The following is a 115096-nucleotide window of genomic DNA, read 5'->3' as shown; positions in this document are numbered from 1 at the left end:
CTAAGTGATCAATGCCTCATTTAAAAAATGCTCCAAATCACTGATAATTAGAGAAACACAAAATAAAGGAACTCTGAGGTTCCACATCATGCCCATAAGATTAACAAAGCTGATTAAAAAAAAAAAGGCAAATGCTGGAGGAGCTGTGGGATAACAGGCACATTGATTCACTAGTGATGGAGTAATGAATTGGTCCAGTCTTTCTGGAAAGCAGTTTGGAATAATGCTCAAAAAGTTATTAAACTATACCTATTCCAGGGGTACCAATACTAACTAAAGCACAAAGATATCAGAGAAATAGGAAAAGGTCCCCTATTACAAATATGTTTAAAGCAACTCTGTGGTGGCAAAGAACTAGAAACAAAAGAGTGCCTCTCAGTTGGGGGATGACAACAAAGTATCATATATGACTGTAATGGAAAACTACTGTGCTGTAGAAAATGAAGAGACCTGGGAAGACCTGTATGAATTTCTTCAAAGGAACACAAGCAGACTCAAGGAATATTTATTACTATAACAGCAACATTGTAAAAACAATTCTGAAATGCTGTTGTCTTAAGACTCTAATAGGATTAATGCATCAATCAACTTATCTCAGAGGGCTGTTAATGAAGAATGCTGCCCACTTCCCTCTAGAGAGGTGATGAACTAATGATGCTAAATGAGACACATTTTTGGACATGGCCTGTTACCAAAGTCTTTTCTCTTCTTCCTTCCTTTGTCTGTCTTTTCCTTCCTTCCTTCCTTCTTTCCTTCCTTCCTTCCTTCCTTCCTTCCTTCCTTCCTTCCTTCCTTCCTTCCTTCCTTCCTTCCTTCCTTCCTTCCTATTTCTTTCTTTCCTTCTTTCTTTCTTTCTTTTTTCTTCCTTTCTGTCTTTCTTCCTTCCTCCCTTTCTTTCTCTTTTTATGGAGAGAGAAGGGAAGATCGGAGAGAGGAGGGAGAAAAAAGGTGTGATAATTAGGGGAAAAATTCAATAAGAAAAATAAAGGGGTTGAACTTCATGAACCTAATGTTACTTCTGGCTCTAAATCCTTAGGTGGATTTGTACAAAACATTCAAAAGCAAATTAGACTGTTTTTTTTCTTTTTTCTTTTCTTTTCTTTTAGCGGGGTAATGAGGGTTAAGTGACTTGCCCAGGGTCACACAGCTAGTAAGTGTCAAGTGTCTGAGACTGGATTTGAATTCAGGTCCTCCTGAATCTTGGGCTGGTGCTTTATCCACTGTGCCACCTAGCTGCCCCCAAAGAGCTATGATATTAAATGAAAGATACAAACAGACACAAACAGAAATTCACAGAAAATTCCCAGAAAGGAGCCTGTGATAAAACCCCTGGCCTCAGCTGTCAACGTATAAAATGCACAAAGTTTGGGTGACAAGCAAGATGAAGTGGTAATCTGAATGGAAGGAGGCAAATTTGACCTCTTACATCTCACTGGACCCCCCACTCCATCATCTATTCAGCTATCAAAGTGATCTTCCTCAAGCCCAGATCTAACCATGTCACCCCCTTCTACAATAAACTCCAATAATTCCCTGTCACCTCCAGGATTAAAAATGAAATCTTCTGCTTGGTTTTCTTTTTTTTTTTTTTTTTGGTGAGGCAATTGGGGTTAAGTGACTTGCCCAGGGTCACACAGCTAGTAAGTGTCAAGCGTCTGAGGCCGGATTTGAACTCAGGTACTCCTGATTCCAGGGCCTGAGCTCTAACCACTGCACCACCTAGCTGCCCCTTCTGCTTGGTTTTCAAAGCCTTTCATACCCCATGTCTCTTCACACCACCTTTCCAGACATCTTATACCTTTTTCCCTCCCCTCCCATCAACATACTCCTCAATCCAGGGATCCCAGCCTCTTTGCCCTCAAGGAAATCAAAGTCTATTTGGAGAGGTAAGATGGAAACAATGATGTAGACATAAGATATATACAGGGTAAATTGGAGGCGACCTCAGAGAGATGGTATTAGCATAGTGAAGGATCTGGAAAGGCCTCTTGCACATGGGTGAGATCAGACCTGAGACCTGAAGGAATCTAGGAGGTGAAAGTAAGAGGGAGGGTCTTCCAGGCATGGAGGACAGCCAGAGAAAATGCAAGGGGGCGGCTAGGTGGCGCAGTGGATAGAGCACCAGCCCCGGATTCAGGAGGACCTGAGTTCGAATCCAGTCTCAGACACTTGATGCTTACTAGCTGGGTGACCCTGGGCAAGTCACTTAACCCCCTCCCCCCATTGCCCTGCAAAAAAAAAAAAAGAAAAAAAGAAAATGCATGGAGTCAGGAGACTGTGTGAGGACCAGCAAGGGGGCCAAGGTTTGCTTGATTATAGAGTAACATGGAAGATACATGGAAAAGTAGAAAAGGTAGGCTGCAAAGGATTTAAAAAGCCAACCAGAGAATTGGATCTTTTGAGTTTAGGGGTATTAGGGACACATAGGAATTCACTGAAAAGAAGAGTGGCATGGTCATCCATATACATTTTAGGAAGATCACTTTGGCAACTGAGTGGACTGGAATAGGGAAAGACTCAAAGCAGACCGACTGCTGCAATAGTCCAAGTGTAAGGCGATGGGGTCCTGCACCAGGGTGGTGGCAGTGTCAGAGAAGAGGAGAGATATGTGAGAAATGTTAGGGAGTTAGAAATGATAAGACTGGGCAACTGATTTGTATAGGGGCCATATGACAAATTTATGCATATGAGATAAATACCACGTATGATATAGATGCGTATATGATAGAGAGTGAGGAGTTGAGAAGGATGCCTAGGTTGTAAACTTGGGTGTCTGGGAGGATGGTGGTATTCTCTAGAGTAATAAATAGGGAACTTTGGAAGAAGGGAGGGTTTTGAGGAAAAGATGAGTTTGCTTTTGAACATGATAAGTTTAAGATGGTATTAGACGTCCAAAGGACAGCCAGGTGACACTGGCTAGATAGATAGCGAGATAGAACATTGGCCCTGAAGTCAAGAGGACCTGAATTCAAATCTGACCTCAGGTACTTACTAGCTATGTGACCCTGGGCAAATCACTTAACCTCTATTTCCTCTCTCCCCCACCAATATCCAGTTCAAATTGTCTAATAGGCAATGGTCATGAAAAAGGTTTGGGCTGACTACAGATGCAGAGAACTGATCATTGAATCTATGGAACCTGATGGACTCATCATTTAAAATGGGAGAGATGAAGAAAAAAGAGATCCCAAGACAAGAGCCTTGGGGGACACCCATGCTTAATCGTATGACCTCAGTGAAGATGCGGCAAAAGAGACTGAGAAAGAGCAGCAAGGCAGATGGGAGGAGGATTAGGAGAGAGCGACCTCATAGGAAAACCTGGAAGGAAGAGAGTAGTATCGAGGAGAAGAGAGTCAAGTCAAAGGCTACTGAGAGAGGTCAAGAAGGGTGAAGATTGAGAAAAGGCCATTCAGTTTGGCAATTTCGAGATCACTGGTAATTTTGGAGAGAGCAATTGAATTATGAAGTTGGAAGCCAGACCCATGAATTAAGAAGAGGGTGAGAGGAAAGGAAATAGAGGAACTAATTGTAGATGGCCTTCTCAAGAAGTTTAGCCATGAAAGGGAGGAAAGATACAGGACAAGAGCTATCAGAGATGGATGGATCACATGAGGGCTTTTTTGAGGCTGGGAGAGACAAGGACATCTTTGTAGGCAGTAGGGAAGCAGCCAGCAGACAGAGAGAGATTGAATATTGATTAGAGGGTCAGGATGATTAGGGGAGTATTCTTTTAGAGAAGACAAGATGGAATGGGATCGAAGATGCATGTAAAGGGATTAGCCTTAGTCACCTCTTCATGGGAGACAGGGGTTAAAGGAAGAAATAGTCGAGGGCAGCTAGGTGGTGCAGGGAATAAAGCACTGGCCCTGGATTCAGGAGGACCTGAGTTCAAGTCTGGCCTCAGACACTTGACTCTTACTAGCTGTGTGACCCTGGGCAAATCACTTAGCCCTCGTTGCCCCACCAAAAAAAAAAGAGAGAGAGAGAGAAAGAAATAGTGGTAGAAGGCATGTGGGTGATGTGGAATGAGGAAGAAGGGGAAAGAGGGAGCTCCAGGATAATTACATGTTACTACTCTTTGTGCACAATATGGTCCATCTTTAGATTCTCTGCCTTTGCCCCAGTTGTCCCCAATGCCTCAATATACTCCTTCCTCAATTCCACTTTTTAGAATCCATGTCTTCTTTAAAGGCTCAGCTGCAATGTCACCTTCTACATGAAGAATTTCCTCATTCCCCCAGCTAGTGGTACCTCCCATCTTCCCCCAAAGAAGTTATCTTGTGACTAATTTGTGCATTCCTACATAAATACAGGTTGTCTCTTTGGGCTAGATTGATCGTTCCTTGAGGGCGGAGACTGTTTTTCTTTTTTCTTTTTTCTTTTGGTGAGGCAATTGGGGTTAAGTGACTTGCCCAGGGTCACACAGCTAGTAAGCATTAAGTGTCTGAGGCTAGATTTGAACTCAGGTCCTCCTGACTCCAGGGCCGGTGCTCTATCCACTGCGCCACCTAGCTGCCCCAGCTGTTTTTCTTTTAACTTTGCATCCCTAGTCCCTGGTACATTGTAGAGGCTTAATAAATGTTTGATGCTTGAGTGAGATAGCATTTAGATTGAGAAAGACATCAGAACTCTGATCAATGCAATGACCAGCCTTGACTACAGAAGCCGATGGTCAAACAGACCGAAATCACTGAAGTATGTTGAGTAAGGGTATGCCATGGTCCATCTAGCCTTAGGAAAATGACTTTTTCCAGCTGAGTGGAGTGAAGACAGATTCGAGGCAGGAAGATGGACCAGAAGATTTTTGGAAGAGAGAAGGGCCACAAAGGAGAGATGTTGTGTAAGCAGTCGACAGTACTTGGCAACAGATTGGATGTGGGCATTAACGAAAGTAAAGAGCTGCCGATGACTTGGAGGTGATGAACCTGGTGGTGCCACCAAAAGTAATAACAAAGTTAGGAAGGAGGGTGGGCTCGGGGGAAGGTGGTGGCCTGAATGTTCACGATGAGGCATTTTGTCAGACAGGATCAATATGTCGTCTTCTTTGGCGTAATGATACTCCTTTGTTATCAGTTCTCTTGAAGGCAGGTAAGGAGTTATTGGGAAATCATAACAATGCAAAAAAGCAAGAAAAAAAGGTTTTGTTTTTTAAAGCAGATGTGCTTAACAAGTAGAAACTGGTTGCTTGGGATGGAAATTGTAGGGACCTAGAGGGTGGGGAGGAATAATCTCTCTAGGGTTTGAGATAGAGAGAAAACCTGAGATTAGTCTTCTATACATCCTAGTTTGGGGTAGAGTAGATTTCTTTTTTTTTTTCTTTTTATTCATTTTGAACTTAAATACAAAAAGACCAAAAAAAAATGTCCATGTACACAGCACAATGTAAAAAGAGGATCCAATATAAAATCGATCCAATATCAAATCATGAATTTCCATTTCACACAGTTAGCTTTGGGGGGTGAGGGGGACTATGCAATAAATACTACTACACATCATTTTCAAAGCTGTCTTACTTTTCTGTGCCTCTTTCTAAGTTTTCTTTTGTTCTCTTCTGTACACTAGTAGAGCAGATTTCAAAGGAGAATGAATAGAGAGAAGCCCATGGACTCAAATTTTTTTAATGTAAAAAAATTATCATTTATTTCTTTTAAACATTATTTTCTTTTTAAATTTGGAGTTCCAGATTCTCTCTCTCCCTCCCATCTCTCCCCCACCCACTGAGAAGGCAAATAAGATGTCATTTGTACATGTGAAATCATGCAAAACGTATTTCCACATTAGTCATATTGCAAAAAACAAACGCAAAAAAATCTAAATAAAGTGAGAATATCACAGTTCAATTTGCATTCAGAGTTTCTTGGTTTTCTCTCTGGAGGTGGACAGTATTTTTTTTATTGTGAGTCCTTTGGACTTGTCTTGGATCATTGCATTGATCAGAGTAGCCAAGTCTTTTGCAATTGATCATCATTTCAACATTTTGGTTACTATGCACAATGATCTCCTGGTTCTTCTCACTTCACTTTGCATCAGTTCATGTAGATCTTGGCATGTTGTGTGTGTGTTTTTTAAACCACCCCCTCATCATTTTTTATAGCACAATAGTATTCCATCATAATCATATGCCACAACTTGTTCAGCCATTCCCCAACTGATGAGCATCCCCTCAATTTCCAATTCTTTGCCACCACGAAAAGAACTGCTGTAAACATTTTTGTACATAGGGATCCTTTTCCTTTGATCTCTTTGGGACACAGAGATAGCAATAATATTGCTGGGTCAAAAGGCATGCATATGCAGCTACGTGATGCAGTGGATAGAGCACCGGCCCCGGAGTCAGGAGTACCTGAGTTCAAATCCGGCCTCAGACACTTAACACTTACTAGCTGTGTGACCTTGGGCAAGTCACTTAATCCCAATTGCCTCACTAAAAAAAAAAAAAAAAAGGCATGCATAGTTTTATAGTCCTTTGGACATAGTTCCAGATTGTTCTCCAGAATGATTGGACTTGAATTTTGGGGGTGAGGGTGGGGGTGAGGGGAGGCAATCAACGTTAAGTGACTTGCTCAGGGTCACAGAGCTAATAAATGTCTTAAGTTGGATTTAAACTCAACTCCTCCTGATTCCAGGGCTGGTGCTCTATCCACTGTGCCAACTAACTACCTCTAGACTTCAATTCTAAAAGGGACCTCAGCCCAAGAGAGATGGGAAGAAAAGAGGATAAAATGAATAGAAGGACCAGTGTTTGAATTGGGTGGGAGAGGGAGAAGGCAGAACGGTTCAACTCATTTTTCTGCTTCTTTTTCTCAAGGAGAAAAATCTTTGGATTAGAAAGGTCAGGACAAAAATGTCCAATAGAGAGTTAATTCCCAAGATAAGCAGTGAGATGGGAAGCACTTAGAAACCTTCACATGAGTTCACATGACCTGGCCCGAAGGTCAGACACTGTTAAGTACAGGCAAATGTAATTGCTGAACCACTGTTATTGATCTTTGAAAGTCTGGGGAGAACTGGAGAAAGAATGCATGATTAGAGAAGAGCAGTAGTCAGAATGGTCTTGCCTGTAGGCCCTGGAGTCTGACTTACATTCCTGACAAAATTCTAGAGTGTGCAGTATTATTCAAGAAAGAGTGAACATCTTGAAAAGGAAGCAGTGATCACAAAAGGCCATTCTAGAGCTTCACCAAGAAGCATTTATTCAAATCCTAAAATGTGCCAAGTCTTTGTTAGGTTCTGCGATTCCTGCCCTCAGGGTACTTACAACTTAAGCTCACTTTTTTCTTTTTCTTTCTTTTTTCCTTCTTTCTTTTTCTCATTCTTTCTCCCTTCCTTTCTTCTCTCCTTCTTTCCTTCCTTCTTTCCCTCCTTCCTTCCTATCTTTTCCTTCTTTCTTTCCTTTCCTTCTTCCTTGTTTCTTTCTGCCTCCCTCCCTCTCTTCCTTCCTTCCTTGTTTGTTTCTCCCTCTCCCTCTCTCTCTCCCTCTCCCTCTCCCCCTCTCCTTTTCTTCCTTCCTTCCTTCTTTCTTTCTTTCCTTCTGAACTAATATCCTAGTAGATTTGGAAAACCCATAGATAGAGTTTACCTAGACCTTTGCAAAATATTTTTTATGCTATTCTTGTGGACAAGATGGAACAATGTGGGCTAGACCAAAGTCCATAGTATAAATAAATGGGTTCAGAAGTGCTTGAATGGTGGTTGAATGGTAGGACCCAAGGAATGGATTCATGGTTCAGTGTCAAATTAGAAGAAGTGATGATCCTCAGAGATCTGTGCTTGGCCATGTGCTGTTTAACAATTATTTAGTCAGTTAGAAGAGAAGTCAGAGCATTTTAGGCATGGGAGACAAGTCAGTGAAAATGCCCAGAGTCGAGAGATCTTATCAGAAGGCCCACAAGGATGCCAGTGTCATTGATCAACTAGTACACAGGGGCAGAGGCACAAGGTATAAGAAGACTCAAAAGGGGTGTGTGTTTACTGGACATCTGGTCTGACATGTCTAATAGGTACTTGGTGGGGCATCTTGGTTGCAAAGTAGTCAGGAAGACCTGAATTCAAATCCAGCCTCAGACAATTACTAGCTGTGTGACCCTGGCAACTCACTTAACCCTGTTTCCTCATCTGGAAAATGAGCTGGAGAAAGAAATGGGAAACTACTCTGGTATCTTTGCCAAGAAAACTCCAAATGGGTTCACAAAGAGTTGGACATGACTGAAATGACCAAACAACAAAAATAAGTACTTGGAGATGGGAGACTTCGAGGTCAGCTGAGAGTTGAGGATGAGTAGATTTGAGAATCTATAGGAGAGGGCAGCTAGTTGGCGCAGTGGATAAAGCACTGGCCCTGGATTCAGGAGTACCTGAGTTCAAATCCAGTCTCAGACACTTGACACTTACTAGCTGTGTGGCCCTGGGCAAGTCACTTAACCCCCATTGCCCTGAAAAAAAAAAAAAAAGAAAGAGAGAATCTATAGGAACAGATGAGATCAAGGAATAGATGGCATGCTTATCCAATCTGGTAACACAAGGTTGGAGAGCAATAGCCACCACCCTGAATGACAGAGCCAAAATTAAAATGGTTGTGATGGTCAAGAACAGTGGGCTGAGTTAAACTGCAGAATTTTAAAATGAGAAGGTCCTTTACCAGTTCTCTCTTCCAATTCATATCCAATCTCTACAAGATACCCAACAAATGGTCCTCCAGCCTCTGCTAGAGATCTCCAATGAGGGAATAGCCACTCCTTCCTGAAGCAGCCAATTCCACTGTTGGATTATTCTTATCATTAGGAAGTTTCATCCAGGCTAGATTTGTCTCCTTGCACACACACCCCCAACCCCCCATCCCCCACCCCACTCCTAGTTCTGACTTTTAGGGCCAAAGAGAATGAATCAAATATTCCTTCCATTTGAAAACCCATCAGATATCAGAAGACACCTATCATAGGGTTTTTAGAAGGATCAAAATGAGCAGATATATATAAGCAAAGTGCTTCACAAACAGGCGTTAGGTACTCTATAAATTCCACCAGCAGCAGCACCATATCTCTTCTCTAGACTTCATATGACATGAATTCAAGGCCCTTCACCTGCCAGGTTGCCCTTATTAATATCCTCCTTAAACTGTTCTACCAGAAATGAACACTATTCCAAATGAATTCTGACCAGGTTCAAATAGGGCCCCATGTTCCCATCCTTTTCTGTGAAAGAAAGTGAAAAATAGCATCCGTCAGCCTGTGTTCTGTCAATATCAGTTCTTTCATCCTTAGTCCTTTGGGATTGTCTTGGATCATTGAGTTGCTGAGAATAGTTAAGTCATTCACAGTTCTTCATCAAACAGCATTGCTGTCTCTGCACAATGTTCTCTTGGTTCTGCTCATTTCATTATACATCAGTTCATACAAGTCTTTGCAGGTCTTTTCAGATCATTTTCAAGACCAATTTCTGCCTAACCCTGCCTCCTGTCCCATCTTGTATTAGGGAAGTCAGGTCTCTTTTTTTTTGGACCCCAAGGTAAGACTTTATTTACATTTATCCCTATTAAATTTCTTCCCCCAGCTCCTTCCAGTGCTTCTAGCCTGTCTAAATCTTTTTGGATCCTGTCTTTGTCATCCTTTTGTCAGCTGTCCCTCCAGGCTAGGTGTCATCTGAGGATCTGATAAGCATGATAAAATTCTTTAGCAGCACAAGGACAGCAACCCCCCTAATACCGCCTGGAGATGTCCTTCCAAGCTGACATCAAACTATTAATGTTTTCCCTTTAGTCCAGTCATCCAGCTAAGTTGGGAATCCATCTACCGGTCCAATCATCTAACCCACACTTTTCCCAGAAGAATTGCATCATAGACTTTATTGAACACTTAGCTAAAATAATCTCTAGTCACAGCATTCCTCTGAGTTACTAGTTTAGTGGCTATCAGAATCAATCAATCAGTCAGTCAACAAGCATTTATTACTGTGCTGGGAGTAGGGAAAGTAGGGTAGGTGGTGAAACTAACTTGTGATCTTATCACTGTTGGCAGCTCTGAACGAGGGGCTCCTTCTCCCATGGCAAGTCAACACTTTTCTCTGTAACAGTCTTGGAGAGTTGTAAGCCTTGGAGGCCAAGGGGACTCTTCCCTACTCAGAGGCTGGTTCCTTATCCACTAAACCAAAATGCCACTGTAGGCAATGGAGCTACTCAGACAAACATGCCCTCACGGATCCCTGCCCTCACGGAGTTTATATTCTTTTGTGGTAAGCCACATGGACACAGAGAAACAGATATTTTTAGTTTCTTTAGCCAGTGTTTAAAGAAACACATGCATAGGTAGTTTTCATTTATTTATTTATTTATTTTTTGGTGAGGCAATTGGGGTTAAGTGACTTGCCCAGGGTCACACAGCTAGTAAGTGTTAAATGTCTGAGTTGGATTTGAACTCAGGTCCTCCTGAGTCCAGGGCCGGTGCTCTATCCACTACGCCACCTAGCTGCCCCTATAGGTAGTTTTGATCACGTTTGATTTTATTTCACGTTTATTAAATATTAATGTGTATAATGTATATATATGAATGTATATCTAAATACATATTTTGATATACTTATTTTATATTTATATATTTTACAGGGATAAAAATCAAATTCCCGGTGATATCAAAAGTGCGATATAAGCTGGGTAAACCTGGGCAACTCACTTAACCCTCATTGCCTCACAAAAAAAAAAAGTGCAATATAAAATTGTACATTTGTAAAAACAGATACAAAGTAACTTTGGGGGCGCTGCTAGTTGAAGGTACCAGGAAAATGTTCCTGTAGCAGGAAGTGCTTCACTGAGGAACTGGGAAAGAAGCCGGAAAGGAGGGAAGGAGGGAAGGCATTCAGGCACTGGGGGACAGACAGCCTATGCAAAGATGTGGCCATGATGGGGGATGGGGGGGAAACAAAGACTCAGACAGGTTGAACAACTTGCAGAAGGTCAAACAGCTATTAAGTGGCAGAGCCAGGACTAAATTCAGTGTATCATGGGATAGTAGTTGGTTTTGAGTTTGAGTTTTGGATTTAGCTTACAAAGATCTGGTTTATAATGATGACGGTGATAACAGCTAGTGTTTATACTTTAACATTTTTTTCCATAAAAGTATTTTATTATTTTCTAGTTACATGTAGAGATAGTTTGCAACATCTGTTTTTATAAGATTTCTAGTTTCAATTTTTTTCTTCCTCCCTCCCATCCCTCCCCCCTCACCAAGACAGCAAGATATAGGTTAGAAATTAATAGGTTATATGGTCATATCATCCTTCACTGTATAGAGAAATATGTATATCTATTCTTTTTTTTTTCAGGGCAATGAGGGTTAAGTGACTTGCCCAGAGTCACACAGCTAGTAAGTGTCAAGTGTCTGAGGCTGGATTTGAACTCAGGTCCTCCTGAATTCAGGGTCAGTGTTTTATCCACTGTACCATCAGCTACCTCAAGATATCGGTTATATATGACAATCACATTAAACATATTTTTGCATTAGTCATGCTATGCAAGCAGAATCAGAGCAAAAAGGAAAAACCTCAAAAAAGAAAAACAACAAAAAAAAATAGAGATAGTATGGTTCAATCTCCATCTAGGTTCCACAGTTCTTTTTTTTTTTTTTCTGGATTTGGAGAGCATTTTCCATCATGAGTCCTTTGGAACTATCTTGGACCATTGTATTGCCGAGAAGTGTCAAATCTATCACAGTTAAGCAACACATGATGTTGTTGATACTGTATACAATGTTCTCCTGGTTCTGCTCATCTCATTCAGCATCAGTTCATGCAAGTCCTTCCAGGTTTCTCTGAAATCTGCCTGATCATCATTTCTTTTTCTTTTTTTTTTAATAAAAGTATTTTATTATTTTCCAGTTACATGTAGAGATAGCTTTCAGCATTTGTTTACATGATTTCCAATTTCAAATTTTTCTCCCTCCCTCCCCTCTATCCTCCCCTCCCCTAGACAGCAGGCAATCCCATATAGGTTATATACACACACACACACACACACACACACACACACACACACATATATATATATATATACACACATATACGTATATATTTATATATGTATACATACATATATACATACATAACAATATTAAACATATTTCTGCATCAGTCATGTTATAAGAGTAGAATCAGCTGCTCATCATTTCTTACAGCACAATAGAATTCCATTACATTCATGTACCACAACTTGTTCAGCCATTCCCCAGTTGATGGGCATCCCCTCAATTTCCAATTCCTTGCCACCACAAAAAGAGCAGCTATAAATATTTTTGTACATGTGGGTCCTTTTCCCTTTTTTATCATCTCTTTGGGGAAAAGACCTAATAGTGGTATTGCTGGGTAAAAGGATATGCATAGCTTTATAGCCCTTTGGGCATTATACTTTAACATTTTCAAAACATTTATCTCCTTTGATTGTCACAACAATCCAGGGAGGTAAGTGCTATTATTTCCCCCATTTTACAGATGAAGAAACTGAGGCAGACAAAGGAGAAGCAACCTGTTTGTAGCCAGGGAATGTCTGAACAAAGGTCTCCTAGATTGGGAAAATCCAATTTTTGTTAAGTGACCTGAGCTTGCTCATGTTCTATCCGTGGGCTTTTCAGGAGGTCATTCAGTTCCTTGGTCTTCAAACAGAAACTTGATGCCTATTTATTGGGTATATGGTGTACTTTTTTTTGGGAGGGGTTGTATGTGTTTTGGTTTTTTTTTTGTGGGGCAATGAGGGTTAAGTGACTTGCCCAGGGTCACACAGCTAGTAAGTGTCAAGTGTCTGAGTCTGGATTTGAACTCAGGTCCTCCTGAATCCAGGGCTGGTGCTTTATCCACTGCATCACCTAGCTGCCCCCATATGGTATACTTTGTGACCACCACCACCAACAACCAATACCTGAATCTCTCCTGAACCATGGGTTGGGCTTATCTGGAATGGAAAGACCTAGAAGTAATAATCAGAACCTAGCTCACAGAGTTCAGGGCAGTGGGGTCAGGCTTGGAGTCAGGAAGACCTGAGCTCAAGTCTGGCCTCAGAGACTAGCTGTGTGACCCTGGGCAAGTCATTTCATCCTGTTTGCCTCTGTTTCCTCACCTGTAAAATGATCTAGAGAAGGAAATGGCAAACCACTCCAAATGAGGTCACAGAAGAGTCAGAAATAGCTAAAACCACTGAGCAACAACGGTTCACAGAGTTAGAGCCAGAGGGCTACCTCCTCTCATTTCACAGGTGAGGAAACTGAGCCTCAGAGAGATTAAATAACTTTCTAAAAGTCACACAGATAATACATAGGAGAGTCAGAATTTGAACATATGTTCTTTGTTTTTGTTTTTGTTTTGTTTTGCAGGGCAATTGGGGTTAAGTGACTTGCCCAGGGTCACACAGCTAGTAAGTGTTAAGTGTCTGAGGCCAGATTTGAACTCAGGTCCTCCTGAATCCAGGGCTGGTGCTCTATCCACTGCGCCACCTAGCTGCCCCACATATGTTCTTTGAGTCCAAATCAGACTCCCTGGGAGTGTGTTATCATTATTTTTGGACAACCCTTGAACATGATTGCTTTCTTTCTTTCTTTTTTTTTTCTGGTGAGGCAATTGGGGTTAAGTGACTTGCCCAAGGTCACACAGCCAGTAAGTGTCAAGTGTCTGAGGCTGAATTTGAACTCAGGTCCTCCTGACTCCAGGGCCAGTGCTCCATCCACTGCGCCACATAGCTGCCCCGAACATGACTGCTTTCTAATAAGTACCATTATATTTGATTTGTAATCTATATGCATATGAATCTTCTGTACCTAGTAAGTGTAAACACCCTAAGGTCAAAGAATTCCTGTTAAATTTTTTCTCTTCCTTAGTGATCAGCACAGTGCTTGGCACATGGTAGGCATCTTGTAAATGTTTGTCTGGAGGAGGAATACCTTGCCAGTCTGTTCTGCCTTAGTTTCCATATCATGTCACTCCTATTTTGTCCCTATTTCCCCATCACTGTCCTCCTTTGGGAGGGGTGAGAAGGCAACTTGGATGTTATAGGATGTTAGATTTAATTAGATTTAAAGCTGGAAGGTGATGGCTAAAGAGGGGAAGCTGTTTGCCTGAGGTCACTCAGGGGGTCAGAGGCAGAACCAAGGCAGCCATTACATGGAAAATCATTTGGGCTTTGAAGGGTAGGTGAAGAAAGGGAAGGGGAGCATTGTGGGAACTGGAAACTGTGAGCAAAGGTAGGAAAATTAAATGTGTCAGTGTTGTGGGGGGGAGTGGGGTAGGACAGAGAAGTCCAAGGTCAAGTGTTGAGAGTAGGAGGAGGCCACCATTTGGCTTTGTCTTTGTATTCCCAGTGGCTAGCTCTGTGTCTTGCACACAGTAGGTGTTTAATAAATGTTTGTTGAATTGATAGAATAAAAACAAAGCTTATTGAATCAAGTGTAAGGCCTTTGCAATCTGGTCTCATGCTGCTGGGGGGACTGGGAGGGGGCAGGTCAGGACAAATTCTCAGGACCTTCCCAGGGCAAAGTTTCCACCACCTTGAGTTGCTGCTGCCAATTTGAGGTCTGAGGCTGAAAGGTGGGAGCAAGGTTCTGGAGCTGGGGGGGAAGAGCCAGATTTTGGACATGAGTTTGCTGGGAAAACTGTCTAGGAGGAGCAATATCTCATTGCAGGACCTCTGGCCCAGACTGGTAGGGTAAGGGTCTGGCCTGCTAGCAGGATGGTGTGGACTTCATAAAGCTCCTGACTGTTCACTAAAGTTGGCAGAATAATGGGCAGCTGGCCTGGGGGCAGCCTAGCCCAGGGGAGCTCAACCTGGTTTTCTGACAAAGTCGAAACTCACAGGGCTTAAGGCTGGGCCTGGCCTTTTGGAGTTGGGAGGGGAGCTTTCTGCTTCCTGCCTGCCCTGCCCGCTCTGCCCATCCTCCCTCCCTCAGGGCCTGGGCTGGGGCTTCAGTGAAAGGCTACTCGAAAATATTTTCTTTAGAGCTTTCAGACCTGGGGAGGTGATTTCTTCTGTCAGGCACCTCCTTTCTGTCATTACCATCCCTCCTCCACCCCCACCAAATGGTCTATAGAATTTAGGGCAGGTAGGGACCATCTAGCCCCAGCAACTCATTTTATAGATGAGGAAACTCAGAAAGGCATCCTTTGAAAGGGAAGGTGCCTTATCAAGGCCAGCCAAGATGCAGATACAGACTTATTTACCCCAGGGTTCAAACCCAGATCCAGTACCCTGGGAAAGCACTGCCTATCTATCTATAGGAGCCTAACAATAATCTTGTGAGGTAGGTCCTGTGGGAATTTCTCTCTATTTTACAGATAAGGAAACTGAGGCTTTGAGACTAGCCCATTCAACTCGGCCAGATGGTCTAGCTTGTTGAGATCTTTTGGATCTTGATGCTGTTCTCCAAGATGAAACTTTCTAAGTGTTTCCAGTCGGACTTGAACTCGGGTCTTCCTGAATCCCCCTAGCTGCTCAATGATAGACTTTGTGTCACTTGTAAATCTAAAAAGCATGAAATAAATCAAATCACTGATTTGAAAAAAAATGTTGAAAAAGACACTTCATTAAGCACTTCTTTCCCAGTAGATGAATAATCAGGAATGATTTTTACTTTTAAGTGAATGAAATGAAAAACTTGAATGAATGAAAACCCAATTATTAAGCGCTTACTGTATGCTAGGCATTGGGGATACAAATAGAAAGGGATAGTGGTTTCTGCTCCTGGGAAGCTCACGTTCTAATAGAGAGAGACAACATATATAGGAAGCTTCACTTGCACATCAGATGGAATGGCATGACGATGAATGCATCTGGGTAGAGAAATCCAGTTTCCCACCACAAGTTGCCATTTCTCAGGGCTAGTCTGTCATTGGGCAGCTAAGGGGATTCAGGAAGACCTGAGTCAAGTCCAGCTGGAAACGCTTCCTAGCTGTGTGACCCTGGGCAAGTCACTTAATCCTATTTGCCTCAGTTTCCTCATCTGTCAAATGAGCTGGAGAAGGAAATGGCAAGCTATTCCAGTATCTCTGACAAGAAAGCCCAAGAGGGGACAGCTAGATGGTGCAGTGGATAGAGCACCGGTCCTGGAGTCAGGAGGACCTGACTTCAAATCAGGCCTCAGACACTTAACACTTAGTAGCTGTGTAACCCTGGGCAAGTCACTTAATCCTCATTGCCCCACAAAAAACAAATAAAAACAATAAAAAGAAAAAGAAAACCCCAAGAGTCAGAAAAGTCAGAAACAACTAAACAACCATCACAACAGTCTTTCATCCCTTTGACAAATATTAAACACCCAATCAGTTCTCAAACAATCAAACTATATTCCTTTTAGGAGGTAAGTCCACTCATCTCCAAAATCCCTAGTAAGGCACATGCTTTTCTTAGCTTGCTTTCTGTCTCACCACCATAGAAACCCTCTTGCTCCTCACCCCAACTCTGTCTCTTTTCAGTTGTGTCCAATTCTTTGTGACTCCATTTGGGGTTTAAGTGACTTGCACAGGGCCACACAGTTAATAAGTGTCTGAAACTGGATTTGAACTCAAAGAAGATGTCTTTCTGACTTCCTGGGGCCATCTAGATGCTCACCTCTGGCTCTAAGAACTTCATAATCAAATCAACTTTACCTTGGCCTCTGGAAAGAGTATGTTGATGGATCTGTGCTTCTTCCCACCATTGCTTTGTTTTGTTTTGTATTTTCGAGGCAATGAGGGTTAAGTGACTTGCCCAAGGTCACACAGCTAGTGAGTGTCAAATGTCTGAGTCTAGATTTGAACTCAGGTCCTCCTGAATCCAGGGCCAGTGCTTTATCCACTGCACCACCTAGCTGCCCCCCATTGCTTTTTACTATCTCTGGGGGAGTTTCTTATAATCAAACATCCTTCCCAGGCCAGCACAATCTTCCTAATTCCATATCCCATTTTTGTAGGTGTATGCACAAGTCTCAGCACAGAATCTGACACATAAAAAGTGCTTAATAAGTGATTTTTTCATCTAGTCACCTATTTATACAATGGTCTAGCATTTTCTCTCCCCCATCCATCTAGGTAATTGTCTCCCAGTTCTTTCAACCAAGCAATGAGACTTGAAAAGCCTACTTTGTGTTCAGCACTGTGTTAGACAATTAAGATACAAAGACCAAAAATGGAATAGTTCTTTGCCTCACTGAGACTGTAGGCCAGGCCTTCTTAAACTTTTTTTTTCCCCACTCGTGACCCTTTTTCTTCCGAGGAATTTTTACAGGACCCCCGGTATATAGATATATAAAATAGCTATACATAACCTTTTACCGTTGCCAAGTTTTTCACAACCCCCACATTCAGTTTAATGATCCCATATGGGGGTCTCAACTCACAGCTTAAGAAGCTAGGCTGTAGGGGCAGCTAGGTGGCTCAGTGGATAAAGCACCAGCCCTGGATTCAGGAGCACCTGAGTTCACAATCTGACCTCAGACACTGGACATTTACTTGCTGTGTGACCCTGGCCAAGTCACTTAACCCTCGTTGCCCCATTAAAAAAAAAAAAGAAGCTAGGCTGTAGGCTACCGGCTGTCTGCTGTCAAAAAAGATTAAGTTTTAAAAAAAATTTAAAAGTTGCCTGGGTCACCCAACTAGGAAACATCTGGGGTCAAGACAGCTCCAAATTTTCTGTCATTTCTCAGGGGAGCCATTCCCTTCATTTAAGAAATATTTAAGCTCTTTCCAGTCTGGAAAAAGGGGAGGGGCTTGATACAAATACAAAATCGAAAGTTCCTGCCCTCAAAGAGCTTACGTTCTCCTCTCCTAGAGAAAATACAGATGTTAGCACTGTCATTATTTTTATTAGGCTATCAACCCTGATTGGGGATTGATGGGTCCCCTTCTCCCCATTCTTCAGGGCTGGTTGCACAGGGCTGCCCTTCGTGTCCTCCACCTCCCAGTGGCCCATCCGAGGGGGCTTGCATAGAACATTCCATCTCCCACCTCAGCGCCTTTGCATAGGTTGTCCAGGGAACCAGGAAGGCTCAGAGCCGGCGCCACCTCCTAGAGGAAGCCTGTCCTTAACCGCACCCCGCCCCCAACCCCCACGCGCCCTTTCCCCAAGACTTTTTCTGTACTCCCTATTGAATGTTCTACGGACGGGGCTCCTTTAGGGGCTCCCGAGTCTGTTGATCGCCTAGCACACAGTAGGAACTTAATCCACGCGGAGGAGAGGGGGATGGCCAACTCCCGCGCACCTCGGTCAACTTTCGGTTGGATTAATAATCAGGCGGCAGTCCCCGGTCTTATTAATAATTAATCCGCGGCCCCTGCCTTCGCCCGAAGGCTGGATGACGTAGCGTCGCCACCCCTCCGCCCTCCCCCCCCCTCCCCTCCGCGTTCCTCCCCCCGCTCTCCTCCGTCAGCCCCACGCCCTCGGGAGCCGTTGGGGCGCGAGGTGGGAAGGTGGGCCGCGCGCAGGCGCAAGCAGCCCCAGGTTCGACTCGGGGGCGGGCGGCGCGCGACAGCGGCGGCGTGCGCAGGCGCGCTGGCTCGCGGGGGGGCAGCGCAGTGGCCGCGTTGCGCAGGCGCGAGCTGGAGGGCGGGTTGTCTGTGTGAGGCGGCGGCGGCGGCGGCTGAGGCGGCGGCAGAGGCGGCTGAGGAGGCAGCGGCTGAGGAGCAGCGGCTAAGGAGTAGCGGCGGCGGCGGCAGCTCGGAGCAGGCGGGCCCGGAGCGTGAGGCGGCGGCGGCGGAGCGAAGCGAGCTCGAGAGCCGGCAGCACCATGGTGGACTACCACGCGGCGAACCAGCCCTACCAGTACGGCCCCAGCAGCGGCGCCGGCGGCAACGGCGGCGGCGGCGGCGTCGGTGACTACATGGCCCAGGAAGACGACTGGGACCGCGACCTGCTGCTCGACCCGGCTTGGGAGAAGCAGCAGCGCAAGGTGCGGCCCCCGGCGCCGCGGCGCGAGGGGACGGGGAGCGCGCGAGCAGGGGCGGGAGGGGGCACGAGGGCGCGCGGGGGTGGGGGGCCTCTGCGCCAGCCGCCCCGTGCCCCGGCCCGCCGAGCTGAGACGGCCCCGCGGTAGAAGGAGGGGGTGTCGAGAAGAGAAAGGTGCCCCCGAGGAGGCAGGTGTGTGCGCGCGCGAGTGAGAGTGAGTGTGTGTGTGTGTGCGCGCGCGCGCGCGTGCAAGCAAGCGTGAATAAGGCTTGGGGGGGGGACGGGTCAGTGAAAGGTACGCAGCTTTGTGGGGGGCTGCACCTGAAGGGAGGGGCGGGGTGCTTGGAGAGCCGGGCAGGTGTGGACTGTGCCCCTGGAGGAAGGGCAATCTGAGGGGATCCGGGTTGGATCGCAAAAAGAGGAGTGGGGGCATGTGTTTGGGAGAGTCGGGGAAGTGCAGGGTGGGGGGCATCGGGGGGACAGTCCAGGATTGGGGAGGGTGTCCCGAGTAGTTCCTCTGAATAGCAGCAGGGAGGGAGGGTGAATTACCAGGATATCCCGGGGAAGATGCTGGGGACAGAAACACCGAAGGGAAGGGCGTGGAGAGAACTGAAGAAGCAAGTTCCAAGGACCGGCGTGCTGAAGTCTGTGGTTGTGGAAGGAGTTCCTGATTTGGATATATGGGGATTGACCTATACGTGACCTATGGAAAGAACTTGTAGAAAAGGGGCTTGGGGTGGGGGCAGTACTAGAGTCAGTGAGAGGAGAGGGTCAGATGGGGAATGAAAGCCTATTGAAGGCAGAGACTGTCTCACTCTTGTGTTTGTATCTCCGGGGCCTACTAGCACAGTGCCCTGCATGTAGCTGATGTATAAATAAATGTTTTTTGATTTATTGGAGAGTGGAAAGAATTTGAGCTATTTGGGGAAAGTCAGAATCATCGTTTGGGGAGCAGAGAATTTCTTATTGAGGGTCTCTCTGCCTGCTCTGTGTAGTGGGACCCTTGAACCAGGACCTTGGAAATAAGCTCAAATACCTCCCGTCCAGGAGTTTGCTGTCTGAATATGAAAGGGGCATATGGGAGGGAGGTGGGCTGTAGGGAAAGATATCTGAGGTGTTGGGAGCGTACCTGGGAAAGTTTTATTCCACTGACTGGAAGGAAAGGGGCAGGAAGGCTGCTTAGGGTGGGGTGGGATGGGAGAGCATATGGAGGGATTAGTGCCTGCGGGAGAGGAGGCAGGCTGTGAGAGAGAATTACTGAGAGAATCTGATGGCATAGGGTTAAGGAACTAACCAGAGAGGGCAGCATTTTGGAGAATTGATGGGGAACCCCGTTTTGAGGAGATTATATTTCATAGGCTTAATTGGGCTTGGACCCTGAGTATGAAGGAATTCTAGTGCTGAGGTGTCTAGGAAAGCAGCCTCTTTTACTGCACTGAGTAAAGAATAGGAAGAAAGTGGGTGGAAAAGCTGGGTGTGGTAGGTGGGAATAGATTTTGGATAAAAATCAAATCATTGAAATTCTGTTCCCAAATTCCCTCTTCTGTTAAATGAGGGTGGTGATATGGCATGCCACCCTGCCTCCTATCACAGAGTCATTAGGACAGGGAGGTAGTTGTGAAAATGCTTAGAAAAGATAAAAAGGATTTGCTATTTAGAGATATTAATAATTTTTTATACTTGACTATACCAGGTTGCAAAAAAAAAAATTACAAGTTGTCAAAGCATTTGGAAAGATGGGAAGCAGTGCATGGATGTCATATGGGACCAAATCTGTTTCCTGTATTGCTCAGGTTTTTGCATGGAAGAATTCTTGTTTTCTCTCAGGTGTTAAAGTGGGAAACGATGGGATCCACTTTGCATTCTCCTGGAAGATCTCCTGTTGCCTTCTCTCCCAAGGCAGTCAGGGTATTGGTCTGTCAGTAATAACCTCCATCATCCTCAAGGCTTCTGAACTTGAAGCCTACCTACTTGCAGTTACTCTTCCTGCCCCACACCCCCTTCATAGGTCAGGCAGGTTTGGGATCTGCCTTTATTCTGACATCAGCTAGGTTAAAGGGAAGGATGACATAAGGCTGCTCCTAGCCACACTGACAACATTTGTGCAGGCTAGATAAAGGGTAGACTGTTGTCTCATGTTCAGCTAATATTTTTGTCTTTGCTGTTTTCCTGGCTCTGCTATCACTTCTGTTTTGGGTTTTGGGTTTTTGGCCCCGGGGTGTGGGGGGGGGGCAGTGAAAGATGAAAGGAGAGTAAAGGAGCTGTAGAGAAGTAGCATTTAGGTGTGGAATCAGGTGAGACCTGGATTCAAAATCATGCCTTTGACACTATCAGAGTCATTTAAAAATACTTTCTTTGATCCAATGACTTCAATTTCTTGCTGTTCGTACAGCAGGGCACTATTTCTTGACATTTCACTGGCTGTGCCCACCCCCTGGCTTCCTTTAGGACTCTGCTAAAATCTTTATCACCTTCTCCAGGAAGCCTTTCCCAGCCCCTCTTATATGGGGCCCACCCTCTGCTAATGATCTATCTCTACTATGTTCTGCTTGGTTCTTGTCTGTACGTGGCTGTTTACACATTGTTCTCTGTCACCTCCACCTCCTCATTAGACTGTGAGCCCCTGGAAGGCAGAAGTGGTCTTTGGCTTTTCTTAGTATCCCCTGTGCTTATTCAGCTCAGGGCCTGTACACAGTAGGCACTTAATGCCAACTCCAAGACTTAGATGTGAGACCTTGGGCAAGTCACTGAGCCCCTTCACTTGAGTTTCTTCCTTTGTAAAATGGGGATAGTGAGTAATTACTCAGGCATTTGCTTCCTGGAGTTATTGTGAAGTTTGAATGAGATAGTAGCTATAAAGTGCTTTGTGAACTTTCAAAGGGCTAGATAAATCTACATCACTGAGTCATAGCTTTAGAGTAGGAAGGAACCTTAGAGGCCATGGAGTCCAATCCTCTCATTTTACAGGAAAGAAACTATGGAACAGAGGTTAACTGAACTTGCTCAGGATCACACAAACTAGTATGTGTTTAACGTCAGATTGGAACCCAGGTCTTCCTCACTCCAAGTTCACTGTTTTTATAATAATATATCATTTCATAATAATATAATAATTCTGCCCAGGTCTGGTTTGTCATAGCTAGGTCAATTTCATTGTAGCATTTGGCACATGTATATCTATCTAAGCTTAGCAGCTTCTAGGAGTTAGAGAAGGATGGGCATCTGTCAGAGGAGAGTGTTCGTACCCCCTATTTCTAGTCTCAGAAATTATTCTGAGAAACCCTTTGATTTGCAAGGTTCCTAGCCTTACCCTTTCATCCCCATTACCAGTCTGTTCCAGAGATATTTGGTAGGAATGAACTGATTTCTACAGGCATTTGTACTCCCAAAGGCCTCTTTATATCGCACTGCATTCTTTTTTAATGGGAGGATCTTATCTGTGCTACAAAAAGGGGTAAAAACACACCAGCCTTCGCTTTTGGTGAACTTTTGGACTATTTCTTCTAAGCTTTTTGGTCATTCCATGCTTCTTGCTCTTTGGAAAGGCCTTTGTCAGTAATCCCAGAACCCTCATGTCACATTAAGGAAAGGCCCACCTTGTTTGTGGCACTTACATTTTTATGACAATGCTCCTGCTTTGGATAAGATTTAGGGTCAGTGCCTGCTCTTTGGCTAAAATGGCATTTATGTGCTGGTTAATTATTTGAAGGCTTAGGTGGTATTTTAATTTTTAGATTGGCTGCTATTTTGTTTCATTACCATAATTGTTTGCTAGTTAGGACTTAACCAAGAATATCAAGTCCATGACAGTTTATTAATAATGGAAATGGAATTAAGTGGTGAAGGAAAGACCATTCAGAGGGTCTTTTAATTAATAAAGCTTGTTTATATTTTTCTTTTTTAAAAGGTTAGCATTATCTGGAATAGTACTGTCCAAGGATCCAAGATGTCACGTGTGAGTTAATGAACAGGGGGGCAAAAGTGGTTAGGTAGGAGAAACTTTTACTTAGCAGTTTTCATTGTATTAATAAAATTTCCAGTCACTATTCTTTAGATAAAGGGAGAGACTGGTGTCTAGGAAAATGGGCTATCATAAAATGAGAGGGTCATTGTACAGCCACTCCCAAAGCACCTGATAGAGTTGAATTGCATTTGGTACTGTGGTGTGGCATCCTGACATATCTGTGGTAGGCTGTATGGTTCTCCAGAGTGTGACCTTAGGTTATCCTCTGTCTCCTGACTTGAAAAACAGACATCTTGGCAGCAAGGAGCTGACTCATCCTTTTGAATGGAAGTAGCCATATTGCCCATTGGAAGTGTTGATTAAAACAACAACAACAAACTTCATTTAATCATGTCTAGAATTCTCAGCTCAGAGTTCTGTTTTGTGGGAAGGCTTTAGTGGACTCCTGGGGGAGATTAACAAAACATATTGGTATCCTGTTATGTTAAGGATAGCTGCACAATAAGAGATAAAGGGGCGAAGGTCTATGTGAACAGAATTTACTCTTATTAAATATCCAAGATACAGGATAGTAAAAATGTAAGTTGGTTCACAAAATGTCCTCCAATCAAATGAGAGTGGAATTTGGCCAAATCTGGATTCCTATCTAAACTGTGGGAGAGTGGATTTTAAAAAAAATTAACACTTTGTAAGTTTGCAAACTCTTAGTCCATTCTCACACATTGAATAGAAATATTCTGCTGGAAGGTGTATTGGTCTCATTTAGTCCCATGAATCCCATTGCCGAATTAAGTGAAATGACAAGAAGTTAACCAGCAGTAGTAACAATGATTAAGATGACTGCTGAGAGTGCTCAGCCCACCCCAGAACACATTTAAGAACATTGTTGTGGGTCTGGGGTTGTCTAGATGGAGCCTTTAAATTTGCCACCACGTTGGTTTTTTTTTTGTTTTTTTTTTGTTTTTTTTTTGTTGTTGTTGTTGTTTTTTTTAGTGAGGCAATTAGGGTTAAGTGACTTGCCCAGGGTCACACAGCTAGTAAGTGTTAAGTGTCTGAGGCCAGCTTTGAACTCAGGTCCTCCTGACTCCAGGGCCGGTGCTCTATCCACTGCGCCACCTAGCTGCCCCCACCACGTTGTTTTTGAAGATGGGTCATTGATTTCTCAGGTTTGAAGATTGTCCTTTTGAAGATAGCATTCACTTTCCACTTCTGGGGAGCAGAACAATTGGTGGTGTAGTATCAGTTGTGGACAGTTTACCCAGATCATCTGAGGTCAAGTGTTACTCCATATACCTGTTCGCTGGTGCTTAATATTTTACACACCAACTTCTTTGTCCTAAAATTATCCCCATTCCTTCCGTCTGTGTTTCCATTGGCTACCCGAGATTCCCTTCCATTTCAGGTCTTTTTACAGAATAACAAAAGCTCTTCACCAACCGGAGGCAAGTGATAGCAAGTTAGCAATTCTATTGGTGTGGTAACTGAACCGGTGACCTATTAAAGAAAGCATAGTCGGAAGTTCCTGCTTGTACAAATAGACATCCTGTAATCTGGGGATTTTGAAAGGGAGCCTTTATATAATAGGTGGTTTTGGAACTTTAGGCTTAATGGTGATCTTAAACAATGGAAGTTGATTTTGAGATGAACTAAAATTCATGACAGCTAGATTGATAATTTAGATACTACTATGTTACAAAATGTCAGGTATTGTATTTTGCCAAGAAACTGGGGGCAGTGTATAAAGGTTACATTTTAGTCCACCTCCTAGAGAAAGAAATTCGAGGTTCATTGATTACAAATTCACTACTGTCATTTACCGGTGTAGTTGGAACGTTACCACGTGTAGCTTTTGGGATGGTGGTTTTTACAGATGGAGGGAAGCCTAATGCTTCTTGTCCTTCTTACACCCAAAGCTAAGTAGTTGCAAATTTTAACTGGCAAATGTAGTGTTACATCAATCTTGGGAAGTTTTTTTTCCAGCTAGTAGTGGTCTCCCTGGGATTACAAAATCCCAAATTTAGCATGTAGCCCACTGAGACATTTGTCTTTGTACTGGACCTTTTTTGGTTGTATTTTAGCTTTCAGTATCTCTTCTACTCCTCCCCCACCACTTTCTCCTCTTTGTGTACCCCCCCCCCCCCAAGTTATGAAGAAATTAGCTTGGAATGTTCATTGGAAGACTGTCCCATGTTGGTTAACTTTTTGCATTTCCATTATCCTTTTAGCAGTAGCCATTCCAGACAAGGCCTGCAGTCTTCTTTCCCGATTTGATTTATTTAAGTGTAAACTTACAAAGAGTAGATTGAACTTGCTTGGAATTTGCTATTAGCCACCTGTTACAGCCCTAGATGGTATTGGATCCTGTTGTCCTAGTAGCTTCAGCATATTTCTGGTGTGTACAGCAAAGATTAGGGCATTAATTTAGCATCTCTGAAGGGAGGAGTACATCTTAAGGGTACTTGATTTAAGAAAAATTCTTTGTGCTTGTTAGTTATTTTTCCCCCCTTCCCAAAGTGCTTCCACATTTCTTTTTTAATCCTATTCTCATAGCAAGTATTTGAGGTAAGCCAAACAGCCGTTATCATTCCCATTTTACAGATGAGGAAGTTAAGGTATAGAGAGGTCTAGTGACTTGCCCAAGAATTTTTCAAGTTGGTAGCAGTTTCAGCTAGAATCTCTTCCCAGTTTCCTGAAATTTCTGTTGTACCCAATATAATAGAATATTGTAATAAGGTACGTGATTGATATTTGCCTGTATATATTTAAATATCTCCAGACCATGAATTACTCATCTTTTTTTTAAAGAAGAAATTCAGCCATTTTTGTCAAAAGCATGAATATTTTGGATTTGGGTTTCAGTTGTTGCTAATCGTATATACGATTTTTTTTTTTTTTTTAGTGAACTGATTGACTCAGCTGGATATTTGAGTCCTGGATACAAAAGCAAAAATAGTGACCTCCTTCTGAGTTAAGAAAGGCTTATTTAAATGTTTTTCTTCTAAATAGTAGAGCAGAACAGAGTCTTTGTCTTCCAGTGGAACCAGTGACATGAAGCAGGATTAGTTGAAAGCAGCAGAATCACTCTGTAGCTCAATGAAGTCATCTTGGGAAGTATTGTTGACAATGTTGAAATGATAAAATTGGATCCTGGAATGCTAATAATACAATAACATTGAGCGTTTCCAGCTTCAGGCTAGAATAAAGAAGACTTTGTGGTTTCCTTTATGCTTTTAAAGTTTTCCCCAAAGGTGTTGGGGGTGAGTGATGTTTATCATTAGCTTTCTAGTGGGTTTTTTCCTTTTTAAGTGCTAAACTGCATGTAGTGGGTAGAAGTAGCAGTGGGTTGATGTGGGGTTTGGCTGCCAGTAATACCTCAGAATTTGAGTTGAAAGGGCCCGAAAAATAATCTTGTTCAATCCCTTTTATAGATGGGAAAACAGACCTCGAACAGGGAAGGGATTTGAATGTTAAAGGGTAGGCAAGAATCTCTTTGTTATTATCAGTTTTTCAGCTACTGTTGGAATTTTGTGATTTCTGAAGAGACAGGAGAGAGGGAGACAGTCTACATCTTATATTTGGAGCATTTATCTAAAATTGTGTGGGGATATGGGGACAGAATGGGAAATACTCGTCTCTTTAAGCCAGCTTCCTCATATTGAGATTTGTTTGATATTCAGTGAGAAACAGATTAAAAAATTCAGAGCTATTACCCCAGAACTAGTTTCATAAGTAGGCTGTTTCTTGACATTATAGATTCTCAAATTTGAGCTCTTCCTGGGCTAGTCCTGATAGACCAGGTAGTTTAATACCCTCATTTTATAGATTAGGAAACTAAAGCCTAGAGAGGCAAGATCACACAACTGATTAGTGTCAGAGCTTGGACTAGAATTGGATTTACTAATTCCTTAGTTCAGTATCTTTTCCCACCATTGTAAGGAAAGGGAGCTTAAAAGTGACAGAGCTCAGCCACCCTTGGAGATATTATAAACTTCCTGAGTGTTTTATTTTTATTTTTATTATTCATAAAAAAAAATCTTTGTTACAAGGGAAGTATCATTGGTGGGGGGAGGGGGAGACAGGGGTGGAAGGGAATAGATATATCCAGAAATGACTTGAAGTAAAAACCAAAGGAAGACATTAATTTTTCAAAATTGCCCATCTCTTTAGTAGCATTTTTTGAAACCCAGTAATCTTTTATCACAGGCATTCAATAGGTCCCTTGTGATGACGGTAAATAGAGTAAATCTTGATTCTCTTGACAACTTAATGTGAATTTCTCATTGATGGTTTCAAAGTTGGAAAAGTATGAATTTTAATGGGAAATACTTAACAACAAAAACCACTCCAGAGCTCATTGGTAGAAGGCTGAACAGGTTTAAGTGCTTCAAGCATGAGACCTAAATAAAACTAATCTTGCCTAGTTTAGCAGTAGAATAATAATGTGCTCTACCGCTATGCTGGACTAGAGGAATCTTATATCCAGCAGTAAGCAATGTAAAAATGTTTAATTGATCTATTGGGTGGGGTTAGGGAGGCTGTGTATGAGAGAATGCCAGAACCAGGCAAGACTTTAGTAGTTTTCTTGCTGAGGTATGTCTGTTTGATGGAGTTTTCTGTGTTGGAATCTTAGCTATGTGACTCCTTAATAGTAGGGCCAAATTTGGCTATATCTTTTTTGACTGCTTTGTTTGTTTTTTTACAAATATTAACAAATCAAAAGTTTATGATTTTCTGAAAACCCCCAAACAGAGTTCATTCCACAAGTACATTTGTAAGCCGCATCCTCTCCTCCATCTCAGTCACAGTAAACAGCATTTTTCTTCTATCCCACCTTTGGCAGCCTAATAGTCCTATTATTTAAGTTGTCACGAGCTTTTAAAATAAAAACGTTAAATATTGTTAGCACATTTTCTGACCTGGTATTGCCATGGTTTGTCTTTATTCATTCAATAGGCAGGCAATGTGTCTTAGGTCTGGTTTACCAGATCTGGCCCATGAAAAATCTCCAGTTTGGAAATCCAAAATGTCTAGAAGCAGAGCCTACCAAATCTGCCTACTTAAGGAGCTGATTCCAGAGTAACTTGATGAATCAGCCTCTCTAATAAGCTGTCTTCTGACTGGTGATGGTTCTAATTTTGTGGACTTGGAGTAAAGCCAGACAGCAAACATCCCCAGGATTGTGAGGCAGCGAGTTACATTTTGGGGGGATTATTTCTACAGTACTGCCAAGTCTGTGGTGGAATTTGACTGTAAAACAGATAGGTCTGCACTAAGATAGCTTTCAGAGATGTGAGCTCAAATTGCTGGGCACTCTGGCTACTGGTGGCCCTGAATAAATGCATAGAACAGGAAGGGGACATACTTGAGGACCAAGCCTTATTTTGAGAAAAAGGTTTTTGCACTAGTCTTCCTAAGCTCACTGGCCAAGGAAAAGCTAGTAGGAAGGCCTGCTTTTTTGGATGAGAAGCTTAAACAGTTGTTGGGAAGCCTTGTGGCATCATGTTCAACGTGGTCTCTGTTCATGGATCATAGGAGATTGCCGAACCAGAGTAGCACGGCCTTTTCCCTGGACCCCTGTTTTCCATGCACAGCTCCATAATGGTGTGGTAAAGCTTGTATACTGTTAGTGGTAAAAAAGCATTTCAGTGATTTGAGAGGGACAAACATTTGGCCACGAAAAGAGAAAAATGGCATAACAGTGTATGTACTTCCTCAGGCATTTGCCTTGGGTTTGAGCAGTTCTGGGCCTTTTTAATAAATAACTGAAAAGCAATTCTTGCCAAATAGGGCCTGCTAGGGGCTCTAGGGCTAGCTGGAAGACATCCTTCTTTTCCTAAAAATAAATGCACTTTCTCATTGAGCATACCAAGCATGGTTTGTACTTGACTGCTGATTCACTCTGAGAGGTCGAGTTTATAGTTTAGGCTTTCTTGGTTGTTTTTTGTCTGTCTGGCCATTGGTTGGTTGTCTTTGCCGAGTCCCACTGTCTTGGTGTTGTCCAGTGGCTTTCAGTTGGTTCATAGCTAGGTAGTCACTGAATGCTACCACATCAGATGACATGCATCCACAGACATTCTTCTGACTACTTGACACATAGTAGGATCACAGGATCCTAGGTTAGATCCTGGAAGGGACCACCATCATCTAATCTAACTCCATTTTACAAGTGAAGAAACGGAGGTTAGGAGAGGTTAAGGGATTTGCTTCCAAGGTAACATATATCGTAATTAGTAAAGCTAGCACTAGAACCTAGGTACTCTGATTCCAGATATATAGGGCTCTTTGTCCTGGACCACAATGCCTCTGATGGTGGGCCTTTGGTTTATGTGGCTTGGAGTAATGCACTTTCCCAGTTAGGTTGAAGGGTGTGGACTGGTCCCTCACCTAGAGAGGAAGCTTTCTCCCCAGGAAATGAATCACACTCAGCGTGCTTCCAATTGCATGGGGCTGTTCCACCATGATGTCTTACAACTTGCTGGGAGGGGTTGGCATGTCTTTTTTGTAGTCTTCAGTGGTCTGTGACTCTAGCTTTGTGTTTTTTTAAGTGTGCCCAACTCCTTAATGGAAACTCTTGATAAGCTTGGAGGTGGCTCTGTTGTTGTAGCAATGAAGAGGCTGATTGGGGCTACATGTCTACATAAAAACACTTCCATCTCTGACTCTAGCAGAGCCACCTAAAGCTATAGCCAGGGAGTGTTCCTACCCTGACTTTATAAACCACTTTTTGGATTCAGCAAAAAGAAATTTCTCAGGTGGGAGTTAGAGGGCTTCAGAACATCAAACAGTGTAATAGCTTAAATTATCTTTTTGATTATTTCTGCAGAAGGCACCTTGATTAAGAGCCTCAGCAACCATTGACTTGTGGGTTTATGCTAAAAGGCTTTGTATTATGATGTTCTATCTAGCAGATTTTAACTTTTACCACATTAGCAGGGTGATACTCTTCATTATGATTAAGAAAAAAAAACAACCAGATTCTCATTTCACCTAATGAGTTTTTTTTTCTTTTTTCTCTTTTTTTTTGGTGAGGCAATTGGGGTTAAGTGAGTGACTTGCCCAGGGTCACACAGCTAGTAAGTGTCAATCGTCTGAGGCTAGATTTGAACTCAGGTACTCCTGACTCCAGGGCTGGTGCTCTACCCACTGCACCACCTAGCTGTCCCTAATGAGTTTGTTTTTTTTTTTTTTTTTTAGTGAGGCAATTGGGGTTAAGTGACTTGCCCAGGGTCACACAGCTAGTAAGTGTTATATGTCTGAGGCCGGATTTGAACTCAGGTACTCCTGACTCCAGGGCCGGTGCTCTATCCACTGCGCCACCTAGCTGCCCCCCCTAATGAGTTTTTAATCACCTCTTTCCTTGGACCCTTATTCCCTCACTTCCCTTCTGCTTCTTGGGTATTTCTTTCTCATTTCCCCTTGCCTTAGCATATCTTTAGGAGGAAGAACACTGGTTCTGCTACCTAGTGTAACAATTGGAATGACGCCACCTGCTGGAGAGCTACCGTAGGAAAGCTCCGCCTTAAGGAGAAGGCACCTGAGGGCAAGGCATGCAGCTTTTCTTTGGCATCAGGAAGTGACCTTTGCTTGTGGGAGGAAGAGGGGGCGAGCCTGGCTCTCTCGGCCCCCTCCCCCCCCCATAGATAGATGAATCTAGGCCTTTCTCCAACAAATTTTTATTCTCCTTAATAAATGCTTAAAAGTCTAAACTCTTGCTAAAGCTTATAATTTATTGGCGACCGCTCATTAGATATTTTAGACAGACTAGCTAGAATTTTAGCCCCTTACACTAGAAAACAATTTAGCTTTAAGATTAAGCATTAAGTACTAAGTGCTCAACTGGTTAAAAGAAAGAGTTGTATTATGGTATTAGTTGCATCAGCAACTCTTGTATTCAAAGATGCAGGTTGCCAAACTTGTTGTACTGCTTACAAATGGAAAGAGGATATAGCAGGTAATAAACAACTTGGAAATGGGTCCCACCATGTCAACTTTGCAAACATCATCTGAGGAGATAAGTTCATAAACAGCATGTACGAATGAACATGACAGCAACTTTTTTTTCATCCTGACCTGGGCATGACTTGAAGGCCAAAGCTACCTTGTCAAGAGAGTGCAAAATAACAATTAAAGTAACCTTTCACTGACAAACCTGCTTAGCCACTTTAGAGGCTATAGTGAGAGCTTGAAAACAGAAGAAGTTTCAGTTCTGGCCACTCTCCTACTACCCCTTTACTGTGTGAACTTGTTAAATATTTTAAATGCTCTTTGGAAGGAGAGATGAGCCTGTTTTTTCCCTTTTCCCCTGAAAGACAGAATTAAAACTCCTTTAAAAGAATTGCCCAGAATTGAGGAGGAAGGAAACATTGAGGCTGACGAATGGAAAATTTGTTGGATTATGTTGCATTACATCTCCCTAGTATGGATACGGCTGCAAGTTTCCATGCTGGGTGGCATTCATGCCAAGCTGACATAGTCCCAAGTTTATCCCCTTGGACAGGAAAGGGTTTTGTACTGTAATTTGTAGTATTGGAAGATTGGGAAGAGCCCTTGAAGGATTTTCAGCAGTTGTCATTTGACTAGAGGTGCCCTCCAGCTGGGTGGTTACTGAACTTGGTCTCTGTTGTACAGTGAACTAGTATCACCTGTAATATGAGTGGGGCTGCATGGGCCCTGGAGTCAGACCATGAGGTAGAAACATGACCAGCCAGCTAGTCCACACACAGCCTTTGTTGAGTGTCCTTCTGTTAAGAGTGTAGCCCTGATGTGCTTTGGGAGTGACAGTCTGGAGAAAGAGGACATAGTCCCTACTCTCAAGGAGCTTCTAGTCTAGGTTGGGAGCTAGAACACACACCTGATACAGCTGAAGAATAGATTTACAAAGCAACCTATCAACACGTGCAGATAATATTGTACAGTTCTGGACTGAGCCCAGAAGCGAGGGAGTCCTGCTAGAGGGGCAGGTGGGGCCAGTCATGGAAACCTTCATGAAGGAGGTGAGTTTGAAATCACTATGGCCTCTCTTGGAAAGTCTGAACTAGGCATTCTGTGGGAAAAGGAGTGTTGGAGGACATTTGGGGGTGAGGGACCTGATGGAAAAGAGGAGAGAGAGAGAGAGTGTGTGTGTGTGTGTGTGTGTGTGTGTATCTCTATCAGGGTATTTAGAGTAAGCGGTCTTCAAATTTTGTAGTTTCTAACCAACCAACCACAACCCTATGATTTGGGTTCAGGTTTGACAGACAGACACACACCCCAGTAAATTAATGTCAGTTCTTAATCCCACTTTGCCTTTGGGATGGTGGGAAGCCGTTGTAAACTGGAAAGTAGGTATAGCTTGTCACCTTTTACAGCACTGTTGAGCTGACATGTTTCCTTTCCTTAGCCAGCTCTACATATTATCCTTATAGCACTTTAGCAAGCGTTCTCCAGAATACAGGGGCCAAAGATTTCAAAAAACAACAAAAAAAACACCCCATGAAGTCATGGCCAACTTTCAACCTCCCATACTTTCTTCTCCCCTCCCTAGGTGTTTGTTATTTTGAGGATGCTTTATTGAGTACTAAGGATTTTAGACCCTAAGATTGTAGCATTAACAGTGGTCCTTCGTGGAGATAACATTAATGGGGGTAGCAGGTAAACTTACAAGACTGGCTTTGCATGTAAATGGTACGGTTTTGTTTCCTGGGTCTGTGCCCCTTTAAAAATGCTCCAAGCTTCCACTTCTCTCCTTTTCATGTACATGATTATGGAACCTAATTTCTTTACCCTGGGAGAACTCCAGTTCTTACTGAAATTGTCATGGCTCTATGTATGACTTAGATACGGCTGTGTCCTCCATAGACTTGTAGTTTTTAGTTGAATTCTTGACCCATGACAAGGTAACCAGTCAACCAGGGTTGACTGGCAAAATTACTTTGTTCCCCTTGGTTTCAGTGGGCATTTTCCTTCTTTGGAAGACTGTGTGGGAGGCGAGATGATTGTCCTGGAGAAGAGGCAGTTAGAAATCTGCTATTGAGATTGAGATTTCCAGGAATTGGGTTAAACAAAAATAAGTGTTGGGATATCAACATGAGATAAGTTTTTAAAAAGTTAGGTAACATTCCTTTGGTACTTGTTGGAATGGGTCAGGCAACAGAAGCAAAGATCTTTTTACTTGTGGAGAGAGAGAGATGCTGTAAGCTAATATAGCCCGGGTTTTATTTCCTTCTCTGCCTTGCAAGAGGATAGGGGTGCAGTGACTAGTGATCCTTTAGAGGGAAAGTCTGCTTTTCCCTTTCTAAAGATTAAACTATGCTAGGAAGGTGTTCATTCCCAGAAGTAATAGGTTGCAATTGGGGATTGTATTGATTGTAGTGAAAGAATGTGTGGCTTCATCTTTTGTAAGTGGGTGCGTGTGCAATTCAGACAACTTTGTAGAGATCTGATCCCCACGCTCTTGGAGTAGCTTTTAAGTTAGTCGGCCAATAGTTCTTAAGTGTTAGCACATGATAGATGAAAGCTGTGTTCCTGGGATTCATCCAGAAAGGTCCTGATCAGAGCCGTGGCAGCCCAGGTGTGTTGGGAGCAGTGGGTGAGTGCCCCCTAGCATTTCAGCTTGGCCCTTGGGATCAGTTGTGGTCAAGACTTGCAGTGTACTGCAGGATGCATATTTAGTTCAACAGGAGACAATGAAAAGGCTGCAGCTTTTTGTGTCAGAAATCCTCTAGGCACACAGATGTCCAGAGGGCATTGCTACTTTTTCCTTCAAATTTGTATCATTCATAACTGTAGCTAACAGACAAGCGTGGGATTTTAAAAAGCAAAAACAAAAAACATATCCCCTTTACTGAAAATGTGTTTAAATATGCTAAATACAATTCTAAAACCAATGCCCTGCTTGTTCAGAAGGATCCACTTAGGGTTGATCCTAATGACACAGTGTAACAATCTCAAATTACCGTGGGCTAGTGGTGAGGCTTCATTGCCTATGCAATGGCCCCTTGTTTCAATGTTGCAGGTTTATGTGATTCCAGGACCCAACCTGATTTGCCTACAAACCTTGTCTGGATGAGCCACCGGCATTGTCAGGAAGGCTCATTCATGAGTAATCCAACTTGTTACTAAGTTAGTGTCAGCGGTAGTCTTATTCCTCCTTCCTGCCTCCCTTCTCCTCAAAACAGAAAATTCTCATCAACTGAAGTAAGAAGCTGCCCGCAGACTTGTGCCAGCCAACCTCTGGTGAGTGTGTGTGGAAACAGGAAGGGTTTCAAACTGATAACCCTAAAAGTAGCTGTCCAGGAATGAGCTTAGTAAGGTGGAGAGGTGTATTAACCTTCTTCCATCTCTGGGTTGTAAGTAGAAGCTTTTGGAAATCCAAATAGCAGCTGTGCTTTGTTCCCCCTACATACAGCATTTCCTAAGGTTCTGGCATCCTGCTTCATTCTCTTTCCTTCTGCTGCTGCCCCCCCCCCCCCATCCCCAGTCACTTCCTGCTTACCATTCCTCAAGTTAGCCTCAATCTCCCCAAAAACAATCCTATCAACAGCCTAATAAGGCAAAAGAATGAGGAGAATGTCAGTGGCCTGGCCTCTCCCTAACCGGCACTAGGGCAGCAAACTTGGAAAATGTTACAGCAATGACAGCTGACTCAGGCCAGTGAGAAAGCAGCCATTTCAGGGTTCAGGAATTGATGAAGGAGTTGACAAAGGTTGAAGATAGCCATCCCCAAGTGAGGGCCACTTTAGCCAGCAGCTCCTTACTCTTTAAACCTTTGACAAAAAGGCAGATGGAAAAATGCAGTCTGACTCTCGGACGTGCCTCCAGGCCTGATTTGCATGGGGAAGAACAGGGCGTGCTTTCAGGAGGCCTAGGAAGCCCACTTTAAGAAACCTCTGTCAGCCATGGGGAACTTTGCAAATCCAAACACTATCACTTGCAAGATGTGCACTTTTCTCTCCTTTAGCTGTGCCAGGGTTTAATTAGCCTGGGTGTTAATTAAAACTTGTCAACACTTGGAGTGGGGCCCCTAGCAGCCTGTCACCCCCTCCTACATGATTATTCCAATGGAATCAACCCATTACAAAGCAGTTTATAGTCACTGTTGATCGTAACCATGGGGAGCTGACTGAGCCAAATTAACTTTGATTGGTACGGTCAAATTGACTGACTTGATATTTTAGGGTGGTAGAGGACCTGGACTTTTCTGGTCTTTTAAATTGCTAATTACCAGCAAAAGATGAGGTCATTACAAATACATCTAATTCTGTAGGTACTCACTGCTAAGTGTGGGGAAGTCTTGTTTTGTGTTTTTTAAAGGAAGAACACAAAAAAGGCTTTGTTTAGATTTGGATGGAATGACTTAGAACAGGCTCACAACTTGAGGCACAGGAGCAGTTTCCTGTCTTAAGAGCTCCTACAGGAAATTCACTAAAAACAATATTGGAGCCCCTGCCAACGAGGCACACTGGGAGGTGAGATCACTATGCAATGGCTCCAGCCACAGCTCTTACCTGGAGACATAGTGAAGGGGGAGGGGACAGTGGTAAATTTTTAAAAATAAGTTTCACTTAGCTATCTCTGGAAGAGGCAGGAAAATGTTGGTTGAGGGAGAGACAACTATATATCCTTCTGTTCTTGTCTAAACCACAAGTAGGAGCTGTGGAAATATTCTTAGCTGACTCAAGTCTTCCTTAGTTTTTTTCAAGTTTTAAAAATACCACATTGCTCCTCTTCTTTCTTCCAGGATCCCACTGCTTTTTCATAAAAAGGACACTTTGATTTCAGCCTTCCCCTGGATCACCTGTGTCTCACCTATTATCAGGTCTGAAGTCTTAGATTATATATCAAGTATGAGGTCCATCAGGAGGTTCTGGCAAAAATGCTCAGTGTTGGGAAGGTTGGAGAGAATGGTGAGGAAACAGACTCATGACTGCTTTTAGACATTTATTTCGTATATGCTACTTTTTGCGGGGAGGCGCTACCATATGCCAGTTACATAGAGCCTATAAATCTTTTGAAGCCATCTGGCACAGCTCTGGAGTAAGGGCAAGTTTTGCATTTTGCCATTTTTCTCTGGCTTGAAGAAGTCTGTTTAGTGAAGATGCATAAATACAGGTCTTAAAAATGAAAGCAACAAAAATAAACTTGAAGCAGGCCTGAGTGAAAACTGTAAAATATGCAAGTTGACTTGCTATTTATATAGCGGTAGTCAGGGACAGCGAGATCCAGCTTAGCTAAGAAATTACAATTATGTATGTGAGCTGCCTGCTCATTAGCATTCCAGATGAAACATTTGCAACTTAAATAGGTACAGTACTTGGTTTCTTGTTATGTACAGCCTAGTTTCTATATGAAACCAGTAAATTTGAATTCAGATTTATCTTAAACAGAGCAACAATTGCTGTTATTCTCTGAATTCATTACTTTTTAAGATTTGGGGAGTAAGCATAGAAAATAATCAGGAGTTCTGTAAATGATGTGTTTTCTGTCATCTAATACATATATTTTATATATGTATGGGTATATAGGGGTTCAAGAGGACTAGCACCTCTGGTGTGAGGGCTTCCTGAGCCCTTTTCAGGGCTGCTCATCTACGGTCGGTGTCTTCCTCATTCACCCAACTCTCACCTGTGGCTCCAAGAAGCTGTGTAGCATGTGCCACACCTCTGTGTCTAAGTAGTCTAAGCCTAATTGAGGAGGAGAACCAACAGGTCTCAGGTCTTTTGGTGAATTAGGGGGATGTCTACCCTAAGCATGTGAAGACTTTTGCTGGCAGAATGGGGGAATGGTAACAGTTTGTTCCAAAGGCCGTGAAAGCTGCTGAAACAGATTCTGTTCGGGGCTTGGTCAGAGATGGAAGAGATCAAGTCAACCACTCTATCCTGGGCCACCCCATCACCAGTCCTCTTGACTTTTGTCTTGCCACTGAACTTCTGATGACTCTGGAAGACACAGCGAGGCTGACCATTTTGTGCAAGTCTACCTCACTTTTAAATCCAATTCCCTCAAGACTTCACCCTGTGATGTCATTGGTCCTCTTGGGGGGAAAAGGACAAATGATAATATCTTATATAATTGTAATGTATGTGTGTATGTATGCATGCAAGCATGCATGCATGTATGGTTAGACCCATACACGCTTATATATGTCTGGAAAGATGGACGAAAGGAGGGAAGCAGAAAAATGTTATTGTTTATTGTATTACATATGACTATGCTTTCTTTTTTTTTAAGAGGGAATAAATATTTATTAAATACTTACTATATGTCAGGAATTATGCTAGGTCGTCCTTAAGAAATAATATCTCATTTGATACAAAAAGAGTATGAGGTAGGTGCTATTATAATCCTCATTTTACTTAATAAAGTATTTTTTTCCCGTTACATGTAAAGATAGTTCTCAACTTTTGTTCATACAAGCTTTCCAATTTCAGATTTTTCTCCCTCCCTCCCCCCTCCCCTAGACAGCAGGTAATCTGATATAGGTCATATATATATATACACACACATAATAACATTAATCCTATTTCTGTATTAGTCATGTTATAAGAGAAAAATCAGAGCAATGATGAAAAACCTCAAAATAGAAAAAACAACAGCACCAAAAACAAAAGAAATAGTATGGTTCATTCAGCATCTATACTCCACAGTTCTTTTTTTTTTTTTTCTTGGATTTGGAGATCCTCTTCTATCATGAGTTCCCTGGAACTCTTCTGTACCATTGCATTGGTGAGAAGAATATAGTCCATCACAGTAGATCAGCACTCAATGTTGATGATACTGTGTATAATGTTCTTCTGGTTCTGCTCATCTCACTCATCAGCCCATGAAAGACCCTCCAGGTTTCTCTGAACTCTTGCTCATCGTTTCTTACAGCACAATAGTATTCCATTGTATTCATATACCACAACTTGTCCAGCCATTCCCCAATTGATGGGCATCCCCTCAACTTCCAATTCCTTGCCATCACATAAAGAGCAGCTATAAATATTTTTGTACATGTGGGTCCCTTTCCCCTTTCCATGATTTCTTTGGGGAAAAGACCCAAAAGTGGTATTGCTGGGTCAAGGGGTATGGACAGCTTTATCGCCCTTTGGGCATAATTCCAAATTACTCTCCAGAATGGTTGATAATCCTCATTTTACAATGAAAAAAAACTGAGGCAGACAGAAGTTATGTGACTCCCACAGGGTCACACTGCGATTAAGTATCTGAGACTAGCTTCAAACTCAAGTCTTCCTGGTAACAGAACTAGTGCTCTATCTTTTTTTTTTTGTGAGGCAATTGGGGTTAAGCGACTTGCCCAGGGTCACACAGCTAGTAAGTGTTAAGTGTCTGAGGCCAGATTTGAACCCAGGCACTCCTGAATCCAGGGCCGGTGCTCTATCCACTGCGCCATCTAGCTGCCCCACTAGTGCTCTATCAACTATGCCACCTATATGCTTTCTTCTGTAGGAAAGAATTTTCCCAAAGTTCTGTCCATTCCTGAGCATCACATGCCAGTCAATAAACATTTATTAAGCAACTACTATGTGCCAGGCAACTAGGTGTCTCAGTGGATAGAGTCCTGGGCCTTCAGTCAGGAAGTCCTGAGTTCTGGCTTCTCAGATGTTTACAAGCTATGTGACTCTGGGCAAATCATTTAACCTCTGTTCACCATAATCCACTGGAGAAAGAAATGGCAAACCACACCAGGATCTTTGCCAAGAAATGCCCATGTACCCCATGGATAATATTGGTAAATTCCATGGGATCACAAAGAGTTGGACTTGACTTAATGTGTGCCGGTCCTGCGCTAAATATTGAGGATGCAAAGAAAGGCAAAAGGCTGCTCTCAAGGAGCTCACAGTCTAATGGGGGAAACAAATCTGTAAAAACAAGATAGATAGGGGCAGCTAGATGGTACAGTGGATAGAATACTGGCTCTGGAGTCAGGAGGACCTGAATTCAAGAAAGAATTATTATCAGGGCAGGGGGGGGGGGGCGATGAGGGTTAAGTGACTTTCCCAGGGTCACACAGCTAGTAAGTGTCAAGTGTCTGAGGCCAGATTTGAACTCAAGTCCTTCAGAATCCAGGGCCTGTGCTTTATCTACTGTGCCACCTAGCTGCCCACAGCACCCATTCCTATTAAAAAAACATAGCATAGGAATAAAAGGAGTTTACCTTAAAATGATAATATTTATCTAAAACCATCAGCAGGCATTATCTGCAATGGGGATAAGCTAGAAGCCTTCTCAATACAATCAGGGGTGAAGCAAGGAAGACTATTGCCACCTCTATTATTTAATATTGTACTACAAATGTTAGCTATAGCAATGAGTAGAAAAAGAAATTAAAGGAATTAGAATAGGCAGTGAGGAAACAAAACTATCACTCTTTGCAGATGATAGGATGTTATACTTAAAAAATCAAGTAAAAAACTACTTGAAATTATTAACAACTTTAGTAAAGTTGCAGGATACTAAATAAACCCACATAAACCATCATCATTTCTGTGTATTACCAGCAAAGTACAGCAGCAACAGATAGAAAGAAATTCCATTACAATTATTTTTAATACAATATAAAATACTTGGGAGTCTACCTGCCAAGACAAACCCAGAAACTGTATGAACACAATTATAAAACACTTATGCAAATAAAGTCAGATTTAAACAGTTGGAAAAATACTAATTGCTCATAAGTAGGGTGAAACAATATAATAAAGACAGTCCTACCTAAATCTATTTATTTAGTGCCATACCAATCAAATTATCAAAAAAGTATTTTACAAATGTAAAAATAATAACAAAATTCATCTGGAAGAATAAAAGCTCAAGGGAGTCAATGAAAAAAATGCAAAAGAAGGTGGTCTAGCCATATCAGATCTCAAAGTGTATTATAAAGCCGTAATTATCAAAACAATCTGGTACTGGCTAAGAAATAGAGTGGGCAGTGGAATAGAATAGTTACGAAGGACACTATAGTAAATGATTATAGTAATCTAGTATATGATAAATTCAAAGATCCAAGCTTTTAGAACAAAAACTCATTTGACAAAAACTGCTGGTAAAACTGGAAAACAGTATGGCAGAAACTAGGTATAGACCAACATTCACACTGTATACTAAAATAAAGTCAAAATTGGTATGTTTTACACATAAAGGGTGATACATAAGCAAATGAAGAGAGCATGGAATAGTTTGTCAGATTTATGGACAGGGGGAGGATTTGGGACCAAAGAAGAGAGCATTATAAAATAGATAATTTTGATTATATAAAATTTAAAAGCTTTTGCACAAACAAAACCAATGTGACAAAAATTATAAGGAAAGCAGAAAACTGGGAGTTTTTTCAAAAAGTATCTCTGATAAAGATTTCATTTTTCAACTGTATAGAGAACTGAATCAAATTTGTAAAACATACAAGTCATTACCTAGTTGATATATGGTCAAAGGTTATGAACAGGCAGTTTTCAGACAAAGAAATCAAAGCTATCTATAATCATGAAAAAATGCTCTAGATCACTATTGATCAGAAAGATGCAAATTAAAACAGTTCGGAGATACCACCTCATACCTATCAGAGTGGCTAATATGACAAAAGGAAAATGTTGAATGTTAGGAGGGAATGTGGGCAAATGGAATGCTTATGCACTGTTGGTGGAGTTGTGAACTGATCCAACCATTCTGGAGAGCAATTTGGAACTTTGTCCGAAGGACTATCAAACTGTGATCCAAACCCTTTGATCCAGGAATACCAGTGCTAGGTTTATATGCTAAAGACATTCCCCAAAAGAGAAAAAGCCCTATTCGTACAAAAATATTTATAGCAGCTCTTTTTGTGGTGGCTAGAAATTGGAAAGTAAAGTAATGCCCATCAATTGGGGAATGGGCAAAACAAGCTGTGTTATATGATTGAAATAGAATATTATTGTGCTATAAGAAATGACAAGCAGGATGATTTCAGAAAGGCCTGGAAAGACATGTGTGAAATAATGTATAAGAACCAGGAGAACGTTGTACACAGTGACAGCTATATTGTTTGATGAACTGTGAATGACTTAATTATTCTCAGAAATATCCAAGACAGTCTAGAAGGACTAATGATGAAACATGCTATCCACCTCCAAAGAAAGAACTGATATTGATTCACCACAGACTGAAGCATGCTATTTTTCACTTTCTTTCATTTTTTTCTTTTATTTGAGTCTTATATAAAATGACCAATATGGTAATGTATTATATAATGTATAATTGCACATGTATAACCTGTATCTTATTGCTTGCCACTTTAGGGAAGAGGGAGGAGAGGAGGGAAAGAATTTGGAACTCAAAACCAAATTAAACTACTTATTAAAATATAGATAATTGGAAGATATTTAATGAAATAAATAAAAATACAAGAAAAAAACTCAACAAGATATCTGTGGGACAACCTAGTTCAAGATGTCCCATAGGCAGGTGAAGATGTGACTGTGGGTCAACAGAAGGTTAGGGCTGGATGTGTAATTTTGAGAGTTGTAGGATTAGAGATAATTGTATCCATGGAAGTTAATGAGATAGAAAGAGTTAAAAAATTTTTTTTGTGAGGCAATTGGGGTTAAGTGACTTGCCTAGGGTCACACAGCTAGTAAGTGTAAAGTGTCTGAGGCCGGATTTGAACTCAGGTCCTCCTGAATCTAGGGGCTGGTGCTCTATCCACTGTGCCACCTAGCTGCCCCCTAGAGTTTAAACTTTTTAAAGAGTTTTTAACTCACTGCTCTTTTAATTCACAACTGTGATCTGGGTAATATGCACGATCTCCTAACTCTGCTGTTTTTATTTCTCATTGATAGGGGCATTCTCTCCACTTCATAAACACTCACAATCCATACATGCCTTAAAATCCTATGTGATTTGTCCATGCCCTGCCAAATAGCTACTACAGGAATTTCACCCAGTCGGCTTGGAGCCTTTTTCTAAATCTCTTGACACTGCTTACATGGCAGTAGAGTGTGTGGGGCTGTCCGTTATCATCCCTTCTTTATACATTTGGTATGTTCTGTTTTCTGTTGGTATGCTCATCTTTTAATGTTCTTTGATCTCTTATTAGACAATGTGGTATTCTGAAGCTTGGTTTTATTTGTTTCTTCATATGGTGCTCAGTGAGAGTTCAAATGTGGTACCTTCCCTGCCATTGATAGTACAAGTAAGGTCTTGCAATAATACAAGTCTGTTTCATTTCACATCTTTTTCACACCCCCCTCACTCTCATATACATGTTGTTGGGCCAGTCCAGCCTCGTTGGTTCTTATCTGCATTTTATTTTTTCCTGTACTTTCATTGTTAATTGTTTTGTGCAACAATCCTGTTGATAGTTTTCTGTCTTTCTGTGCAATTTCTCTCTCTTCAGAGGAATTGGGTGTTTGGACACAAAAGACACTTCCTACTTTTAACACTTGAACATCCCCATATAAAACCTGTTACCTGAGGGGGGGTTAGGGTTTTTGATGACAAAAACAGTAAAGAAGGAAGGTCATTGAGCATTTTTTAAAATGACAAGAACAACAGGGATAAGCAGTTAGAACAGATCTAAAAGTTGAATTGTAACATCTTAGAAATAAAAAGCAAGCTATAAGCAGTAGGTATTTGCAGTTTGATATGAATTTTTCTTGCTTTATGCAAGGAAGTGTTTGTTTTAATATTTGTTAACTTCATTCAAAAAAGTTGTTTGAAAACAATTTTTAAAAAAGGAAAGAATTTAGAGGTAGAAGAGATGAGGGCCCAGAATAGAGAGACCTGGGGGCCAATCACAGGGTGTGTGTGACCTTGATGAAGATTGAGTAAAGGAGACCTAGGAGTGGTCAGAAAAGTAAGGGGAAAACTAGGAGAGAGATGAGTGCTTGGAGACCTGGGAACTAGTACGTCCAGGACTGCCTGTGGCAAATCAGCTTCCACACTTCCCAGATGTTTGGCTTTTTTCATTGGTTCCATTGGACTCCCATGGACCACACAGGCATTGTGGTGTCCAGCTGTCTCACTCCCAGACTTGGCTAAGGGTGGCCAAGGCTTGGCTGGGAGAAGTGATGGCAGTGGTCTTTTAACAGGCAGAGCCTGAACTGGTTTAATATCCAGTTGGAGGGAGTTAAGCCTCCTAGCTAAGAAAGGCACAGCTCCACCCCAAGTTTCCCTGTGTGTCCCATTTAATGAGAGCAGCAGCAATTGGCTGCATTATTTCTACTTCTGTATTATTTTGCTGCTGGCAAATGAGAGGTGGCATTTAGATTGGCCTGACAGACTGCAAACTGGTTTTGGAAGTTTCTTTCCAGAGGAGAGATTGAATTAGAGTTTACTGCTTTATTTATATTATCTATATGTTGTCATAGTAACATCTCCCTGGTGAAGGGCATGGAATTGGTCACCTCCTTTCCTGGCCTTGGTTACCCAAGACTAGAGTCAGTTGGTGAGGATGAGCACTGCTTTGCATGGTTCTAGTAATGAATGCTATCAGTACCATGGCTATCGTTGTTACATTCCTGGAGTTGGTGGGTTTGTGTAGATTGGATAAAGCTTTGGAATTTGCTTTGAGTGTCCCCTTCTGTCTCAAGTAGTAAAAGGGACATTAAAGAGTTTAGATTGTATTTAAATATATATATCTATATAGCACCATAGCCAAAGACCTTTTTCAGTATATGGAAACTTTATTGCTTTTCTGGGCTTTTTAAATGGAAATATTTGTTCACTAAACTTAGCTGAGCCTCTGTGCCTACTGAGATGAGACACATTGGCAGTAAGATTAGATGGTTCCTTTAAGGCTAGGGAGCCATTACATCTTATGTTTTCCCTTTTTACATTTTGGAAACTGAAATAGGAGTTTCTTGGGGGCCATTTGGGCCTTGAGATTATATTCTGTTAATGGACAGTGCTCCCCAGTGTTACAAGGAGTGAACGTCTTGGTGGGCAGGACTCTTTAGCCCTGAACCCCCTATCATTTATTCAGGTTGTAAACTGTGGGGCTAAGGAGCTTGGAAATAAAAACTGGTATTTACTGTCATTTGTACCAATTCGAGGGTAAAAATTTTAAATAGGGTATTGAATAGGATATATATCAATAAGATAAATAAGAGATAATTAACAGAAGGGAGGCACTAGGATCAAGAAGTGCTGGGAAAGGCTTCCTGTAGAAGATGGGGTTTTCATTGGGATTTAAAAGAAACCAGGAGACTGAGATGAGGAGGAAGGACATTCCAGGGATGGGGGACAGCCAGAGAAAATGTTTGGAACCGAGAGAGAGTCTTGTTTCTGGAGGCCAAGGAAGGAAACTGGAAAGAGAGGAGGGCTAGGTTAGGAAGGGCTTTGAATACCACACAAAATTTTATGTTTTAACCTTGTAGGGGCCAAAATTTAATATGTAGTATTTAAAATGCCAATAGTAAAACTGGCATTATTCTATCTATGCAGTAGACCAAGAGGAGAACTTCATATATCTCCTTATGAGATGCTTTTTGGTCCCCCTCCTATCCAAGCTAAAACTCCAATCATTTTTACCACAATCAGGAGGTGATAGGAAGCTACTGGAGTTTGTGACATGGTCAAATCTGTGCTTTGAGAAAAGCACTTTGGTGGCTGAATGAATGATGGAGTAGAGCAGAGACTTGAGGCAGGCCAAATCACTAGAAGGCTGATAGAGTAATCCAAGTGTGAGGTGATGTGGGTCTGCACTAGTAATGGCAATATCAGAAGAGAGGATGGGACATATTTGAGAGGTCCCAAAGGTGAAATCAACGGTGCCTGAGAGCACCATGTGAATCAGTAGAGGAAAGAGAAGATGACCCAAGACAGAGTCCTGTGGGACACAGAATTAGAAGGATCATCTGGAGGATGATCCAGTAAAGGAATGTTGTACTACCCTTCCTGTTGGTCTCCAGGCCTTGACTCTCTCCCTATTTCAGTCCCTTCTCTCAGTTGCCAAAGTAATCATTCTAAAGCCAAGTCCCTTCATTTCCTTTTTTTTTTTTGGTGAGGCAATTGGGGTTAAGTGACTTGCCCAAGGTCACACAGCTAGTAAGTGTTAAGAGTCTGAGGCGGGCTTTGAACTTAGGTCCTCCCTGACTCCAGGGCCAGTGCTCTATCCACTGCGCCACCTAGCTTCCCCCATTTCCTTTGATAAGAGGGTTTTTTGACTAGGCAGTCAGGCAGTTGAAATGAATAGTGATTTAAAGAATTATTTTAGTTTTCACAGAATTTCTTTTTTTTTTCCCTTCATTGCTCTTTCTACCCCCTCCAAAGATAATTGAATGTTAAGTAAAGAAAGATTTAATTCTCCCTATCTCCCTTCTGTGGGTTTATTTTGTAAAGACTTTTCTGAATGTTGTATTACTCTAGTAGAATATTATTCCTTCCATTGTTGACACATTTTTAGACCTTTGATTCACATTTCCCTGAGCAAAAGATCTTGACAAGTTTAAGAAAAATCTCCACTTTCACACAGACACAGCTCTTGTGAATACAAAATAACCTGGTAAACATTGCCAGGCTTTCAAATTAGCCTCTGAACCAAAATATGCACCAAGCGGGCCAGGACAGAAATGCCCTTGTAGTGCTAGACACTGCTATTTTTTACTTTGTGAAGATAGTGGTGACTTAGAGCTTGTGAGAGGTTTTGGACATAGAGAAGTTTGGGGGTCATCCGGGGGCAGTAGGTGCTTCTTGGTGAAGAATGAATCAGCAACAGTAATTCTGTCCTTGGTTACTGGCCTTCCAAAGCTTTTACCCTCAAAACCAAAAAAGGCTTTGACATGCCTGAAATCTACTTTTTCTCAGTGAAAGTCTGTTCTTTTAGCACTACAATAGAGGAGAGGCCTAGCAAAATTTTGTCTCTTGGAGATGCACATAAAGACCTTTCCTTTATAATTGCAGTTTGGTTTAGACAGACTGAGTCCTAGGAACTAAAAGTAAAGTTTAACTAGGAGTACATTTGAATCTCAGCGTGAATAGAGTATTTCCTGGCCTAATTGTTTGTACAAGTTGGCCTTGCGTGTTTGGATGTGGTTATTTATATGTCTAGAGTTGGTAGATGGGAGAAGAAATGATTTGTTTCAATTTGGAAAATATCAAGCACCTACTGTAGGTATAGCCCTGGGCTGTGCTTTGAGGGAGACAATAGCTAAACTTGGAGTTTATAGGCTAGTGGGGGAGAGAGGTGAAAGCCTCCAGAGAAGGCATCCAGAATAGGGAAGGCCCCTGGGTCCTTGTCATATAACAGTGTGTTGAAGGATATTTAGGGAATATTTAGCTTGAAGAATAGAAGATTCAGGGGAGACATGATAGTCATCTTCAAGTATTAAACTTGTTCTGCTCTGCAGAACCAGGAATAATTGGTAGAAGTTGCCAAAAGGCAGATTTAGGCTTAATGTCTGGAAAAATTTCCTTGTAATTATAGTTGCCTCAGGAGGTTGTGGGTTCTCCATCATTGAAGATCTTCAGCTGACCACTCACTTCAAGGCCCAGCACACATTCCACTTTTATTGTGTACATATGACATGTTAAAATTCAGTATTATATACATCACTAGTCAGCTTTTGAACTTCGTAAAAACTTTTGTCAGCTGCTGCACAATGACTGAAAGTCTCTGAGTGATTTATAATCCGAGCCTTATGATCATACAGAAAATGACATTTTTCATGCATACATAATAATTTTGACATGAACCCAAAAGAAAAAGTCAAATGGAGATAGATGACTGAGGTGATCAACGAAGAGGACTTTCTGTAGTTTGAGAAAGGGTCATCTAGAAACTGTCACACATGTAATATATCAAAACTCCTTAAACCATGAGTTGTGACCCCGTATGGGGATTGTGTAACTGAATCCGGGGGTCGAGAAAAAATTGGCAACAGTAAATAGTTATGGATGCCTATTTGATAAACCTCTTAGGTGAAAAGGGCTTGCAAGTGGAAAAGGTTTAAGAAGCCCTGTAATTATTATTCAAAATCGACAGCTGAATAAGTACAAAAGAAATTTAAACTTTCAAATGACTTTTTGGGATAAGTTTGTAGCATTTGTACTTCTGAAGTTACAAAAGCTTAAAACTAAGACTCTTGGGACAGCTATATAGTGCTCTAAAGTTAACAAATTTCATAAGCCTATGAGCAAGTTGTTGAAAAATACTATTTATTGTGCTTTGATGTGCCTTCTTCCATTCTGTGCATAGCAATAAGATGTTTTAGGTAAGAGGCTGAATGTTGGAGAAGTGATTTATTTATACTGATCTAGACAACTTGAGTTTCCTTTCTACTCTGGTTGGTTTTTACAGATGATAGCATGTTCAGTGGCTTGCTGGAGGTCACAGAGCTAGTTAGCTTCAGACCTGGAATTCAGATCCAATGTTCACTATCATTACGCTGTTTTTCTGGAAAGGTGTGTAGAGGCTGACAGATTGCAGAAAACCTCAATGTCAAGCAAAAGAGTTTGAGCTTATTTAGAGAGACAATAGGGAACCTTTAAAGATTTAATTGAATGGAGGGAGTGACATAAGCAAATCTGTGCACAAAGAAAAATATTCTAGCAATAGAGTTAAGGATAGATTTGTTGCTAGGTTTAAGCCTAATTTCTACCAGACTGCTTCCCAGTTTTCCCAGCAGTTTTTTTTTTAATCAAATAAGGAGTTCTTTCACAAGTAATTTATGTTTTCTAGTTTATTGAACACTGGGTTATTGAGTTCCATTATTTTCTGGTTCTCCCTTGTGTAGTCTGTTTCCTTGATCTACCTCTTTTTTAACCAATACCAAATGTTTTTGATGTCTGCTGCTTTGTAGTATAATTTGAGATCTAAACATGTTATTTGTCTTTTTTTTTTTCTTTTCTGGATATTTTTCCAAATAAATTTTATCATTTTACCAAGTTCTATAAAGTATCCCTTTGATAGATAGTTATAACATTAAAATTAACTCTGGTGGGACAATTTAATCTCCTTTTTGCCTGTCTTTATGCCTCTAATTTCTTTCAGTTGTCTTATTGCTTGCATTTCCATACAAAACTATATCAAAGAATAGTAGGGATAAGTAGGCATCCTCACTTTACTCCTTTATTTATTGGGAAAGCTTCTAGTGTTTCCTCATTGCATGAAACTTGCCTTTGGCTTTAGATAGATACTTTTTAATGATATCAAAAAAGATTCTTCTGTGCCTATACTTTGTAGCCAAAAATAAACACAAATGCTCAGTATTAAAAATTATGGGAGTAGGGGCAGCTAGGTGGCGCTGCAGTGGATAAAGCACCAGCCCTGGATTCAGGAGTACCTGAGTTCAAATCTGGCCTCAGACACTTGACACTTGCTAGCTGTGTGACCCTGGGCAAGTCACTTAACCCCCATTGCCCTGCCCCCCCCCCCCAATTAATGGGAGTAAATAGATAAATGGGAAATTAAGACATTAAAATGAGAAAACTAAATGCTGGTTCTTTGAAAATAATAATAAAATTAATAAACTTTAGCCAACTTGATTTGTTGTTTTTGTTTTTTGTTTTTGCAGGGCAATGAGGGTTAAGTGACTTGTCCAGGGTCACACAGCTAGTAAGTGTCAAGTGTCTGAGGCCGGATTTGAACTCAGGTCCTCCTGAATCCAGGGCTGGTGCTTTACCCACTGTACCACCTGGCTGCCCCCACAGCCAACTTGATTTAAAAAAGACAAGAGCAGGAAATCAAATAAATAAGGTGAAACTGCAACAAAACTTAAAAAAAAAAAAAGAATTATCCGAACCTATTATGCCCAGTTATATACTACCAAAACTGAAAAACACAATGAAATAGAGCAATTTTACCAGGCATGCAAGGACGGTTTAACATTAGATAAACAAATCAACTTAAAAAGAAAATGCCAGACCAGGTGATTATCTCAGTCGATTGGGGGTGGGGGTGAGAATCCTTGACAGAGTACAACTTATATAAGATTCATAGGAGGGCCCCTGTAACTATAGAGTGGTAGTAATTGGAATGGAGAGGAGGGACCAAAATGCAGGTGACTAGATAGAGGTAGACTTGAGGACTTGGTTAATATAGAAGAAAACTCGATGATAACACCAATTTCTAAAACATAAGAGATAGTGGCATATATAGAAAGAGTGAGGTCAGAAGGAGAAGCAGATTGGGGGCAAAGATAATAAGGTTCAGATGCAGCATATTCAAATAGAGTCTATTTTCATGTATTCACAGTCATTGTTAATGGAGTAGAGAAGGAATAGGTTTTAGGATGGAAGAGCAGGTAATGGTGAAACAACATCCTAGTTAGGTGGTGGTGGTTGGAGCTTTTAGATTGAATGGGCAGCTAATTGAAGCTAGTACAAGAGCTAAATGTTTACCTGATTAGCAAAAAGGCTGACCCCATTGGGAGTTTCCTTAGCACAGATCCTGGAGTGGTTTGCCATTTTCTTCTCCAGCTCATTTGACAGAAAAGGAAACTGAAGCAAACAGGATGAAGTGACTTGCCCAGGGTCACACAGCTTAATAAGTGTCTGAGGCCAGATGTGAACTCAGGAAAATGAGTCTTCCTGATACCAGGCCCAGCACTCTATCCACTGGACCAACTAGCTACTCCCCTAGTTCAGTGGCATCCTCCTTTTCTCTAAAGAAGTCTTTCTTCTTTCCATTGTGGGCCTATTTGGAGCACTAGTGTTGCTTTGCCTGTGTTTTTCCTTTTTAATAACAGTGACAGGCTGTTTCCTAGAAGTTGCTCTTGAGAAGGAAGAAATGTGCCTTGAACTTATTTTTCCATTGGTAAGACTGGATTTGTGATGAACATCTAACCCTGTCCTCAGAATGTCTTTAAATGTATGAAATAAATTACACATGATATGAAAGAAAACAAGTTATATTGAAATACAGTTATTTTAAAAAAACACTTTTAAGCTCATGGACCTCTGTCCCTTGCCCTAGGGACTACATCAGTAAGTCATTTGGCTAGGTCATGGGTCCTTAGTGGTACTGGGAATTTCAGAGTAGGTCGGACAGTGTAACACACGGTTCCAAAGTTAAGTCGCTGGTGAAGACTTTTGGCGTCATAGAAACAGTCTTCTGACTGAAAGGGACCTACCTAAGGGACCGCCCAGTAAAGTGGCGCTCAGACTTTGTGGTTTCCGGACAGCTTTACGTTCTTCAAGGTTACTGAAGACCTCCCTGCACCCAAGAACATTTGTTTATTGGGTTATGTCTGTGTACCATTTTAGAAATGAAAATTTCCTACTATTATTGTGAAAATAGCTTTGACCTTATAGATCCCTGGTAGGGTTTTGGAGAACCTCTCTTCCTCTCCCGTCAGGAATTCCTGGATCGCACTTTGAGAACCACTGGTCTAGTCTAAATAATGCCTTCATTTTACATAGGGAAACTGAAACTGAATAGGAAAAGAAACTTCCTCACAGTAGTGGGATTAGAACCTGGCTCTCCTGACTCAATCTTCTAATCTCCTCCATCAGCCTGCCTGTCTATAGCCTTGTCTGAAAGTGCAGGTGATGGAACCAGAAGTTGTTTTCTCCATAACTGGTGGGAGGTACCCAGCTACATTCCTTTTCAGACAAGCACAAACTAGATATTTTTCAGATTGATGGTCTAAACCCGACTGAAGAATTCTCCAGTTGGAAACTGTGTTGACTACAGTAACCTATGCTTGACTGTTGTCTTCTTGCCTGTGTTGCTTTTTAATAAGCCCTGAAACAACACAGAAGGGAGGATATTTGTGAACACCCTGATCCACGTTCTTTTACTATTAATAATGTCAGAGGCAGGAAGACCAAAGTTCACCCTGCTGTAATTTGGACTTTGCCAAATGAAGCCTGGTACAAAGGTCTCAGTCTGGTGCCAAATAATTTAGTGAGTAAAGGTCAGCTCTGTGGGCTTGGCTCTTAATCTCCTCATCAAGGAGAAGACACCAGTACTTGATTTTCTACTTATTAGTGTTGTAGGGGGTTGGAGCTTTTAGATTGAATGGTCAGCTAATTGAAGCTAGTACAAGAGCTAAATGTTTACCTGATTAGCAAAAAGGCTGTAGGATCAGGAGAGTAGAGAGGAGTGGGGGACTCCTTGTGAAGCTGTAGGAGCCTGTTAGGAAGGAGCACCATCTTGGTATGGTGTAGTCCAGGGCTTCTTAAACTTTCACCTGAGAAATTTTTATGTGACCCCAGGTATATAGTTACATAAAATTGAGATACACGACCTTTTGCTATTGCCAAATTTTTCACAAACCCCACATTCAGTTACACAACCCCATATGGGGTGGTGACCCAAAGTTTAAGAAGCTAGAGTGTAGTCTGTCACCTAGTTTATCAGTATAGCAAGCTGCAGAGAGACCCTGTGGCTCTGGGATGAGGCTTTATCATACTTGCTTCTCTCTCTGTGCCTTGGGGGCAGGAGAGCCAGGTAGACAGGTTATTTGTTCCCATTCCCAGGGGGCTGAGGAGCTGATCCGATCATTGGATCTAAAAATTGAAGGGCAGGATCCAGACCCTTCAACCCTTTCTTTTTCTGGAGAGAAAACTGAGACCAGGAGAGATGTGAGGTCACATGGGTAGTAGTAGCAAAGCTTAGATTTCAGGCTGGACTGATGGCTCCAAATCGTTTACTTTCCACTCTCCTATGCTGCTTCCTAGGAGTCAGGATCTAGAGATTGTCCACTCTAACCCTGTTAGTCAGGCTTGGGAGCCTTGACTGTGCTGTCACTGTGGCTGGCACTGGGGGAATATAAATAGAAGCAAAACTTAGAGTTCTACTGGGGGAAGACAACAAATAAAAGGAAACTGAAAACCTGGAGGGGTCAGTGCATGGTGGAGAAGCAAGTCTGAAGTTTCAGAAGTTGAGCTCAAGAGAGAAATGAAGAAAGCAACATGGCTTGGACATTCACCTTAAAATGAAGGTTTCAGGAGAAATTGACCAAAGGAAGGGGCTGCAGGGGCATCGCGATGTTCATAAATCCTTATTCTCCAAATCCAGCCCCATTTCTACCACAAGTTTTTTTTTCTCTAAATCTAGTCTAAATGACAAAAGCCACCTGCCTTTGTAAACTGGACTTTTATCAAGCTCTGCTACTGAGTCGGACATTAAGTATTTATTTATTTTGTGAGGCAATTGGGGTTAAGTGACTTGCCTAGGGTCACACAGCTAGCAAGTGTAAAGTGCCTGAAGTTGGATTTGAACTCAGGGCCTCCTGAATCTAGGGCCTGTTCTCTATCCACTGCGCCACCTAGCTGCCCCGAACATTAAGTATTTAAGGGAATATGGAAGCCTCATTGTAGGAAGCAGTAAACTCTCACCTCATAATCTTAAATACTGTATATTAATAAAGAACTTTGGATTCAAGGACCTTGAGGAACCTTGTCAGCAGGTTCAGATTCTTCTATTTAACAGATGAGAAGACTGATCAGAGAAAGGTGGAGTGACTGGTCCAACATTACCTAATGAGTGAGCAGTGGATTTGTGTTTCAACCCCAGCATTACAAATTGGCATTATCCTTGCTATTGGAGATCAGATAGCCCCAGCAGTTTATGTGGTAAAATACAATCCATATCTGTGTGCTTCAGAACACCAACACAATGTATGTATCCCTTCTTCATGGAGCATTCCATGCCAGGAAGCATTTGGTGGACAAGAGGTAGAAAATAAATGCTCAGGCCTACTTTCTACACTTGGCTGGTCTAGAAAGCCACTAGTTGTGACCTCTCGCCTCAAGAAGGCCCTCTCTCCTAATAAATCCCAGTTTAAGAACTGACTTAATTGTTCATGGACCAGATGGCTCTAGATATAGATATAACCCAGATATCTGGTATATCCAGATAAATATAACCAAGATCTTTAACCTGCAAGGAGGGCTCAGGAATATATCAGCGGGGTGGAGGCGGGCACAGCTAGGTGGCACAGTGGATAGAGCACCAGCTCTGGAGTTGGGAGGACTTGAGTTCAAATCCAGCCTTAGATACTTGACACTTACTAGCTGCGTGACCCTGGGCAAGTCACTTAACCCTCATTTCCCTGGGGGAAAAAAATGCTATGAGGAGTGTATCAGCTAGTAATTTGTAGCAGTTAGGCAATGTGTATTGCCTATAAGAGAAGAAATGCCTTTGAAAAGCTGATCATGCAGGCTATAGATACTGTACCCAAATCCAATTCCATTTAGCAAGTCTTTATTCAGCAGTTATGCTCTCACACTTTGGTGTTAGCAGGTAGCACTTTGTGTGTGTGTGTGGGGGGGCACATAGAAAAGATGTTGTGAAGGTAGAAATGACGTGTTTCAGCACTGGATCGACTTTGCAAGGCTGAAGTTGAAGATGACACCAAAGCTGCTAGCCTGGGTGATGCTTTTGATAGTAGTAGGAAGTTTGGGAAAAGGACAGGGTTTTGGAGAAAAACAACACCCAATGAATTCTTTTTAAGACATGTTGAGTTTGAGATGACTGGGACATCCATTCCTAGCTGTCCAGAAAACGGTGGGTGATGTAGAACTGGAGACTCGTGCTGAGTATATAGTATCTCCATGTCCCCTCTGGTCTGCCTTTAGAATAAAATATAGGGGGCAGCTAGGTAGCGTAGTGGATAAAGTACCAGCCCTGGATTCAGGAGGACCTGAGTTCAAATCTGGCCTCAGACACTTGACACTTACTAACTATGTGACCCTGGGCAAGTCACTTAATCCTCATTGCCTTGCGCGCCACCCCCCCCCCCCCTAAAATATATAGAATAAAATATAAGCAAAATGCCTAGCCATTCTTCTTCCTTAATATTGTACCCTGTCCCTTAGCTCTCTGTGGTTTTCTCCATTTGTTTCCCCTACTGTCACAAGATGCCTTTATGTTCCATTGACCAAGCATAGTTTGGAGAAATTCATTACTTATATTTGTAATGGGTTCTATTTTTCTTGACTTCTCATTGGGTAGAGGAAGGGAAACAGGGAGGCAGAGAGAGAATTTGGAACTAAAAATAAAATGAAATGAAATGAACAACAGTGAAAGTTTATTAGTGCTGGAGTAAAGGCATGCAGTGTTAGACTTTGTAGCTGTTATTTTTATAGGTTGCTGACTGAGTTGGTGCTTTGGAAAATCATCAGGCAGACAGCAGTACATAGGGTAGTGGAGTCTAACTGGTGAGCTCATTTGCTTTCTCAGAGCCGTGAGGATTGGCAGCTACCTTGTCACTCATTCTCTCCCATTTGACTCATCTTTACTCTTGATGCATTCTCTGCCCCTCATGCCTGGGAATGGTGAGTGCTTGGGGATTTGGTGGCTAGACTTATCTTTCCACCCTGGTTTACCTCCAGGGACCATCTCAATCTTCTAGAAGAATAAGAAGTCAAAACATGACACTGTTTCTCCTCAAAACTGACTTCAGGGCGGCTAGGTGGCGCAGTGGATAAAGCACCGGCCCTGGATTCAGGAGTACCTGAGTTCAAATCCGGCCTCAGACACTTGATACTTACTAGCTGTGTGACCCTGGGCAAGTCACTTAACCCCCATTGCCCCGCAAAAAAAAACCCCACCACAACAACAAAAAAACCTGACTGTTGAGCAGAACAAGAAAGTAGGAAGCTATAACCTGCTTATTTGAGAATATGACTTGATGTAGTAGATCTGTGTACTCAAGAAGGAGCTTTTGAAAAGCCCCACATATTTGCCACTGACTGCCTTAAATCATTAAAGGAAGACTTCATTGAGAATATATTGGGAATTTGGAGTTCCAGTGGAGAATCTAAAGAGGATGTTTGGAACAATAATTTCTCAATAAGATGCTATTTTGGTATTGTCAATTTCTTCAGACATTATCCTGGGAACAGAAAAGAAATATTTGGTTCCTGACTTCAAGGTAATTTAAGAGTTTTCAGGAAAGACTCAGTCTTCATTTGACCCTCTTCTTTGATTTTTCAGCCTGTTTTTGTGACTGTACTAATAACCTTTGGTACCTTAATCCTCTTAGGCCCATGGTTTTGGCAGTTTTCCATTCCTGTATCATAGCATATAGCACCATTCTGTTGGAGGGAGAATTGTCCAGAAAACCTTTTAGGTGGATTCTAGCAGTGATTATGATCCTCAGTGGATGTTCTAGGTCTTCTCTTTGCCTCTTGAATTCTTTTCTATCATTCTTGTGCTGCTTTCCTCAGATCCTTTTCCTAGATCCATCCTGAGAAAAGACTGATCCAAACGGGTCAGGGGTTTGGCTGAACTGGCATAGGATACTGCTGGAAATGTTTGGCTGGTTTGTATTTTACCAGTACACCATTGGATTCGAAGGGAAGCAATCCTAGGCCATCACAAGTCTTGTAGCTGCACACATTTACTGTCTACTTACCACCCACGGAGCAGACTGAGGATCAAAGGCTTATTAGGCAGGGAAGGGGGAACCAGGTTTCTTTCTTGTTAGTGGAACCAGAAACTCCTTTTCCTTCCCTGCATAAGGGAAGGGCCTCTGCTTCATAATGCAGCTTGACCTGATGTCCTCCCCTTGATCCCTCCAGATATGGTGGTTATGGCTTCAGGGCAGGCATCCAGACCCTGCCCATTTGGAATAGAATTTGCCTTCAATACTCTGAGGAAGTAAGGTGTTGACATCCTTTCCTCTACTAAAGGAAAATCTCTTAGTGTTTTTTCCTTCTGAGCTTTGTTTATAAGCATCTCTGTGGAGTTCTGGGAGCTCTTTGCATTTGTGAATTCTCTTGTGTAAGGGCTATCTTTTTCTAATAGATACAGCTACTGCAGTGTGGGGAAAGATGACTAGGTAAGCAAAGAGAAAGCTTAGCACAGTGCAGAGAGTTCTGGCCTTAGAATCAGAGGACCTGGGTTCTAACCCTGCTTCTGACAACCGCTCTAACTAGCTGTGACCTTGAATAAGTTGGGTCACTGACTCAGGCCTCAGTTTCCTCGGTGGTAAAGTGAGGCAGTTGGAATAGATGACCTCTAAAGTCTGTGATTTTTTTTTTTTGTTTTGTTTTGGTTTTCGGGGCAATGGGGGTTAAGTGACTTGCCCAGGGTCACACAGCTAGTAAGTGTCAAGTGTCTGAGGTCGGATTTGAACTCAGGTCCTCCTGAATCCAGGGCCGGTGCTTTATCCACTGCGCCACCTAGCTGCCCCCATATCAGCATCTTTTATAAAAAGAATAGAAGTTTGTATTAAAATAGTTAGCACTAAGGATTTTAGTGTCTCATCCCTGCTTTCAGGGTATAACTGACAGTGCATGACTTCAAAGGAGGTCTGTTAGGAAGACATCGATTTGTTCTGAGAGAAAGTTAATTAAAATTTTGTATCTGAGAAAACTTGACTTCTGTGGGGAGAGGAGTGTGCAACAACAAGATTAGAACAGGCCATGAATACCCTTGGGGATATAATCAGGCAAAATGAGCTATCTTACTTTAACCTGGTATAAAGTAAGGCCCTTTTATGGTCTTTCTTCCTCAGGAAAATTACCTTTGAAATTTGACCTTATGGCCTTTGTTGTCATAAAGTTTAGAAGTGGTAAAGAGAAAAGGAAGAGGGGATAAACAATTATTAAGCACATACTATGTGCCAGGCATTGTGCTAAGTATTTCTACAAATCATTGGATTCTCAAAACAGTCCTGTGAGGTAAATGCTATTATTATCCCCATTTTACAGTTGAAGAAACTGAGGCAGACAGAGGTGAAGTGACTTGTCCATGCTTACATAGCCAGTGGCTAATTCGAACTCAGGTCTTCTGGACTGGAATCCCAGCCCTCTCTCCAGAGCACCACCAAAGACTGCACTTATAGTCCATTTTCACTGACAACTTCACTTAGAGTGGGAACATCTTGTCTTGGTGGGGGCTGCTGGTCTGAAATTGCTTTTGTTCTGGTCCTTCCGAGGACCAGTTGCTTGGAACAGGGAAAGCTATTTGCTCAGTCTTTCCCTTGGTAAACATGGAACGGCTGCACAGCTGCTCTGCCTGTGGGATTGCCTGGCTTTTTTTTTTTTAAACATACAAAGGCAGTTGGGCTGTACCTTTGCTTTATGAATCACGTGTGAGAGCCTGTCATAAATGATTATTTGCTGTACGTTGAGGAATAACTTACTGGGATACTACTCCCATGCAAGACAAGAATGGATTCGAGCACTGGCCTAGCTAGACATGTCATTTTGCCCATATAAGGCCAACTCCTCGGGTTACTTTTTACCTTGGCGGAATCACAGGAATGTCAAAGTAACAAGGCCACCTCAGCTTAGCTCTGATTCTGCCTCTGCCACCTGATTCAGCAGGCCTATCACATGACTTGTTATCCTAGCCATTTCCTTTTGCTCTCATGAGACTGCCAGAGGCACTGAAAGCCAATGCTCCCAAAATCTGGACTCCATTTGCAGGTTTTTGTGAGACAGGACCCACCTGACAACAACATTTTTTTTTTTAACGGGGCAATGGGGTTAAGTGACTTGCCCAGGGTCACACAGCTAGTAAGTGTCAAGTGTCTGAGGCCAGATTTGAACTCAGGAACTCCTGAATCCAGGGCCGGTGCTTTATCCACTGCGCCACCTAGCCGCCCCTGACGACAACATTTGACCCTAGACACTGAGGTTCTGCTTGGATTGAGCATTTTAGGAGATTTTATAAGGACTTTTCTTTCTTGATGGATCAGAGAGAGGCACAGAAATGTTTTATTCTTCCTTCTCCCCCAGTCCTGACCCTATGATGGTAAAGTAAGCTCACAAGCTATTACAGTGTACCCAGCAACACTGATGCTCCTTCCCTGCAAGCCATTGATCCTTGCCTCTCCTGTAATTGGCATCTCCTTCCATAAACAGCTTCTCTTTTTACAACAATGTGTGAAGTCAAAACCATCCTGGCAGGGCACTTTCCAGGCTTTGTTCCAAATTGGCCTGACTCCATTCCACAATGATGGTGGAGACACCCACCCTTATGACTGATACTTGGTTTGGCAAGAGCTTAGCAATCTCCCACCCCTCCTGACTCCCCTCTTAGGAAGACTCTAGGTAGGGCAAGCCCAAATGATAATTCACACCTGTCTTCCTGCCAGGGCAGACCATTTTTATGGAACAATTATGAGTCAGAGGTTTCAGTATTTTTTTACTGGTTCCTCCCTTTCCCATAATTACATTTGGGCTAAAAGGGTTTGTTTTACTTCTTTAAAGATCTGCCCAAGACATTGTTCCTATTGTCTGCCTCAGGCATGTAGACCTAGATTTGGAATGTTGAAGGCTGTCTTTCTCAAGACCCAGGGAGATCACTCAGAGTCCAGAGTGGTCCTGTTTTATATCCTGTGCTATACCTCTTATAGTCTTGTAAGTGCTGGTGCCAGGAAACAGACCTGATTGTCCTTTTGATTGCTCTGCTCACCCATGAGGCCAAGAGGATTGTATAATTTTAATGCCACAAAATTGACTGTTGAACTCTTAGCTTGGAATTTATGGTCTAAGCTCCCTCCCAGATACCCCGGTAGCTGTGCCTCATTGCAGTTGTAACAAAGGGCAGTATCTGCCTGTCTGAAGAGATCTCAGTGGGCTGTGTGCCAGTGCTGGCCTGTTCAGAGAGGAGGGTAACTGATCATGTTGATAGCTGCCCTAAATTCACTTATAAACCTTAGAGTTGCCCTGTTTCTAAATGGCTCATCTTACTCCCAAGCACTGTTAAGAGAGAGGTTAGTTGGGGAGAAGACACTGGGATGAAGTGTCTGAAACAGGGTACATCTGGGTAGTTTGTCTCCTGGCTTCTGTTTCCTGTGTCCTGTGTCAGGATACAGATTCTTCCCCAGACTAAACACAGCAGCCTTCAAAGGGTGACTCTCTGGAAGGCACTGGTGTACAGGAACAGCATTTATGGAAATCAGAGAACATTGATTGACTGTGGCCATTTTTTCTGTCACTAGTGGGCTCTTAGGCCCTCTACCCACATCTCATCCTACAAGTTCAGTGATATGCCATGGGTTTCATTTGAGTGGGAGCACAGTGTTACGTTGTTTTCTAACCTGTCTTCTAGCCAACCACCTGGAACTTGGTGGGGCAGTAGGTTCACTATGGAGTTCACCTTTTGAAGGTGAACCAACCATCTTTGGTAAAGGTCAGTCCTAGTTTATTTTTACTTCTAACAGCAAACCCTGGCATGTGAATCGTGTAAACATCAGGAAGTGGTAAAACACAAGGAATGAGCCATATAGTAGAGAGGTGGGTGATTCTAGGTAGAAAAAGAAACATTGATCCATCCTTGATGACCAGTTAATCTATTTGTAGGCTTGGTTCACACTCTTGTCTTTAGGTTCAGAAGCCCAAGAGCACATTGACCTTTGAGTTGTATGGAAGTAGAATCTAGGTCTCTGGTGTGGATGTTGGGTTGTACCAGCAGAGTAATTCCCTGGATCTGGAAGTGCAGTGGTTAATCTGCCTTGAAAGGACAACACATTGGAAATTCAGCCTATAGGCTGACTATCTGAAGGGCCTGCTTAAACTAGGTCCAGCTTTTATTGAGGTCAGTTCCATTTGGGGCTTCTTACAAATAACAAATGTCTATAACTAGACTTGTCTTTAAGCATCCATTTGATAGGATGTTAATGCAAAAGTGTGTCCATTGTCAGTTTTGCTTGTTGGGGTTCCAAGTTGTACTCCAGTAGCCAGGCCTAGCTCATTTTACTATCCTGTTTAAGGATCAAAGTTTAAACCAGACAATCTTTAATCTGCATAGTAACTTGAGCTAAACTGTAAGCTACTGAAAGCGCAAATGGGTTGTTGTTGTTTTTTTCTAAAGCAGAGATGTACTGTTCCACAGGTGAGGGGCCCCTTAGGTATGATCAGATTCATTTTAACAGTGAGATGCCAACACGGCTGACTAGGAAGAACTTGATGAGCCCAGAGACAGTGGCATACCTTTGCCTCTGTTGCTTGCCCCAGTTAAAGGCAACCTGTTTTGTTCTTATAAAAAAGCAGGGTGTTCCAAGGCCCAGGCCTTACCTCCTTCCTTCAGGAGAGTGTTCTTTTAGACTAGGATTTTGCCCTGTTGGCTCACCTGCTATGTTTGCTAGGAGACAAAAATGCAACCATTTCAGAGGAACCAACCATTTAGGAAGGGATCCAAGTGAGTTTTATTTTTAAGGTATGTGTGGGAGGACCTTACAAATAGCCCTTTAAAATAGTTTGCTTGTCAGTACTTTGGGCTACTCTTTCTTATAATTAAGTTTTTGCCTTGGAGATTAAAGTCTCATTCCCAAATTTTATGGGAGTCAAGTAACCTGGGTTCTGCTACCAGCACCACCATTAACCACCACTATGCAACCATAAGTTGCTCTCTGGAAAATTCTTTCCCAAATAGGTAGGAATAGATTATTACTAAGATCCCTTTCTAGCTTTGTCCTTGTGACTCCTAAAAATATCTGAGTGGGTGTTAAGCTAGAAAAGTGGCCTCAGGGCCTTTCCCCACCTGATAAATGGTCAAAGGATATGAAGAGGGGGTGCAGCTAGGTGGCACAGTGGATAAAGCACCAGCCCTGGTTTCAGGAGGACCTGAGTTCAAATCCGGCCTCAGACACTTGACACTAGTGGTGTGGCCCTGGGCAAGTTACTTAACCCTCATTGCCCCATGAGTGCTCTCCCCCCCTCCAAAAAAAAAAAAGGGCTACTAAGGAGTTTTTAGAGGAAGAAATTCAAGCTGCCTAGCCATATGTAGAAATGCTCTAATTCACTAATAATTAGAGAAATGCAAATTAAAACAACTCTGAGATACCACCTCACAGCCATTAAATTGACTAACATGACAAAAGGGAAATAACAAATGTTGGAAGGGCTTGAAGGAAAAGATTGTGTGCTGTGAACTGGTCTAACCATTCAGGAAATTTAGAACTATGCCCCCAAAGCTATTAAGCTGTGCTTACCTTTGACCCAGTGATACTACTACTACTCGGGTCTGTACCCCAAAGAGATCAAAGAAAGAGGGGAAGTACCCATATGTACAAAAATATTTATAGCAGCTCTTTTTGTGGTGGCAAAGAATTGGAAACTGAAGGAAATTGAGGAATCTGTTGGAATGGCTGAACAAGTTCTGCTATATGAACTTGACATAACACTCTTGTGCTGTAATAAATGGTGAAGGAAAACCTGGGAAGACTTGGATGACCTGATAGAATATAAAGGGAGCTGAACCAAGAGAACAGTTTATGTAGTAACAGCAATATTGTAAAGACAAACAACTTTGAAAGACTTAGAAACTCTAACACAATGAGCCACAAATCCAAAGAACATGATAAAACATCCATCTCCCAGTAGAGAGAGCTGATAGAATAAAGATTGAAGCTTATTTCTTCTCCCTTTTTTTTTCTTTCTCTCTCTTTTCTTTTGCTTTTGGGTGAGGCAATTAGGGTTAAGTGACTTGCCCAGGGTCACACAGCTAGTAAATGTTAAGTGTCTGAGGCTGGATTTGAACTCAGGTCCTCCTGACTCCAGGGCCAGTGCTCTTTCCACTGCGCCACCTAGCTACCCCCGCCACCTTTGATAGGACTAATATGGAGATTTGTTTTACATGAGTATACATATTTGTCGTGGGTTTTATTTTTCATACCTTCCCAATGGGTAGAGAAAAAAAAATCAGAACTGAAAATACAATAACATTTAATTTGAGAGAGAAAGAGATGATATGAATGATCCCTTGTTTAGATAGCACAGAGCCCAGGTAAAGGTAAAATGTTGATTCAGGGATCCCACTTCTTCTGATTGCTTACTTTTTTTTGTTAATTTGTGCTTTTGAGGGTGTGTTTGTGTGTGTGTGTTTTAGGTTTTCTTTAGTATAGAGAAATAAATAGCTCTCCTACACTTGGAGGAGAAAAGTGGCCTATTGGGCAGGGAAGTTCATGGAGGTTAAGGGTTATTTGGTGTAACCTGTTTTGTTGTTGTTGGTTTTTTTTTTGGTGAGGCACTTGGGGTTAAGTGACTTGCCCAGGGTCACACAGCTAGTAAATGTCAAGTGTCTGAGGTAGGATTTGAACTCAGGTCCTCCAGAATCCAGGGCCAGTGCTCTATCCACTGCACCACCTACCTGCCCCAGTTAAGGGTTATTTTAAATTACACATTATAGAGGACAGACTTTTGGCTTCACCGAATTCAACAGTAGATTGGCAACTTTTATTGTGCTCTGGCAGTCATCTTTTAGATTGGGAAATTTGGTGCCATTTTCCTGACTTCCTAAAAGCCCAGGAGATCAATTCTTCAAAGCATCCACCAGCTCTCAGAACAGATGCAGTAGTGTCACTGTTCATTCCCCTGTTGGCTTTTAGACCTGGAAGAATTCTAGGACTACTGACTGTTGTGGTCCAGTAGAAGGTTTCCTCACAAACTCTCCTTGTCCAAGAAAACCTGATTCAAGGAACTGTAAAGCAGCTGCTGAGGGGCCTTAATGTATGTACTTTTATATGGCTGGCTTAAGGCTTAGCTTACTGGAGGCCCAGGATCATTTTTCTACCCTCAAAAGGAAAACACTCACACACATATATATATAATCATCATCATCACTGTTTTGCTTTTCTTTTCTTTTTTTTTTTCAGGGCCATGGGGGTTAAGTGACTTGCCCAGGATCACACAGTAAGTGTCAGGTGTCTGAGGTTGAATTTGAACTCAGCTCCTCCTGAATCCAGGGCTGGTGCTTTATTCACTGTGCCACTTAGCTGTCTCATCACTGTTTTTCAAACTAGACAACCATATAAAGACATGCAATAAGATTGGAAGCCATGAAGTCATAGGATTTTAGAATAGGAAGGGCCCTTTGAAACCATATAGCCCCTTCCCCCCATGTCTTTGTTTTTTGTTTTTTTTGATGAGGCAATTGGGGTTAAGTGACTTGCCCAGGGCTTGCCCAGGGTCACACAGCTAGTAAGTATTAAGTGTCTGAGGTCGGATTTGAACTCAGGTTCTCCTGAATCCAGGGCTGGTGCTCTATCCACTGTACCACCTAGCTGCCCCTCCCCCTCATCTTTAAGATGAAGAAGCTAAGAATTTGGGACTTCCTCAAAGTCACAGCTTGTTAGCAACTATGGTTGAGTCTCTCAACTTGTAGGACAGTGCCCTCTCAGAACACATTGTTGCTTGAACTGGAGATTGGGGGAAGCTAGAATGTCAGTGTTGCTTGTTGGGAGTACAGATAGTTTTTGGATAGGCTTTGGAATGTGCTCTACACTGCCCTTTGGGGTATTTATACCTCTTTTCCAACCAGAAGATAGGAGTTTTTATCATGTGGGAAGAGAAAATTCCTAATAAGGAAAGCTACAGGCCAGGACCTAGGAGTAGTTCTTACATGCAAGGATAATTGTGCTCAAACTAGGTTCTTTGCAAAAACTCACATACCCAGCATACCCGCTATGCTTTTGACTGTGACTTGGTTGGACATTTTTACTTCCAAGATTATGCTCATGTCAGTTACTTCTGATATCTGAGCCATGCTTTAGCATGGAGCCGTCAGGTTGCCACGGCCCCTCAGACCCAGTGATTTAATTTGGAACCTTGGTCCATTATCCTGATTTTTTTTCCCCCTTAACCCTTTTAGTAAACTTTAAAGCACACAGAAATGAGTTGTTTGGTTTGGGGGTTTTGTGTGTGTGTGAGGCAATTGGGGTTAAGTGACTTGCCCAGGGTCACACAGCTAGTATCAAGTGTCTGAGGCTGGATTTGAACTCAGGTCCTCCTGAATCCAGGACTGGTGCTTTATCCATTGTGCCACCTAGCTGCCCCGAGTTGTTTGTTTTTATCAGTTCTTTCCCAGGAATACATAGCCAAAATATTCTGCAGGATAACTGAGTTAGGAACTTGGATGGATAGATGTTGCTATCCAGCAGACTAGGGCCTTTGTAAGGGCACCCTTGCTCATGATTCCCCTGCTGGTATCAGGAGTCTCTAGAATAAAAGTGTCAGAAAACAGAGTTGACAGGCTCATGACTACTTTTGTCTCAGTTATTCTTGTTCTTCCCACATCCAACCCTCATTAAAATGAGAAGAAGCTAAGGAAAAGAAATGAGGAAAGAAGTTGCCTTTTCTGTCCGCAGCAGCCCCTTTCCCTTTGTTCCTGTCTTCCCACGGCTTGTGGAGTCTTAGAATAGAAGCTCCTTGAAGACAGGCATTTGATTTGGGCTTCATTGCTGTCCAGTGCAATTGTTGTATTCCATTTTGCTCTTAGGAAGTCTTGTAACCCAGATTTCTCAAGACTTGGCTGCAGCCTGAAAAGGGGCTTTGTAGTGGCACAGGCCAGAGGGCAGGTGAGCAGGCTCTCCTTTCAGTAGTGTGAAAATGAACCCCACAGAGGCCCGTTCTCTCTGGCAGACCTGAAAATAACTCGACTGATGGATGATAAGAAGGGTGGTAGGTGTTTGCCCATAGGAATAAATAGCTCTCCCTCCTATGTGTCAGAGCCTTGGACCTCCTTCCTGAAGAATCTATGGATACACTTAACATGGGCAGCATCAAATGCCACAGCAGGCAAGGTCTGAGTTCAGGAGGTGGGACACCTTCCTCACCCACAGTGCAACTGATGCCTCGGAGGAGCAACAAACCTGACACGGTATTTCAGATGAGGAGATGAGACTCTAAGTCCTTACAGAGTCCCTACCTTCTTTCTTCTGTTTGCTGAGGGCAAGCACCACAGGGCCAGGTCTGTCTTAGCTTGTGGTTGGGGAGAATATCTGACCCCTAAGTTTTTTGTGGAATCTGAAGGAAGATTAGCTGTGGAATCCAACATTCCCTTTCTTGGAGGAAGTGGGAAGTGATACATCTCAGGACAGGGGACAGTTTCGCCTAGAATCCTGATCTGGATAGTGATAGGAGCCACATTCAGGTAATTTGCTTTGTCTTGTGTGGTTTGATAGGAGCAAGTAGTAGCTCGGTCCCTTTTTATTTTGTTTGAGAGGGTTCCTCACCTGTGCTAAAGGAGAGGGCTGTGTACTGCTGAAGTAGAGCTGCTTTAGCCAAACTCATTTTTAGCTTGGAAGGTTTGGGCTGAGAATAGGCTTTATGTGAGTCAAACTTTTATTTTGGTTTGTTGAGGAATTTCAGCTTCTCTTTAAATGGCCTCTGTAGATTTGGGTTTGCTCTGTTCTTGCCCCCTCAGTACTAAGTATATGTTTTGTAACAGTGAGCTATTTGGAAGGGAGGTGGAACAAAGCTCTTTAAAATGGAACTATTGCAACAATAAGCCTTCTTTTTGAGAAGCAAGACTTGGCTATTAGTGCCACTTTGTCCATTAGAAACTACTTTGATGTCTTGGAGTTTTCTTTTGAAAGTTTATTTCTCATTAAATTAGCAACTGAGAGTAGAAAGTTTTTTGGTTGTTTTTTTTTTCCCCCCCCTGGGGGAGGGGGGGTTGTCATCAATAAATGGTTCATTTAAAGCTCATGGATGCCACATTCCCTGCTGCTGAAATCACCTCAGCCTCTACTGATTGGGTCTGGGTGTTTGGGGTGGAACAATACACATCTTTCATTCATCCATCCCACTTCCTGGTTGCCTAGAACCAGCTCCCCACAGGAGCCCAGCTTGATGGGAGGGTCCTAGTTACTCAGGAAGGGCTTTTATGGCCCAACTAGGAGAGGAAGATGACTGGCTTTGGAGAGAGTGATTCAGGTTCAGTTTAACAAATCATTTGAGGAAAAGCTTTTCAGACCCTAGTCTGCAAGAATAAGGAATTATAACAATAGATCCTAAGTTTGCTTCTTTCCCTTCCCTATCCAGAGAAACTACAAATATATAATTGCAGCTTTTTCAGTCACTTTTTTGTGGCTGTGGGAATCTCTCTCTCTCTCTCTCTCTCTCTCTCTCTCTCTCTCTCTCTCTCTCTCTCTCTCTCTCTCTCTCTCTCTGTCTCCCTCTCTCCCTCCCTCTTTTTCTCTCTCTTTTAAACATTATTTAAAAAAAAAAAGTCCGCATCCTTCCTAAATGGGAATGGCTTCTGAGTAGAAAGGTCTTTCTTGTTTTGGCAAGTTTCCAAAAAAAGGCGCAAGTGAATGTTATCCTAATTTTTTGAAAAAGGGAGGGTATCATCTTTCCTTGTTGCAAACCAGAGAGAGTCTGCAAATAAGTCAGTGAACTTGATTTCACTTCCTGGACAGATTCTAGGGCCTATGATTAAAGGGACGCCTTCTTAAACGTCTAGAAAAGGAAAAGGGGACCGACTGATTATTAAGTGCCAGCATACTTTCCCAGAACAGACTCTAGACTGATGGGATGTTGTATAGTTTGCTAAAGACACGGACTAGACAGCTGTCTGGTTAGGTGGATTCAGGGCCTGATTCAGACATTAAATAGTTTGATGTCTTCTGAGAACACAGTCTCTTGGAGTGCTCTAGAGATGTGTACTTGAACCAGTGCTGTTTCATTTCCTTAGATCAGTGATTTGGGCAAAGGCATAAGAAAATGGCATAGAAGCAGGAAATTGAGCTAACATTTTGCATGGTGATATGTCAAAATTCAGAAGGGGAAGATGGAAGAAGCAAGGCTTGATAATGGTTCAGCTGGAAATAATGTTGGCGTTATGATTTAGTGGACTGAATTTGGAGCCATAGGACCTGGGTTCAAAGCTAGCTTGGGCAAGTCATTTCATTTCTCTGGTAGAATGACTTGGCTGAACTAGGTTACCTCTTTAGTTCCTTTCTAGCTCTGAATCTAGAATCCTCTGTTCCTCTGTGATCCAGCAGGACTCACTACGGTGATATGACCCTGGCCAAGCTAATGCACAGTATCCCCAAATAGGGAGGTAATGAGCCTTCTTCTTGTCCTCTGTCCTTAGACACCTGGGATTTTGTGGTCATTCATTCATACATCTTAGGAAGGGCGCTGATAAACCAGTGACTGTCCAGGTGGACAACTAGGATCATATGTCATATGAAAAATTGTTGAAAGAACCCTGGGAATGTTTAAGACCTATGGGAAGACAGATTAGATGTGTTGCATGTGACTCCAGCAGGCAGAAGGGGAAGGAGCATTGGGTAAAAATTGCAGAGTGGAGATGACTGAGAAGGGGATAGGAAAAATTTCCTAATAATTAGAATTATCCAAAAGGAGAACGAGTCACCTCTGCCTGTTGTGAGTGCCTCCTCACTGCAGGTATTCAAGAAAAAGCTAGGTGACCATTTGTGGGGGATTGTTGTAGAGTAGATTCTGTTTTGGTATTCAGTGGAGTTTCTAGGATACTTTGATGCCGTGATAACCAGAAAGCCAGTTGAGGGGCAGCTCTCTATCCTCCCCATTTCCAATTGTGGGCACTGCCACAGTGGCCAAAGCAGCAAGTAACCATAGAACTCCTGAGGAAAAAGGCCAAATGTCCTTTTGCTAGCTCTTCGCCATTGTGTTGAAAACGTTTGTTGATGTATTATAGAGAAAGCCCATTTTAAACTAGCTTGTTTTGTTTTTGTTTTGTTTCCGATAACTTTGATGAAGGTGAGGTTAGGGTCTTTATAATATCTCAGTGTCTCAGCAGAACCACTTTCATCTTCACTTTTTCCCTTTTAAGCCATATCCCTAAGACTGTAGTACCCAGACTCTCCATTAGTGTGGACAGATGCCTTACTTGGTTGGCTCACAGCCCCACCACTCTGTTGGCCCTGTGGGTGGGAGTGAGATCAAAGCCCTCCTAAAAGGGTATTTGCCATGAAGACCAAACAAGCTGGAGACTCTTCCTGCCACTCTTTCCATAGTCACTAAAAGCAGAGGGAGGAAGGAGGGCAGGTAGCTGTAGTTCCTCTAAAATGAAATTGAAGCTAAAGCCTGGGCTTTGCATTTATTGCTTCTCCAGTTCGACAGCTTCCTCCCTGTTACCACCCCAATGTTGTCCTGGGTTTCTGTGGTGGCACATTGGGAAATTTAACCTTGGACAAGAAGACTCAGAGAAGGGACTGCTTCTGCTGAAAATTAGTCTCATTTAGAATAGAGATCTAAAAGCACTGCAAATGAATTAAGACTTGGCAACAGGAAATATCTAATGCTTTGTTAGAAAAATTCTGGGACTTGGTGCTTAGGACTTGATCCATAGAAACGTAAGCTATGCATCAGCCTGCAAAGCTGAAGTTTAAAATAGGTAAAAATGAGAAGTGTTTAAGCTAGATGTTATTTTTGTAACTTGGTTTTTAAAGGGGGAAAGAAGCCATGAATTTTTTTTTTTTTTGCGGGGCAATGGGGGTTAAGTGACTTGCCCAGGGTCACACGGCTAGTAAGTGTCAAGTGTCTGAGGCCGGATTTGAACTCAGGTTCTCCTGAATCCAGGGCCGGTCTCTATCCACTGTGCCACCTAGCTGCTCCTAAAGCCATGAATTTTTAACACATCATTCATTCTCTAGCCTTGGCTCTGTGGGTCGCTACTTCTGGGAAATGATCAGTTGTGGTTAACTCAGAGGTTAGAGATGTTACTTATCTTATATTTTCCTTCACTTAAGCTCAGCATTTCAAGAATAGATCTTGTCATCTCCCCTCCCCCCTATAAAAGGGGAATCTAAACAGTCAGCAGAATTGCTTGTCTTCCAGGCCTGAGGGGCAGCTCTTTCCTGCACCCTTAGTTAGCCAGGTCAGTCACCTCCCACCTTTTGGTGTTCTGCCTTTTACTACTTCAAAGGATCTAGGATTTTGTCAGCGTGTGTTCTTTCTCTGCCAAGGCAGAGCCCAGCCACTCCTTGCCTTTGTTGATGGTTTTCATGAGTTTCTGTGGCCAAAACCCCCTGTCACTTGGTGAGCAGCCTTCTGTCTGGTAAGAGTCTCTCCCTCTGCACTTAGTCATTGGGTGAAGTGCACAGAGTATCAATCCATCCTCAGTGGCTGTAGGAGCTGCCCAGGTTTGTGTTCCACTGGCCGTGTCTTGGACTAACCAGAGTTATCACCATATTGTGTTGAGGCCTCAGTGAGGGATCTCCATTTAAAACATCATATCGGCTCTCAGCCAGCTCCTACTGGGACAATTCTTTGCATGCTTAGTGCCAAACTGAGGGGTCACGAGGGGGTATTGAAGTTATAAATCATTTTTCCTGTGTGGAATCTTAGACAGACCTCACAGACCATCTGGTCCAAACGTACCTGCACAAGGATACTTCCCCTCCAGACTTGGCTTTAAAACCTCTACTGAGGAAAAGGCTGCCTCCACCTTCTGAGGAAACTCAGGCCACTTGCAGAGCTCATGTCATTTTGGAAGCTTTCCCTTAGAACAAGTTAGAATTTACAGGGGGGAAGGGGAACTGTGCAGCAGCGAGTCTTTTGCATTGCTCACAGCTCTTCCCTCTGGAGCCCATTAGAACATTACAGCTGCACAGTCTTCTCTTCTCCACACTTAAACATGCTTAGTAACTTCAGGCATGAACTCAAGACCCTCCCAGTTGCCCCTCTAACCTCCAGCTTATCAGTGTCCTCAGCAAAATGTGTTGTTGCCCAGAGGTAACCACAGTCTTTCTGTGACCTAATGAGGCCAGGAAGGCCAACTCTTGGTCCCAGGGCCCCTTTCTGACTGCCACTATGCGCTGTTAACAAAAGCCTTTTGCAAATGAACTGCTCCTACCTTTGCCTTTTGTGAAGTTGACTTATATAAAACTGTAGAGGCAGCATGATAAAGTGTTTTGGAGCCTAAAAAACTTTGGTTTACATCCTACTTCTGGTACAGACTGGCTGTGTGACCCAGGCTAGTAACTGAACCTCCCCAGCAAAGTGTAGGACCTGCATTAGGTTTGGAAAACCTCTTACTTAGAACTCCCATCACTGATGATAAGAAGAGGCCCAGCTTAAAAAAAAAAAAATACTAGAGGGGGGCAGCTAGATGACACAGCGGATAAAGCACCGGCCCTGGATTCAGGAGGAGCTGAGTTCAAATCCAGCCTCAGACCCTTGACACTTACTAGCTGTGTGACCCTGGGCAAGTCACTTAACCCTCACTGCCCCACCAAAAAATAAAAATAAAATAAAATAAATTTTTAAAAAATTCTAGAGAGCAAGTGTTACCTGTAAGTTGTGGCCTGTATGGGCTGGCTGTTCACAAGGAAGAAAACTCACTGGTTAGAGTTAGGAAGGGCTTCTGGAGGGAGCAGAGGCAGCTTTGGCTGGACAGAGAGATGGGGGGGGGGGTCGTGAAATGTGGATCAGCCTGTGGGACTAGACAGGCGAAGAACAAGACCAACTTGTATAACTGTGAGGGAAGCATTGAGTTTGGCCTGGCTGAGGCAGACTGGATACCGGTTGAGAGGAAGATTTATTCAAATCTAAAATCTGTGTTAGACTTGGTACAGATGCTGAGAAAGTATGGGCAGTGTTAACCCTACCCTCCTCATTTACTATCACCTTAGTTCAAACCCAGGGCTAGATGTAGTCAGACATGTTTTCTGGATTGTTACCTGTTCCTCTCTGGAAGCTGAGTGAACCTACATCCAGCATCAGGGCATAGACTTGAACTTGCCTGACTTGAACTAGCCACAGCTGGGTAGTACAATGGATAGATCATTGGGCCAGGAGTCAGGAAGATATAGCCATGTGACCTTGAGTAAGTCACATAACTTATCTCTGGGCCTTCATTTCTTATGTAAAAAGTAAATTTTGGGGCAGCTAGGTGGTACAGTGGATAGAGCACTGGCCCTGGATTCAGGAGGACCTAAGTTCGAATCTGGCCTCAGACACTTGACATTTACTAGCTGTGTGACCTTGGGCAAGTCACTTAACCCTCATTGCCCTGTTTAAAAAAAATTTTTTTTTTTAAAGTAAATTTTGACTAGATGATCTCAGGTGCCTTTCACCTCTAAAATCTATCATCATCTGTGCAAAGGAGCCACAAACATGGCTTTCCTGGTCTCTTCTCCCCAACTATTTCACTTCTTCCATAGTCCTTGATTGATTGCTCCCCTCTACATCACAAGGCCCGATAAGGAGTAGAGATCTAGGGCACTGTTAGATTTTGGCGCATGTTAGAGCTCTGAAAACTCTTGGTGTATCCATTCATTTTCTGTAGCACCAAGTATTAATTCAGTGGCTACTCTGTCTGGGAGGGTTTGTTGTGTTGTATCTCTTTTTGAATGAGCAGCGTGGCTGGTAACAGTTGTCAAAACAAATGGTCTTTGGCGGCAGCCTCTTTGGAAAGAACTCTGGCTCTCCCCTATGTTGCCCCCTCTGCTTGCTTATCTGGTTGGTTACAGGCTTGGACTGGTAAGCCACTGTGTACTTTGAGTTGGCCTTGTGGCCATTTTTGTGCCAGCCTCTGCAATAGGAGGAAGTCACAAGATTAGCCTATAAGTGTGTCTCTTCCCCAGTATCACTTCAGTGAGAATGGGCATAGATGGCATTTTCCCCCAAAGAGGTTTAGGCACACTTGTGTGAAAAGAAAACATTTTCTTTTCTTCCTTTTTGTAGATAGTGTCTTGTAACATGTCCCAACAAGGAACTGTACTGATTCTACTACCCTTCCCTTTTGTTTATGCCATGGCCATTTTGATTGGGGGTTGGGGGTGGGTGTCCTCTTTATACTTTTATTTCCTACTTGTTGCCTCTTTAAGCTCCCCCTTTTAAGTAGGGGGAGCATTCCAGAAATACAGCCACACCTAGTACTGCCAGTCCATTGAGATCCCTAGAAGATTTGGGGGGCAATTGGGGTTAAGTGACTTGCCCAAGGTCACACAGCTAGTTAAGTGTTAAGTGTCTGAGGCCAGATTTGAACTCAGGTCCTCCTGACTCCAGGGCCCGTGCTCTATCCATTGTACCACCTAGCTGCCCCTCCCTAGAAGATTTTTAGCAACCTTCATTCCTTCTCCCTTGAGCATGTCTGTCTAACTCTGATGAAGCCTTCAAGATCTGTGGTGTGGTATAGGCCTAGTTTCATTCCGCAATCTACACATGTGGGGAAAATCACTTTGCCTCCCTGTGCCTCATTTTCCTTATCTATAAAATATGTATGATCTTCTTACTATATATCATACAATATTGTTTTTTGTTTGTTTTTGCAGGGCAATGAGGGTTAAGTGACTTGCCCAGGGTCATACAGCTAGTTAAGTGTCAAGTGTCTGAGGCTGGATTTGAACTCAGGTCCCCCTGAATCCAAGGCCAGTGCTTTATCCACTGCACCACCTAGCTGCCCCAATATTGTTTTTGTTTTGTTTTGTTTTGTTAATTTTTAATTTTTTTTTTAGTGAGGCAATTGGGGTTAGTGACTTGCCCAGGGTCACACAGCTAGTAAGTGTTAAGTGTCTGAGGCTGGATTTGAACTCAGGTCCTCCTGAATCCAAGGCCAGTGCTCTATCCACTGCACCACCTAGCTGGCCTCCCCCCCCCCCAATATTGTTTTGAAGAAAACACTTTTTAAGTCCTAAAGTATGGTAGAAATGTGAGTTGCTATTCTTGGATTTGGGCAGTTCGAAACCCTGCAGTTTATGGTTGTGATTTGGACAGGGTCATGTAATCAGTTAATGAAGGCCCAAGAGGATCTGCAGTGAGAGCAGTGAACAGGGCAGCCTCTCTTAGCCCAAAGGCACTGCTGCCTACCAATGAAACTACACAATTTTGCACAGGGATGAAAACATGCAATTTCTTAACCTTTTCTCTGGGCATTTTATTTTATCAATGAAGATGCTGGAGCCCAGAGAGCTTGTATGACTTATAACCAGAAGTCAGATAGGTGCTAAATAGCAGAACTAGGATCCAGTTTCATTTTTTTTTGCCTCCAAATTCCATGCTCCTTTCAATACCAACTCCCTTCATCTCTCTCAGCTTCGGTTATAAAATGAAGAGGTTAGAGCAGACAGCTTTTTAAAAGAGCATTCCTACTCTGACATTAAATTTATGTTCCATATGATAAGGATCCTCTCTAGGGGGTTACTTTTGTGTTTTCCCTGCATATCTGGGTGGGCAGGCAGACAAGCAGGCTAGACTTGATGAGAAGGACTTTGGTGCTGAGAACCACTGCTTGGGACTCAGCACTGTGCTCTCTCTTTGGTTAGGAGCTGGCTCTGGTCTATCTGCTTGAAGGTAAACTGGCCCATTGAAAGAAGAAGGCTGTCTGCGAATATGATTATAAATAAGCATCCCGTACCCTAATCCAGTGTTTTTGGGTTCCCTAGACTTTCACAGCATGGTGCAACTCTCACTTGCGGAAAGCTGGCACCCAGATCGAGAACATCGATGAGGATTTCAGAGATGGACTCAAACTCATGCTCCTCTTAGAGGTGATTTCAGGTAAGGCTTGTAACAGAAGTATAGAGGTGTTGTCAGGAAAAATTTGTGGAAACCACCCCAGACAATAGCTTCTGTAGAGAGAAGAGTGAAATTGCCTAACTACTGCAGTGACGTCCATCTTTCAGCTCGGGGGATTATCCTGGGATGGGGCAGTTTTAGTGCTTTGGGCAGAGGAAGTAACTGGCGACTTATTTATGAAGTGGATCAAGGAACTCAAAGACTGTTTTTTCTGTCCTCTCCTTCCCTACCCTACCTCTCCCTCTGCAGGGGAACGGTTACCTAAACCAGAGCGAGGGAAAATGAGAGTGCACAAAATTAACAATGTGAACAAAGCCCTGGACTTCATTGCAAGCAAAGGTGTCAAGCTGGTCTCCATAGGAGCTGAAGGTGAGTTGAGGATGGTATCTCTAGGATCAAGTGCTAGCTTGGTCTTTGCTTTTTTTTTTTTTGCTTGTTTGTTTTGGGGTTTTTTTTTTTCCGCAGGGCAATAGGGGTTAAGTGACTTGCCCAGGGTCACACAGCTAGTAAGTGTCAAGTGTCTGAGGCTGGATTGAACTCAGGTACTCATGAATCCAGGGCCGGTGCTCTATCCACTGCGCCACCTAGCTACCCCTTGGTCTTTGCTTTTTAACCCTGACATATCCAGCTGTGGGTATAAGGCCTGAAAGGCAGGAAGAAGGATGATCAATATTGGCATTTCATTCTAGAAAACCATTAGTGTTAATAATGTGTTTTCTTTGCTCTTATGAAGCCTTATGTTATTTGTTTTCCTGTTAAAGCAAATCAGGGGGAAATGAGCATTTTCAGATTAATTCTGAGGAAAGCAAACAAAATGACCTTTTTAGCCACATCAATAGAACATGCCCTTTAGATGATTTTTCTGGTAATATGGGGATGGTATGGGCTCACATACAATCCTTTTAATCAAAAGTCTGCATTTGTGAGTCAGCTAGCATGAGTACAGAAAGAACATTGCCACATTTTGGAAATGATCCCAATGCCTTTGTAGTGCCCTGATAGCCCTCATACAAGAAAGGAACTTGGGGGTGGGGGTCAGACAAGAAGCCCCATTTGGTGCAGGGTAGTTCAGTAGGGGGAGAATCCTGAAACTATGAATTTTATACTGGGAAAATAAAGCTATCATCAAAGAAGACTTATGGACACACATCCAGATTAGTTTTCACCTTTTGTTAGCTGTTATTCATTTATTTCTTACAAATGCTAATGGCCAACTCCCCTGGGTTCAAGGAATAGCAGGTGTTTGTTCCTAGGCACAGAGGTAAATTATTAGACCTGATCCCAGTGCACAGGGTTGATTGAATGTGTCCTCATTTTCATTGAGGGGCTTCAGAACAGGCCATATTTAATCATACTGGTGCACTAGCTCTTCCAGCTCCTAGCCTTGTATGAAAATCTCCATATCGCTTCAACATTGTCCAGATAGAACCTGGATACTTCATGTTTTAGTTTAAGTCCAGTTTCTACCCTTCTGTCCTTAGTAGATGAGGAGAATGCCTGATCTTCAATTTCTTTCCTGAAGCCACTATACTTGAAAGAAACCATGGAGTGGATATTCCCTCAGTTCAGTGGCCAGATACTTACAAGGCCACAGATGACAGAACTCACAGGCGCTTTAGAGAGGAGGTGAAGGCAGATTGGGGCCAGCATCTTGGAATCCAGCACAGCCAGCAAAATTGGAGTCATTAGTCAATGCAACTTTTCTTTCCTGGGATAGCCATATTGTCCCAGCTTTTAGAAAAACAAAGAAAACTAATTGTTATTAATGACTAGATCAAGGAATTTGGCCCAAATGCCAACACAATTTATTTGCCTTGTTCCAAGTATCACTGTGAGATATTTCTTTGAGGGATGCCAAGTCTATATCCTGGCAGTCAAGTTGTTTGCTTGGGGAGTGGGGGATGTAAGTTTAAAAAAAAAGATCCAAACCCTAAGATTTGCTGTCCTTTCTGGTCTGGCTCTAGCATTTTGCTTCTGTAGCATTTATTTTGCTCAAATTCTAGTCTGTAAATAGAGATGGGATTGGAAGGAGGGAGGGGAGATGTTTTTGGTAACCAGACTTGAAGCACATGCCAGTTTTCATTTTGAGGAAAAACTCAATCCAAAAATGTCTGCTGCTTCTCCATTTGGTGCTGCCTCTATGGTCCCCAGCCCATGGTAGCCCTCCTTTTTTTTTTTTTTTTTTTTTTGGTGAGGCAATTGGGGTTAAGTGACTTGCCCAGGGTCACACAGCCAGTAAGTGTTAAGTGTCTGAGGTCAGATTTGAACTCAGGTCCTCCTGACTCCAGGGCTGGTGCTCTATCCACTGCACCATCTAGCTGCCCCAACCCTCCTATTCTTAAGAGAGCTAAGAGGTTAGCCTGGTAAGAAAATATAGGTGACTTTAAGTCTCCTCAAAGTTCTGTTGACCCAGCTGAGCAGTGGGAGGGTATCTGAGCTGCCAAAATAAGCTGGACTGAAGGGAAGGCATCTCGTCCACTGGATCAGAATGGAACTTTTCATCATGAGATGAAAAGCCTAAGCGAGTTTGTGCTCTGGAATGCTGATGACGTTGCCCGTGGAGAGGGAGTTGTGCATCACTCAGACTATCAAAGTCAGATACCTTGATAGTAAACGGCTTTCACAACTTTGAGAGTGCTGAAGCTTTTAAAAAAGTACTGATGGTCTTTGGAAGTAAAGAAGTACAGTCACACAAAGCATTTTGTCATGCTGGCCAAGTCTGAAAATACACACTCCTATCTACAACTGTCCATTTACCCCCTCTCTGATGAGAGGTGAGAGATGCCATATTACATGAGTGGGGTCAAGCTGAGAAATTGTACTCTTTTTTGAAACCGTCATAACTTTGAGGATTCATTTGTGTGCTATTTTCAGAGATTGTGGATGGAAATGCAAAGATGACACTCGGAATGATTTGGACCATTATCCTTCGGTTTGCCATCCAGGACATCTCAGTAGAAGGTAAGAGCTATAAATGGCTGCCGAATTAGCTCCCCACCCCTTCTTTGCCAACTTCCATGTAAGACAGACTAGCATATTGCCAGTCTGTTCAAATCATATTCCTCTGACTATTTCACTAGGGTATCTTGTTGGGAATTGACCCTTTTTTCAAGTGTAGCATCTAGCATCTTTGGTACATCATCTTGGATAAATCCCAATCATCCCATCAGAAGTATGTTTTGGTGGTGGTGGTGGTGGTGGTGGTTGTTATTGCTGCTGCTGCAGGGTAACAGGGGTTAAGTGACTTGCCCAGGGTCACACAGCAAGTGTCAAGTGTCTGAGGCTGGATTTGAACTTGGGTCCTCCTGGATCCAGGGTCAGTGTTTTATCCACTGCGCCACCCAGCTGCCCCATGAAGTATGTTCTACTATTACCGTCCATGTCTGGCTAATATTGTTCCAGGGGCCCTTTGACTTCCTTTAGATCATTAGATACATTTGTAGGAAGTTAGCAGATGGGAATTCTGAGCCCCAGAGGGAAGAGGTCATAACAGAATCAAGAACAGAACCTCCTGGTTTTGATTTTTCTAGGGATGCCACTGTCTCTCTCTTCTTTGTTCTGCATGTAAAGCATCACAGGGAACTATTTTTGTGATCACATTCCAGACTGCTTAGGTTCGTGTGATATGTGATGGGAAAAAAGGGATGCGGGGCCTGCATAACTCAGTGCGGCACCTGGTTAGGAAGGGGAAATAGTCCCTTAGTCAGTAGCTCCTTTTCCGCAGTTCAGCTGACTTTTTCCAAATGTGGGTGCATCGGGTTTTATGTGTCTCGATCTCAGATTTTAGGTGAGGGTGACTCACTTTCCTCCACAGGCCCTAAATGTACGTCGTCTAGTCTTTTCTTTGTCCAGCACAAACCTAGAAATCTGTTTGCGATCCCCAGAGAAACTTCTCCTCAGTCTGCAGAAGTGGGCAGTTGTGTGAGCCCGTCACCGACGTCACAGTTTGCAGATAGTGTGTTGACAGCTTGGTGAAGCAGAGCTTTCTATCTAAAGAGTCTCCTTCCTTCCCTGGGTGGGAAAACAGTGTTGGGCACTAAGGGATAGGAAAGAAGAATTCAGCCTTTACAGTGAAATGAGCACTAGGCGTGGGGTCACAAGGCTTAGTTCAAATCTTAAACTCTGCCATTTACTCACCTTTGATCTTGGGCATATTGTTTTTGCCCTCCTCTCCACATTACCTTGTCTTAGTTTCCTAATATCTGAAACAGAAGGATGGACCAAATAAGATGACGTCTAAAACCGTTTTCAGCTCTCAGTCCTTGAGCCTTTCAAGAATAGAGAGGTATTATCACTCATGCTTGAGGTGTACTGGGCATGGAGTCAGTAAACATATTTTTGACCTTTGTCCATTTAACCTTTGTCATCAAAGTAACAACATCTGGGGCGGCTAGGTGGCACAGTGGATAAAGCACCGGCCCTGGATTCAGGAGGACCTGAGTTCAAATCCAGCCTCAGCCACTTGACACTTACTAGCTGTGTGACCCTGGGCAAGTCACTTAACCCCTATTGCCCGCCCCCCCCCCCCAAAAAGTAACAACATCTGCCCATAGAAGTTTATAGACATGATATTTTATCATACTTTTTATTAAAGATGTAGAGGATTGTTCACTTTTGCGTGAACCATATTGGGCTATGATATTTTATCATACTTTTTATTAAAGATGTAGAGGATTGTTCACTTTAGCATGAACCATATTGGGCTAAATTATATTTTCTGAGATTTCCTGTGGCCTCTCAGGTACTAACAATTAAAAGTTAAATGTGGGGTTTTTTTCCCCTTAGAAAATACAATAATTTGGTTAAATTTTTCTCCCCCATCACCTGAAGAATTTTTTTTTTTTTTACCTTTTTGGGGGGGGGGCAATGGGGGTTAAGTGACTTGCCCAGGGTCACGTAGCTAGTAAGTGTCAAGTGGCTGAGGCCGGATTTGAACTCAGGTCCTCCTGAATCCAGGGCCGGTGCTTTATCTACTGTGCCACCTAGCTGCCCCTAGGAATTTTAATTTTTATATCTTTTGTACTGTCATTTGGTAGGAGTTAAGAGTTGTTTGTTTTTATCATAATACCTTATACTCTTGCTACAAAGAGCAAGAAAATGTTATTTTGGAACCTGTTAAGCTTACTATCTTCAAGACACTGTGCTATGAGCTGAAGATACAAAAAAGAAAGCACCGTGTGCCTCCCTTCCCCCTTCCCCCCCCCCCCCCCCGGGGAAAAAATCCTGCCTTTAGGAGTATATATTCTAGTTGGGGGAGAAAACATGAAAACATCTGTGTACACCCACGATATATGCGTAATAAATGAAGGTGTAATATGAAAAGAAAAAGACATTCCTGCATCTTGGCAGACCACAAAGGGCCTTATGCAAAAGCTGGAGTTTGAGCTGAGTCTTGGGGAAAGCTGCATGGTAGAGATGAGGGACAGGGCAGGCCAAGCGTGGGCCTTGCGAGATGTTGTGTTCTATGTGAAGGACACCCAGGAACCCTCTGCAGCCGGCCTGTAGCTTGTAGGAGAGGTCCTAAGAAAACAGGAAGAGACCAGGATGGGAAAGATTTGAAATAAGAGCCCAAGTTAGATTCAATCCTGAAGGGAAGAGGGAGCTGTGGTGCTCATTGCTTAGGGTGGGTGGCCTAGTTAGGCCTTGGCAGCCAAGTGATGGTGGTTGGGATTGTGAAGAGACTTGAGGCAATGGAAATACTGTAAGTGACAGGGCCTGCAGCAGGGTGGCAGCTGTATTGTATCAGAGGAGAGATGGATTGAAGGTAAAAACAAGAAGATTTGGCAGCAGATTGGATCAGTGTAGTGAGTGTGAATGGGGAGTCAAGGATGACAACTGAGATTAGGAGTCCGAGTGAATTGAGCCTTGGGTAAGGAAATGCAGGAGAAGAGAACGTTTGAAAGGAAAGATTTATGAATTGACTTTGAGCCATCTGTGAGACATCCGGCTTGAGGGGTACAAGAGGCAGCTGGAGATGTGATTTAATCAGCAGAGAGCCTGAGAATGGAAAATCATCTGCATTGAGGTGATTATTAAGCTCTTTGGAACTGACAAGATCATCAAGGGTTCTCCCTTGTACTGACCAGAAAGAGAAGGTGGCTCCATGCAGAACCCTGGGGGAGGTGTCCCCACTGTGAGCAGATGTAGCATGGATTCTGAGGTGAGGCCTGCCAGAGCAGTATCCCGAAAACTCAAGAGAGGATTGGCTAAGCCAAGGGGAAGGAGCAGGTAAACAGGTAGGGAATGATAATAAAGTATAGGCCAGGACATGATGAGCTAGTGGCCTCCAGTGTGCAGAGAAGAGAGGTGGTCACTTTTTCATTGGAGCTGAGATTAAAGGAGATGTCTAAGTGACCGGGAAAGTGGGGAGCTCTCAGTGAGAAGGTCAGAGGAGGAGAGATGAGAAGAATTGGGACAGGAACTGTGGAAAGGGGGATAATAAACCAATTTGGGGGGAATAGAATATTTGCCTTGTTGCAGTGAGGGCCCAGTCAACATGTTTTCATGATTTCTTCCAGCACCATTCAGCAGCCTGTGGATAGGAGCGAAGGAGATAGATGGCAGGAATAACTTGGGGCTGGGAGTTAGCAAAGAATTATAAGCAGTTGTTTGGAGATGGAGGTGGGAAGGCAGCAAGAGAATTAATGGAGAGTTGGTTCACTAAGGAGTCAAGCTAGAGAATGGAGGAGAGAGTGTAGGGGTCCAGAAGTGATGGCCTGGGAAAGACCTGAGGGACTGAGAAAGTGGAGGCCACAGTGAGGATGGAGAACAGGATTGGGGATCATAAGGCAGGAAGGAATGAGAATGGGAAAAGATTATGATCAGGTAGAGGAATTCAAGGCTCCAGAGTTTTCTGTAGGATGTGCTATCGAAGTGAGTTTTTCCCCAAGAGAGGAAATTGATTAGGTCCATGGGACCTAAAATGGAATAAAGGAGGTTAAGAAAGGAGGCTGGAAAAGGGACTGAGTGGCTAAGTAAATGTTCCCAAAGAGAGACAACAAGGTCATTGGTGTGGACAGGTATTGCTGTCACTATTGCATCAACGTCCTGAGGTAGATGCTCCGGGGGGGGGGGGGGGTGGACATTCTACCTCCTGGGGAACAGGGTCTGACGTTCATTTTCACTGTTGTCTATCTCACAGAGACCTCTGCCAAGGAGGGTCTCCTTCTCTGGTGTCAGAGAAAGACTGCTCCATACAAGAATGTCAACGTGCAGAACTTCCACATCAGGTGAGCCCCTGAAGTCAGAGTCTCTGTTTCAGGCCTATAACCCTGACCCAGAACACTCTGCTTCCTGCTTCAGAACAAGCTGAGCTGCTGGGTCTAGGAAAAGCCTTGGGTGCTGCCGACTTACCATAACCTTAGAGAGCTATCAGCACCTACAGAAATCAGTATGGGGGTGGGGTACCATTTATTGAGTGCATGTTAAACCCAGACAAGAAAACTTGTCAGATCACACTCCTGGAATGCCATTGTCCTCTATTATTGAAGCCCTCTATGGTTCACCTTTATCTTCCTTTAAAACAATCCGAGATGTGAGAATGAAACTTTGAAAGGTTATAGGATTGATGGAGTTTAGAGCTTGGTACCATCTAGTCCAATCCATTTCATTTTACGGAGGAAAAAACCGAGTCCCAGAGGCTGCTTGGGATTCTAGTCCAAGTTCTCTGACTCTAAGCCCAGGGCTCATTGCTTCTTGGTCATCTCGTTCATCTTGCTACCTTCAGTCAGAGTCCTTAGCATCCCTCTTGGAGGTGTGGCCGGTGTGGCCCCGAATCCCCAATTTCTGAAAATCCGTGACCAACAAATGAGAGAATTCTCTACAAAGTAAATTTGTACAAGCCATATAAACTGTCAGAGTCCTCAGCAAAATCTAATCATCACTAACATCTTATTTAGCATTTGAGGGTATGCAAAGCTTTATACATGTGTTAAATCGTTTGATTCTCAGAACAGCCTGTAAGGTCATTTTACAGATGACAGAACTGAGACACAGAGAAGTGAAGTGACTTAACCAGCAGCATACACCACACAGCTAGTAAATATCCAAGGCAAGCCATCCTTACTCCAAGTCTCACTCACGCTCACTGTGCCAGTTTCGTATAACGCTGACCAAATGAACAATTGAAGAAGGTAGTTTGATTTTGCTAACATATACACCATGGGACAGGGCAATAACAGTCATTGCTTTATATTCAGAGGACCATACTCGGTTATTTTACTCCCTGTGTGACCCTAGTAAAGCTGCTACTTCTCTGTCCATTGGTGTAAAATTAGGAAATTGGAACAGATTATCCTTAGGGGTTCTTCATCCTCGGTGTCGCTCCTATTACTCTTCTCAGAACCAGTCCCTAGATGTGAGGCTTTTAGTAAAATCTGCTCCTGCAGTGGTAGAGAGAAGGAAACTCACACGTGGCTTTGTTTCTCAGCTGGAAGGATGGTCTCGCGTTCAACGCCCTGATCCACAGGCATAGGCCGGAGCTGATAGAGTATGACAAGCTGCGCAAGGTAGGTCCCTCAGCCCCATTTGCCCCAATCGTGTAAAAGATATACTACTGCTATGGGGTAGGAGCACTGCCACTGATCCCCCTGCACTGTTGAGACTCCATAGGGCAGTGGTGAGAGAAAGTCCTCCAGCTGGCTCCATTGTTGACAGTCTCATGCTTACAATCCTAAGGCCTCCTTGTGTTTCCTTTAAAACCAGGCCCTGTAGCAGCCTAGGCCTTCCTGCCAGGTCCCCTCAAGAAGCTTCCTCTCTGCCTCTGCTGTTCGTTAGGACCATTCAGGGTCTGAGGAGCCTGGCCCTTGTTTGGTCTGTGACAGCCCTGTTCAGCTAGAAGGCGGCTTCTGGAAGGGAGACCTTCCTTTGATCCATTCTTAGACATTCATCCCTATTTATGTGCCAGTTCCTGTGTAGATGCTGAGACAAAGTCCATGCCAGGGCAAGAAGTAGGCAGAGCCAAAGTTGCAAGAATTTAGAAAGTGATGAAGCTAATGAAGGGGAGGGCAGTCGGCAAAGGGTGTGTTAGAGGGCCCTCTGTGGCATTGGGGTTAGGCACACATTTACAAAATCTTGGAGGCAGGTGTTAAAGAAACCATGAAGAATTGCGATTGACTGGAGCCAAAGGGGTTGTGTTGGGAAGGAAAGGGAAGTCAATGGGGACCAGATTACTTTAGAACTTTGGTCTTTAACTTGGAGAGCTCTTGGGGGGGGGGGGTGAGGAGGGGCCTGTGTATGCAGTGAAGATTTAGGAAAATGAACCTGGCAGCCCGGTGGAGAAGCCATCTTTAGATTCCTTGTTCGTGTCTCATTTTCCCTAAGGCCTTATTTATTCAGTCTTTTCCCCCTCTTCCACCAGCATTAGTGATTCCTTGTGGCTTACATGGGATGTTGAAAGTAAACACATGCAATGGGTCCCAGCAGAAGTGGGAACCTAAGACTGCTCTCTTTTCCTTGCCTCTTTCCTCCCTAGACAGTTACTTGTTCTGCTAGTCCCTAGTAGATCACTCACCTTCTTATCTTCCTCCAGGATGACCCTGTCACAAACCTGAACAATGCCTTTGAAGTCGCTGAGAAGTATCTAGATATCCCCAAGATGTTGGATGCAGAGGGTAAGCACTTGGATTACTGACCTTTCATTTACTAGATGTTCATGTGGCAAGTCTGTGCCGAGGGCCTGCCTTGTGCCCCTTTCTTCAAGGTGCTTAGAGTCTCATTCTAAAATAAAATGAGCGAGCACATGTTAACCAGAGGAGAGTACATTGACCATGTTTTATACAAGCCCATGGCAAAACAGATGGTCCAGATGCCTGGTGTCAAACTTAGACAGAAATAGACCGTGCAGGCTGGCTGTGCACATAGAGTTAGAAAACCACAAATCACCATCATCTCTGTATTTTTACTTTATTACACATTTCCCAGAGACATTTTAATCTGGTTTGGGCTGCACCTTGGGAGTTTTGCAGGCTGATTTTTAAAACCTCTAGTCTAGATGGTAGCATTAAAAGGTGTTGGAGAAAGAAGAAAAATCCATGTAGGACAAGAGTATTCAGAGAAGTAGGACTTGATTTCTGAAGGGAAGGCTGGATTTGCAAAGAAGACTTTTATTTAATAAGTTTCTAGCTGAGTGGATAGAGGAAGACTCACCTTCCTGAGTTCAAATGGGATGTCAGGCACACAATAGCTCTGTGACTCTGGGTAGGTCGCTTAACCCACTCCATTATCTTTGCCAAGAAAACCCCAAATGGGGTCACAAAGAGTCAGACACAACTGAACACCAACAAGAAAGCAAGATGCTTGTATCACTTTTTTTGTCCGTATCAGCCAGAGGTCCAAGGAAGGCCTTCTTCAAGTCATTTCTTCTTACTGCTTTATGGAGTCAAGAGCTAGTGGAAGTAGGCCCTGTTTATCCCCTTGGGCAGGATTTGACCGTGGGAATTTCCAATCTCCCTGACCCTGGGAGGGGCAGTGAGGTGATACAGTGGGTAGAGCACCAGACCTAGAGTCAAGAAGATTCATCTTCCTGGGTGCAAATCTGACCTCAGACACTTACTGGCTGTGTGACCTCGGGCAAGTTACTTTACCCCGTGTGCCTCAGATGACAAACTGTTACAAGATCTCTGCCAATAAAACCTCAAGTGGGGACGCAGAGAGTCAGCTATGACTGCAAAACGACTGAAAGGAGAGAGCCTCCTTTGGACCAGCCCCGTCCTTGTCCTTAGTCACTGATCAGTTGCCTGGTCTGATGGTCCTGACCTTTCAGAGAAATGGCCTTTGCAAGCAACCCTTCTGGCCCAGGGCTTTTTCTTCTGTGCAGTCTTGGGAGAGGGCACATAGAGCTCAGTCAATAGAGATCATCTCGTTCAGTCCTGTCATTTTACAGAGGGTTCATCTGAGATCCAAAGGGGGAAAGGAACTGAACCGAGATGCCCCAGCTGATTAGTGGCAGAACTCGGGGTAGAGCCCAGAGCACTCATTACACTAATGTTGTCTCCTAGGCGGCAGCAGCCAACTGCTTTCCTGGTATGTCATTGAACCTGGCACCCCTGTGCCCTTTTCTCCTTCCCTTCAGCCCCACCCCAGTGAGCTGGCTGCCGGCTGCCAGCCGCTTTAACCCTTGTTGTTCACTTTCAGACATCGTGAACACAGCCCGTCCTGATGAGAAGGCCATTATGACCTATGTGTCCAGCTTCTACCATGCCTTTTCGGGAGCGCAGAAGGTACCCGGCGGAGAGGGCTGGGCCTGCCTCGCTGTCCCTCTGCCCCTGCAGCCTCCCATGCTCACTTCATTTCTCTTGCAGATGGCAGTGGCCTCTTGCTGACTGGAAGCCATTCCCCTTCCCCTTGGTACTGAGCTGTGTGTTCCCCCAGCGGGGCCAGACTACATGGCTAGGAACAGAAAAACGGCAGTAGTGTGTATTCAGGCTTGGGTCGGCCCAGCCCCACCTTGGTACTGTCTCCTCCCCTGAGCCATCACCCAGGCAAATTCCCAGCATTGAAAGGTGTGGTTAGAAATGGAACCCACCTTTGTAAAGCTCTTTTGTCTACTCCCCTACCCCTAAGTCTGGGAACCCAATTTGTGGACTCAGGACAAGCATGAAGGCACACACGTAGACACACATAAACACCAGAATCTTCTGGCCAAGCTGGGGTTTGGTTTCCAGTCCAGAGCGAATGCTTGTTCTCTTCTCCTGCATGAGCCCAGGGCCCTGCCTCCAGCTGCTGCCCCTGCACTTTTCACTCTCTCCTGCCTTTCTCTCTCTCTCTCTGCGCAGATATTGTGGGCACTCTGAGGCCCGATGAGAAGGCCATCATGACATACGTGTCCTGCTTCTACCACGCTTTCTCGGGGGCTCAAAAGGTGAGCTTTGGGCGGGGGAGCCCTTGATGCTGCAGCTAGGGGCCTACGTCCCTGTGAGAAATCTCCAGAGCATAGATTGTAGCAGGAAACTGCTCTGCCTTGTACCTGGCTCTGTTTTTCACCCTGATCAGGAGCAATATATTAGTGGAACGCTGCAGAGTGAGCAGGAGAGGCACTCTTGTCACTTCCTTCTAAAATATTTCGAGGCTGGTATTGGAGAGAAATAGTGCCTCTGATCAGGCCAGGCTTCTGACTGGCAGGGGCACCAAGAGTCAGTTTGGGGAGGAGATGTCCCAGCTGATCCTGACTTCCCTCCCTGGTATGGCAGGAAAACTCTGTGTTTACCTTTGACATCTTAAGAAACTAACAGTGAGCATTTATTTCAGCCCCGAGATCCCTCCTCTAAAATCTGTTGAACAATCTCCCCATCACTTCCATGATGCCCAAGATGTGCTCTCTGGACAAGTCTATAGCCTCAGGACTCTGCGTGAGCAGATTTTCACTGCATTCTATTTTCTACCAACTTACAAAATTGTGCAAAATGCTCCCCATCATAGCCTCCTACTCCTCCTTGGCTCAGCTAAGTACTTAGCTCAAAGCATCTTAGACCCATAGTGCCCTGAAAAGCCACCCCCAACCCCCCTCCACTCCCCCATTGCTGTAGAGGCAAAGGAGAGAAGGAAGCACTAGGCCAGGTTTGGCTAGCCTGCCTCCAGAGCTTCTGCAGTATAGCCTGAGGGGCCAGCATAACTGAGGCTAGGGGCTCTCTGGAGCCCAGCTGTCTTGACTGAGGCATTGGTCTCCTTACCCTCACAGTAGTGGCCTCCTCTGGGCACCAGAAGCTTAGAGAGGTAACACAGTAGTCCAAACAGATGGCCCTGAAATGGGGGGAGCCTGGACTCTTCTTGACTCTTAGTATTGTCCTGAATGGACAGCCAGCTTTTAAAGTCAGTTCAGGGGTCTCTGGAAAGCTACAGATGGCATTGGTTTCTTCCCCGTAGTCATCAGGCAGCTTCCTACTTGACAAGGCTCTTGTGACAGCCTGGCTTCCGTGATTTTGCTTAGGTTTGGGTATTGGAAGTAGACTTTGGGGAAGGCTGAAATGGATGAGGAGGTAGGGGTCATTTCAGTACGCTGTGACCTACCCAAAGAGCCCCTTGGTGCTCTTGGATTCTAACCCTTGGGTTAACATTCCAGCTCTCTGCAAGCCTGTGCCTTTGGGGTAGAGGAGCATGAAGGAAGCCCAGAAGTTTTCTAGATGGGAACTCTGGAGTAATGGCTTGTCCAGGTGCTCAAAGGGAGACTGGGAGCCAAAAGGTCATGGTGCACCAGGGGTGGCTGCTGTGCTGTGCTGCCCCATAGCATTGCTAGGCCTGTTTGCCCCATACTGGATGGCGCTGTGCTGCCACAGCGTGGTGAAGAACCCAGTCCCTCCACCAGCCCTGCCTGGTCAGCTGTCACTGGGGGAAGGGCCTGCTGAGTGGTTGAGGAGTTTATGCAGGGGTTTCGGGGGAACCACGCCTGCCCTCTTGCCTACAGTCACTAAGATGCCTCTTTTCATCATCCATCCTCAGCTCTGTCAATATTAGGGAGTCTTACTGGCTTGGGGATGAATGGCAGTTGAAGAAAGGGAGAGGTTGTATAACAGGAAGTTCAAACTTGTCACCTTCACACACTTCAGCTGACCTTTGTTTGCACAAAGGTTAAGGACTAACATTCTTCCCTTCCTCCCAGCCAAGACTTCATTGTGTTGGTGCTTTCTCTCTATACTCTCTTTGGGGAGTTTTTATGCATTGACTTAGACCCGGCACCTCTTGCATGGTGCTCTGGCTTCTGTTAGCATCTTGCAGCACATGCCAGTGCGCCCCAGAATGAACAAGTGTGATTGTGTGCATGCACACACCCCCCTTTTGGCTGTGTCCGTGGGGGTGGGGCTGGGGAGGGGGCTCCACCTCAAGCCCTTGATTCCCATATTGGAGTTCATGATTACGGAGGCCCTTGAGCAGCTCACCTCCCTGGCCTTTTGTTTTCCTTCCCCGTCCTTCTATAGACCCTCCTCACTATTTCTGTTGCTGTCTGGCTTTCAAGTCCTCCTCTTGGATCCTTTCTGTGCTTCCTGAAAGGTACCTGTTCTCTCCATTTTCCTTTCTGTGTGTTTCCCTCTCCTTCCTTAACTTCCTTGGCCCTTGTTTTGTGATCATCTAAAGAAAGCAGCTCCGGCCCTGGGGAGAGCAAGAGGACAGGAGGACCCCAGGCCGCTTTTGTCAGGGCTCTGCTAGATTCGTCCCCAGTGTTGAGGAGACCACCGCTGACTCAGTCACCTGAATCCCTGCTCGTGTACCCCTTCATCCCTGAGGGTGATTGTTTCCCCTAGGAAGCACATTCTGCTGGGGGATGGGGAAAGGGGCACAACCCTTATGCTTTGCATTCAGACTCTTTCCCAAGGCACCATACAGGTTGCCCAGCCCTCCAGGCCCTCCAGGCCAAGCTATCCCATCACCGGTCTGAAGCTCTTAGGTCCATATACACCTCTTGAGGAGGACCTGGCTCCCTTTGGAGAAGTGGACCCTACCTAGCCTTTCCCAGCTTCCTCTCAGTGCTGGGGGAGCATTGGAGGTTGCCACTTCATAGAGCTGTCAGCCCCAGAAATGCTGAGCCTCTCCAGATGAGCAATAGGACTTTTAGCTGGGGGCTGCTGTCTACCTCTGGTATTTGGACATCTCTTCCTAAGCTAGCATAATATGACAGCCAACAATATTGGGGCTGGATTCCATCTTGGAAAGTTGGGCAGCCTAGGAGCCTTCCTTGGGAGAGCACCATGGAAACACAAGTGCCAGCAAACGCCGACAGCGCAGCGAGTTCTTCAAGACTTTATCTTGCTTGGGACTGACTTGCTTCCTTTCCTTCCCCTTGTTCTGCAGGGTAAAAGGGGTGGAGGTTTGGAGGGGGCAGTCGGGACCTGGCTCAGCAACTTCAAAAGGGGCTGGGGAGCTGTCCCATGTGACCCTGACTGTGTCTCTGCTCTTTTCTCTTTCCCCAGGCTGAGACTGCTGCTAACAGGATCTGCAAGGTGCTGGCTGTCAATCAAGAGAATGAGCACCTGATGGAGGATTATGAGAAGCTGGCTAGTGACGTAAGTCCCCTCTAGGCACGCACCAAAGGGAAGGGCCAGCCCCACTTCTTTTTACATTGGTCCATAGGCTCCTGTGTGTGTGTGAGACAGAGAGAATGTATTCCTACATGCAGAGGCAACATACATTTCTATATACGCAAGTATATAACACTGTGGGCTGGTTTCATGGTAAGAGGTAGAGTATCATCAGTGTAATACATGACTGTGACCAGCATTTAACACAACAGTTTAGGAGACTTGTTTTGTTTTGTTTTGTTTTGTTTTTGCGGGGCAATGAGGGTTAAGTGACTTGCCCAGGGTCACACAGCTAGTGAGTGTCAAGTGTCTAAGGCCAAATTTGAACTCAGGTCCTCCTGAATCTAGGGCCAGTGCTTTACCCACTCCTCCACCTAGCAGCCCCCATCAAGAGATAATTTTGAAGTTCAATTCAGCATGTTACTGGACACAGCCTATGTTCTCTGTAACTGTAAAGTTGTGCTCATGATGAGCACGTAAAGAGTGACTTATAATTCTCACAAGGTATGAAGGGATACTGTACTCTTGTCCTCTGAAAATCAGCCCCATAACTTTCAGATTCCAGCCTTTCCCCTTCCTGGGACTTCTATGGTATCAACATATGTGTGTGTGTGTGTGTCTGTCTGTCTGTCTGTATCTGTGTCAATGTGTCTGTGTCTGAGATACTACTAAAAGTACAATAAGAGCCTCCTCACCAGTGCAAACCTGGCTTTCCCTGACTTCACAGCTGCTGGTATGGATCCGACGTACCATTCCTTGGCTAGAAGACCGTGTGCCTCAGAAGACAATCCAAGAGATGCAGCAGAAACTCGAGGACTTCCGCGATTATCGTCGGGTGCACAAACCACCCAAAGTGCAGGAGAAATGCCAGCTGGAGATCAACTTCAATACTCTGCAGACCAAACTTCGCCTGAGTAACCGTCCTGCTTTCATGCCCTCTGAGGGCAAGATGGTGTCAGTAAGTGACTGGTCTGCATGGATAACCTTTCACTATCGCTATCTTCCTTTGGGAAAGAGCCTGGAATATGGAAATTAGAAGCTAAATGCCTCAGAGGCTGCTTACGTGGCCTTAATCAAGTGACTTCCCCTCTCTGGTCCCATGTTACCTCAATCACATGAGAGGGTTGGACTAGATAATTTCCCATTTTAAGGTTTTTTTCCACCTTTACATCATTTGATGCCAAGGATTGACCTTAGGACTAAGGGAACATGCTCTCATGTTATGCCCCTGGGGAAGAGAAGGGGCTCTTCAGGTGTCATGAAGCACAAGGTGAATGGCCTGCTTGCCGTCCTTTGACTAGAGCAATTTGATTTCCTGACTTACTTGACTCAGGCTGGTGTCTTAGTTCAAATCTCTCACACTTCCATTGAGGACAGAATAGTCTTTAGGACACTGTCCCTGCCCTTTCTCTATGGACATAAAAGTGAGCTTTCATTCTCTCAGTGACTCAAAGAGCTCTTTCTATGCTTTGATTTCTAGGACATCAACAATGCTTGGCAGCACCTGGAGCAGGCAGAGAAGGGCTTTGAGGAGTGGCTGCTCAATGTGATTCGGCGGCTGGAGCGGCTGGATCACCTGGCAGAGAAGTTTGGGCAAAAAGCCTCTATCCATGAAGCGTGGACTGATGGTAGGGTCCCTGGGTCAGCCAGCTGCTTCTCTTCTCTGTCTGTCTAGCTTTCGGCTGAGGGAGGTTCTGCTTCAAGCCCACAGCCTGACTCTCCCTTCAGAGAGCTTTTAAAGGGAGACCATCACTGTCATGGTCAGGCAGAAGGACCTTTGATGCTAGCCCGAAAGACCAGGGATCTGATCCTTGCTATGGCTCTCACACAAATCCTGGGTTGACCCATCTCGGTTTGATCTTCACACAACCCAGCGTCCCAGAAGATGACCCAAGCCTTCTTTGGCCTTGTATGCTAGGCAGCCCATCCCGGCTCAGGAACAGTCACTTATTCCCAAGTCTGGTAGCCTGATCCTTCTTTTAGACTGAGAGTCACATTGCACGAACACTTGAAGGGTTATTAAAAAGCTTAAGCCTGCAGAGGTAGAGAGTGAAAGGATTGTTCCTCCCATTTTACAAGTGAGGAAACAGGTTCACTCAGAGAGGTTAAAGGACTCTCCCATCATCCCAGCCTCGTAATTGATTGAAGACAGGGTTCAAACCCAGGGCTCTCCTGACAACATTCCTCCCACTCCACTGTGCTGCCTCTTTGGGGGATCCCCCAATTTTAGTACCCTAGTAGGCTTTCAAGAATAAGCGTAGGGGTTTTTTCTCTTTCCACAACCACCGTGATTTTAAAGACATTAGTGCTATACTCTTGGCTTTTTCCTTCAAATTGAAAATGCACCAGTCAGATTTCTTCATTTCATTTCTGTGGTGTTAGATTGATAAGTATTCTTGTATTGTGGGTCACTCTTCTTCACGTGGAACACTGAACAACCAACACCCCACCCCACCCCCCCAACATAGGCTGTTCAACTCCCAAAGGAAAAATAAGTTTTGCTGAATGTGTTTTGTGCCACACTTTGGTCCAGAATGTGTATGGATTCCTCAAAAATCCTGAGGGACAGACTCCACTTTGTACTCCAACCTGGTCCTTAGCCCCGATCTTAGTGGGAAATGCTGGGGATCAAGAAGCAGAACCAGGGGCGATGCTCGTCTTTCCCCTCCTTCAGGACCCAGTCATGCCTGAGAATGCTGCTTCTCCCCTTCCATGCTCCAGCGCTCTGGTTATTGGCTCTTCCCTTGGTCCAAGAGGCCCATTCATTCATCCACGGCTTGTCCGGCTCCCTGCTAAGATTCAGTTCTCTTCCCCTGAGAGAGAAGGCCCAGGGGAGCACGGCAGAGTGGCCAGAGTCTGAGGAGCCTGACACTGGCTATAAGATTTGGCCTTCATCTTTGCCCCTTTGCTTAGCCTTTCCCTCTTTCCTCAATCCCCTGGGGTTTTTTTGGCTCTGAAGAGAGATTCACTGCACCGGGAAAGCCAACCTGATGGGCCAGCTCAGCTGGTCTCCTCGCCTTTGGTTCCGAATTCCAGAGGTGGTCTTTTGTCAGCCCCCTCAGCTGTCAAGTGCAGGCAGGCAGCTTTTCAGAAGTTCATGCCTCCCTCGAGTTCCCTGAGCTATCCAAGTGACACCAGGGGGAAAAAGACCCTAATCCCCTCTGGATTCATATGCAGAGTTTGTTCAGCTTGGAGCTAGAACATTGGCCAATTAGACATAGTTGACCTTTGTTCCTCAATGGAAATACAGCTTCTTTCCTATTGGCCCTCTTGGGAGCCACTCAGGACTCCTGGGAAAGCCGACTCCATCCCAGAATTTCTAGGCATTGTCTCCTTCGTCCTCGGAGGCAGCTGTGTGTGTGCTAGACCCAGAGTCAGGAAGACCTGAGTTCAGGTCTGGCCTCAGGTACTTCCTACATGTGTAGTCAGGTCACTTCACCTCGATCTACCTCAGTTTCCTCAACTGTAAAACAAGGAGAATAAAAGTTCCCATCTCCCAGAGCTGTCTAGAGGAGGAAGTGAGAAAATCATCAGAAAGCAATTGGCAGTGCCTAGCATGTAGTTGGCACTGAATGGATGCTGCTTTCCCTCCTTCATGTTGTAACCTTTTTGCAGCCCCCATCCTCTTCTTTATTTCCTTGCTAGTTTGTGTCTTTATTATTTAACACAAAGTTGTATGTGTGTGTCACACAAAGAAAGTATCAACTCCAGGTTTTGAACTCAGGCCCTCTGCCTTCAAAGCCAGAGATTTTTCTACTAACCTGCTCGTGAATCCCAGTGACCTAATTCGCATGTAATTCTGCTACTTGCCTGCGTGTGAAGTTGGGCATAAGGTTGCTACCTCTTGTCTCCTGGTAGATTGGCTGAAGGGTGTGCCAGGCGAGCACAGGCTCCGGCAGATCTTCCTGGATGGCTTTGCTCATGCTTCAGAGCCTCAAAGGGCTCGTCACACGTCTCAGGCCACGGGTTTGTTGCAAGCCATAAACTAAGAACAGTCGCCAGGTGGATTTCATCCTTCCACTTCTGCAGTGATATTGACAGAGAAGGGGACAGAATGTTAAGAAACATGGTTTTTCTCCTGTCTTTGAGCAGAAATGTAGCCCTGCACCTGGGAAAGCCCTGCCTAGTGACCAGCACATGTATCTATTGCTGAAGTAACCTCATTTTACAAGCCTGGATATTCTCATTATAAAGGAAACCCTAAAAGGAGGAAGAAATTTGTGGTTAAATGGGAGGAGTCTTAGAAAGGAGCTGGGGTTTCATCATGTATCGCTGCTCATTTTGTATTTCGGTGTTCATGATAAGTATATGCAGAAAAGACCACCTGAAAAGAATTGCTGCTTAGGTACAAATAACTTAAGCAGAGGCTAGAGAGGCAGAGAAATGTTATGAATCTCTTCAGTGACCACGTGTTGGCTTAGGAATCAATACAAATTCTTGCTTGTCATTGAAAACCCCCTCACAGCCTGCTTCCCATCTACCTTTCCAGGCTGGTATGCCCACTCCTCTTTAATCTTGGATTCTTTGGTCCAGCCAGACTAACTACGTGATGTCCCAGCTTCTTTCTCCATCCCTTTCCACAAACTGGCCCCCACACCTGGAATGTTCCCTTTCTCACTGGGACCTTGTGGAATCATCATTTTCCTGCAAAGCTCCTGGGGGCTACCTTTTCTTCTATACCAAAAACTACCGTATATTGAGAGAGAGAATATGTTAATGCGGTTGGCAGTGCAGCAGTGTGACGGGAACCCAATTAAAGGAAGTCCTACTGACTGCATTTAAGGATTAAATCAAAGGAAGAACCACAAGTAAATGACATTTTCATCTTCAAGGGCAGTAAACCTGCCTGCCACCTTTGGACTGTTGTGGGGAAGTTGGTGATGGATAGAGAATAAGGAAAAGAAGCCAGGCTAAGTCAGGCTCAGATCAGGCAGGGCTTCACAAGTAACAGACCAGGTCTCTACCACTATACAGGTGGCTAAAAGAACTAGAAAATCCCAAGATACTCCTGTGGTTTTGTTGTTATTTGCTATTTTAAAAAAAACCAACAACAACAGCAAAAAAAACTTGACTCAGTTGAACAGAACCCCAGCTTTTCTGCTGCCATGGTGTCTCCTGCATATTATCAGAGTTGCATAAAATTCCTCCTTGTCACTGTCAGGAAAGCCTGAAGTAAGGGGAAGCTCATGGGTCACACTAGCTCGTCATTGGGGTTCAGAAAAGACACAGATCATTTGAGTCTTGAGTGACCTTTGGCAGATCACTCTTTTGCCTGTTTCTAAATGACTGGACTGAACCAGCTCCTTCAAATCCCTTCCTCTGACCCACTGGGGTCCCTTTCCCACTCTAGGAGTATTTTCTCAGAAATAGGGCCTGGCACGGCTGCCCTCCTCAGGCTGCTCTAGGGAAGACTTGACCCACCCTGGGGTCATTTGCGTTCCCTGCACAGTTTCATGGAGTTCTTTTTCTGGTGCCTGTCCAGATCCCCATGTCGGCTATTGTCCTCTCGTTCCCCAGAGCCAAAGCCCTTGTACTCCCAGCTGTGGGGTCACGTGAAGCTGCTACTGTTTCCTCCTCCTGACATGAGACAGAAAGGCCATCAGTCTCCCAGCCCTTTCTTCTGAGTGTGTCCGTCTTCTGGCAAAGCATTAGCTCAGGTGGCTTAGTGTGGCATTTCTGGTCTTGACTGGGTTCTCTGGCTTCTGATCGCCCTACAGCTGGTCTTCCTCATTGTGGAGGCCCTGGCTAAGGCAGTCTTTGCTGCCATTCCCACTGGCCTAGCAGGCGCACCAATGGGCTTGGGGTCAGAAGTCCCGGTTGGAATCCTGCCTCAGACATTTACTCAGTGCATGACTCCAGGCAAACCACTGGACCTCTCAGCCTCAGTTTCTTAATCTGTAAATGGGAACAATGATAGCATCTGCCTGACAGGGTTGTGAGGGTCTATTGAGGTGACACGTCAAGCATTGTGCAAATCCCACAGTGCTGTGTGAATGCTAGCTCCCTGCTTGAGGGTCTGTGGGCTATAGCTGAGTGCCAACTCCTCACCATCTCTTAGTTTTGTGTTAGTGTAAGCTTAACTGCCTTCTGCTGCCCCTACCTCTGGGTTTGGGTAGGGGGGCTAAAAGGGAGTCCAGTCTTGGCCTCTGGACCTGTCATTGAGTGGGCACTGTTCACCCTGTTCTGCTGCTAGGGATGAATTAGTAGTAAGAGCCTAGTGCGTGCCTGGGGCCTGGGCGTTCCAAAGGACCACAGCTGATTTTCCAGTCTGTCCTAGGGACTTCTAGGAGATGCTTGTCATGAGCATGGACCTCTTGGGAGCCTAGGGAGTGATCTTTGAGGTTCCTTTCCTTGGAAGTGTTTTTTCTCTTCTCTCAAGTTCCCTTAAATGGGCTGAACCTTCTACATCGTTTCCTTGGCTTTTGTTCTCAGGTGTATAATTACTTAGACTCCAGGCCTAATAACAGCATTTCTTTCCTTCTTCAAAAGGCCTGACAGATGAACCCTTCACACTTCCAGCTGCCCCATTGTACAGAGCCTGGGAAAGATGGGATGGTGTAACTTAGCCTAGGGAAGCTCTGGGTAGAGATAAGGACCCGCCTCTCAGGGTTCTGTGCTGGGCCTGGATCCAACACTCCTTCCTGCCTCAGGCCTGTCTCCAGCCCTGCCTTCATTCACATAATCATGGCATTAAAGTGAGAGGGTACTTTGGAAACCACCTCATCTTGTTCATACCTGAACAGTAATAATATTCCCTTTTTACTGTGTCCCTAACAAGTAGTCTTACAGCCTCCACTCCCAAAGCAGTCTATTTCACTTTTAAAGTGTTGGGGGTATCTCCCCCTGCCCCCCCGCGCGCCCCCCCCCCTCCCCCCCCCCCCCCCCCCGGCTTAAATCTGCTTTTTAAAACTTGCCTTCATTCCTTCCAGTTCTGCTCTCTAGTACCAGACAGAACACATTTAATCCCTTTTCCCCCTGACAGTTCTTCAGCTTTCTGGGGAGAGCTATCATTTTTCTCCCCCGACCCCTTCTCCCATTATCCCCAATCTTCTCTGGATTCCATCTGTCTTCTTATGGATTGGTCATTGAAAGTAACCTAAAATGTGGCTGCTTGAAAGCTCCATGAGTATTTGACTTCCTTGGGCCTAAGATGCCTGCCTTCCAGTTTCTGAGCCAAGACCCTGAGGCAGTGCCACTTGTATTCTCTCCACCCCCCACCCCCCCCAAGGGCATGGACAAGACCCTGATCCTCTTCTGCCTATCTCCAGATGAACCCACCTTGTGCCTTAGTTTTTTACCTCCTGATGAGGAACGCCCCTCTGGCTTAATAGGACTTGCAGATGTCCTAGGTCTCTGTTGGCCAGCTCTGACCGTTGCTGTCTGATTCCTGTCCCACAGGCAAAGAGGCCATGCTGAAACAGAAGGACTATGAGACAGCCACCCTTTCCGACATCAAAGCCCTCATCAGGAAACATGAGGCTTTTGAGAGCGACCTGGCAGCTCATCAGGACCGCGTGGAACAAATTGCTGCCATTGCCCAGGAGCTGAAGTATGTTGGCTTCTCTCCCGTGTGGGGCCCACAGTGGGGGCAGCTCTCAGCAGAAGGTTCTTTGGGGAAGAACCAGGGACCTGGGGTTTTGTCTCCTTCCCAACCAATCCCTTTATCTCCAGAGGCCTTTCTGAGCCGTGCCTCCACCACATCTGAGTCATAGAAATAGGCTGGAGGCTGTTTTAGCATGATGGTTTGGGTGGGAGGGGCCTTCCTCTGCCTCCTTCAGTGTTCGTCCAGCATGGTTGTGTTTAAGCAAGGCTGCCCCAGGCCCCCAGCCCTGCATCCAGAGGGGGAAGTGGAAAGGACAGTGGCACTATTGTTCCTGGCTCTCCCAACCCCCTTCCCTTCTTTCCCGATTAGAATACACTTATTGTAAGAGCTTCCAGGCAGCCCAGGATTTTTTTCCTCACTTCCCCACCCTAGTCAGATAAACTCATGCACACAATTAGTACACTCAGCACTGGGCCTGTGGGGAGCCAATGAATGTGTGTCTTATTCCCCTAGATTGGGTGTCTACCACCTAGAAGTGGGAGGCCCAGGGCATGACTTAATGGAAAATCCTTCAGTCCCAGCAGAGAGCTCCCAAAAATAACTGTCTGTTCCTTGTCTAGAACTGCTCTTTGCACAGCCCTCTCCTCCCTTGCCTGCCTTTACTGTCTCCAAAGTTAGGCTTATTCTGTGAGGTTGAATCGCCCATGTTGATACTTGGAGAAGCCAAGCCCTGGGTGGGACAAATTTGCTCTCTTGCTCAGTCCCGTCTTCCTGTCATCGGGTTCCCTCTCCCCATCCTCCCCTTGGCAAATTGAATATATTTGATGGCTTTTGGTATTGCCTGCTCTATGTATGACAAATTGTCTGCCCCCCAATGGAAGGCCTTTAATTAATGTCAGACCCCAAGGGATCATCTCAACCATTTCCCTTACTCATAAGTAGTGATAGACCAACCTACACCAGTTAGCATCTCTAAGAGATTAAAAGACCACTGCCCATGCCAAGGAAAATGGGCCTCAATGGGCCTCCACAGCCTTTATCTCCCTGTCTTCACAGCGAACTGGATTATTATGATTCCCCAAGTGTCAATACTCGGTGCCAGAAGATTTGTGACCAGTGGGATGCCCTTGGCTCGCTGACACATAGTCGAAGAGAAGCTCTTGAGGTGAGGTCTTTGGTCTGGGCACAGAAACAAAAAAATGGAGCCTCCCAGTGCCCTGGCCCTGACCACACTTCCCAGATCCCCCCTTATTCCTTTGCATCAGAAGTGCAGGTGGGCATTGCTTTAAGTGATAGGCACCCGTGAGCTTTAAGAATTCAAAATATCGATAACACATAGAGGCTGGGGGAGGTGTACGTAGAGAGATTTTGTCTGAACAAAAGATGTGGACGGCTTGCCGGCCATCTCGATGGGGAGACGATGCTGGGATGTGGCAGCAAGAGAATCTCCCGTCCCACCCTGGACTGTCCAGGGGAGGCCAACCCACCTAGGAGAGGGTCTTGAGGCCAGGCCAGGGAAGAATCAGCTAAAGGTCCTGCTGGGATGTGTAGCCTGAAGAAAAGAGAACATGATCGTTGTAGGGGAACTTCTGAAGAGGGCAGTGTGGGGAGGCCCAAGGCCATGAGAACCGTCCCAAGTGCAAGGCCTGCTGACCGCTTGTGTTCCTGAGGGCACGCCTGTGTGGGTACAGCTGGCTGCACAACTCTGTCCTTACTGGGAAGCCTGTCCTTGGCTTTTCACCCATCACCACCACGGGTGCTCCCTCTTCTTTGGACTTCCTCTTTAATAACCCTTCCCACCATTCTCCCCACTTCAGAAAACAGAGAAACAGCTGGAAACAATTGACCAGCTGCACCTGGAATATGCCAAGCGTGCGGCGCCATTCAACAATTGGATGGAGAGTGCAATGGAGGATCTACAAGACATGTTCATTGTCCACACCATTGAGGAGATTGAGGTAGATAGGAAGCATCAGTCCCCATCTCTGCAAAAACCAAACCAGGCCTGGCATTCTGCCACCTGATTAGGCATCTTGAAGCCAGTCCAGCCCTCCATTCTCCCTCTTTCTGGCCCCTAGAGACTCCTGCTTATCAAATCCAGATTTTTTACAGACCCCCACCCCCGGGGGCCCTCCTGCTTGAGCACCCTAGATCTGCTGAAAAGGAAGGACATAGCTGCCTTTTCCATTAGACCTGATGACAGTCCTACTTCTTTCTTTAATCTGTGACGGGTCCTACCTTCCAGGGCCTCATTGCAGCCCATGACCAGTTTAAGTCCACTCTGCCGGATGCTGACAAGGAGCGGGAGGCCATCCTAGCCATCCATGGAGAAGCCCAGAGGATTGCTGAATGTAACCATATCAAGCTGTTGGGGAGCAACCCCTACACCACTGTTACCCCCCAGATCATCAACTCCAAGTGGGAGAAGGTAAGGCCAAAAGGCAGGCTGGGATCAGAGCATTGGGAGCTGGAGGCTGGCCTGCTGAGCCGGACTATAACCCCTTTGATGGACTTTGTCCCGGGCAGGTCCAGCAGCTCGTGCCAAAGCGGGATGATGCCCTGCTGGAGGAGCAGAGCAAGCAGCAATCCAATGAGCGCCTCCGCAGGCAGTTCGCCAGCCAGGCCAACATTGTGGGGCCATGGATCCAGACCAAGATGGAGGTGAGGGAGGAGCCATTCACCAAGGGCTGGCCGTGGGCTTAGAGCGCCATCTGGCGTCAGATGGTCTATCCAGAAGTGCTGCAAGAGAGTTCTCAGTCCAGTCTTTCGGACAGGAAACTGAGAAAAATATTGGCTAGTTAGAGAGTCTTCTGCAAAGTCACTGGGATTCTTTTTAAGCTCTGGAGGAGATTATTGGGGTTAGAGTGGCATGGCATTATTGGTATTGGTCCAGGGAGGGAGACACAATGATAGAGACCAACCCTCGGAGCTGGAGGGCACCTTCCTGTTGAGATGCAGTGGGAGATAAGAACGAGCCCTTTAGAAAGGGGTGGCTATCCGCCCGAGCCAGGAGCATCCTTGAGAAAGGACGAAGCTCGCTCAGTCCGGGGCTCTCCTTCCTTTCCTTGACCCAGGAAATTGGGCGCATTTCCATTGAGATGAATGGTACCCTGGAGGACCAGCTGAACCACCTGAAGCAGTATGAGCAGAGCATCGTGGACTATAAGCCCAACCTGGATCTCCTGGAACAGCAGCACCAGCTCATTCAAGAGGCCCTCATCTTTGACAACAAACACACCAACTACACTATGGAGGTAGGGACCCTGACCCCGCAGCGGGCTTTTGTCCCGGAACACCCACCCCACGCAGGGCGACGGCTCAGCCTCAACTTTGGCCCACCCTCCTTTGTAGCACATTCGTGTGGGCTGGGAACAGCTCCTCACCACCATTGCCAGAACCATCAATGAGGTGGAGAACCAGATCCTGACCCGGGACGCCAAAGGGATCAGCCAGGAGCAGATGCAGGAGTTCCGGGCATCGTTCAACCACTTTGACAAAGTGAGTGAACTCAGACCTGCTCTTCTCTGTGCCAGTTCACACCTATGTCTTTCCCATACCAGATTGTCTGCCATTGCCTACTTCATACAGAGTCCTCCCTGATGTCATCTTCCCCTCCTTCCCTAACCCCCACCATCATTTATTCATTGGTTTAGCAGTTCCTGACCAAATCTCTACAGGAATTTTGGGTGAGGAGTGGCAGGGGAGAAGACTAGAGAGTTGTACAGGCTTGGTCCCTGCCCTCAGTGAGCTTACGATCTAAGTCTAGTAGGCCAGAGAAGACAGCCACACAAACATAGCATCCCAGTGTTATATGAGGCATCATGAGAAAGGTCACAGGATGGGTGAAAGTTCCCCAGCCAGCCCCCAAGGCCGCAAGGAGGTCAGTCCCTGTATATAGATGGCCATAGTCCAGAGGCTGTCCGCCCCCACCGAGACCTCCTCTCTGCTCCTCATCTCTTACTGCCCCAGTTACCTAACACGGGGGAGTCTGCCACCCAAGTGAGAGGAAGGAAATCACACCAGAGGCCTGGCTGGAAGCTTCTCTTCTCCTGAGAGCTTGTCTGGCTGGACAAGCTCATGCCTCCTAGATTCCTCTCACTCCATTGCCCCAAACCCCTTCCCCTTTCCCCAGGTCACTGTGTCTATGTCACCCTCTAATGATGTATTTCCCTCCTGTCTGCTCTCCCATGTGTCCCTCTTCCCCTTCCCCAATCCTGCATGTGGCCTCGTGGCTCCTCCCTGTCTCCGGCCTCGGTGTCCATACCCATCCCTCTTCCCCTCCTGCTCGGTGGGGTCTGGACTGTGCCCCCCTGGATGGTTCGGCAGGATCACGGCGGGGCGCTGGGGCCTGAGGAGTTCAAAGCATGTCTCATCAGCCTGGGCTACGATGTGGAAAATGATCGACAGGTATGAATGCCCTGGTGGGACTGCCCACCCAACAGTCTGATTAACTGCTTCTCTCTCTCTCCCTTTCTCCCGCTTCACTGCCTTCCTTTCTCACTCACCATCAAAACCATCGCTGTTCTGTCCATCCTCACCGACCACCGCTCTGCCCATACTTTTCTCTTACCGTGACTTTTCTCGGTCTTCTCTGTCTGTCTGTTCACCCATCTCCCTCTCCTCTCTTTCCTTTTCATCCTTCACCTCTTGCATGTGCTGTCACCTTCCCTTCATCCCCCATTCTGGGGCCTCCCCTTTCTTCCGCTGTCCTTCCCTTGGAGCAGAAGCAAACTGGCAGCATGGACACTGATGACTTCCGAGCTCTGCTTATCTCCACGGGATACAGCCTGGTACGCTCTGCGCTCTTTCACCCTTTCCTCCTCCTCCTCCTTCACACTTGCCAGCTCCCTTGGAAAGGAACCGAGTGTTCCTCTCTTGTCTCTGCCTTGGACACAGGCAGGTGGGAGGGCCAGGCTGCTTTCAGCTGCCAGGGTTGTCTCTTCTCTTCCCACCACCCCTGCTGCCCCTTGCTGGCATGCTCCAAGTCTCCTCTGCTGCCTCGCCCAGCATCCCTGTGCTCTTGGCTTTGCCAAACCCAAGACAGAGGGAGTCTTTCTCTCCCTCTGCTTCTCTTCAGCGTACCCCCTTCCCACTTTATCTTTTCCCCTTTCCCCTTTTCTCCCTGTTCCCTCTTGGGTACCTCTGAGCAGTTGGCTGGTGGCCCAGGTTGAAGTGACTAGCCATTTCGAATTATTTATTTTTGACTCCGATCTAGCAAACGTGGAAAGTATAGAGGGGGAGAGTTGGTTTTCTCCCTTCTTCCCTGGGTTGGGGGTGATGGTTACTTGTCAAAAGACTGACATCCAGTGGTTCCTCCTGGCCTAGCCTGGAAAATGGGTAGCCGGCTCCTCAGCAAATGCTAAACTTGTCTAACCCTGTGCTGGGGGCCACTGAAGAGACATGGAGTACCTTAGGAGACTCTTAAGTTTAAGCAGGGATCCTAGACTCCTAAAAAGAAGAGGGTGATGGCTGCATGGGAGCTGAGCCCCATTGGCTCTCTGTGTGGTAGGGCCCTCCGTTAGGGAAGAAAGCCCTCTGACCACCACAGTCACCCCTCCTGTCTCTTCCCCCTCCCCTCCAGGGGGATGCTGAATTCAACCGCATCATGAGCGTTGTGGACCCCAACAACAGTGGCATCGTGACATTCCAAGCCTTCATTGACTTCATGTCCCGAGAGACCACCGATACAGACACAGCTGACCAAGTCATTGCTTCCTTCAAGGTCCTGGCTGGAGACAAGGTGAGCTGGCCGGTGCTGAGAAGCCAAGCGCTGAGCTCCCTCTAGCAGGGCTTCCCCATCTCGGATCCTCCAGAGAGGCCTAACGGCAGCCCCACAGATGCTGTGCTTGGGGGAGCCAGGGATGAGAGCAAGCGGGCTCAGAGGGCATCTGCGGCAGCTCCCCAGGCACAGGTGGACTGAGGCCCAGGGCCCAGGCCTCCTGCTTCCCCAGCTAGGGCTCTTTGCCACACTGCCCCCTAGAGGTTAAGGAAGCAGATGGGTCTGCAGTCTGAAGACCCACTGAAAAGACCGTGTCTTGGGGAGGGAGGCCTCCGAAAGGGGATGGGATAGACAGCAATGAAGGCTGTGGAGAGCACAGACACAGATTTGGTCTCCACATCGGGAGGTGAATGAAGCATTTCTGTTGGTGCATCTCGGGCTAATTGTGCGGCGGGAGCGAGATCCCGAAGGGGGTGGGGGGGCCATGCCGGGTGCCCCTGCTCAGGTCTCCTCTTCCTGCCAGAACTTCATCACAGCTGAGGAGCTTCGGCGAGAGCTGCCCCCGGACCAGGCCGAGTACTGCATTGCCCGCATGGCTCCCTACCAGGGCCCAGACGCTGCTCCTGGGGCCTTGGATTACAAATCCTTCTCCACAGCCCTGTATGGCGAGAGTGACCTGTGAGCATCTGCCCCCCCCCCCCCCTCACTGAGGAGACTCAGCGACCAGACCGCCCTCCCTGCCCTCCGGCTCTGGGTGGGGGGGCCTAGCCCCAAGCCCCCCTCTTCCTCCAGGGGCTGGCTTGCTGTAGTCCAATTTTCTCTGAACTGACCAGGTATCTATGCAAAGTGCACTCACATTCATTCTCTCTCTCTTTCTTTCCTTTTTGTGGGAGGGGGAGAAGGGACAGGATCTCTCCTCTCTCCTACCTGATTGGCCAGGAGTTCCCCAGCCTGGGGCAGGGGTAATGGTGAAGGGGGAGTGTAGAGTAAGTCATTCTGGTCTGTTATAAATATATATAATATATATATTTTTTGAACTAAGCCGAGGTGATAGCCTCATGAAATGAAGAAGACTGGCCTCCTTCCCCGAACTGCACAGCACTATGCTAACATGTCTCCTCAGCCTCACTGTCACCCTGGCACACGCCCACCCCCAGCACACACAGATGTATACACTATTCCCCTTGTCATTGCAGAAGATAAACCCATCCCCTCCTCCACAGGGTCCTATTCCAGCTTGTTCCCTTCAGGGCCAAAGACCACGTGCCTTGTCTAGGATCCCCCTTGGGTCCGCTCCTCTGATGGGACAAAGGGATGCCGCAGACTGGGTACCTCCTCAGCTGCTTCCCGAGAAGGGCTCCCACAGAGCCCCCTCTCCCTCTCTGCTACTTTTGTTTCTTTCCATCATTATCTCCCCTCCCCCTACTTTTCTTCCCCATAAAGATGCTTCCAGAGGGACCAGGGCAGCTTAGATCATGGTCATTTATTGGTGTCGGGGAGTCTCGGGGAGCCACAGCTGGAGAGGGGCTGGGGTCGGTGGGGGGGTGGGGCAGTATAGTAGGCAGAGTCACAGAGAAATGTGTCATGGAAATGGGCCTGAGCCTGGTGGAGAGAGAGGTGGCCGTTGTGCTCTGGCCCAGCTTCCCCAACAGCCCCTTGCTACACATCCCACTCTCCCTTGGGCTGGGCTCTGTCCCTCAGCAAGTTTTCTAAGGACCAAAAAATTTTAAAAAATTAAAAAAAAAAATCCCCACAAAAACTTTTAAAATAATTAAAAACTTTCAGAGAGTTACTATTTACTTTATTAACTTACGGATTTATTATATAAATATATATTCACCTAGCAACATATATTTGCCGTCTTTCTTGGTCTTGTAATTAAGATATCAGCTGATTATCATAACTCCCCTTTGCCTTCCTCTTTCCCTCCCCCTTCCCTTACCCCCTTTATTGTTTTCCCTCTTCTTTGTTGTCTTTTGTCAGGGACTAGTCTTTGGGGATTCCCCCTGATGGGAGGGTCTGGGGGGGCCTGGCTTAGGGGAAAAAAAAGGCTGGGCTGGCTGCTTCTCTGTTTGTGGTTTTGTTCTTTCTTTCTTTCTTTTTTTTTTTTTTTGGCGTTCATTCTCATTAATTTTTTTTTCTTGAAAAATTAAGACAATAAAATGTGTAATATTTTTAAGAACGATTTTCCAAAATGTACTCTACTTCTGTCCCTCTTTTCTGTTTATTTAATGTTTTACCCTCCAGGACAAATGCCTAGAGGTTTGCCAAAGAAGGAAAATTAATTAGAGCTAGCTCACTGAGACCTCTACATCCTGGACAGGTCGAGATAACCCCAAGGTTGGACACTTGTCCTGGCTAACATTGGCCAAAGCCTGCACTCCCACTCCCTCCCTGCCCGCTTGTCCTTTTGATAAGAGAGAGGGAGTCTGGATTAGCGCATTCCATTTCAGTTTCCTACTGTCGCAGTAGGCCGTGGCCCCTCTCTTACTGGGGTTTGTCCCATTCCAAGAAGAAAAGGTTCTAGGAAAAAGTGGCCAGCTCCATCCACTGTAAGAGAAATGGATAGGATTGAGGCCCGATGCCCCGCTTCCCCCGGGTCCTCCTCACCCTCAAGTCCTCCCCTCACCTCTCTCTTAGTCATGTAGATGAGTTCTCCCTCATCACTCAGATGCTGGCTGCAATGACCTGTCGGGGGAGGAGAGATGAGGTGGGGGTGTCTGTGACCATGCCCAGCCACCCCCTACTGTGGGGTATATCCCAGCTTCCCAGGGGATGGGAGTGGGGGTGGGGGTGTCACTTACGGAAGAGGCAGGTGAGCTGGGCCACACAGGACATGAAGCGATCCAAGTCAACCCGCAGGCGACTGTCACGGTATCGACTGGTGAGCAGCTGGGTCAGCTGGTTGTTGAGCTGGAAGCCTGTGGGGGTAGGGAGAGCAAGGCCGCCTTATCTTTAGTTCCTTGTCAGTTAGCCAGTTTCCTGTTTGGTCCCCAAAGCCAATGAGCTGAAGGAACTGAGGACCCAGGAGTGGTTTAAGGAGCCTGGGGGATGCCTGCAACTAGAGGGACAGTTCTTGCCCTCATGCCCTATAGTCTTTCCCTAACCAGAAGTCCCTGGCCCAGATTCTGTGATTACACCCGGGTGGGGCAGGGGAGGCTGACTGAGAGGTGTTGAGAGCCTGCTCGGTCTGGAAACATGGGTTCTGCCCTAGCTGAACATGGGGCTCCTCTGGTTTACATACAGCACATTCACCCACAGTCATAGCAGTCCCAGATGCTTGGTGGTCTCATGCTCACACACAGCTGAGATACACTGGGCGTGGGACATCAGAGGAGGGTTAGAGAGCCCTTAGCTGGCCCCTTCACACTCCAGCCTCCTTATCTGCAAGGGAGGGGATCGAATCCTAAGGCCTTCTGAGGGCCCCCTCCAACTTGCAATCGATGCTTTCAGGAAGCCCTAGGCAGCAAAAGCCCCCATCCTACGTGTGGTTTAGAGCACACTTGTTAGCAGCACTAGCCTCCCCGCCCAGTGGGCTATCGGATGCTCTGGGGATGAGTGATAACACTATTTGTAAAATATGGATGGAAACCAGAAAAGGCGGTCTGGAAGTGCAAATACTCGGTTCACAGCCAGGGGAATAGAAAAAGCAATGGCTATGAAGTCTGGAGCTCTGGGTGTGTTTCCTACCTTGACCACTGAGCCTTGAAAGGAAGGCTCTTGGTGACCCTCAAACACTGTACAGATTTTATTCTGAGCGGTGTTCAGTGGGTCTGGGGGCCCCTGCTCTAGTCCCCGCTCGGCCAGTTTGACAAAGTCATAACCTGGTTTTGCCTTATTTTCTTCCTCTACCTAAAGGAGTTGCTGATAGTACAAGTGTTAGATGATCATCATCAACAATGATGGAATAGGGCCTGCAATTGGTCAGGTGCGAGATGCCCTAGAAGCACAATGTCACCTGCTCCAGGCAGGATTGCTCAGCTATACTTGGTCCTAGGTCCCACAAGTTTACCAGATAAGAAAAAGGCTAGTTTCTCTTGTTCCTTTGGGAATCCTTATGGACATGGGTCATAATGAGGGATGCTGGGCCTGGGCTTTTCCAAAAACGGTCCCATCTGTGCTCATTCACTCAGCCGGACCACCGGACCTCTCTGAAAGACTAGCCAGGGGCTTAGGAGGAGGGGAGGAGTTGGTTCCATCTTGACTCTCGCTGTTGTCCTGGGCTTCACCCAATGATTCTTGGAGTCCTCTGCCCCAGGACATCTCTGTTGAGGTTAGGGATGCCCATATGTACCTGCTGAATTGAGTGCCAGCCTCAGCTCATGGGAATTCATGGTCCCAGACTTGTCGGCATCAAACTTGTCGAATGCAGCCTTGACGGGAGAAGTTATCCATCAGGCCTCACGGCTCTTCTGCCCCAGGATCCAGAGCACCCCCTCCCCCACTGCCAGGGGTTGAGATGTTCCCTCACCACCTGCTGCTGCTCCCTCAGTCCTGCTCTTACCTGCCACTTCCGAAGTCGATACCACAGCTGCCGAAATTCAGACAGTGTCAGACAATGCCCTCCTTGCTGCAGGATAGTTCAGGGAATTGTGGAGAGGGAGGAACTAATTATCCTTCCCCCAAGGCCCTCTGCTGCTTGGCAGCACCCCTCCCTCCCCCCTCCCAAACAGTTTCATAAGGATACTCCAAAACATCGGATCAGATGTTCACAGGTCCGGAGCCCGAGCTCTCCAGTCGAGTGAGTCCAGGGGCCAGCTGAAAGAGGACCCACTAGGTATTCATTTTCTGGTTTGAAGGAAGTCTTGCAAGGACAAGGGGACACTTGGTAGAACCCCAGAAAACTGCAGTACCGTTTGAGACTTGGGAATGACTGGCTAAACTGAAGAGAGAGCCTGACTCAAGACGGGGGAGGCCACAGGCTGCCCAAGACACTTTCTCTGGTGCCTCCCAAGGTTGGTTTGGGGGACTCGGGATTTAGAGCAGGAAGGACCTTTGAGACCGATGGATCCAGTCCCCTGGGGCCTGGAAGAGGGAGCTGATTTCCCTGGATCAGAACTGGGAGGGTCCATAGGCTTCATCTGGTGCACCCTGTGCCTGAGTGGGAATCTGCCCTGACACCCCCCCCCCAATGTCCCTCGAGGGGGATTATACAGGGTCCTCCCAGGACAGCTCATTGCATTTTGCTTGGGGTAGCCTGCTTAGGAAAGTGCCCCTCATGCCAGACTGGGCTGTGCCACTCTATGCCCTCCTTCTCTTGGTCAAGCATAGCCCCTTTCCCTCTAACATTGCTCTCGGGCCCTCCTCAAGGCTGATGGCTGAGTGACCATCCTCTCCAGTGCTCTGATGACATCTGTTCAGGGCCCTCACTGTCCTGTGTGCCAAGCACTGTGCTCTGCACTATACAAATCTCATTTGATCTTCAAAATAAGCCGGAGAGGTAGGTGCTGTTATAATCTGTTTTACAGATGAGGAAACAGGCAGATCAGTGAAGTGACTTGCCCAAGGTCACACAGCTAGGATGTGTCTAAGGCAGGATTTGAACCCAAGTCTTCTTAATTCTCAGTCTGGCATTATATACTGGCTGGATGGTCTGGTTACTGCAGAGTAGAGCGTGCTGGCTGTCACCCCACCCTGTTCTAAACACTAGGTTTGTATCAGCAGCCTGATTGCCATATTTGCCAATGGGGTTGCCATGCCTGACCACAGGATTGAGTTTTCAGACCAGTAAAACCACATCTTTTATGGAGACACCGTCAAGTCAGGCCTCCCCAGTATCCCTACTGAGTTTCATCTTGTTCAAAGCAGCCTGCCATTCTTGCCCACTGAGCTGGGTTTTTTGGCATGCAACATCCAGCATCCCTCCCAGATTTGTGTCAAAGGTGACAAGAACAAAGGCAGTGTTGACCTGTTTATCAAATTTACCGCTAAAGCCCAAGGCCAGGGGTAGTTAGCCACAACACACCACTAGGGCCTCCTGATAGCCTGACTAGCGTGTCATCTAGCCTACATCTCTCCACCCTGGCTGTTACCCATATTTTCTGGGTTTATTTTAATTAGACTGGCCATTGACTTGTGCATTATGGGCCAGCTAGGTGGCACAGTGGATAGAACACCAGGCCAACTCGCAGAGATAATACCTGCAGCAAAGTGCTTAGTACAGGGCCTGCCCGACACATGCTGGGTGCTTTATGGATACCTATTGCCTTCCCTTTCCCCTCCCACTCCCACCCACTACTAGTTACTGACGAGGCAGTTAGAGGTGGGCGGTCTTCTTCCTCCCAGGCAAATCTAGGCTACCGGTGGGTGCTCTCCATCCCTGGCCAAGTATCCATCATCCTTATATTTTAAGCCATAGTCTCTCCTGCAGCTCTCATCTTCAATTTGTTTTTGTTTGTTTGGTTTTTAAACCATACACTGTGTTCCCCGGGTCTTCAGTTTTCTTGGCCAAGTATCTTTTCCCCCCCAAAGAATCACCAGGAGGGGGCGGTGCTCCTTAGGTTTGGCAAAGTCTCTCTTTTTTTTTTGTTTTTGGCGAGGCAATTGGGGTTGTGACTTGCCCAGGGTCACACAGCTAGTACGTGTTAAGTGTCTGAGGTTGGATTTGAACTCAGGTCCTCTGGAATCCAGGGCTGGTGCTCTATCTGCTGCACCACCTAGCTGCCCCTTCTAAGTCAGCCTTCTCCCTTCTGAGCTCCCGAGTTAGGGGAGGAGTCCCTTCTGCATCCTTTTTCATGGCCTCCTTGTAGCACTTTCCAAATGATCTTTCCAAGAACCCTTTATAGCAGGGCACGGGACATATACTTTGCATTTCTACAGCTATGACTTGTCCAAGGTCACTCAGGAAGAAAGCAGCAATTAGGGGTTTGCACTCAGATCTTCTGACCCCACCCCTAGGGGTTCTTTCTGGCTCACCACCAATCCCTGACTCTCCTGTGGCCTCAGCCAGGACTCACCCCAATCTTCAGATTCTAGAGCTATACTGAGTAAGGTCTGCAGCTGGTTGGCACCAATCTCTTCTTCCTGGGGGAAGAAGGCAAAGAAAGTAAGAGAGTTTCATCCTTCCCTGCCCCTCCCCCCTCAGCCCCCACCATCTGTAACACTTCTTCCTTAGCCCTCCTTGTCCCAGTCTTCCTCACCTGCTCCCCACTCTCCATCAAAAGTCATCTCCATTTTTTCTCCCCTCCATCTCTCCCTCAGACTCCATTTCAATCAAGAAATGCTTTCCCAGAGTTTCTTAGCCTTCTCCCTTCCGGCCCCTCACCTCTCCTGCCAGTTCCTGAAACAGCTGTTCCATTTCAAACTCCAGGGGTTCAGAGGGTGTCTGAGGGAGAGAAGGCTCTGTCACTGACCCAGGCCACCCCATGTCATCCTGACCATTCCCTCACCTGGCCCTTGCCTCACCATGAGCACTTGAAGGTCAGCACTGACAGCATTGTCTATTTCCCTGTAAGAGAAAGAAGGGGAGAGAACTCAGGGGACCCCGGAGAATCCCGGCTTCCCTTGGCTGGGGGAGAGAGTCCGTGGGGACTCCAGTTTGGGAAGGAAGGGGTCAGCTGGGCAGTCTGATCTTGGGCTCCTTACCTCTGGGATAGTAGAGAGACCGTACCCCAGGGAAGAGCCTTGGGGGGTGAGGGTGGGGCAGGGAGCTGCTTATTTTCCTTCTCTATAAAGTGGAGGCAGGGGGTGGCCTTTGAGGACCCCCAGCTCTAGGTCTGGGGTCCAGAGATTCTGGCCTTCACCATGATGCCGGCCAATTGGAGGGACTGAATATTGGAACTGAAATGAAATGGTTTTATGGGACTATAGAGGATTTCTGGGCCAAGCCCATTGGTAAGGCCCAGAGAGGTCATAAGACACACCCAAGGTCACAGACGATTTGAACTCGGGGCTCTTTGCCCTGCCTCCAGCTCATGGGGGTCGTCGAGGAAGTCCCGACCAGGGCTGGGGGTGATGGCGAGTCTCACGTGGCTGAATGCTGACGCTCTGTGTAGATGCGGAATGTGAAGTCGGACTCCTCTCCGGCATGGGCGGTGCTTGGCACGACCAAATAATGTCCTGGTGCCAGGCGGCAGCGGCGACTCACGTCTCGGCGGATGCTGAATGGGGAGCGGTCAGCCCGGAGAAGTCCAGCCAGGAGCTCCCGGCGCCGGGGCGAGTCCTGCAGGCCCAAGAGCTGGGGGAGGGCAGGGAAGGGCGGATGAGGCTCCCCCAAAGCCACCCCAGACAACCCCACCCCAAGGGCTCCAGCCTCCAACCCCCCCAGAGAGGATCTGAGGGCTGAGGAGCCTGTTGGCAGGAGGCTTATTCTCAGTGTCTGTTACCTCTTCAGGAATCTGTAGGATAGAAAACAGGTATAGGGTCAGGGCTGACCTCAGGCTCTGCCCTTTGCCCTCTCCCCTCTCCTCAGTCACAGAGTCCATACTGTCTCACCTAGTCTCTTTTCTTTCTTCTCTATCCTCCCAGTTCTTTCTGTATGTCTCCCCAAGTCCCCCTCTGTCCGCTTAAGGCATACCAGGACCCTGTGACTCCTCCCCAGTCTTCTGTTCCCCTCCCCCCCCCACCTCCTTGCCCGCACCCTGAAAACATGAAAGCCAACAGTGAGGTAGGTGACGCCACGCGCTCGAAGCCGCCTCCGATTCCTCTGGATCAGGGAGAGTAGCACGGTGCACTTGGGATGCCGGCCACCCCTTCCAGGCCGGGCGCCCCCAGCCCCCCAGCCACCCCATGGACCCCCCTCGTCGTCCTCGGCTTCTTCCTCGTCAGGGTCTTGAAGTGTCAGCTGGAACTGGGGGTTTGTCCAAAAGGTCTCTGTTTGGGGGGGGTGAAAGGGAGAGGTGGGGTCTTTGAACTTTCCCACCCCAGACCTCCCCCTCCCCCTCCCTTGCCCTCTGAGTCATCCCCCCCTACACTCAGGACCTCACCGCTGCCTGGCTGGCCCCCGCCAGCATTGAAGCCTCGCACCCAACGGCCCTGGAAGGTGTGGACATGCCAGCCGCCCCCCTTGGGCTGAGGACCCAGCACCTCAGGGCTCAAGCTGCAGATCTGGACTGTGTTAAAGTGCTGTAGAAAGTCATCTAGCTCCATCCTGGGAGGGAGAGAGCCCACAGCCTCTTAGCCTCTCATCTTCCAAGATTCTCCCCTTGGCCACTCCTCCCTGGTCCACTCTGACCTCCTGCTTCGTCTGGTCTCTGGTCCCCGTTCTTCTCTCTTCTCCCACTGTCTCCTCTTTCCACTGCCCCCATCATCCCCTCTCTGTTTATCCCTACCCCCCACAGGCTGTTCCTTCTGCCCCCTATTCCTCCTCTCCCCCTCTTCCATCCTCACTATCTCTCCTCCTTCCCCCTCATTGTCACCCTGCTGCCTTCTGTCCTACACTGCCCCATCACTAGCTTCCTAAGCCATCCTCAGAGCCCCAGCCTATCCACCCAACACTGCCACTGACTTTTTATCACGTCCTCCTCTTTTGCCTTCATCACCCCCAGGGTCAGGAGTTTCCTGGATGTTGGGGTGGGGGTGGGAGGACTATCTCATCTCTCACCAGAATTCTCCATCTTCCTTCTTCACCAGCAGAGTATCACGCCATTCTTCAGGAAGTGTAGCCCACCGGGGACAGCTATGGGGGGCACAGGGGAGATGATGACAAGTACGGAGATGCTTCCCAGCCCAGGGACCCCAGTCCTCCCCAGAGTCTGCCTCTCAGCTTCACGGGTCAGTGGCGTCCCTAGCAGGTCCCTCACCTGTCACTCCAGGCCCCGCTCCATTCCACTTGGCCCCATGGGTTGCGAAGTCGGAGGAGCCGAATTTTGGTGAATCCCAGGGATATCTGAGGAAACAGAGAAGGAAAGGTGACTTTGGGACCCTGGTCGAGGGCCAGGCTCAAGTGGCCTTGTCCCAACCCCCGCAGTGCCAGTACTCACCCTGTGGGTCCCAGTGACGGAGTACGCGTGACCTTTCACTAGCCCATCCTCTGTCTTGTACTCACCCCGGTCACTCTGGTCACATGGGGACATGGGAGGACATTCATGAGCATTGGCCCAAACCAGGAAACGAGAAGGAGGGGGAGAAGGGGAAAGATCCCCTGCCACCCCTGAGCCACACAAGCAGGGTCACCCATGGAGCGGGGAGGAGGGGAGGAGGGTGTCTTCGTGGACATAGACACAGGAACATGAATAAGGGTGTGGGACAGTAAACAAAGAAGAGACGGTGAGGTTCCGCGGTCTGGATCCCTCCTCCCCTTATCCCTGAACAAGGGAAAGGGTCGCACATGGGCCACCATCGAGATTGATGACGAAGGGAGGTGTGTGGGATGCTCAGATGAGGGCGTGCCCAAGGGCATCGATGGGGGCAAACACACAAAGGGACCCATGGGGAGAAATGCCATCAAGTAGACACATGGGAACGTGAAAAATAAGGACAGCACCCAGGGAAAAGAATGTCAGATTCGGGGGCCAAACCTGGGAGAGAGGGAAGCATGTGCAGGGACACCCCACCCACAGAGCAGGAGAGATGGGTACAGAGGGCAGCACAGGACCAAGAGGAGGAGCTATGTGTGTGAACATGTACATGTGTGTACACACCTATGTGCTTGTATGCATGCATGCAGTGTGTGTTTCGGGGTATGTGCACATGTGTGTGGCTTGTGTGCATTGCACAGTTATGCATCTTGTGCACGTGTGTGCCGTATGTGTTGCACGTTGCATTGTGCATGCATGTGTACAGTACTGGTGTGTGTGTGGTATGTGTGTGCACCTGTGTATGTGTGAGCATGTGTAGGGTATGTATGCACACACTTGTACATTGTGTACGTGTATGAGTGCTCGCATGTGCCTATGTGTATGTGTGTGTGCAGTGTGCATCCTCAGACTTGGGTCTTCCCTTTCCCAAGGGCTAGCAAGCTCACCAGGGCAGTGGCCCCCACAAGGGATTCCTTGGCCAGGGCGTGGCGGAGAGCAGAGAAGAGGCCAGGTGTGTCTGGCTGCAGGTACAGGACTTCCCCCACACCGCCTGTGAAGTCCACAAAGGCTTCATTCATGTGGCCGCCTCGCATCACCTCATAGGAGCCGTGGAGCCTGTGGGAAGACCAAGGCAGCCCCCTCCCCTCCCCTGGATGGGGGGGTGTGTGGAGGAGGCCAAATGGGGAGAGGGTTTTAGAGAGAGGATGTTAGGTGAATCTAGGGCTGGGTGGGAGTGGGGAACTTTGCTGCTTGGGGGGGGTGGCATGGTCCTGGGGGTCCTCAAAGGTTTCAAAGAATCTGGGAATTTTCACGGCAGGGGTTTCCTGAGCATCAGAAAAGCTCTTTGGAGGGTGGGGGTGTCTCTGTAGCCTCTGAGGCTGAGATTGTTCCCAGGGGGCCTCAGGAAGGGGCTCTGGGCTCCCAAAGGCCGGGGAATAGATCCTGAAGGTTCCTGATCTGAGGATCAGGAAGGGTCCCCAGAGGGTCTCTTGGGGCCTCTGAGCTCAGAGATAATCTCGGGCTTGGGCCGCTGGGGTTTTTGAAGTCTCTGAGTCACCGCATTTATGTAGCCAGGTGACAAAGCTCTTCCCATGTATTATCTCACTTGAGATCATCCCTGGGCATGTCAGAAACTCGGCCAGGGACCTGAGGTTCAGCAAGGAGCTTCTGGGGGCTGGGGTGGGGGGGCTGCAGTGATCCTTACTTGGCATAAGCTTTCTCTAGCAGCGGGGCCCAGAACTCAGCTCTCTGGGCTGATCGAACAAAAATCAGCTTCCCATCCCGCACAGGTAGCCGGTCATCCACCACCACGTCCACCCAGCGACCGAATTGCCATAGCTATAGAGAGAGGGGCGGGGTGGGGGCAGCCAAGAACCGCACCCCAGACCCTTCCCCAGCCATCCCAGCCTGTTGTACTGTCCTGCCCCAGCCCCAAACTCATCTTCAGGTCTATGGGAACTTGACAACATCTTAGCCAGGAGAGGGCCCTTCAGAGGGGCTACTAAGTCTATTTTACAAATGGGGAAACTGAGGCCTGCGGAAGGGACTCGCCCAAGCCCCTACAGAACCAGGGTCAGAAGGTAAGTGCTTTGAAGACAGGTTCTGTTTCATTTCATTAAGCACCTACTGTGCGCCAGGCACTAGGCTCTGGGGATTCAAACACAAAGGATGAAACATTGTTTACCTTCAAAGAGCTCCCATGCTAATGGGTTTGATAACAAGGACTTAGATCACTATGTCCCATAAGATAGAAAAGGAATAAATACAAAGATACACGAACCAGTTAGCTACAAGGTAAACTGTTTCCTTGTGGACTGGCTGCTGCTGGCTCTGCCTTGCCCCACTCTCCCCTTACCTGGAAGTGGAAGATTCCTGCATACCCCCACTGGAAGCTCTGCCTGGGGGGCACCACCCGATAGAGCAGGCGGGGGTACAGGGTAAGGGAAGCAGCCGCAGCCAGGAACCAGCAGTTACCTGGGGTGGGGGAACAAGAGGAATCAGGGGCTGGAAGAGAGCGGAGACAACAGCAAGTCCTCAGAGAGAGTTGGGGGGCGGAAGGCTTTGGGGGAGGGAAGAGGGGCTTGATGGTGAGGGGCTTAGGGGGTGAGAAAGGGCTTGGGGGAGCAAGGATTGGAGGGAGGAGGGGTTTGGGGGTAGAGGAGGAGCTTGGGGGGAAGGGTGGGAAAGCTCACCCAGGCTCCCCTGACACACATCCGTCCGATCCATATCTTCACAGATGAATTGGGGGTTCTGGCAAAACTCCTGGGGGCAGAGAAGGGCTGTGGGCCCTGAGCAGGGACTGGCCATCCCACACCCCAAACCCTTCCCCTCTGCAGCTGGCTGCTGAGGTCTCCCTTAGCCAAGAGCCTGAGGCCTGAAGCCTCCTCTTGGGATTAATGACAGATGCCACCTCCTTCCCCAGGATGAAAGGGCCTGCTAACGCTGCCTACAGGAAACGTGGGGCCCTGGGGAAACCTGATGGGGCAGAGATGGGGAGAAGCTCCAGGATGACCAGGATCCAGGGGTTGGATCCCCCAGTGCATTGAAGGTCCTAGACTTATAGATCCCCAGGGTCTGCCCCATCAAGAACCCAGGCCTCCCATCTTTGAACTTTCCCCCCACACACACCCAAGGGGCAGCGAGTTCTCCAGACTCCCCCAGGCCCTCAGCCCCCAGCCACCCAAGGGATCCAGTCTGCCAGTGCCCACCCCTCCCCCTCAGAGCCCGAGACATCCCCCTTTCACCCTTCAGGACTCAGGTACAACTCTCGCTGAGTACAGGGGCCCCCAGACTCACATAAGGTCTCAGCCACTCCACACCCTTGGCCTTCTCAGAGTTGGGCCCCAACTGGTCATAACCCAGGGCAGCAGGCCCAGCAGGGAAGCAGGGGTCCAGGAAGAGGGTCCCTGCCTGCAGGCATCTCTCCTGGATGGACTGGTAGCACTGGCCCCGGAAGCAGACAGGACCCTGGAAATGTTCTCCATCTTCATCCTCTACCAGGTGGATGGTCACCCTCTGAACGGCCATCGGGGATCCTTGGGCACCTGGGAGAAGCCCTTTAAAGCTTGAGGTTGGGAGAAGGGAGGGGCCTGTCTCCCAGGGATCTCCAAGCACCACTTGGGGGCCCCGGGAGGAGATGGGGAAGATCACTAAGGAATGGCAGGCGCTCAAGGACCTGTGGTCAGTTGCCCTACTTCTGGACACGCTCCAGTCAGGGTTCCGCCCCTTGTTAATATTAATTGATGGTTGGTGGGGGGAAGTAGGATACACCCTGTGGGTTTCCGGGCCCTCAGTTGTGGCCTGCCCATGAAACTTAATGGGCTTGATGGTGGGAGACCAGGGAAGACCATAGAACTCTGATAGGAGCCTAGGGGGGTGCTGCAGTGGATAGAGCACTGGGCCTGGAGTCAGGAAGACTCATCTTCCTGAGTTCA

The 115096-nt window shown here is 45.5% G+C and overlaps 2 protein-coding genes across 7 annotated transcripts; one reads left to right on the top strand and one right to left on the bottom strand.

The window, feature by feature from the left end:
- Positions 1-18569: 18569 nt before the first annotated feature.
- Positions 18570-103440, top strand: ACTN4 (actinin alpha 4). Of its 6 annotated transcripts, none has more exons than XM_043991647.1 (22): positions 18570-18887; positions 72803-72917; positions 73185-73304; positions 75810-75896; positions 80077-80164; positions 81364-81442; positions 82465-82546; positions 84710-84795; positions 87836-87928; positions 88671-88901; positions 89424-89571; positions 95342-95492; positions 96543-96651; positions 97304-97444; positions 97732-97914; positions 98013-98147; positions 98561-98740; positions 98838-98984; positions 99813-99893; positions 100211-100276; positions 101068-101226; positions 101729-103440. In XM_043991647.1, the coding sequence occupies exons 1-22, from the start codon at positions 18726-18728 to the stop codon at positions 101885-101887; spliced, it is 2802 nt and encodes a 933-aa protein (XP_043847582.1). In that variant the 5' UTR covers positions 18570-18725; the 3' UTR covers positions 101888-103440. The 6 variants fall into 6 exon arrangements, with proteins under 6 accessions (XP_043847582.1, XP_043847581.1, XP_043847585.1 ...); XM_043991646.1 differs by lacking the exon at positions 84710-84795 and adding an exon at positions 84069-84154; XM_043991650.1 differs by lacking the exon at positions 99813-99893.
- On the bottom strand, positions 103277-114689 carry CAPN12 (calpain 12). The gene is given in 21 exon segments (XM_043991653.1): positions 103277-103755; positions 103835-103893; positions 104010-104126; positions 105500-105578; positions 105710-105775; positions 105893-105963; positions 108162-108228; positions 108470-108529; positions 108610-108652; positions 109173-109381; positions 109530-109541; positions 109784-110083; positions 110086-110293; positions 110747-110821; positions 110946-111031; positions 111126-111200; positions 112109-112301; positions 112867-113000; positions 113518-113636; positions 113855-113924; positions 114459-114689. Coding segments are annotated over 21 exon segments (2301 nt in total). The 3' UTR covers positions 103277-103728.
- Between the last annotated feature and the right edge of the window lie 407 nt (positions 114690-115096).

The sequence above is a fragment of the Dromiciops gliroides genome, chromosome 3 (assembly GCF_019393635.1).
Source record: "Dromiciops gliroides isolate mDroGli1 chromosome 3, mDroGli1.pri, whole genome shotgun sequence".
NCBI classification, from domain to species: domain Eukaryota; kingdom Metazoa; phylum Chordata; class Mammalia; order Microbiotheria; family Microbiotheriidae; genus Dromiciops; species Dromiciops gliroides.
Note: the sequence above shows the minus strand (reverse complement) of the source record. Positions and strands in the feature narration are given on the sequence as shown.

Bases quoted from the DNA above. Each gene is read 5' to 3' on its own strand.
- ACTN4 (XM_043991647.1), top strand. From the start codon at position 18,726: ATGGTGGACTACCACGCGGCGAACCAGCCCTACCAGTACGGCCCCAGC. The intron at 75,897-80,076 runs GTAAGAGCTATA...TCTATCTCACAG, and splicing joins CCAGGACATCTCAGTAGAAG to AGACCTCTGCCAAGGAGGGT. The intron at 98,148-98,560 runs GTGAGGGAGGAG...TCCTTGACCCAG, and splicing joins GGATCCAGACCAAGATGGAG to GAAATTGGGCGCATTTCCAT.